The sequence below is a fragment of the Epinephelus lanceolatus genome, chromosome 6, assembly GCF_041903045.1.
Source record: "Epinephelus lanceolatus isolate andai-2023 chromosome 6, ASM4190304v1, whole genome shotgun sequence".
Lineage (NCBI taxonomy): Eukaryota > Metazoa > Chordata > Actinopteri > Perciformes > Serranidae > Epinephelus > Epinephelus lanceolatus.
Window position 1 is genome coordinate 10,887,013 of NC_135739.1, and position 144,179 is coordinate 11,031,191.

General features: G+C 40.3%; 1 protein-coding gene across 2 annotated transcripts; it reads left to right on the plus strand.

Annotated features, from left to right (window-relative positions):
• The first annotated feature begins 8,116 nt into the window (after window positions 1-8,116).
• Window positions 8,117-118,590, plus strand: LOC117253428 (uncharacterized). 2 transcript variants are annotated; one of them, XM_078168606.1, is made up of 6 exons: window positions 8,117-8,392; window positions 10,706-10,764; window positions 17,383-17,504; window positions 25,884-25,931; window positions 104,666-104,871; window positions 115,893-118,590. In XM_078168606.1, exons 1-6 carry the CDS (start codon window positions 8,373-8,375, stop codon window positions 116,110-116,112), a joined length of 675 nt encoding a protein of 224 aa, XP_078024732.1. In that variant the 5' UTR covers window positions 8,117-8,372; the 3' UTR covers window positions 116,113-118,590. The 2 variants fall into 2 exon arrangements, with proteins under 2 accessions (XP_078024732.1, XP_033476753.1); XM_033620862.2 differs by lacking the exon at window positions 10,706-10,764.
• The last annotated feature ends 25,589 nt before the right edge of the window (window positions 118,591-144,179 follow it).

Consider the following 144,179-nt stretch of genomic DNA (forward strand, 5'->3'; position numbering starts at 1 on the left):
TCAAGTCATAATTCATGAAAGATAACCAAATATAGAGCTACAGATGAAGAGATAGTCCATGAACTCCTGAACCTTCAGTCTACAGTAAAGAAACTCAAATGAAATCCGACACAAAGACAACCTGTAAGTCACATCATTCATCATTAAAGACTATGAAGCAGATCAAAGAGTAGATGAATTGAGCTTTTCAGCTTTCAACGGGCGCCGCAGGTACCGTACTGTCCACGCCACCTAGTCATCGCACAAAGAGAAGAGAGCCTGACAAGTGAGCATATGACAGAGAAGATTATGTTGAGTTCAGAGGTCACATTTCTTTAAAGCGCAAAACCCTCCAAAATACCTTTTATTGCTGTCTGGGAGAAAGCGAAAGCCTTATTTTAATGCGATTGAATGGAGGTCCTCATTGGTTTTAAAATATGCAAAGAAGTACATGCTAACATTAACCACTGCCTACATTATTTATCCTCCTGAAAAGTGTTTTATCAGCACTCGACCTGCTTTACTTTACTTTTAAATATTCAAATCAGAGCGGAACTAAAACATCTACCATGCAAGAAAAGGGCTCTTTTACATTTGATTATAAAATTAGACTCACAATTCTCACATGTTTGGTTAAAAATGGTTCGGTTTGTTGTAAATTCTGTAGAGCTGCATTTTTGAAAGGAAGTGCCGAAGGCCTGACTCCACACAGCAATCAATATTTCTTTCTTTTGACTGAAGGAAAATTCTGTGGAAGCCCATTCCTGCCAGTGTGATGGAGGAAGTTCCTGTTAGTCATTTTATTTAGAAACTCACCCAAAATAACGACTTAGAATCTTAAAATATCCTTTTTTATTATTCCTTTTTTTTTTTTTTAGGAATAATAAACGTATCTCAAACAATGATAAACTTTAGAAATTTTCTCATTATTCAGAGAAAGTCTCATAATATTTTGAGACATTTTGTGAGATACTAAGTCAAAATTTTTGCACAGTTTCCCATTTGAGATACTTATTTGTTATTTTGTGAAAGTTTATCATTATTTTGAGATACTAATTTTTTGAAAATACTCAATATTTTGAAAAAACTATTTTCCATTTATTGTGATACTAAAGCCTTATTTTGAGATTTTTACGTTTAGAGTTACTGACGTGGTATTTTTAGATACTACGGTAATACTTTGAGAAAGTTTCTAATTTTGAAATACTAAGTTGAAATATTATCATTATCTTGTGATACTAGTGCATTATTTTGACATACTTATTCGTTGTTACTCGTTGTGGGAAAATTTCTCAGTTCTTGAGACACTGAGTCAATATTTTGAAATAAGTAGTCATTTTTTGGTAAAGTTTCTCATTAATTTCTGATACTAACTATTTTTTTAAATACTAAGTCAGTATTTTTAAAAGAAAATCTTATCTTGAGATAGTGGTGCATTATTTTGAGAAAGTTTTTCATTCTTTGAGATTCAAAATCATTTTCTGAAAGCTTCCCATTATTTTGTGATACTTATTCATTATTTTGAAAAAAGTAAATCATTATTTTGGGAAAGTTAATTTGAGATAGTAGCTCATTATTCTGAGACACAAAGACCTTATTTTGAGAGTTTCACATTATTTAGAGTTACTTACTAGTTTTTGAAATACTAAGTGAATATTTAAGGAAAATGTCTTATTTTGAGATACTCAGAATTTTAAAATACTAATTCAGTATTTAGAAAAATAATTCCATTATATTGACATATTAACCCATTATTTAAATAAAGTTATTATTATTATTATTTTTAGTTTTTCAATTTTTCAATACTAACTCATTATTTTGAAATAAGTAATTAATTATTTCATAAGTTTCTCATTATTTTGAGATACTGAATTTTTTTTGAGAGTTTCACATTATTTAAAGTTACTAACTCATAATTTTGAAATACTGAGGTAATATTTTGAGAAATGTTCTTATTTTGAGATTCTGACTCAAAATTTTAAATGACTACTTTTATATTTAGAAAATAATCATTTGAGATATTAACTCATTATTTTAAGAAAGTTTCTCATTTTTTTTTTAGATACAAAGTTAGTATTTTCTGGAAGCTTATTGTTATTTTGGGATGTGGGTGTTTTGGGATAACTATTCATTATTTTGAAAAAGTTTCTCATTAATTTGAGATAGTTACTCATTTCAAACTTTCTTATTGTTTTGAAATACAAAGTCATTATTTTGAAAAAAAGTGTCTCATTATCTTGACAAACTAACTTTCTCATTTTCTTGAAAGTTTTTATCTTGTGATTTTGAGAACATTATTTTGAGAGAGTTTCTCATTTTAGCTCATCTTGAGATTCTGTGTCATCATTTTGAGAAAGTTTGTCATTATCATGAGATACTAACTTAATATTTTGGGATACTAAATTATTTCAAGAACATTTCTCCTGACTTACAGACTCTTTTTTCATCACATTGGCAGAAATGGGCTTCCATAGAGCTAAAACTGATGTTCATTTTTAGCATGATAAGAATATCAAAACACCTGGTCAGCCACATGGTTACACTGAAATATGTTTCCAGGATTACTGTGTGATGCGTGGACTGTGTGTCATCCATTAAGTTCCACTTGGAGCAATGACTTGAGATCCACTTCAGAATGTTTGTAGGACTTGAGAGTGAACTTGTAAATGTACTAAAAGCGCGGTGCGATAGTGTGTGAGAGGCTCTTAAACAAAATATGTTTTTCACAGCCACACCATAAGGTCATAAACTAACAGATTAATCTCTCACCAGTTACTTTGTGTCCATTTCTTAGTCTTTAGTGGCTGATTCTTTGCCTGATGTGGACTTTATTTAGATGGCAGGAGGTTTTAGAGGGAGAGGGAAAAGCTTTTACTGTGGTTTACATTGGCCATGTATCACTGAGCTTACTAAAAACTGAAGAGCTGTTCCTTGCTTTTTAGCACTCAATCTTTTCCCCTGCTCTTTATTCCCTAACACCCATCACAAATTTGGTCTGGTATGTGACTGCTAATTTATCCTTTCAATGTATGATATCCTGTCATCTCCTCATTTGTCCCTGAGTGTTTCTAATCTGAGATAATCCCAGTCAAATCCTTTGATTGTGTGTTTGGACGTGATCCATCTCTAAAGAAGCAATTTAATGGGCTTCATGGCACTTGGTGTTAAGTCATTTATCTAGTGGATTGGATGTGAATGCTTGTTTTAATAAGTGCTCTTCATGAATAGTAGGAGACGTGCCATTTAATTAGGCAGAGTGTAGACCTATCCTGTACCAACAACTTCTCCAAGGTTTTTTTTTTAGTCGGAGCTGAGTGCTTTTTTAGAGAAGGCATGGACCTCTTCACATTTTGCATCTGTGTTAAGTTAAACTGTGATCATTTCAATACAAAAATCCTGTTTAAAAAAAGGGTCATAAATATGCACAGGATGACTACGTGCATGATAAAGTGCTAAAAGACGAAAGCTAAAGCTGCACGTCCAGACAGGAAGCCTGTGTTCTAACCAGCTGATGATTCATGTAGATGACATATAAAGTCAGCAACAATACTCAGGTAGGCTGTGGTGTTTAAACCATGCTCAGTTGGTACTAAGTAAGGATAGACCGATACATCGGCCGGCCGATATATCGGGCCGATATTTGAGTTTTTTACTTGTATCGGCATCGGCCGATACATGCGTGGGTTCGCGGATTTCAAAGTATGTGGTTAAGTTGAACAAAGCTGTTGAATCCTACTGTGTACAGTAGTTGTTGTTTTATTTATGCTTCAGCTTAAATATTTGTTTATTTTATAAAGACATTACCGGAAGATTTAAGAGCACTGAACTCTTTTTTTATTTGAATGTATAATAATAATAATAATAATATTCTACCTGTTCTACCTCAACTTTCCATCTTGTTTTAGTATTTTTTACTGTTCAATAAATGTTTCTTATTTTAAACTTGAGACCTGTAATATTTGTTATCATTGTGTCATTTTTTTTTATGTAAATTGAGGGAGCAAAAGCAGTATCGGGCCCCAAATATCGGCTCAAGAAAATCGGCAGTCCATAATCGGTCATCGGCTAAGGGTGATGGAAAAAAATCGGTATTGGCATCGGCCCTAAAAAATCCATATCGGTCTATCCCTAGTACTAAGGGGCCCAAAGTGTGCCAAGAAAATCCCCCCCACACCATTACACCACCACTACCAGCCTGAACCGTTGATACAAGGCAGGATGGATCCAAGCTTTCATGTTGTTTACACCAAATTCTGACCCTACCATCTGAATGTGGCAGCAGAAATCCAGACTCATCAGACCAGGCAACATTTTTCCAGTCTTCTATTATCCAGTTTTGGTGAGCCTGTGTGAATTGTAGCCTCAGTTTCCTGTTGTTAGCTGACAGGAGTGGCACCTGGTGTGGTCTTCTGCTGCTGTAGCCCATCTGCTTCAAGGTTGGATGTGTTGTTGGTTCAGAGATGGTCTTCTGCACACCTTGGTTGTAACCAGTGGTTATTTGAGTTACTGCCTTTCTATCATCTTGAACCAGTCTGGCCATTCTCCTCTGACCTCTGGCATCAACAAGGCATTTTCACCCAGAGAACTGCTGCTCGCTGGATATTTTCTCTTTTTCGGACCATCGTCTGTAAACCCTAGAGATGGCTGTGTGTGAAAATCCTAGTTAATACTCAGACCAGCCTGTCTGCCACGTTCAAAGTCACTTAAATCACCTTTCTTCCCCATTCTGATGCTCAGTTTGAACTTCAGCAGGTCGTCTTCACCATGTCTACATGCCTAAATGCATTGAGTTGCTGCCACGTGATTGGCTGATCAGCTATTTTGCATTTACTTTACACACTAACTGATGGAGGCAGCGGAAGATCAGCAACTCCCTTGTTCTGCTTAGTAAAGTTACTGTTTTTGTCAACTGAGATAAACAGCTTCAGTTCCCTGCTTGAAAGGGCTGTATGGCGACAAGGTGAAGTGGTAAAAAAAATTCTAAATATAGCGTACATTGATACTAATTTTTTTTAGATGGGCCTTCTCTATGCCTCCGTGCCGGCGATGGCCTTGGCTGGAGGCATTATGTTTTTCAGGTCGTAGGCAACTGGGCATTGCTTGTGTTTCTTGAAGACGTTTCACCTCTCATTCAAGAGACTTCTTCATTTCTAACGGCCTGGTGCGGAGTCAGAGGCGTCAAACTCTGTGTGGGTGTGAACTCTTACAGAGTCATTAAGGTCCGTTCGTCCATCCATCTGTCCGTCCCCAAAGGAATTTCTTCAAATTTGGAACAAACGTTGGACTCAGCAATGAATTGGTTAGATTTTGGTGGTCATAGGTCAAGGGTCAGTGTCACTGTGGCATTTCGCACAAATGTCCACTTGAATGTAATGATGAACTGATTAGATTTTCCTGGTCAAAGGTCACTGTGACCTTGCCTCTGTCTCATTCTCATGAATGCAGTACCTCAAGAAGGCCTTGAGGAAGTTTATTAAAATTTGGCACAAACGTCCACTTGGGCTCAATGATGAACCAATTATGATTTGTTGGTCAAAGATCAAGGTAGAGATCTTCTGTGCTGCTGGGGGAATGATGTTTGAAGCATCCATGTTCTCACAGACATGGAAGTAAAGTGCAAGAGCAACTTGCCTGGTGTGCGGAGGCATACAATTGCACGGTGGTGATCGTACTTTTTTAGGTGACTAAAAACTAACCAGTGGAGACAGTGCTTGCTCAGCACCGTTTCATTTTATGCACATTACGCAGGGTTTTCTACCCGGAAGTTAGTGTAAACAAACATTTGGTCTGTAGAAAATGAGTTCAGTTTTGTTTCTGCTGTCCTCGTAATTCCATGTGGGATGGGTCAAATGTTCAGCATGACACAAAAAAATAAAACAAAAATAAAAAGGATGAATTTAGGGTAGAGCCAGTTAGCTCAAGTATTAACGTATGGTATTATAAATAAAACTATAATTATAATCTCATATGTTTGAACATAACTGTATTTCTTTGGATGCTAAGTATGGGAAAATAAATATACTTAGACAAGCAATGGACAAGTTCAATTTATTCTATATTTTGGTCTATTTTAGCAGCATGTTTCACTTTTAAGAGAATTAAACTGTCGTATTTGGTAAACCTCACACTATTTTAGGTACTATTTTTACTAGAGCCATAACGGTACGTGTATTTGTGTTGAACCGTTCGGTACGCGACTTTCGGTTTGGCACGACCCTGTACCGAATTATTGGGCGCAGGATATTTTATTTTATTTTGTTTTATTTTAATTCCGATTTTGCAAGCCGAACCATTTAAAGTATCTAGTTCCCCAACGGACATAATTGAGTGACGGACCGAGTCCGACCGTAAATCTCCGCTTTCACTTTGTGCAGCGCATTCTTGCATTTTGACAACATGGCAAGTGAGCTTGACGAACCTGAAGACCCACCCGCAAACCTTAAGTCCTCCGTTCGGGAACACTTTGGTTTCAGGGTAAAATACGAAGATGGAAATAAACAAGTGGACAAGACAAAAGCAGTGTGCCAACACTGCAGAACAGCGGTCGGGTATGTACTTGGAAACACGTCTAACATGCTAACGCATCTAAAGCGACACCACCCGAGTTTGAACGTTCACCGGCACAACTAGAAAGAGCAATCTGGTGCAAACTACGATATCGTCGTCGTTTAAAAAGAAAGAGCGTTTCCCTGACCATTCTGATCGCGCTAAAGAAATAACCAACGCCATTGGAGTTGAGTAAAATTGTTTAAGCTGCACTTTAGATATTGAAGCATGTTTTGTTTACTGCACTTTAACAAAGTGGGAAAGCTAAGTAAGTTACTAGTAAAACTGAATCTGAGCAGGTTTTAAAGCTGACCAGCTGCACTATACTTTTTATTTTATTTGAGTAAAATTGTTTAAGCAGAAATTTATATTTATATTTTTCATTCAAAAAATGTGTTAAAAAAACAGCAGGATTTTATTTTTCACTTTTATATTTCTATTTTCATTCAAACAATGTGAAAAAGCAGGATTTTATATATATTTGTTTCATTCAAAAATTGTGTAAAAAGAGTTAACTGCTGTGGTGGTACGTTTTAATTAGGTTACCAATAAGTAAAAGATATTTAATAGTTGTCTATTTTTTTCATTACTGTACCGAAAAAAAACGAACCGTGACTTGTGTACTGAGGTGTGTACCGAACTGTGATTTTTGTGTACCATTACACCCCTAATTTTTACAAGGGCAAGACAGAGCTGCTAACATTTAGGGCACCCAAATGGCCGGCAACAGTCCTGTTTGGAAAGTTTGAAAAAATACAACTCTTTAACTTTTTATTTACCTTTGGATTATGGATATTTGTTGGGATTATTTTATCATTTTATGTTATGACATTTTTACATTTCTGGATTTTGAATAATGTCAATCTTTTTAATCAAGCACTTTGTCAGTTTGTTTTTGAACTAAAAGTATAATTATAAATGTGTATTATATAAATTTAAGTATTATTGTTATTATTAAGCTGCTAGACACTGATAGACACGTTACAATCTTATTTTTTTACCTTTTTTGAAGCTCATGCAATTTTTGGTGCATTCAAGTACTGAACCCACAACAAGATTATTTTAAGCTGAAGGTCACCTTTAAGCTTTAAAAGACCATTGACGTAATTAAAATCAGGTTTTAAGACAGGAACAGTGACAGGATGTAGGCTGCTAAAGGTACAAATAAATGTCACCGCTGCTTCTTTGGAACTTTCCGTTAGTGTTTGTATGTTGTCAATGTGCAGAAAGATGTGTGGGGAAATTCCAAGATCTGTTAGTCATTTCCCAGCAGTGAGCATGCACGATGGTTTGTTGCAACACAGTGCTGTTTTTAAGAAAGCAGTCTCTTCTTCATTATGAAATCTTGCCAAGCTTAGATTATTTTCTCTTAAACCAAACTGTGCATGAGGCTGAATCTACCTTTGTGGTGTTTTACAACTATCACTTTCTCGCTCACATTTGTTTTTATAAAGTCCTGACAGACACACAGTTCACTAGAGAGCTTCTTTTTCTCTGTCTTTTTTTTTCCATCTGGCTTCCTGTCCTGACGTGCTCCAGAGTGCAGCTGTGATTGGCTGCCCATTTTCATAACTTCCTCAAAAACAAAAACACAGAGCGATCAGCTGACAGTGAGTGCAGCAGTAGAAAGTCCAGATAAACAGCAGTAAATTTCAGTTTTGACACGCTGAGTCGTCCCTCAGTGTCCGTGTAAGCTCAGCGAGAGCAAACAGAGGAATGTTAACAGGAAGTGGAAGAAACTGCTGGTATCTGGAAGTACTCAGGAGTGAGTGGAAGTAGTCGTCTCTCAACCACAGCAAAGAGTGAAATATGGGCAGTGAGTACCAACCACTGTCTGCAGCAGAGTCATGCAGAAGTTTATTCATAGGTATGTATGCCGTCCTGAGGTGCTACTTTCCATTTCATCAGGAGCACTGTTCTGCATTAGTGGTAGAAATCTGATTATTGATGTTTGTTTTTAAACTTACCTCAGAGAAAAACATGAGGCTCATTTAAGATTCTTCCTGCACTTACTTTCAGCAAGGGGTAGCTCTCCTATTAGAGTGTGATGTCACTGTCTCAGATAGATAGACTCCCGAACACAATGCAGTAAAAGACAGTTGGTACTGTAAAGTTAGACCACTGGGCTCGTATATGCAAACTATCTACAAGCAGTTCGAAAACACACTGCAATTATTATTAACTAAGACTAGGTGTGAAAAAAAGATTTTAGTTTACTCAATTTAAAATCAAAACTCCAGGAAAAAAGGTGACTGAAACATCATTGTGTAGTTAAAAAAAACACTGAAATAAAATAAAACTATGCAGAGAATGTCGTTACTTTTAGTCTTTGTCAATTTTTACACCTCTGTCAACTCAGCCATGAGGAAACACTGGTGTGTGTGTTATTGAGGCCGGGATGTCTACATGACTGTGAGTCAACTGCCTTCACAAAGTGCTTGTGTTGTAATACCTATTGTGAACTTCTAAAATCTTGCCCCGACAATACCGACCCTTTTAACAGCACATCATATTTAACAATCAAAAACAAGGCAACCTATACACTTTAGGTTCCGCTATCCTGTTCTTCTACATCAGAATTACGGTCTGATCATCCATTTTCATTTTTGAGCAATACGTTATTTTTAAACTTAATGTTCTACATGTTTTCAGTTCCTCACTACAACTGTTCCTTAAACTCACTCCTTTATCTGAGATACAGTGTAGTGTTGGCGTCGGTCCTCACCGACAGTTCTTTGAACATAAAACCACCTCTCACAGCATGTTGACTTTCTCTCTTTTGAAACAACTGTTGGATACTTTCAGGTAATAATTGGTTTAATTAATCTGTTGATTAATTTCACAATTAATGAATTAGTTGTTTGGTCTATAAAATGTCAGAAAATGATAAAAAATGTCAATCAGTGTTTCCCGAAGCCCAAGATGACGCCTTCAAACGTCTTGATTTGTCCACAACCAGCAAGCTGAATTGTCCACAGAGTCCTCTTCCTCTACAAAACAAACACATCAGATGATTCAAACCAGTAGAAATGCTGAATAAAGTAGTTTCACTTTACAGATTAGCGTTTTATTGGTGCTGCTTGTCCCAGATGGGCTTCTAACTACAGTGGCCAACATAAAAAAACTATGAATGTCTCTATCTAGAGCCAGTGTTTGGTGTGTCTGTTCTGGGCTACTGTAGAAACATGGTGCAACATGGTGATCTACATAGACGAGGGCCTGCTCCATATGTAGATACAAACAGCTCATTCTAAACTAACAAAAACACAACCAATCTTATGTTCAGGTGATCATACGCTACATACTTATATTCCATTTCTGCCAGCATATCCCTCTAAATCCTACTCACTGGACCTTTAAAGCAAAATGTGTCTATTTCCAATTTAAATAAATAGATGACTAACCAACAATTTGAATTAATAAAGTTTGAATGCTGAAATTTTGGTCATTGCAGACCGAAGTCTTCATTTTAAGGCTATGACAACATCATTTTTTGCAGAGATCATGTGCTCTCTTTGCATCCTGGAACAGTATAAAAATCTTTGATCAATCTCTGAGTGTTTCTGACCAATAAGGACTGATTTCTCACTCTGAGATGTTTGATAAATTCAAGCCCAGTATGAAATGTATCGTCATAAATAGATTATAAATGTACTGAAGATGTGTCATTTAAGGTAACCTGCCATTTTCCCTTACTTTTTCTTCTTTTATTTCTTCCATATCAGTTAAAATATCCAGAGACATTCAGTGGATACGTTTAATCTCATTTTGTGACTTTTAACAAATCATAATCCAAATGAAAGTTGAATTTATATCGGTCATTAAAATACTAATCCCCTCTTCCATCTAGAGGTGCTCTCGGCCTGTGCTGGGAAGTCGTGACGGCCATGGTGTTAACTTACCAGTCCCCCAACCCCCACTCAACCCCACCCCCCATTGTAGCCAGATGGCTGTCACACAGGCGGTTCCTTGCCCAGACCATGCTGATTTCCCATCATTCTTCTGTTAATGAGGTCGTTAGCAATGCAACGGACAATTAAATGATCTCAATCTGGCATTTTCCCCATTTGTTTACTGTAAAGTGTACAGTACAGTCATCAGATAACGCTGCTTCTGTTTAGATTATGGCTTCTGTCCTAACATTTTCTGTCTTATGATTTATGTGTGTGATGCTGTGCAGGAGGGGATTAAAACGTCACCAGCAGAAGCCCACCACTGAAGCCTTTTTCAGACAGTCAGGTAGTATAAACAGAGCCCTTGACAGAGTTCGTGTTGGTACATGGTCCTCTGTGATAGTGGGAGATCAACGTCTCACACTGACAAACTTTGTTTTAGTGCATCATCACCCCATATGGAAACAACACAGCCTGGAGCTGCTGCTGCTGCTGCTGCACAGAGGAAGTTTTGTTAGCTGTTAAAACGTGCATCGAGGGTGACTTCAGCCAGTTAGTCGAGCACTCACCTTCATGTGAAACGCTGCCGAGCACTGACACCGCTGACAGTTAATTATGGGTGTCACAGATCACGCAGACGTGTCAGCTCGGCTACGATTGACGCGCCGCATGTTTACATCTCTGTTGTAATGTTGTTTTCTAGTTATTTTCTCAGCAGCAGCAGCAGTGCATCCGTTATTTAGCTCCAGAAGCGCCTCGGGGCTCGCCATAATGATCGTAAAAGCAGTACAGATTCGGGGGAATGAAATTTTAAAAAGGACTTGTGGGTATAATTGGTGAACCTGCCATCACAGTAACTTTGGAAATATTTTCGGTCAGGCTGTTGAAACACGCAGACTGCCTGTTAGGTAGACTGTCATGCTCTATATGTGTGTCTCTGCATGGCTCCATTATTTTCTGCAAACTTCACATACAGAGTTATTTTGACAATGAGTGAAAACCAACTCAACCTGATATATTGTTTCGACAGGCAGACAAAAAGGAGGCAAACATATTAGCTGTGACACACACTAGTATTTGGAGAGTGCCTCGCTGGAATGACTTCCATTAGTAGGCCAGGTGGCTGGTGTCAGTAACAGGGAGGTGAAGCCAGTGGCAGACAGACACCACACGTTTATCTCAAAATGCCGGATTTCTGACTTTTAACCATGAGAGAAAAAAAGTTTGTGTTTTTTTTTGCTCCGCAGCTTGTCTCGGAGATATTAATGTGAGGTGAGATATATGCCTGGTCAGTAATAAAATCTGCTTACACAGAATCTGATGGGCTACATTAAAAACCTACCCTTTGATTAAAAGATTTTTCATCTGAAGAGAGATTTTCACCTGAAGCGATCCGGTTCAACTAGGGGCCCAAACGAGACAGGAGCTCCTGAGGCAGCAGTTTATCCTCCATCCACATGACAGCTAGCCCTCACTGCTGTCTCCCTGTGTTTTTACACCATGAAACCAACAAATCTGGCTTCTAGCTACTGTCCAGTATTTAGCTTCAAAGCTCCTGTTTGGGAATCATCACTACTGAAGATACTGGCACGTTTTCTGTTAAATCAGAGATGCTGGTTGCCGTGGCTAACACCAGCCTTGGGCTAGGTCCACATGTCTGGCAGCTAGCGCGTGATGTATTCCACCGCTCACCTTTTATGTCCACTCCTAATTGAGGCTGGATCAACCGGATCATTTTACTGCAAGATATTAGGCATCGTTTCAGCTGCGAGTTCAAAGCAGCTGTTGTAAGTTGTGAAGGCAACGTGTTGTCGTTAACAATTAACAACTCCTGATCCTTCTTTTCACCCTGTTGCCAAGCACAGTCTTACATCAGGCCAGGCTTGTGTAGATCACATGAGCTCATGTAGAGAAATAGAGAAATATCCTCTACAACAAACAAGTGACAAATCTTGAATTACTGGTAGTTGTGTTCTTGTAACTGCACCTGTTTGTCTTTAGCCCTGTTTACACAGTGATCCCGCGATCGTGCCTCAATGAAGAACCTTCGCAGGCATAATGCTGCCCAGTGTGTGATTTTTTGCGCCCAGTTCAGACCAAAGATTCATGACGAGACGAGTTGAAACAGGCAACTACTTTGAATGTGCCGTTCTGCAGCGTTCTAAAAACCTGCTGGTTCACACCAAGTCAACGAGATGAGATGGTGTATCATCTCTAGTCAACAACTCTCTGTACTTCTGTTCTGATTTGCAGCTTTTCAGACTTATTTTGTGGCTGAATATAATTTGTAGCTTCTTAAAATATGAATGAGGAAAGTGATAGTGAGATACTGGCTACAGCTGCATCTGTAGTGATGAAACGGTGAAAAACAGAAACTAAACCAGCATCAGATGGACTGTGTTCATAATATATACGCCGCAATAATATAAATAGCCAGCGCCAATTAATCAGTCTGTGTGAATGTGTGTGTGTGGGCGGAGCATAGGCACACACAGCTTCTGTCGCTGGCACACCGTGCCACCTGTGGCAGGTGCTCCGTCCCCTGCCACAGGAAGCAAACACGCAGTCTGTCGTCATTTTAACTTCGCTACAAGCTGATTGGCTGTTGAAACAGGCAACGTGTTTTAAAACCAGCTGCCGGCGATTTGACCAGCTGAGTTGCAGGTGACACCATCAGCCAGCTTGAGTTGAGCTCAGACCGGCCAGTTTACACCTGGTAGAATGTGCACCCTACATAGGCTGAGTTCGGATTCTGAGCAGCAGCCCTTTGCCGCATGTCGTCCCCCCTCAAGGCCCGAACATACTCGGGCGGAACGGACTCCACAAACTCAAAGCGGATGTCTGCAAGCCCTGTGCGTGCAAAGCTCAGATTTTACGACCGTGCGGACTCCGCTCCGTGCACCAGTGACTGCTCGGCATGTATTTTTCACATCGCAGGGATTTTTCACGGACATTTTTACAGGAAACTACAACGCGGAAGTGCGCTCGACTATGAAAGCCCGAATGACTGCAGACATTCCTCGCGGAGTCCGCTCCCCTAATAGTACGCCTGAGTATGTTTGGGCCTTTACTCTCCCATCTTTCCTGTCAATCTACGACTGTCCTAAAATGCCCCCAAAAAAACAATCTTAAAAAAAAAAATAAATAAAAAAATCTTGTTGATGAATGCATGTTATATGCAATTAAAAATATATCGTCACAAAGTCATTGTCACCTGGTATTGATGTCATTACTGATCACTGGAAATGGCAGTCCAATAACTTTTTGTGCAGTTGTGTTATACTATAGAAACAGTCTGGTACCTTTCTTAATACTGTTGCCAAGGACGTCACATTTTCGGTTTGTTTTTCGGCTTGTTTGTTGGTTGTCAGCAGGATTATGGAAAAACTACTGTCTTGATTATCCAAAAACTTGGTGGAAGGGTGCAGCATGGGCCAAATAACAGTAAATTTTGGAGCAGATCTGAATTGTGGGTGGATACGTGAATTATTTTTCACTTTTGTTAATGTTGCCAACTAGGCCATGCAGCCTTGGCGGAGGTCTGAGCTTTCTGAATACTCTACTAGCTTTGGACTGTGTCCATGGGCGGACCATTTGTATGAGCATGTAGATTTCTGACAAGCTCTAACTGACTAACAAGTGTAAAATCAATAGAAATCTGTCGAGATGCAGATTTAAAAGAAGCGATCTGATACTTGCCCCTAAAACAGCCAAACGTTCTATACTGTAGGATTCATAAAAGATTGACCCATTTATGACTGCTGTATGTATGATGTGGCAGGACGGCATTCACTTTATTGTGTCATCTCTTTATTGAGTCAGATTAGATGTATTTTCTATATTGCCTCCAGCTTATCAATAACGATCCAAAATACAGTGTAAGCCATTAGGTTATTTGGAACAGGCCTGTCAGTTTGATCTTCCAGCAGTTCGTGCTCATGCTTGTTCGTGGTAAACCGGTGAGAACAAATCACATGTAGTCAGAAAATGTGCAGTTAGTAATTATTGAAAAGTCTGTCTGATGAATCTCTCGAACATCTGTGAGAGCCAGCTTGTGAAGTTACCTTGTGGGTCTTTAATTATTATTTTAAAAAGCAGTTTTTGCCAGACTTCAACAATATTGTCTTCTGCTGAATTTTATGTGTTTCTTTGCAGAATTAAAGTTTATTTTAAAATATCATTGGGTCAGAAGTAACTGCATTTTGCTCTTAAATTAAATAGTGGCACCGTTTGCAAAAGAGAAAACAAACCAAACAACAAATAAGATTATAGCAGCTGAAAATAACAATTAAGTGGAAAACTGTGTTTTGTTTCCCATTGTCACTCTCACCTCTGCACCGCTGTGTTCACTGTCTTGTCATGAATGTCAGCCTGCTACAATTACCTTTAAAGCCAGGATTCACTTTGCCACGCTCCCACTGGGAGCAAAATAAAGGCCTCATGCTTGAGGGAGCTTTACAGTGTGTGTTAAATGCTGTGATGGGAAATAAGTCGCAGTATAAGCGGGAATATTTGCAGAACTGATTCTGTAAATAATAAAAAAAATAATACAGTTTTTTACATCGATGATAAAGTTTGAGTTAATAAACAGTTTCCTGACCAGCAATGAATCTTAAAGGGTGACTTGGACCTAATTTTCCCATGTTTTTGGGTCAGTGTGAATCACGGGAACAACAATTTTTTACATTGATCCAGTTCTGAGGGAAACTGCTGCAGTCAGTAGCACCGCAACAGGCTGCAATGTAACCACTCTGGGTAGTTCGTACTAAAAATGTACGTCTACTAAAAGTGTTTTTGCTACTGGCAGGCTCAGATTGTTGTTATAAATGTCTGACAACATTGTGGAAAGGATCCCAACAGAGATAGACCTTTTTGTCAAAGAGTAAGATCCTACTTGTTTAACCAGAAACAGCCCCAGAATTGCTCCATTTTAAAAAAAACAGCCATTGGCAGCATATTGGGTTAAGCCTTTAATGTCCTGCACAGTTTGGTAGAGCACATTTTGTATCACTGAATGTAACTGAACCTGCCTGAGCTAGCTCTACCATCTGGTTTCATGTGATGCTAAAAGGAATCCACTTTATGTCGCTGTGTCTTTAAATAACAGTCCCTTTGAGTTCGTCCCCTACAGGAAGTTGGTAACAAAAAAAGTCACTCCAGACATGAGGGCTCTGAGTGGTGGGATTTTCAAAGGTAGGCATGTTAATAACATGTTATAGTTCCAGAGGTCTTATTGGGCGGATTCATGCAGCTCTGTAGAAAAATAAGTCTATTAGAGGTCCAAATTATTTAAAAATGTGCTTGACCAAACAGTTGATGGTGATGCTAAGCTAATGTCATTAAAATTCACAGTTTGGAACAAAATTAAAACATTTCTGATCACTCATTGTTGTTTAACCCTTGAAATCTGGCAGCAGTTCGGCTTGATTTCTTTCAAAAAACATGGGAAGAAGGCAGTTAGCAACAAGAGAGGGAATCAGCCCAGAAATACGCAAGAAATTAGTAAAAGGAAAAAAATAAAAACAAGAAAATTGGGTGGGAAAAAAGAGAGAGAAAGTTTAAAAACCAACAAACAAGGAAATGACCTAGAAAATGTGCTTAAAAATTACAATAATTCTGTACCATAATTTTAAATATGTAATAATAAATATAATTATTCCCTAGCTATTTTCCCCCCTTTTTAAAAAAATAAAAAATCCAGCTCTATACATTTTTTGCAACTTTTGGAACATTTCTTGCTGAGGTGCTTATTTTGTTTTTCCCATGTTTTTGAAAGAAATCACACAAATTTGCTCAGAGTTCAAAGGGTTAAATACTTAAAAAAGCAGCACAAGAAAAGTGATGTCACTCCAGGTTTCAGAGGGTTAATGATACATTAACATAATCCAGTATTTATACTGGAAGAATTTTGTAAGTCTTATTTTTTTTTTTTTTTACTGCCTTAAAGCCACACTTAACTAAATGGTTACATTATCATTTTATCATAAAGGCAGTGATGCAAAGATAATAAATTTACAGTTTTTATGAAATAAAAAAGGGTGATTATTCACGGTTGTTAATACCACATTTTTAATGTTATTCCATTTTATTTATGATGAAAATATTTTTTAATTTTTTTTTTTTTTACCATTTCTAAGATGCACTGTAATGGTAAATATCTAAAATAAATATATGGAAATAATGCTAACAAATTGACATATGGTGGTATACAAACATCTAACAAGCATTATTACAGTACATGGTTTGTCATTTTTATTTTCTTTTTCTGTTTGACAAATGAAGTGACTCAACCGCTTGGTAGAGGCCTATATTTTAAAAGCTATTGTGTCTGTAAAAAAAAAAAAAAAAAAGATAATAATAATTTGTTATTTATTGCCCCAAGGAAATAAAAAGTGCAAATAATAAAATAAAATAAAATACATTTTTTTGATATCCATACCAATTTCTTGGTGTGGATATCAAAGGGTTAAATGTGTCGAACCACAGTTGTTGATTGCAGGCAAAGTAGAGAGACCAATCAAGACGACTTTTGTGAGCTTTATTTTGTGTTTTACGATGATAAAGTGTTGTGGAGTCTGGCCGGTTTGATTATGGCGATTTCTGGGCTTTAAGGTAGAGGACTATCTCTGTAGGGATCCTTTTCTAAATTTTGTTAGACACTTAGAATAATAACCTGAGCCTGTCAGTGGCAAAAACATCTCATAGTGGACGTAAATTGATGGTGCACAAATGCCCGTGTGGTTACATGGCAGCGTATTTTGCCGCTGCTGGCTGCAGCGCTCTCACTCTAAACTGGACCCATTTCAAAAACTGTTGTGTGTATTGGTCACACAGACATAAACACATGGACAAATAGGATCCAGGTTGGGAAACACTGCAGTTACCCTTTAACTTCAGCCTGTGATGTGATGTGAAAACAGTGCTAAACCATTGATAACCTCTATCTTCTTCTCTTCTTCTACAGAGACGTCAGAGTGCTTTATATGCAGGGATGTTGAACTTCAAGCTAGTGACCCACTGAGGAATTTCTGCGACTGCAAGAATTTACTTGCCCATCACGTGTGTCTGTCCACGTGGATCCAGAAGGTAAGAATACTTTCCATGTAGGGAACCTTGATATTTCAGTCTGGCTGCTTCTCCTCCTCCTCCTCAGCCATTTGTCAGACTGTGAAGGGGGAAAATGTCTTTGTTGGTCTTCTAACGGTGAATAAAAAGTGTTTGCCATGTTAGCATTCCTTATTGAGACAAAATGTTGCTGTTTGCCTCAAGGTAATGAGCTACCTTTCAAATAGCAATACCAATTAGTTTTAATGAGGGTTGCTAACAATGATAACACGTCATCGTTATACAGTTGAAGCACAGCTGAAATGCTGAGAAGTGCCTCATAATGGACTGGCAGGGATCCAGGAAGCTATCATGCACCCGACACCTGTCACCTACCCCAGAATGGCTCATTAACATCTGTAGCACTCCTTGAACCAGTAGTTGTATTGATACAGCGGTCACTGATGCTGTGTTTCTGCACTGCACCTCCCAAAAGATCACTTTGCACTCTTCTCAGCTAATGAAATGGAAGTTTCTGTAGGTGGCATACATTTCTCTTTCTGTTCAGTCACGGTGCTTATTGCTGCTCATGCTAATTACTCTTCCTCCATTAATTCCCAGCAAACTGCTGCTGCTGCTGCCAGAATTGTAAAAATGTATAATTACCTCTGTATAAGTATTCCCAGAAATAAAAAAGTTAAAGTTAAAAAGTAAGTGAAGAGGTGTGTTGATGTGAAAATGTAAATTTAACTGCAGATTTTTACACCTCAGCTGCAATTTTTCACATAAGTAATAAACCTTGTCTGTATGCAAATGAGTTTTTATGTCACATGACATGAAACTGCGCTTTAGGAACCTGTTAGTTTGCATGGACAGATGTTGTTTATTTATATGTGATATAATCACTGCTCTACTGCTTTAAAGGGCATCATAATAATCACATTATTATACCGCCAGCACTGGTTGAAAAAACTGGTCATCATAGCTTACAATAATCTGTAAATGAAAGCTGCACTAATTCATATTTTAATATAAACAGTAGATCAAATGCATCGTATAAAAAGGGTCATGAACCCACAGAAAGTTATCGTCCAGCTTTGAGTTTACCTCGGCTCTACAGAGATTTTTAAAAACGACCCATTCTGCTCATTTTCAGGTTCATACTTATATTTTAGGTTTCTTGTTTATGCTTTAACGATCAAAAAACACGTTCTCTTCCTCATACTGTCTGTGCTGGAACACGTGTATTCACCCTGTGCCTGTCTCTGTAAGTCCCCTTCCTGAAAAAGCCCAGTCTGCTCTGATTGGTCAGCATTTCCAGGTCTTCCACATCTTGGCGTCTCTGCACTGTCATAGAGTGCGTCTTTTATTAACCCAGTTTAGCAGAAAACTGCTATCAGCAAAAAACGCTCGGATAAACCCAACATAAACTATGAGCACTGAACGGCAGACTGACAAAGTTAGTGACTAGCTAGCAAATAAATATTTTTCTCAGGATTGGGTGAACATGGAAACAGAGCTAGCCACCATCACCATCACTGCCTTGGGTTTTTGGAGCCACAAGTGACCATATTTGGATGAGAGGGTAGAGCTAACCCTAATGCTAACTGCTAGCTTGGTTAGCATGACGCATTTACAGCTATAGTTAACTGTGATAATGCTAATACTAATTGTCACAAGCAAAATGTTTTGACTAGGGCTGTCAAGCCATTAAATAATTAATCTAATTCGTCAAATGCTCAGTGATTAATTCATCTGAATTAATCGCATATATCAATTTTTGCTAAAAAATTTAAATTCAAATGAATTTTGTCAGATGTGTCGTAGTAAAGCTGCTGAATTTTGGACACAATTGTCCCCCTGTCCTCTACCACTCAAAGTGGTCTGCAGTCCATTTTGTAAGGGAGTTAGTTAGTCGGTCGCAGGTAGACTGACTCAGACTCAGGGGCCCTAAATGCAACACTAACCCCATCAACGAGCCACGAGCGCACTCAGAGCCGCTCTGAGTCTGGTGTCAGAGACACTTCTGATGCTCTGAGTTGCACATGTGTTTGATTGTGCTGCAGTGTGCGCCAAGGGTTTTAATTTAAGGTGTTCACAGACTCGGGCGCAGTATAAGCGGAGCGGACTGCGCGAGGACTGTCCGCAGTCTTTCGGGCTTCCATAGTTGAGCGCACTTCTGCGTTGTAGTTTCCTGTAAAAATGTCTGTGAAACACTACATTACCCCCAATTCTTGCACGTTTCTGTCATAGCGATGTGAAAAACACATGCCAAGCGGTCTTTTGAGTGACACCGGTGCGCGGAGTGGAGTCCACGCAGTTGTAAAATCTGAGCTTTGTGCACACTGGGCTTGCAGACGTCCGCTTTAAGTCCGCGCGGACCTCCTAAATCATGGGACCAAGCAGCATCGTCTTGTCTGCCTCCATCATGTGACACTGTGGCCTTCAATGCCGCACTGGGTCAAAGGGCACCACAGAACTTTTTAACGTGTTATTTTTATTTCGTGTTATTAATTAATCAAAATAAAGATGTTATTTTAAAAGCCCTAGTTTGTACACAACAGACTGGTACAAACTGGAAGCATGGCGTTGTGTGGGCATTTAACAGGCGGTGAGGATCTGATGAAGAGATGCTGTTGCCTTATGGGAATTGTAGTATCAAAGTATTTATGGAGTCTAATCCATGCTAGCAACTTGAAGTCAGGATGTCTAGGAATCTGCTGCAGCACTACTGACCAATATGTTTTAAAGCCATATCTCACAAGTCACGCAGCTTTCTGAAAGTGCAGCAGTAAAACACTCAAATGCCATTTTGACTAGAGAGCCAAAGAGCAGATACACAGAAAATTAAATCAATCTGTCACTTATGCACTTGTGGACTGTACAGTATCTGTGCTTCCATATGAGGTACATAGAGAGCGCAGCTCTAAATAGCAACATCTGGATCTGACTACACAGAATATACACGTCATCTGTAAGTCGCTATACTGTACATAATGCATAATTCAGTTATTATCACATGTAATGACTGTATATTAATGAAATATGCGTCTGCTGTTTAACGGTTTGCTGTTGTGCCATCCACTCCTTTGAGCTCCGGGTCTCTTTGGATACTCCACAAGTGGTAGACAACATGCTACAGCAGACCTTTCATCTGCACCACCCAGCTGTCAGAGTGAAGAGCCACTTCCATTAAGTGTGTGTCTTCCCACTATACAATTATATACAGACACACACGCTCAGGCTCATGAAGCAGGCACGCACGCACACACAGAGCCACGCTCTCTGCCGAGAGTGTGTGCCGACGCTACGAGACTACTTTAGTTTTTTGTGTGTGAGAGAAGCAGAGACAGAGAGAGAGCGTGCGACCTTTTAGAGTGCTCAGGGTAGGGAGCCCCTTTCCCTTTTACAGAACAGAAATCAGCAATTGACCTGTCACTTTTGCTCTGATAGCCATCTCTGGAAAGCAGGTCATGCACATATGTCTAAAGTGCCTCTTAACCGCATTTTATGAAGCCAGAAAATGTAATCCAATAATGATTTGACTTGAGAGAGAGACAGCGAGCCAGCTGGGAGTGATAGCATGCACCGTTACCACTCCTAAAAGCAGCTTGAACAGAAAAAAAGGGCAAATTCCACGTCCTTATTTAATTTCAGCCACAACAGTATCACACAGATGTTGTCACTAAACAGCGGGCAGGCTGAATTCAAGCACAACAAAACAGCGCTGGCGTTCATTTCCACAACTGTTGATACATACTTCAGCATGTTTGCAGCAGAGGACTATCTGAATGATTATCATCTGCACTGAGGCAGACCATACGCTATCTTTTTTTAGACCCCCCCCCCTCTCCTTCCCCATTCAGGTTCCCAAAGACAAATAGCATGGCGCAAAACTAATTAGTAACCAGGAACTAGTTAGGAGATGCCCTTTGAAAAACATGTCCTGAGGCGGGATTTAAATATAGGGACAGAGTCAGTGACTGAGTGCGCCTAGGAGATCCCAGCCTCCAGGCGCGGCAGCACTTTGACCCCTGACCCTCATTATAGGGAGTGCATTCCTAGAGGGGTGAAACCCCTTGCAGCACAAAGTACAAGGGCATGGGAGGACTGTATGGCTCGCACCGCACCAGCCGAGCGCGGCCTGGTGTGTCTCACTGCCCGGCCCAGTGACGGCTTGAGAAGATACAGAGCAAGGACGCAGGCTTTTTGGAAAGTAATGGCATACACTTGCTGTCCTCATAGATAAATATGTTTCTCATTTTTATACATCTGGTTTCAATCTATTGAAGTTTATGGGAATGGTAGTCTGCAAAAAAAGAAATGCTCCTCAGGATTTGTAATCCCATCCATCTGAAATAAAATACGTGGTAGGTAGGAGGGAGAAAACAAGTGAGGAAAAAGGGGGTTTGGAAACAACTCGCCTACTAAATATAGCTGTAAGTGTGAACACGTGAAAAACATATTGAGAGGATGAGTTTACATGCTGACATGCATTAGATATGTTTTCTATATGTGACATGTGTGTGTGTGTGTGTGTGTGTGTGTGTGTTTATGTCAGCGAGCATGCCCTTGTCTGAAAGAGTGTGCATGCCTATGTTTCCCTTTAATTGCAAGTGGTGTGAATAGTGAGTTAAACCTCCCCTCCCCTCCCCCACCTCACTCTGTCTCTCATGGGTTGATAATTCTCATCACTGCAAACAGACTTGGTTTACATTCATTAGCCCAACACTCACAGCAATCAGGCCACAGTGCCAGGGGCAATGGTCCTCTTTATAAAATCACATTGCCTAATAGCAGTGTTCTATAATTATATGCCATTAACATCTATCAAAATGTGCTCCTACATGCCTGGCATATTAGCAGTGGATTTGGCAGTTTGTTTGTACAAGTGCTTTTCTTGTTATTAGCATCTTCAGACAGTTAGCACCAGCCTGAAGAGCGTTGCCAACATTATTTTTGTTTCCTGTGCAGTTCTGTCATGTGAAGTGGTACTTCAAGTGTGTGCATTAAAACAATATATTCATGTATGTCTGTCTAATAATTACTAAATCTACAGTGGTCCGGCGGTGCAAATCTTGGACAAAATGTTTTAATAGCATGAATTAAAAATACTTTTTGACTTTTCTTTGGTGTTGTTTCAATGGTTCACTGTCACTTCATTACTTTTACAACATAGTCATGTATATCTGTCTATTAACCCTTTGAGACCTGGAGCGATATCACGTTTCTTGTGTTGCTTTCAGACGCCTTTCGCAAGTATTTAAATCTTTGACCCCTGAGCAAATTGGTGCGGTTTGTTTAAGGAAAATGGGATAAAGGCAATGAGCAATTTGGTTAGAAATGTCCCACAAACTGAAAAAAAAAAAAAAAGATTTAAAAATTATTTTTAAAAAACAGGGAAAAAAGAAAAAGCTTGGGATAACTTTATTTATAATTATTATTAATTTTTTAAAATTATATTACAGAGTTATTTTATATTTTAAGCACTCTTTCCAGGTCATTTCCTCATTCCTTCAGGTCATTTTGTTTGTTTAAGAAAAAAAAACAAAAAGCTAATTTTCTTATTTTGAATGTTCTCCTAATTTCTTGCTAAATTTTTTAGGGTAATTTCTGTAGTTGCTCCCATGTTTTTAAAAGAAATCAAGCCGATTTGCTAGGGTTTCAAAGGGTTAATAACTATAACTATGGTGGCCTAGAGTTGCCAACATTAGACAAAAATCACAAAAAGAGAAAAACCACTTAAAAAAGTGCAACAATGTGATATTTCTTTTTTCTGAATGTAGTTGTATTTTTCTATTTTGTTGTGTTGTTTCCATCTTTAACTCCTTTGGATTAAAGAATTACATTTTTCCAAACATAATTAGTTTATTGATCAAAACACAACCAAATGATTTGCCTCTCATGCATGTGATTCTACATTAGGTCCATCTGTAGAGCTGACGTTCTGATGCTTCTATGTCACTAAGTTACTTTTATAACATAGCTTTATGTCTGTTGTTATATGTACGGTGGCCTGGAGGTGCAGAATGTAACAATACTGGCAAAAAACATTAACTCAGTACAAAAAAACAACGATTTTAGATGCGTTTTCTAAATGTAGGTAATTTCCTATTTTGTTTGCTGTTGCATCTCACACACCTTTGGGTTAAGGATGCAGTTGCATTTTCCCAAACATAATTAGTTTATTGATCAAAACACAAACACATTGTCACTCACTCATGCATGTGTTTGTACAGCAGACCTAGAGCTGATGTTCTGATGCTTCTCTGTCACTGAATTACTTTTACAACACAGTCATGTATGTTTGTGCATTAATTACTATACATATGGTGGCCTGGAGGTGCAAAACACAACAACATCAGACAAAACACATGAACAAAGTAGAAAACACCACAACACTTTAGGAAGCACCACAGTGTTAAATATTATTTATTGATTTCTGACATGTGGTGTTGTTTGAAATTTTGGTTGTTTTCTATTTTTTTTATATATTTATTTATTTCACACTCACACTCAGAGCCTTGCATCCTGTCGGGCACCCTTGTATACTTGCTGGTTGACCTGCAAAAAGAAAACAGTGATTTGCGGGTGGTAGTGGTAATTTTATTTCTGTGTTCAGTATATAGCTTCAAAGTGTCAAGTCCCTTTGCTTTGTAGTTTAAATTGTGTTTTAGCCAAAGTTTAAACAAGCATGTTTTCAGAAACTAGAGGGTTAAGTCTCAAATGAAGCCTCACACATGCCTCTTGACCTTATAGTTCTTCTCCTATAGTTGTTACGATTCGGCAAGACAAACAGGGTGGTTGCTGATGGGTAGGTGGGTTTTAAAAGGTTAAACAAAGAACGGGCATGGCCGATCACAGGTGTTGGATATTAAATATATATTTTCAATTTTTTTGAATTTTTTTTTCTGACTGCTGACTTTGTGTGTTATCTCTGAGATGCGAGCCGCGTCACTCAGGCGTGTTACAAACAGGCACACAAACTGTGGACATGTGCTGCTCAGTATTATGAGAATATAAAGATATATTGATTGAAATTGTATTTTCTTTTTTTTTTCTTCTGTTTTTTTTTTAAAGATATTTGGGGGGGGGGGGGCATTTTGCCTTTAATGGACGGGACAGGCAAGCATGAATGGGGGAGAGAGAGGGATGACATGCAACAAAGGGCCACAAGCTGGATTCGAACCCAGGCTGCTGCGGCAACAGCCTTGTACATGGGGCGCCTGCTCTACCTGCAACGCCCAGAAATTGTACTTTCTGAATTACCTTTGTTTTAAAATATATTCTCTTAGTTTCACATGTATAAAATGTCTCAAAAGTATCATTTTAAACACGCTGCTGGACAGAATTATCTGAGCAGCGGACAGATACTATAGGGTTTGTGGTTTCAGTTCGGGCTGCAGATCTTGTGTTGAAGATTCAGAGGGTTGAATTGGTCATACATGCAGGCAGGGTATGAAATTAACAAAATATTTTGGGGGCAATTTTGGCCCCCCGCGGTCTAAAATATGGGGGCATTTTCAAAATGTTTGGGGGCCATCAAAAAATTGTAATTATGTTCTAACAATAAGCACATGAAAAGCAAAACCAACTAAGATAGTGTCTTCACTCTTCAGTAAAAACCACTATAAATGAAACAAATAATGGGTTACATAAAGTTATGGTTGCAGAATATCACTCAGATTTCCTATAATTCAACCAGTTTAAATGTGATGATTTAACCATTAATCTACTGATAGCAGTACTAATGTTTCACCACATTACAGTTACTTTTACTGTTAAAAAGGCCAAATTACTATAAATTCCTTAGATGCAATCCTGGAAGTAAGTTAATTTAAAATTTAACATTCATTCTATCTTAATTTTTCATTAATTTGTCATTGGGTAGACACAGATCACCCAAGAAATGGTTAATTTATACTTATGGTACAGCAAAGCCCCCTCCCCTTCTCTGTCAGATTACTCTCACGTAATCAGTGCAATCTCTTTGATTATGTCTGGAAAATGAGTTGTAGATGTGACGGTAAATTAATTTAATGAAAATAAAATTATACTTTAATGTCAGATTGTAATACTGTTAAAAATATAAATACATATAGTTGTTTCGAAAACCTGGGGGCAATTTTGGCCCCTGGAACATGACTTCTGGGGGCATTCTTGGATAAACTGCAGGCCAAATGGCCCATGGCCCTTGCTAATTTCTGACACTGCATGCAGGTGCCAGGGCGGGATCGGGTTCTGAAAATCAGACTCGTGCAGGACTCTGATCACATTTTCCAAACATAATTAGTTTATTGATCAAAACACAAACAAATGATTTGTCACTCATGCATGTGATTCTGCAGCAGGCCCATCTTTAGAGCTGATGTTCTGATGCTTCTCTGTCTCTAAATGTCTTTAAATACTGTTTCCTTACAGGGAAGTGGGAGTGAAGACAGGCTGCGCTGCATTATCTGCAAAGCCAAGGTAAGTGTATTGATGCGTGAGTGTGATTTTAGAGGGAGGGTATTATGAAAATCCAATGAGAGATCTGATGATGTCTCATTCTTTTAATCTTCCTGTGTGAAATGTAGGTAGCAAGCATTTGAACAAACACCGTTTAAGTCATTAAGCAGTAGCTGCATCTCACAAAGCAGATTTAAACAGAGCAGATTCATAATACTAATGAGCAATCAGGTCTTTGTTTTGCTCTGTGATTTAGCTGATTTTCCAGCAGTTGTGTTGCTTATGAGCTGTAAGCTGTCTTATATTCCTTATTATTGCAGCAGAACACTGGCTGCGGAAGAGGAGGGAGAAACATTACAATATTTGGCAAAGGATACAAGCCATCTAATGACCAAATCTGTATTCATTTCATGAGCAGAAATTAATCACGCTTTCCTGTGGTACATTCCTAATGCTAATTTTCCGTCAACACATTGTGTCTCGTGTTTGTGAGTTTATTCGTATGAAATGGTGGAGCTGATGTGTCATCACAGATGGGGTTGCATGCTGGATAAGGTGGCCACATTACTAACCATCTCAGATTAGGAAGTATGCTGTTGATGTGTTGTATGTATTCATGCTTGTGCCGCGGGTCAAAGCATCAGAAGCTGGCTACTGGGTGTTTTATTCATTGTTCGCTCCACGGCGGCTGGTTGAAAATGTGATCCTTGCTGTCTGCTCCTGTGTGTATGTATGGGCGGAATACACTCTGTGGAGGAGAATGTCACAGTTACTCTGACAACGACCTTTCGGGATTTTAAGATATTTTAAACATGAAATCAAACACACAAACACACATGCACAGATTGACACCGACTGATGCAAGTTAAATGAAACATTTAGTCTGAGGGGAGGACTCCTATGATTGTTGTTATTCATCTTGGAGTTTGTCTTTGTCTCCATTTGGGGTCAGAGACCAGTTGGTCCAACGTGTGATGCTTTCTTTTACAGACATCAGCACCTCTCTGTTATATGCAGCTGGAGTTTGTTACCAACAGGACGATGAGTTTGTCTCGAGGTTTCAGGTTTTAAAGGCAAACTCTCAGTTTGTGTATAAGTCAGTATAAACTCTAATGATACTGTGGGCATCGTGCACATTTTCCATTTTTATGAAAAGGATAAAACAGTTTTTGGACATATTTGTAAAAACAACATTTCAGCTCGCAGCCTGTGATGGTGGGTGTTTCCCCTGGCAGTGGTTGGCTGACATTTGAGAGCCAGGGTTGCTCAGAGACATGCTGTTAACTTTTGCTGTGTGCTGCTGGCTGGAGAATGTTGTAATTATTGGGGTTGGGCTGGTGTAAAAATTTGGAGACGTCACCACTTTAAAGATGTGTGAGTAGCCTGCTTGCTATCTTCCTACGTTTGTAACGCTACTTTTTAAAACAGAAAAGACATGTTTTATGTTGTGATATTTGCTGGAAATGACAAACAACAAAGCCAACAGCAAGTAGCCTAGCTTGCTATTAGCAAAGGTCTTTTACCCTTGAAATAAGAAGGTGTAGATAACGTCTCTTTTCAACTTAATGAATTAGACGTTCCTCGTCCATTGTGGCACTTCCAACATGACCAACGGGAATAAATACAAACACAGCGTCCAATAAAAGTTCATCTCAGAACTTTGCTTGCAGCCAGTTAGGACAACTCTTTCATCAGCTTCAAATTCAAAATGTTAATAATAATAATAATAATGGCACAGTTTTAGTTTTCTTGAAAGATGAAATCTGTCATGTCACCTTGTCACTCCAAAAACACACGATTCCCTTTGCTTAGGCTGAATTTGCCAAGTCATAGGCACATTAAAACAAACCTTTTAACATCATAAGCTGACGTAAAACCTTCGAACAGAAATGAAAAATCAACAATGCAGTTGAGATGACTTATTTAGCATTGTGTGGAACTTAAATTGAACAACAAAAAACAAACAAACAAAAAAATCCCTATGACCACCCCTCCAAAAGAAAAAATGGTTCTCTCCAAAAAGTAATTTCCCTGCCAGGCCTCTTTATCTTCTCCATGGACTTCCTCCTTTTTAGACTCTGATTTTTGTGTATTTTCCCCAAAATTAGTTAGTTAATTAGTTAGAAATTTACCAGCTCTTTGCAATCCTAGACATGCTTTTAACTATAACATGCCATAAGAAATTTCCCCCCCCAAGTGACGCTGTTAAAATGTTTAATTTCATCATTTTTAAATTGTGAAAAATATTTTTCGGAAATTTGCCCAAATCCTCAGCTTTATTTTCCTTCAAAAAATTTGAGAAATTTGTCAGATCTTTGTAACCCTTGTCCAGACGATATAAAATGACCACACATTCAACGGCAACAGCTGTTTAACTTGCTGTGTGGTCACTGGAACTAAAGTGATATAACAAACCATTTTTAATGCGGACCCACGCAGACGACAGCACTGATGACTTCATCAGTTGAAGCCAAAAACTTGCACTCGCTGGAGAACAGTAAAATGTTTTTTACTTACTTATATATATGTATATATATATATATATATATATATATATATATACACACACACACATACACTGATTCATTTATTTATTTTAAATATAAGTAAGTAACACTTAGACCAAATTGGCCCAAACCTAAAATAACCTGAAATAATTCTGTGCTGTAGTTTACTGATTTACCGTACCAAACAAAGGTTGCCATGATAAATTAAGAGAGGTTTTGGAAATACCACCGTGAGCTGTCATGTTAACCTGCAGACTCTCACCTGGCTGTAATAATGTAACTTGCTGTTGCTTAAATGGAAGTCATTTTCATTTTTGGCTGTTTCCCTGACAGCATTTGGCTGCAGGCAAACACATTTTTTAGGTGTTACAACCATCCCTGCTCCTCTTTTACCTAAGAGGGGACATTTCTCGCACTTTCTGCAGCATCTCCAACTGACCGCTGCACTTGTCTCCGTCCATTGTACTGATGGCATCGTTATCAATTATTAATGGCGAGCAGAGACATCCCGCCAAGTGTCCAAACAGCCATGAACAGGGGTTAGTGGCAGGACTGGTGAATGTGGCAGCAGTGCCATTTAGAAAATGATTGTTGGGAAGCATCTACTGTATATTGATATGAACTCTGCTACAGTAAGTTAATGCATCAGTATAATAACATTTTAATGTCTGCAGTAGCACGGCCATTTAATATTTGTCCACAGAGAGATGTATATGTACATCAGCAATGGCTGTAATGATGATAGTGATAATCATTTTGCGCTGCTATCACTCTGTAATGCATTACCACAATCACCCTTGGTTAACATTAAGAGGCTTTAGCCATTAAGACTTTGTGAAAGCAGTGCTCATCATACAGTCTGGAATTCGATGTGCCAGCCGCTTCATTTTCTAGTTGTTTTTTATTTTTTTATTTATTTATTTTTTTCTTGTTGATGCTGCTTTTTCTTGTATGTTGTTTTCCCCTTTTGCAACGTGGTCTCAAATGTGGGCCATTTGTTTGAGTTATGCTAATTTGTTGGGGCAATGAATGCATTAATTTCATTAGCACATGGCCTCAAAGCAATAATTACCAGAGTAGGTGTGTCACAAGCAATCATGTTAAAATTTGCCAGTTAATTATTAAGATTTTGTTCTGAGGGACCTGGATTTGACACGAGTCGCCGAGGGAAAAAAAAAAGGAGAGGGAGAGAGGAGAAAGTTAATGCATTCCAGTGGCCGAGGCTAGGTGCTTGTTGTTGAACACAGTGGGGGTGGCCGTGGCATTGTGGGCCTACTGGCACGATTTTTGCATGTTGACAGCTCACATTCTGGACTAATTACCGCAAATAGCAGAGGGCTAGCTGGTGCTCGGTCAATCCAGGAGGGTGTAATTATAAAGAAAAGGAGGTCCAGAGCCGCCTAATGACCTCTGCTCCCTTTGATTGGAGTCCGGCGGAGAAGACGTTGGTTTGGGAGTTGTGACGGAGGAAGCACATTCGCAGTTCTCCTCCTCGGCCCTGATTAGCTCTTGTCCAACACAGAGCTGGGGTCAGGAGGACAGACTGTGCGTCTAATGATGCGCTCTTAATAAAAAATAGTAATTCTTGGCACCATGAGGCGTTCCTCACCTGATAACTGCAGGAGCCATATCGGGATAATAGAGAACTGGGTTGGTTTTTATGTCCTGTCAGCAGGTTTAATGTCATCAGTGTGGTGCTGCTTCACTTTCCTTTTATCTGGTAGTGACTCTGGTAATGACAGGACTCTTGGCTTTATAATAGTAAATATTGTTGCAAGTTAGAAAATCGGTTTGATTAGTTAGCATGCACACAGTAATGAGAACAAAAGGCATTAACAAGGTTTACTAATGTGAAAATGAGAATGTGTGTTTTTCAAATGTCTGGTCATGTTGGCAAATTATAAGCTGCTTAAAGATGTGAGGACCCTGGAACACAACCAGTCATCTGCTGATACAAGTACATAAAGCGAATTTAGACTCAAATTTAAAAGTAAAGATGCAGGACATGTCAATCAGGTTAAGGCTAACCATTTATCTAACCCTGTGTTCGAAATCAGTCACTCACTCACAACTCCAACACGGTTCTTCCACTGACACCACCGCTGGTGTATCACGCCGACGTGAAAGTGTGTTGGTGTCTGATGCCGGAAGTCACTGACCAAGTGCCGGTTTGCGATGACCTCAGAGTGAGATCGGGTTGGGTGCTTTGCTAGCATCTTTGAGAAACCAAATCTACTGTCACACAGCAGCCACATCTCACTGCTGGTCGGACTAACTGCTGGTTTTGGGGAAACTTAAGCCGTCGATTTCTTTTGTCCTAACAGGTAAATCATGTCTTAAATCCAACGATAGTTAAAAGTGTTGTTATTGAGAGTTTCGAGTTGTCTTTGAGTATGTTTGTTCTTCGCAGATGGAAATCTAAAAAAAAACTTTTCTACTCTTTATTGTTACTCGGCAACACAAAACACAACAACGCGTAACCATTTTCTCTAAGTATCTCAGCTGTTCCTCGCCCATTTGCTCGACGATGTTTTATTTTATGTTTGTGATGCAGGTGCTTTTTACCTGCAGATTATTGTAAACAAACATTATGATTCAAGTCTATATTTTTTGTGGAAAAATCCAGTTGTTCTGTGGGAACACCCACCCAAAAATGTGTCTTTAAACATGCTGTGAAATCAGACTCTCCCAGTGTTTTGTGCTGACTTTATCATCGACCAGTTTTTACTTTGATTGTAAAGAGCTTCTGCAGCCGTGGTTTGTGTTTTACATCATCACACAAATGGATAAATTACTGATCTACCATGGCTTGGATTGTACTTAATTTGTTCCTGGCTTGGACAACAGCATCTGCCAAATAAATAAATGTAATCAGAAGTCAAGATGATTTACTAAAACATTTTTGAGACATCGTATTGGCTTCTTAACAAAATATACTACAATAGGTTTTTTAGTGTCAGTGTTTTACAGCTTGAGTGGCCATTCTGTGATTTATGCTTTGGTTAAAATATAACAGTGTTTTAAAGACATCGTATCTCAAATGAACTGGATTTAAAAGGCAGTGGGCAATTAAAGTCATAATATAGAAATCAGTCCACACAGAGCAACACTGAGAGCTTAGTTCATACACTGCGTTCATATAACTTTAAATCTGCTGCACCGTTTCTGAACCTTCCCCGCCCCGTGTCTCTCAAGTGTCTCCTTAAAGGTGCTAGCATTTACGCTCCCATCCCCCTCTTTGGTGAAAAAAAATGTTAATCATCACTTGATTTTATATGGAAAGCAGATTATCCTTTGATTTTGATGAATGCAGCAGCTGCCAGACTCTTCATTTGACTAAAAGCAGGACATTCTGCCGAGGCCTCTCGTATGTCACTAAGCCTCTGTCAGGACAGTACGGTGACAGGAGATGGCACATGAAAGGAATTCCTCCTCATGGCTTTCACAGGACAATGGAACATGGCCTTGAGGTAGTGTGTGTATGTGTGTGTGTGTGTGTGTGTGTGTGTGTGTGTGTGTGTGTTTGTGTGTGTGTTTTGCTTAGTAGTGAACCATGTTGGCACAACAATGGACAAATAACAGCAGAAAGGCGTTTGCTTTGTTTATCTGTTCAGACTTACAATATTCATATTTTCAAATGTACAGAACTGGAATTTGACTCACTCATTGTGGGAGTAAATATAACTACTAAAATGATTGAGGTTGGGACTGTATGTGGTGTTTTTTAAAGAAGAATGTGCTCACCTCACGTATACATCAGACCAGACGTACACACCATTTTAACAGAGATGGCTGCAGGTGATATGATGAGAACGAGCTTAAATATCAGGTGAAAGACATGATCTTATTGTAAAAAAATAAATAAATAAAAGTTTATTTCTTTTGAATTGTACTTTAAAAAGCAAAACGGGTAATAAAATACAGATCTGCTGCATACAAGTTACCCAAACACCTTTCTAAACAGGTGCATCTTTAGCTGTTTTTAAAGCAACCACAGAGTCAGCAGACTGTAAGGGAGCAGGCAGAGCGCTCCAAAACTTGGGTGCTACAACAGCAAAAGCTCCGGTCTTAAGGTGAGTGCGAAGGACAGACAACAAATTAAAATGAAAGTGCATAGATGAGTTACACAAGATTACAATAAAACAAGTTCAAACAATTTAAACTCAGTGAATCTGATTAAAGAAATAGAGAAACAGGTCAGTTATAAGCCAAAAAATAGGGTCTCAAAAGCATCAACAGACCGTCTAATGAAAAAGAATGCACATGCTTATTTCTGTCTATGTGTTAGTCCTAAATCTGCACAGTTTTATGCATCTTGTTACACTTGTACTAGAAGACAGTGGACTCACGTGCATGACTCAACACTCAAACAGGTATCATCAAAAAGGTCTTTACTTTAAAAACAGGGTTCGGTACACAGGAAATCAGTCCAAGAAACAGGCTCAGGTATCCAAAACACGAAGCTGAGGCAGAGTCAGAAACACAGAAGCAGGGTCTAATTACCACAAGATACTATGTACCAAGAACTAGACACAGAGGGGGGCGTACAGTACAAAACTGAATACACCAGGGAGTGAAGGTAATGCTGCAACTCACAATTATGTTAGTTAACAAATTATCTGTAGATTATTTTCTCCATTAATTGATTGGCCCTTCAAAATATAAGAAAACAGAGCCTGTTACAGTATCAGAGTCTAAAGTGACTTCATCACGTCTTGATTCATTCAACCAACACTTCAAAACCCAAAAAATAATAATTTTACCATAATGTCAGACCAAGTAAAGCACAGAATCTTCACATTTGACAATGGCAGGAAAAGCAGTTGTTGTATACAGAGGCACCTCTGTTTTGCCAGTTGGGATTGTGCCACAAATTTCTGTTGTGTTTTTTTACTGAGACATCGCTGCATTTCCAGCGTATTTTTAGCTGCCAAATGTGGGCATTTTTTTGGGACTTGTCACTGTTTTTTTCCATTGGGAATACTGCTACAAATAGCAGTTTTTTTTTTTTACTAAGACTCTACTGTGTTTCCAGCCATGATAGTGCCACAAAGTGTTTGTTTTTTACCAGGGTATTGCTGCTTGTCTGACGGGACAATGCCAGGAAAAGCGGTTGGTGTTTACAGAGGCACCTCTGTCTTTCCTGCAACCTGTCTCTGTTCTTTCAGTGGGGATGATGCCACAAATTCCTGTTGTTTTTTACTGAGGCATTGGTGCATTTCCAGCGTCTTTTTAGCCATGAGATGTGGGTGTTTTTTAGAGACCTCTGTTTTTCCAGGTTACTGCTGAGGTTACTGCTACAAATAGCAGTTGTTTTTTACCAAGACTCTGCTGTGTTTTCAGCCGGGATAGTGCCATGAAAAGTGGCTTTTTTTTTTTCTTTTTTTTTTTTGCCGAGATATTGCTGTGCATCTTTTTAGCCACCAGATGTGGCTGTTTTTAGCAACTGGTCTTTGTTTTTCCAGTGAGGTTACCGCCACAAATTTCTGTTGTTATTTATGAGACATTGCTGCATTTTCAGCAGGGATAGTGCCATGAAAAGCAGCAGTTTTTTTTACTGAGACATCACTGCATTTCCAGCGTCTTTGTAGCCATGAGATGTAGGTGTTTTTTAGAGACCCGTCTCTGTTTTTCCATGGGGGATAGTGCTACCAATAGGCCTTTGTTTTCCAGTGAGGTTATTGCCACAAATTCCTGTTGTTATTTACGAGACATTGCTGAATTTTCAGCTGGGATAGTGCCATGAAAAGTGTCTGTTTTTTGCTGAGACTCTGCTGCACTTCCAGATGGGATTGTGCCAACAAAACTGGGTATTCCAAAGCAAAATCTTTTCCTAACCATAACCAAGATATTTATGTGCCTAAACATAACACATAACCACAGTGTTGTTGAAACATGAAGAAAAATCAAGTTTCAACATATTTGCTGCATAATATTGTACAAATGTAATGTGTCAGTGGTTTGCAGAAACCTACAATGCCAGCATTATTCTGGCATTTGGGTTGGGATCTGACACATCTGGCCCATGGTCTCCACAAATGTAGTGCAGCATCTGTATTTGGTGCAAATTCTGCTTTAATTTTTGGCTGAAACTTGTGTCACATTTAAACTGAAGACAGTTTGAGATGTCACCAGACAAAAAACAAAAACACGACAGCATCTGTTGTGGTTAGATGGGGTTGCAAACAAAATTTAATTTTCATCATAGCTGGGTCAGTCTGTTGCCATTACTCCAAGCAAAGACTTGGACTCTTGGTAATTTCACCCTTTTTATTTAACCTCCATGCCCTCCCCTTCTCTCCTGCCATCCGTCCCCAAGCACAATTCATTTGAGTTCCTGTTCGGGAGGGTCCTGAGGCTGATTCAATTAAGTTTCCTTTAATTGGCTTTCAGGCATCCAAACTGAAACTGATGGAGAATTAATAACAGCTCCAGTTGGTCTCTGCATTGTTTGCAGCCTTGGAAACATCCTAAAAAATGGAGGCTAATTCAGGCCCATTTTCCCTGCGTCTGTTTTGGTAGTTCGATAATGCAGCTGTGAGGAAAATGCGGTCACAGTAACTGTGTGGTCCCTGCTCTTGGTATGCAATTCATCTCTTTGTCAACACCCTGGAAGTTCGGTGCAAACTTTGTACCCACAAAAACACAACAAAGGGCCAAAGAAAACTGCACGAGTACAGTTTATCTATTTCTACTTTTGCTGAAAGATCCATATGGTTTCAAAATGTGTACTGTTCTCCAAATCCATCAATTAGTGATGAAAGAGGAAAACACTCTTTGCTTTCCTGTTAAGCCTTTACAGTATGTTCTCTCTGCACTGAAGCACATGTCGTACAGAGCAAACACAAGCCTTTAAAAAGAGCTGTTTCTCTGTCTGACAAGTCGTTCTCTGTGGGTATGGCTCTGTGTGTCCAGAGGAAGAGAAATCACTGGCAGATGCATTACTATTTAGGTAGCTAACAAAAGATGATGGCTGCTGAAATGAAGGTTTGAAGTTCACGTATCATTAACAGCCGTGAAATCAACTTTCCCTCTGACTCTTCTTTCCCCCCAGAGTCTGCCTTTGTCTTCAAACAGCGCCAAAGCAATCATTATGCTCAGACATAATGCACCATAATGACAGTAATTTCAGTATCAAATTTTCAAATGTTAGGCCTTAATTCATTGTGGTTAAGTAGCTTAGTTGTAATTCACATTTTCTACCCTTCTTAGCAGAGTGCTCAAGAAAAGAGACGTCTAAAGCAGGACAGGAGAGCACCGCACACAGGAACACTCATTTTAATACTGTTAAAGAGTTTACTTTTCTCCAGTGTTACTGCATTTATTTTTTACCTTTATACACAACTTCTTAATAAATAGGTCAACACATGGTGAGAAGCAGCAAATCCACATGTACAGGATGATTTCATCCCATAATATCAGCGTCTAAATAGATGTCAGGTTACAGTTTAAACCACACTTCCCTCAAATGAAAATAAGCTTTCCCTTTCAGTTGAGAAAATTAATAATAGATAATAATGCATTTTATTTTCAAGCGCCTTTCAAAGCACTCAAGGACACATAAGGGGCCATACACATGCCGCGTTTTTTGTGCCCTCAAATTAATTGCTTTTAGTGTAGACACGCGGCAGGCGCACTTAAACGTCAGAGCGACGTCGTTGCTTCCTAAGCGCCTGTTTTTCAGGGGCCGCACCCTGAGTTCAACTGAGTTCAACTTTTGGAACACAGCAGCGCACACTGCATGTCATGGTCTAGTCAAAGAATGATAGTTCTTGATGGTGATTCTTAAATTCAACTACTTTCAGTTTGTTTTTGTCATCTCCACCAGGTGTAAAGGCCTGAATTGAATATCTTTGGGTTTTGAATTGTTGTGGAAACTTGCAGGAGGCATCTTGTATTACAGCGCCCATATGTGTGTTTCATGGTTGTGTTTTGAATCATTTTTGGACGACAGTGGAGCTCTACGGTACAGAGGAATGGAATCAGTTTCTGTTTTTTTCTTTTTTTCTGTGTGATTTATCAACAGTAAGGGCATAAAAATAATAATTTGATTTTCCATCAACATAAAGTTCACTGGGTTTGTACGATGTTTGGTGCGCAGCATTAGTTTGTGTTTGTGACACCCTTAGGTACAGCCCAGTCACAAGAAGAAAATGTACTTTTCTGCAAACTATGAATATCTTACATTTGCATGTTTCACATGTATCTTATCAGTGTTTCTAAAGTGACGTAGTATATAAGCTGACACTGTCATCAGGAGTTGGAGGGGACGGTGAATGGTGTGACGCCTGGACGAGACCCTGTCAAGCTGCAGACTGCCATTCAAGACCAAGTAACAACAAAACTGGTTGCCATTAAGTGTCGTATGGCTGTTTTCCCAGCAGGGAAAATGCTACGAAGAGCAGCCATTTTTTACAGAGATATTGCTGCATTTCTGGGTGAGAATGTGCCCCCAAATCCAAAGCCAAAACATGATCTTTTCCTGACCATAACCAAGCGGTTTTTGTGCCCATTTAACACAGTCTGTCCGCTATTTGGCTATTGGTTTTGGATATTGGATCCTTGATCATTGAATTGATATACTGATCCAGATCAATGCAAAAAAGGAAAGGAAAATATGATTTTTTTAATTAATAGTAGTGTAATAATGATAGATAAGATGATTATTATGGCATATATTTTTCTTCAAACACCCTGTTTCCTGCTGATGTTATGACACAATATGTTGGTGGCCTCATTATAATGATTTGTTGGCATTGAAAAACTGCACATTAAACCTCTTGATAACTACCTGAGGTTGATTCTTAGGTGGGAGGCCCAAAGCTTGTATGATGTCGGACATTACTACAAAGAAAGATAGAAGACATAATGACTACTGTCTCAACCATGTTTCTGCAGCTTTTTCTAACCGTTCACACATGTATTTGTTGATTAATCAGCATCCTCCTCACAGCAGACCTCACTAACGTGGATCAGAATTTTCCTTCTCAGGCCCCTCACAGCCATGATGCACAGAATCTTTCAGCTCCAAACTGAGCTGTAAATTTTGAGAGAATCTGACACCCCTGCCCAAGGGTTACAGCAGAATGCTAACGAGGCCACAGCAACATTTCCATCACCATACAGTCAGTCGCACCATACATCAGCTCTGCGCCGAACATCTCCCAGCGACGCACCAAGTCAGTGACAATTTCAGACGTAACACTTTATTAGTATCCCCCCCATATCCGCCGTGTAATGAATGAGGCCATTTAAACAGGATTTACGATATCTTTAAAACTTGATTGCTTAGAATTTGAGAATTATTCATAAGACTAAAGCATCATTTGTCATAGAGAGAGTGCTGTTTTGGTGGAACAAATGGTTTTGTTGTAGTTTTTCAAATGAACTCCTTTTCATCCACTCTTCAAATCAGCCATTTGTATGCATATATGTCCACACAACGGATGTAATTAAAGCGAATGAGGCTCAGGTGACAACTCACAATCAAGTTTTCTTCATAATGCATCGTGCCACTGCTGAGCTAAAGTAACAGATATGGATGCAAATGATTAAGAATACATACACGTATTGTATTACACTGCAACTTCTGCTGAAACAAAAAGGACAGTGTTCATACGCGGGCACGGCTGTGATTCTGAGGCGTTAAAGGGAACACAATACATGTTTGCTTAAAGCTACCCTCTGTTGAACTTATTCTCTTATTGAACAATACACTTAAGGAATTATATGATCTCCCCTTGAGTTACATTTCCTTATTTCCACCATGAGAGAGGAAGAGGCTTCCTTGCCTCGTTACAAAGATTATTGTGCTCACTTCCTGAGGCAGTGTGACCATGCTTTGTGTGCGATGCCCAGATCATCTCATAATTACACTAGGATCCTGAGGCACAGGGTGGGGACCCAAGTGAAGGACCAGTTATGTCCACACACACACTCACACACACACTCGCTGCTATAGCTCGGAGGCATGGCTTACTATTGCCACAGCCAAGAATGAGGCCTCTCAGGATAGATTTACACACAAATAAAACCAGTCTTATCTTGGCCCACATGTGAACGAGAACTGATTACACGGTCTACATTTCAATGCTCAGATTAAATGGAGTCAATTTCCTATGGCCTATTTAAACCAATTCCAACCTGCAGACACAGTGCGGCCAAATCTGATATTTCTGCACTTAGAGCTCAAATAAGTTCAACTGTCCACTTAGAAACTGTTTTAGAGGCACTCAAAGACTTGAAGTGTTAACAGGCTGCAAATATAGTAAAGTTTACATTACCAGTGTCCCAAAAAACAAATTCACCCATCCTAAAGTGAAAGTAAACTGACTCAAAATCACACAGTTGTGTCTATAGCTGTTAGCTATACATTTGATAAATGCAAATGTATAGTTATTTTCCTGACCCTGTAGAAAAAGTTACACTAAAATATACAGTATTAAGAGTTTTGATTTAAAAGTAATCCCAATTATATTTTAGTTAACTAATGTTTCTTATTTATTTATTTTTATATATACATCACCTTGTCATCAGTAAAAGCTACATACACTTTTTTGTCATGTACAAGAACCTCAGCAGTACAGAAAGAAGTAAATGTATCTGGTTAGTTTGATCAAATGACTATATATTCAATAAATTGTCAAGTGTCAAAGTATTTAAAGTACTTAACCTTCAAACTGCACTCAGCTGTTAGGTGTGTGAGCTTCATTAGCTCTTTTAGCTCTCCATCAGTCATATTAGTTCCATTAGCCAAATTAGCTCCATTAGCCATCTTACCTGCGTTAGCTGTATTATCTCTGTCAGCCATATTAGCCCTATTAGTCATAATAGCTCTGTTAGCTATATATGCTCTGTTAGCTGCATTAGCTCCATTAACTGTATTAGCTCTTTTGGCTGTATTAGCTCTGTTAGCTTCATTAGCTCCATTAACTGTGTTAGCTCCATTAGTTGTGTTAGCTCTGTCAGCCATATTAGCTCCATAAGCCATAATAGCTCTGTTAGCTATATAGGCTATGTTAGCTGTATTAGCTGCATTAGCTGCATTAACTGTATTAGCTCTTTTGGCTGTATTAGCTCTGTTAGCTTCATTAGCTCCATTAACTGTATTAGCTCTATTAGCTGCATTAGTCTCATAAACGGTATTAGTTCCGTTAGCTGTGTCTGCTCAGTTAGCTGTATTAGCTCCGTTAGCTGCACTAGGTCTGTTAGCAACATTAGCTGCATAAGCTGTTAGCTGCATTAGCTCCATAAGCTGTATTCGCTCTGTTAGCTGTGTTAAACTCAAAAAGTTGTAAACTCAAAAAGTTGTATTTACTCTGTTAGCTGCAGTGATTCCATTAGCTGTATTAGCTCTGTTAGCTCTGATAACTCAATTAGTTGTATTAACTCTGTTAGCAGTATATATTCTCTGTTAGCTGTATCAGCTCTGTCGGCTGCATTAGCTTCATTAGCTCTACTAGGTCTGTTAGCTGCATTAGCTCCGTGAGCTATATTAGCTCTGTTAGCTCCTTTAGCTCCATAAGTTGTATTAGCTCTGCTAGCTGTGTTAACTCAGTAAGTTGTATTAACTGTGTTAGCGGTATTAGCTCCATTAGCTGTATAGGCTGTGTTAGGTTTTAGACAAACACACCAAGACTGTGCTGCCCACTGACTGCTAACAGCTAATAACTAACTAGCTCTCCTTCAAATGATAGTAGCTAACAGCATGAGAAGACGTGCTCTGTTGTAGTCAGCGCTCAGCTCAGTTTTTCATTGGCTAAGCGCTAGTTATACATCCACACATACAAAAATAAGACTGTTATTTGCCTGCAAAAATTAGCATTATCATAGTTAACCCTAGCTGTAAATGCACCATGCTAACCAAGCTAGCAGCTAGCATTAGGGTTAGTGCCACTCTCTGGTCTAACTATGGTCACTTCTGGTTCCAAAAATTCAAGATGGCAATGGTCAAAATGCTAAATTTGAGGCTTCAAAATGGGAGTCCACAAACCAGTGGGTGATTTTACAGTGGCTACGTCTCTAGTTGCACACTTCATAGTTTAAGAAGATTCAGAATGACGTGATATGACGTGACTGGATGCAGACTGGGTGTTTTAGTGTTTTTTATAGGACATCTCTTGTAAACACGTGGATAAAGCTCATACTGACCTGAACAAAATTAGGTTGGTCTGTGACTCATAGAGCCATTGTCGATAATTGCACAGCTCTAGTGTGCAACGTTATTATACCACTGGCATAGGATTGCAGCTACAAATACCCTGTGGTGTCTTTTGTTTAAATTAGTTTGCATTGTGTTTATCAACAGTGGAGTTTTCAGTGTATTTTGAAGGCCAAGGTAAATTAATGAAACAACCTTCAGAGATGGAGAGTATATACACTGGTTATTAGTGAGTTTACCATAATAATTGGGTTTAATTAACTTAGTTTAAATTCACAAAGGCTGACTTCACTCAATTTTATTTTATTTTACGTGATAAATATTTTATGTTTAAATTTAATGAACTGAATTGTGAAGAGTTATTCCAAAACAAAAACTCTGAATTATCCATTAAGTCTTTGTGCATGTGTGTGTGCGTGTGTGTAAGTTGAACACACACCCATGGATGAACGCTCGCACACGCGTGGGTGTGTTTCTAAAATCCCACACAGTCATATTGCAATGCCTCAGCAAAGCTCTTGATTAGCTGTGGTTTTATGTTTGGATGGTCCATTTAATTAGGTTATGTACGAGATAGAGGCCAGCCAAAAGTAATCACAAGGATTATTTACTCTTGTTAATTGAGGTTCCATCTTAACACCACAACTAAAGGTTAATGTTCTCTTGGTATATTATTTACTGTCCACACTCCAGAGGCTGGCTCGCACCGCACACAGCGGAGGAGGGAAAGGAGACTCCACAGGTTCAGAGGGAAATGGAAAGTGATTTGTAGCGTAATATTGACAGTAGTTGAACTTTGGATATTTAACGGCCCCGCTCTAAGCCTTCTGAAATACTGTACAACCTATATTTTAATAATCTTACTTTGGCTCAGGTGTGATGCTCAAGTTTCCTGGAGCTTTAGGTGGGTGCAGCCCATCACCACTCCTAATCTCTCCTTTAACCAACCACAGATAATTCTCCATGCACATGTAAATCACAGAGCCAGCTTTAAAGTGAATTGAAAGGTAGATTTGAAGTGACATTGTGTGATTAATTCTGCCGCTCTCTAAATGACCCTTCGTTCTGTCTTCATAGGAAAGCTGTTCTAATAGTCTTTCCAATAGTGATTAAAATTACAAAAATGTGAACCTGTAGGTTAATAAAAATGGTAATTTAACTAGTATCTGATTTAATTGACTCTGAAGAAGTACTTAAACGTGTTTGCACTCTGGAAAATCTACATGGCTCAGCGGCAAAGAAATTGGAATATCCAGCTGTCAAGATAATAAATTTGACTATTTCATCACTGTAATCTTCGAACAATCTCCCTTTGTGCTGGTCTCTACGGCTCACCGCTAATGTAATAAATCACCTCCATGTTTGGAATTGTTTCATGTGTTTTAGAGTAATTGTAATATACTCAAAAGACCCCAAGTGTGGTGATCAGCCGCTGTTCTTAACCTTTGTAGATTCAAGATTTGGAAAGTTTAACTCAAACTTCCACCTCCGTCAAACTTCTGCCGTGTTAACATAAGAATGGCACTGTGCTTTATAAATGGAGAGTGGGTTTGAATGTACTGTACATTTAACACAGTGGCCTCTCAGGAAAAACATCCACATACCTCCATCACTACATTCAATATGATGCCCTTCTTTATGAGTAAGAATTGTCTTATAAAATATTGATATTCTGTTGAGTGTTTCTGTGAGTTAATGTAAATAAATCATAGTTTCACTTTACTTTTGGCCCCATTAGGTAATGTAAGGTAATAAAAAACATAAATAAATAAACTTTCTTTCAGTGATTATCTCTGTTTACATCTAATTACCTATAGCAGTTTTCATTGTTAGTGGCAGGGTCCGCCACTCCTGTGCTGCTATTTTTATACTGTAGATATTATATTCAGTGAAATGAGCACTGCTTTTATTTCTAAAACTGGCATTGCTCATTTCTGCTTTTTAAATTATTGTACATTTTTCTAAACCAGGAAGTTAACAAAAATTCAAAATAAAACAAGAACGTCTATTTTACACACTGGCCTCTCAGGTAAAACAACCACTCACCACCATCATCGCATCAATGTGATGCCCTTCTTTAAGATTGAGAACTGCCTTATAATATATTGACGTTCAGTGGAGTGTTTTAAATGTAAATAATAGTTTCACTTTACTTTTGGCCCCATTTTCAAGGTAATAAATGGTTAAAAAAATAAACTTTTTCACTCAGTGATTGTCTCTGTTTACAGTACATCTAATTACCTATAGGAGTTTTCGTCATTAGTGGCAGGGTCCGCCAGACCTGTGCTGTCGTCTTTATACTGTAGATAGTGTGTGTTATTGACACTAGCACTGTTTGTATTTATGTTTGGAATTATGTTCAAATTTTAGAAGCTTTGATGCAGTACCTTGAAAAATATCAACATCCAAAAGCATTTTTGATACCAGTTTATCAATACTGCAGACAATGAATATTAAAACATTTTCAAATATTCAGAAATCAGGAAAAATGTATCAATAAATTAATATTTTTGACAATACTACTTTGTTTAATATAGGTTATCTAATGCTCATATTGATAAGAAATGTACAGTATTTACATTGACTAAGCTTTATTAAGGTTAATAAATCATAGATCGCATTACTGTTCACAACTAAGAATGATTTACCGTTTGTTGATTGTTCATACACTGCTTATTAATGTTAAATAAGGGGGTTAAAACGGAGTCTTAGCGTCAAGGTTTGGAATCTAATAGTGTGTAACGTGCCTGTGATTGTGGATCCTACAAGGCCTGCGCACCAGATAATTCTTTCAGGGATATAATTTCTCTTTTTTTTTTTTTTTTCATTTCTTATTTATATGATGCCAAAAATATGCTCCCAGGGCTATCATTTTTCTGTGGCTGTTTGCAAAACCGGAGAGCTAAGAGGATTTATCTTCTTGACCCATCACACAAAGACAATGAGCTGCAGAATAGTGGTGTCCAACAGGGAGGACTGAGGGTGGGCACACCCACCCATCCTCAGGCCTCCTTCTAAAGACAGAATCATGTTACAGGTGAGAGACCCATTACTCTTGTCTGTATCAACTCTCACTGCCTTTCTCAAAAGCCAGTGCATGTGTGTGTTGGTTGCAGGGATTACTGTATGTCAGTGTTATATCTCCGGCTTGTTTTGACCAGCTCAGGCTTCAGGTTTCTGACAGTACACAGCATTAGGTATCTGCAGTGACAGTAACAGGACAAAGCAGCTTGTCCCTGTCTCCAGTATACACCAGCACTGCATCAGCCTTTGCATGGAGACTTAGTAATAAAATGGTGTTGCAGAACTCCTCACTTTTTAGGAGCCGTTTGCCCCGGGGCTAGGGCTAATGGTTTACTCACTCCCCGACAGGCCCTCGGGCTCCAGGTAGTCTCACATTGTCAAGCTGCTCTCATTAACTCCTATAACTCCTGGAGAGATAAGCGGTACACAGTCACATACTGGAGGCCTTACACGTGGAAGTGCAACAGACTGACAAACACGTTTACAGGCAAATGTACACAGTTAAATTATAGTTTGTGGGTATTTTTTTAAAGTTAGAGACAACTTTTTACACATAGATTGTTTTATGGTGATTCTTTGCCTTGTATAATGCACAGTTGTTGAGCTTTGAATAGTTTTGTGCTTTGTGCTTTAAATCTGTGTTCCATATTAGTAGTGAAGGAAGTACTCAGATCCTTTGGACCGTTTTTTCCATGTTTTGTGTCTAAGTCTGAGGAACGTGAAGTTAGCAACACCAGCGGCCATAGTCAAATGTATCCCTGGGGCCAGAGCGGGCGACATTGAATCAAATTTAAAACTGCTGGCTAAAGCTAAACGTAGATTCAGTAAGATTGTTATTCACGTCGGCGGCAATGACACCCGGTTACGCCAATCGGAGGTCACTAAAATTAATATTGCCTCGGTGTGTGAATATGCAAAAACGATGTCGGACTCCGTAGTTTTCTCTGGACCCCTCCCAAATCTGACCAGTGATGACATGTTTAGCCGCATGTCATCATTTAACCGCTGGCTGTCCAGGTGGTGTCCAGCAAACGATGTGGGTTTTGTTAATAATTGGCAAACTTTCTGGGGAAAACCTGGTCTTATTAGGAGAGACGGCATTCACCCCACTTTGGATGGAGCTGCTCTCATTTCTAGGAACCTGGCAAATTTTATTAGTAATTTAAATCCCTGACAACCCAGAGTTGAGACCAGGACAGAGAGTTGCAGTCCTAAACGCCTCTCTGAGCTTCTAGTTCAGTTACCCAGCCATAGTTTTCATAGTTTTATACAAACGGTGTCTGTCCCCCGACCACCTAAATTATTTAAATCTAAAATTAAACAAAGAGGAGTTGTGCATAACAACCTCATAAAAATTAAAACCTCTTCTGTGACAGAAAGACAAAACAGGAGAATTAAATGCGGACTGTTAAATATCAGGTCTCTATCGTCTAAAGCAGTGTTAGTAAACGAATTAATATCAGATAATCATATTGATTTACTCAGTCTCACTGAAACCTGGCTGTGTCAAGATGAATATGTTAGTCTAAATGAGTCCACTCCTCCCAGTCATAATAATACCCACATTCCTCGAGGCAGTGGCCGAGGAGGGGAAGTTGCAGCCATTTTTAACTCTAGTCTGTTAATCAGCCCTAAACCTAAACTAGATTATAATTCATTTGAAAGCCTCGTTCTTAGTGTTTTACATCCGACCTGGAAAACCTCGCAGCCACTTTTATTTGTTATAGTGTACCGTGCTCCTGGCCCGTATTCTGAATTTGTATCTGAATTCTCAGAGTTTTTATCCAGTTTAGTTCTTAAATCAGATAAAGTTATTATTGTAGGCGATTTTAACATTCATGTCGACGTTGATAATGACTCCCTGGCTACCGCGTTTATCTCATTAATAGACTCCATTGGCTTCAGTCAGGGTGTACATGAACCCACTCACTGTTTTAACCATACCCTCGATCTAGTTCTGACGTATGGAATTGAAATTGATAACCTAAAAGTCTTTCCACAGAATCCCTCGCTATCAGATCATTATCTGATTACTTTTGATTTCTTTTTTCTCGATTACACGCCACTCAGCAACAGTTACTATACTAGATGTTTATCAGATTGTGCTGTCACAAAATTTAAGGAAAAGATTACTTCGTCGTTAAATTCAATACCAATACCTTCAGTAACAGAGGTTTCCCGTGCCGACTTTAACCTCTCCCAAATTGATCATTTTGTTGATAGCGCCGTAGGCTCGCTGCGAACAATGCTCGACTCTGTAGCTCCTCTTAAAAAGAAGTTAACAAAGCAAAGAAAGTTTGCTCCTTGGTATAACTCTCAAACCCGTAGGTTAAAACAAATATCGCGAAAATTTGAAAGGAATTGGCGATTGACCAAACTGGAAGAATCTCGTTTAATCTGGACAGACAGTCTCAAAACTTATAAGAGGGGCCTCCGCAATGCCAGAGCAAACTATTACTCAGCATTAATAGAAGAAAACAAGAACAACCCCAGGTTTCTTTTCAGCACTGTAGCCAGGCTGACTGAGAGTCAAAGCTCTATTGAGCCTTGTATTCCTTTAGCCCTTAGCAGTAATGATTTTATGAGCTTTTTTAATGACAAAATTCTAACTATTAGAGGCAAAATTCATGACCTCCTGCCCTCAGATGGTAGGCCTACCTATCTAACCTCAAACACAGCTGTAGAATCTAATATATATTTAGATTGCTTCTCCCCAATTTCTCTTCAAGAATTGACCGCAGTGATTTCTTCATCTAAATCATCAACGTGTCTCTTAGACCCCATCCCAACTAGGCTACTTATGGAGGTCTTTCCTTTAGTTAACACTCATATATTAGATATGATCAATATATCCCTATTAACAGGCTATGTACCGCAGTCTTTTAAGGTAGCTGTAATTAAACCTCTCCTAAAAAAGCCCACCCTGGATCCAGAGGTGTTAGCCAACTATAGACCAATATCTAATCTTCGCTTTATGTCAAAGATCCTTGAGAAAGTAGTCGCAGACCAGCTGTGTGATTTTCTCCAGGATAATAATTTATTTGAGGAATTTCAGTCAGGATTTAGAGTGCATCATAGCACTGAGACAGCTCTAGTTAAAATTACAAATGACCTTCTGATTGCTTCAGACAAAGGACTCGTCTCTGTTCTTGTTTTATTAGATCTTAGTGCGGCGTTTGACACAATTGACCATCAAATTCTACTGCAGAGACTGGATCACTTAATTGGCCTAAAAGGTTCAGCACTAAGCTGGTTTAAATCTTATTTATCTGATCGTTTTCAATTTGTTGACGTTCGTAATGAATCATCCTTACGTACCAAAGTTTGTTTTGGAGTTCCGCAAGGTTCTGTGCTCGGACCAATCCTATTTACTCTATATATGCTTCCTTTAGGTAACATCATTAGAAATCACTCTATAAATTTCCATTGTTATGCGGATGATACACAGTTGTATTTATCGATGAAGCCTGAAGAAAGTAATCAATTAACTAAACTCCATAACTGCCTTAAAGACATAAAAAATTGGATGAGCACCAATTTCCTGATGTTAAATTCAGACAAAACTGAAGTTATTGTTCTTGGCCCCAAACAACTCAGAGACTCTTTATCTGATGACATAGTTTCTCCAGATGGCATTGCTCTGGCCTCTAGCACTACCGTAAGAAACCTCGGAGTAATATTTGATCAAGATTTGTCTTTTAATTCTCATTTAAAGCAAACCTCACGGACTGCATTTTTTCATCTGCGTAATATTGCGAAAATTAGGCCTATCCTGACCCGAAAAGATGCAGAAAAATTTTTGTTACCTCAAGGCTGGATTACTGTAACTCTCTATTATCAGGTAGCTCTAGTAAGTCCTTAAAAACTCTCCAGCTAATTCAGAATGCAGCAGCTCGTGTACTAACAGGAACTAAGAAACGAGATCATATTTCTCCTGTTTTAGCTTCTCTGCACTGGCTCCCTGTAAAATCCAGAATTGAATTTAAAATCCTACTGTTAACTTATAAAGCTCTAAATGGTCAAGCTCCGTCATATCTTAGAGAGCTCATAGTGCCATATTATCCCACCAGAACACTGCACTCTGAGAACGCAGGGTTACTCGTGGTGCCTAAAGTCTCCAAAAGCAGATCAGGAGCCAGAGCCTTCAGCTATCAGGCTCCTCTCCTGTGGAATCATCTTCCTGTTACGGTCCGGGAGGCAGACACCGTCTCCACATTTAAGACTAGACTTAAGACTTTCCTCTTTGATAAAGCTTATAGTTAGGGCTGGCTCAGGCTTGCCCTGTACCAGCCCCTAGTTAGGCTGACTTAGGCCTAGTCTGCCGGAGGACCCCCTATAATACACTGGGCTCCCTCTCTCTCTCTCTCTCTCTCTCTCTCTCTCTCTCTCTCTCTCTCTCTCTCTCTCTCACTCTCATCCTATTACTGCATCTTGCTAACTCGGCCATTCTGGATGTCACTAACTCGGCTTCTTCTCCGGAGCCTTTGTGCTCCACTGTCTCTCAGAATAACTCATACCGCAGCGGTGCCTGGACAGTGTGACGTGTGTGGTTGTGCTGCTGCCGTGGTCCTGCCAGATGCCTCCTGCTGCTGCTGCCATCATTAGTCATTAGTCATACTTCTACTGTTATTATACACATATGACTATTGTCACACAAGTATACTGTCAGATATTAATACATACTTTCAACATATTGTACCACAGTAGCCAGAACTATAACTATAATATTATTACTTTCATTAATGTTGTTGTAAGCTACTGTCATTACCTGCATCTCTCTCTCTCTCTCTCTCTCTCTCTCTCTCTCTCTCTCTCTCTGTCTCATTGTGTCATATGGATTACTGTTAATTTATTATGCTGATCTGTTCTGTACGACATCTATTGCACGTCTGTCCGTCCTGGAAGAGGGATCCCTCCTCAGTTGCTCTTCCTGAGGTTTCTACCGTTTTTTTTTCCCGTTAAAGGGGTTTTTTTTGGGGAGTTTTTCCTTATCCGCTGTGAGGGTCTTAAGGACAGAGAGATGTCGTATGCTGTAAAGCCCTGTGAGGCAAATTGTGATTTGTGATATTGGGCTTTATAAATAAAATTGAATTGAATTGAATTGAATTGAATTAAGTGACTACAAGGAACAACAAGTTTAGTTCTGCAATGTAACCACTTGGGGCGTGTTGGCATCATCAATTTGCGTCCATTAAAGGTGTTTGTTTTTGCTACTGGCTGGCTTCAGATTGTTATTATGAGTGTCTGACAACTATGGAAAGGATCCTTACAGAGACAGACCTTTTTGTTAAGGAGTAATATCCCCTTTGTTTAACCAGAAACAGCCCTGAAATCACCATCGCCAAACCCACCAGACTCCATTTAAATAAACAGTAAATTTAGTGTGTATAGAGGCAGCATGTTTTCACATCTAACTGGGTGAATTAAGGGTTAATTTCAACCAAACCAGAGTTGGTAATTATTGGAACAGTGGAAAGATGAACCAAGATGGTGTTTGTGAGCTTTGTTTTGTTTCTGTCGACTTTAAACTAAGTGTTTTTTACAATGATAAAATCACTGTTTATTTAAATGGAACCTGGTGGTTGTGTCAACGGTGATTACAGGGCTGTTTTTGGTTAAACTAAAAGGTCTGTCACTGCAGGGATCCTCTCCATAGTGTTGTCAGACACTTAGAATAATAATCTGAGTCTGTCAGTGGCAAAAACACTTATAATGTACGTAAATTGTCGGCTTAAAAACGCCCCGAGTGGTTATTGCAACCTGTTTCAATGCCACGTCACCAACGCTTTCACTCAAAAAAATTGTTGTTCCCATAAGTCAAAGGAAAAAAGGGTCCAGGTTGAAAAATAGTGAATTTACCCCTTAAGTTAAGTTAATTTACTTGAAGATAAAAGTACTAATTAAGAACGACCTATTAATGCATTATTTTTGATAAACTGATCACATGATTTATATGTAAATTCTTTATAATATATTTGAATTAACTAGCAACTATGGAGTTAGATAAATGCAATGTTAAAAGTACAATATTACAATTAAGTAGCTCAAAATTATACTTTTCAAAATGTCTTGAAGTAAAACAGCAGTAGCAGGCACTGCGACGTCAAGTTGTATTCCAAATAATCTGTTTTTATTGGCTTTGTTGCATTTGTTTTTGTAAATATGTCATTTTATATACCATAATTAAGTCTTTTTGTTTGCAGTATTTCAGCCTTATTGTCAAATTGGGACAGATCGTAGGTCAAATGTCACCCCAATTATCGCCTTCTTCTATAGTTACTTTTAAAGCTCAACATGATTTAGCTGCCAGTTATATAGCTGAACTTCTGACTACCTATGCTCCAAGTCGTGACCTGAAATCTTAACCCTACCCTCACTAGTCGTCCCTAGATCAAGGTTGGTGACCGGGCTTTTGCCATCAGGGCCCGGAGGTTCTGGAATTCTCTGCCTGAGGAGATCAGGCTTGCTAACACATTACCCATTTTTAAATCATTGTTTAAAACATATTTTTAATGCACAGAAAATGTGTCTAAAAGCAGGGGGATAGAATCACTCATGTTCTTCATATCACAGGGCAGATTGTGCCAGAATAAAAACACATATTTGGGGTATTTCAGGTGTGACAGCCTGCATGAAGTTTGGTGTATTTTCCTGACAAATTGTGTTTCCACTCAAATTTTCAGCTACATCCAGCTCCCACTGATGTGCATATAGACACTTATTTAAAAGACTAAATATCTAACTGTCTGTTACAGATCTCCTGTTTCAACATTCGCACTCTGAAACAGTCGCTCTGCCGTGGTATGATGAGTTCTGAATTATACATCGGCCCTGTAGACGTCCTGGGTCCTCTCACAGTCACCTGTTCCACCTTTTCTCTTTTAATCTTGATTAAATACGGCGATCTCTGTGTTTGACAATGTTTGAGCTGCCGGACCGTCACTCACTAAAATATGCACCGAGGCCTATAGAACCGCAGAGTAAATTATAGACTGCTAAGCCAACATGTTTTCATAAGACACGGTCTCAGATAGAGGCACTTTGTTAATCTACTCGTCCATTTGTTCAGCTGACTCACATCATATACATGAATTCATTTTAGAGTGCAAAGAATTAATCCCAGTTTCTTCTGTATGAAACATGTTGATCTGACCGCCACATTAAAATCTTCTGTTCTGACAAGTGCAGGAGAACTCTCTTATATATTTATTTATGTTATATATATGTATATATATATATATATATATATATATATATATATATATTGTTTGGTGAGTGATGTATGGACTGCTAGATGACTTTTCCTTTTTAGGGTTCCTATGCAGTATGGAAAACTAGGGAATTTGATTTGAATAATTTCCAGGTCTGTATAAGTGTGGAAAAAATAGGAAAAATGTGTTCCAGACTATTGCTCCTTTCCTGTTTCTAAAATATAAGAATTACATATAGAATTCCTAAAGATAAACTGACAAATTCGTAGTGTTGTCCAAAGAATCAATATCAGATAGAGTAGCCGCGGTGTACCAGTTTTAAAGTATACCGAGATATCAGAGTTGACGGTTAACATGCTGTGTACATTTACTTATCTACGATACTAAAAAAGTTGTGACTGGATGGAAAATTTCACCTTTATTTTTAGTTATTTCCAAACTGGAGACTTTTTACACATACCTCCATTAAAAAAATGGTTTCAAGTTTCAATACAATAATAAATGGTTTATTCAACCAAAACTAAACCTTCATTTTCATTCCTTTAAGGGTCATTCTGACTGATAATAATACCGCCATATTTTCTGAGATGGTTATAGTACCATGAAAATCTCATACTGTTGCAGCTCTAATATCATATTTTATTTCATTGTGGTGAAACTAGTGACTCACACCCCTGAAGTAAAGAAAGCCCCATTTAATTTACTTCTTCTTCGGGCTGAGATAAACTTGTCTGGGTTTGGTGTTACTAAATCCAATCCTGTATGACCAGACACAGGAAGTGGCCACACTCAGCAGTCAGACAGGAGTCAGGCTCAGTGTGTGACGTGCACTTGTAGATAAAATATAGGCCTATATTAATGAAGGTTCATTAGTACGGTTTTGTATTTCTCTGTAATGTGGCACAGTGCTAACAATGTTACTGATACTATTCTTTCTCACACCTTCAACTCAAACCACCAAAATATACCATTTAATAATTAAATTGATATCGTAAACATGCGGGCGACTAGTCGACTAATGGCCCTAAATGATGACTATTGGTCGACTAGGAAAATTCTTAGTCATGGGCATTTATTTGGCAACTTAAAGTTTCATTCTCACTGCCATGATGCGGAAATGCAGGACGGATTTGCGGAATATTCGCACAGCGCTTTTCCGCGTTTAAACCATACACACAGGCGCGAGTGTGTTCCAATTCCGCACAGTGTGAACGGGTGTGGGTGAACATGGACGAGAGTAGCAGCAGCAGCAGCGACCTAGCAAGCTAGCAAGCTAACGTTTAACAAGCGTCAACATCAACTTTCTTTAGCACTTACCACTCTCACCGCAGCCACCAAGCTGGACAATGGACTGCCAGACGTTGTCCTTTAAGTCATTGATCATAAAATCATCCCGTCTTTTATCAAAAAGGACGGGGTGCTGTAAAACAAGGTTTATCAACCCAACTGTCCTGCCTGGCTGGATTTCGGACTCTCCCGGGTCTACGCGACTATAAACAAACAATTTCATTGGCCCAGCTCTGTAGTTCCGCCGGCGAATTTCCGTGGGGGGTCAAAGTCTGGGCGGAAACTTTTTTCACAGCACGAAAGTTCCGCCCCGGTGTGCAAACTTCCATAAGAACCCATGAAATCAACTTTTATATTTTTCCGCGAGAATAATCCGCGCGGATATTCGCCCTCAGTGAGAATGGACTTTAATATGGAATTTTAAAATGGAGAATGTGTAGAAACCCTGTGTTTTCCTTCATGTGTTAACTGGATTTTTTGTTTTTCAATTTGCTTTTTGCTCTCGGTGATAAGCTTCTATAGGAACACATCATGTTCTGCCAAACACCAGCTTTAGTTATTTTAAATGAGAGATTTTTTAAATGTGAATGCCAGTGTTAGTTTGTATAATTTTCGTGCTGAATAAGAATGTAACAAATGATTTAGTTGCAATAATGAAACAGCTTGAATAAAGCACACATCTATCCCTCCATTAGGAGTCTGGCTGAAAGGCACTATGTTTAGCTGCACTGGAGTTTCATAACAGTAAACCCTCCCACTATCACTGACAGCCAGTCTCCAAGAGTTCTCTGGGAAAAAAACTGTGTGTTATAAAAGCATTTAAGAAAGGAAAAAAAATCTAAATTTTGTTACCTATACAACCCATTTTCCTCTCCTCTCTTCTTCCCTTTGCCCTGCACTTGTGCTTGTTGAGGTTGAAAAAGATTAGGGGAAAATAGTGCATCATAAACTGGCTGCAGGCCTCGGGGCAACAGTGTCTGCTCTAAAGCTGGATAATCTCATATCAGTGTGGCGTGTTCATTTAGCTTAAAAGATAGGACCGTTTTAGAAGCACCTCCTTAGGTTATTATGAAGCTTTTCATACTCAAGATGATAACTCATTCTGGCACCTGTGTAATTTACTAATGACACATGATTTTAGCCTGCACTGACTGCGAGCCGGGGAGGAATTACAGTGCACTGCAGAGCCTCTGCAGATATGCCAGCCACTGACATTGAGGCAGAACCTGGTTGGGTTGTGTTTTAACTTCTTTAATTAGGTGTGTTTACTCTGTATTTTATTTGCAGAGATCATGGAGGAGCCTGGGGAAAGGTAGATTTAATTAAGGGACACTGATGAAAGCACACAGCTCACACAATCTCCAAAGTGTTTCCTCTCATATTGCTGCAAAATATCCTGATGACAGGTGGTGCTGGGGAGGAGTTGACACGGCTGCGAAATAGAACAATTTGGATTCATTCTCACCATGTGTAGGTGGGAAAGTGTTATAGGTCTTCTGTTATATATCACTGAACCCAATTTAACTGCTAAATAAAATCCATTTAGATACACAGTCTGACTGGTGCAGGAGAGTGGGATTTTTCGAAGTGGAAACATGAAAGAAAAAAAGAAAGATTTGATTGCACATGAAGGAATCGTGATGGTCGGCGAGATAGTGGGAATGTACGAGCAGCTTTGCAATTAGCAAATGCAGGCCTGCCACATTGTCAAATGCCCTCACGCTCTGTCTCTGCGATAATTGTCACAGCCCCTCTCTTTTATTACAATCTGTCACAGAGTCAACCATATTCATTATGAATTCTTATCTGCCTGTGCTTTAACATTTGCCAGATGGCACGTCGGTATCAAAAGCTAATAATGATGTAGTAAGGAAATTAAGACTTTATCAAAAGCTACTTAATGCCGGAAAAAAGGAAAATCAAAATACATTGATGCATCAGTTGATCCTTGATGATCCCATCTGTGAAATTGTAAAAGGTGAATCATCCTATCTTACAGCTACAGAATATGCAAATTGGGGAGCAGAGCTGAAATTCGATTGGGTTTAGCTTAACTAATCTCCTTTGGTCACAATTTAAGTTTGATGTGGAAAGAAATCCCATTTTATACACACAGATTTAATCTGGATGTCTAACCTACAGTACAGAAGACCATAAAATATGTAAAGTAAGATGTTGGGACATGGACAGAGACACTACATACAAGCAGCTCTCAGACATTTTATACACCTGCCAATTCTCAACAAAGGGATTTACCTTTGCCACAAGCTGCAGATGCACCAGTCTAATTAATACATGCACAGAATATCTGAGTCCCCTCATAGCAGAGCAGAGAAGGCTTTATATTGGTCACCACATGGAGCAAAGTGAGTCGAAAGGCAGCAGAAGAAAATAAGTTTGATTGTTCACATTTTTGTCAAGATTTGTTCATTTAGAGCTGATGTAAAGAAAAAAATCAGCAAAATGTAAGTTTATTATGCTCCAGTGTCTAACACTGTACTTAAGATATTAAAATTTTAAAAATGAAAAATATATATCGTCACTGTGCTGCAGCTGTAAGTGTGAAATTTAACTTCCATATATAGATCAGTGAAATAAAACAAGAAGAGAATATGAATAAACATAAGAAATATTTACAGTTATGTACATTGTGTGTTGAATTAATATTTACATTCAAGAAGTGAAAAAAATTGCACAGTTGAATATTTTCACAGAATAGATAATTATGAATTATAAATGCAATAGGTTAAAAACTGGATCAGAGCTACTGACACACTGAGGGAGGAGTTGTGCAGGTTGATGGTAATCAGCAGGGAAAAACAACTAATTTTATCAGCGTTAATCTCAAACTTGTGACAATCTGACAAACTGTACTATTCTGGACTGTCAGTGATGTCCTCTAACGCTACCCAACTAAACTCCTGTTTCCATGATAATTAAAATGCTCGCTTTTGTTTCTGCTCATAAACTTTGTCTTTACCCGCTGCCATTTTCTCATGAGCACCAGATCGATACAAGGGGTGTAAACCACCAGTTTCATCATGATGCGATATTATATCAATTCTTTGGACAACAATACGATATTTGCAGGTATTACAAAGTCTGCCATGGTACGAATTTGATACGATGCGATTCAGGGGTCTACGATGAGACAATGTTACCTGCCCATTCAACACAATCTGTTACAGAAGAAGCTGTCAACCCCTTTCTTTTTTGCTTGTGGCCATTAAAGATAAAAACAACACATAAATAATAAGTACAGTAAAGTTGACTTGTCCACGCCGCTGATTTATTCCTGATTAAATAACGTTGTCCTCATCGTCTTTCTCTTGGCTGTTTGCTGTCTGCCTGCTGCTGTTTGATGGTGACACAGACTTTCAAAATAAAATTCTTGATGATATTGGATTGTTGATCATTGAATCGATGTATCGATCCAGGTCGATGGATTGTTTCACCCCTAATTGGTACTGCACATGTGCACCTCTTAACAAAGATTACAAGCAAGCGAGATGGCTCACTCCTTAGCTACGTCTATAATCAGCTCCAGAAAAGACCATGTGTTTAATTCTTTTTTACCTTTTGTCCGAACGGGCACGTGAGTTGCTAGATTTACTCACCTGACGAGGCATTTGGGCAATCCAGATTGTTGAGTTGTGAATGTCTGTACAGAGTTCAATAGCAGTTTTTATGTCTGGACTAAAGTGTTTGACCCACCATCCCCGGAGCCACAACACTACTGCTAAAGAGAAGAGAAACAAGACAAGTATGTCATGACTGTTGTTGTGCTGATGAAATTAGTGCTGTGGAAATGTACATTATAATGAATTTATCAAGACCACAGGTAAACACAGAGGAAGTTAACATTAACAGCAGACAACAGCAGCAAATTAAAATGGGAGCAGGTTTCTTACGATATAATAAACCAGGGAAAATTAGAAATAATAGCCTCTCTTATATAAGCCTGTTTCAAGGCTTTCATACCTCTGTGACTCTCCCATTAATCTTATCTAAAATGCAAGTAAAGCCTGTTATTAATATGTCTTTCCTCTTGAGAAGTAGGCCCAGAACAGAGGGGAGAATTTCAGCAATGCACAATAAATAGCTGAGAAAATGAGGCTCATGGGAACAAGAGGTACGGTCCTAGATTTTCCTCCCGCGGTGACATCTTGAATAGTTCAGGAGTTATGTGCAAAAGTTGTGGAAGATAATGTCTGGTGACATAGACTTGTTGTCACATTTTTCACCCACTACTATCCAGTCCCATTGCATTCTGATCACACCTCTTCAGGCAGATAACTATTTCCTCAGGATTAATGTCCCAGTTTCTGCATCCTCCAACACATCACAGTTAATGACCTTGATTTAAATCACAAGAAGGTTTGTAGGAACTCATATTACTTCCAAACAAGAAAATAGATCAGCCTTTAGGTGTTGTTTTTGTCTGGCCCTGTGCTACGCAACTTCTGGCCTGCAGCTATCAGTGAGATAGGCAATTGCCTCCACTCTTGGTTTGATTGATTCAATGCAGGTTTACCAAGCTGGGACACTTCACTCATGCATATGCTGTTTCTCATTTCGTCTTCTTTTTTTTTTAGTTATAAAGTCAGATACTTTCTGCTGTTTGATTGCAAAAGCTTAAAGAGTTTGACACGCTGAATAATCGTGTAGGTTATGTGGCTTTAGAGAAGTGAAAGGTAAGATAAGCTCAGAGGATGAATTAGTGCTGCTTTAAAGCTTGCCGCATGTTTTTAAATATTTCCAATAAGTCCCAACATCTCGGCTAAGCTGATGACAACATCACAAAAATGACAAAAGTCGAGTAGAAGCAAAGCAAACTGCTTATGGGCCTGTAAATGATTTTAGTCTGCAGGGGGTGAATCGTGAAATGTGTGACATTCACGTTGCGCACACACACACACACACACACCTCCCACTCATAATGCACCAACACTCACGCTGTCTGTCTTTCTCCTTGTGTTGATTTTACACACCAGAAATGCACAACCATAATGCTCCTCTGAATGACTATTTGCAGTTATTTAAATGTGACACCGTATATATACTGCTTAAAAGAAGGATCATTTACTAAATACTAAAAAAGTCCACGACAAACACAAGCAATGGGAGCGACAATGTAATAATCATGCCATCATTTATACTGTAGGTGGTAAATTACAGTAAGGTGATAAACTTATTGTCTCTGCAACAGTCTTGTAACGATCTGAGTCGCTCAGTGAGGCTGAAAAAGCTTTGTTTGAAGGAACACTTCACCCTCCAAATGACCATTTGTATATCAGTTACTCAGCCCGTGTTACCCTGAATTTGTTGAGAAAAATTTGTTTTGCTCTCTGGCTCCACGGTGAACGAAGAATCCAAAAACTGAGAAAATTCTTAGTGAATTGAAGTCAACACAGACCACGTTCAACAAGTTAAAAAAAACTTGGTTTATAAACTGTCACACAACTCGTGCAGTACAATTCTGGTGTTCAAAAGACTTTGTTCAGATTCACCAAAGTCACATGATCACACAAATTGACTACAACAATGCCATGTACAAAGAGGCTACTAGAGAAGGTAAATAAGAACCTCAAGTGGGCCAGCATGAAGATCAAGCCTAGTAAGTCTAGAAGCATCTCGATACATAGAGGGAAGTTAAGTGGTAGGAAGTTTGTCATAGATGATGTGGAAATCCCAACAATTAGGGAAAAGTCAGTAAAGAGCTTAGGTAGGTTGTACAATGTAGAGTTGAATGATAAGGAACAGGTGGTGAAATTTAGAAAAGATGTGACTGAAGGATTGGATAGAATAGATAAATCAGAACTTCCAGGAAAGTTGAAGTTGTGGTGTTTGCAATTTGGGCTATATCCTAGGTTAATGTGGCCACTGTCAATTTATGAAATTCCAATATCTGTTAGGGGGAAAGCTTGTTGTTCCCCAGGAAATAGTTTGTACCAGGCAGAGGCCTGACTTAGTGTTGTGGTCAGTGAGTCAACGGATAGTTTATTTCATTGAGCTGACAGTTCCTTGGGAAGACTCAGTGGAAGAAGCCTATGAAAGAAAAAAGCTTAGATATGCAGACTTAGGAGCAGAAGCTGAGCAGCGAGGATGGAAGACTAGGATTTGTCCAGTGGAAGTGGGGTGTAGGGGATTCATAGCAAGATCAACTGTCTCACTTCTGGGGGAACTCGGAGTGCGGGGACAGAGTTTGAGGAAGACAGTGAGGGAAATGTCAGATGAAGCAATTAAATGCAGCCAGTTTATCTATTACAGAAGAAATAATGTCAGCTGGGGGCCAGCAGGGGGAACTACTAAGCAGGGCACATAACTCCTTGAGATCAGGTGGAGAGATCCACTTCCTGTCAGGAGAAATCCAGGAAGAGGAAGTATTTAAGTGTGGGAGTGGCCTATTGGAATCCATTTTGTTTGAGGCCATGCGGCAAGGTGAGTGTGTTTGCTGATCCTGTAAGTCCAGTTAGCTCCTTTAACTTTAGCTTATATTGTAGTTATGCTATGTAGTGTGTGAAATAGAGTATGGTGAATGTGACAGGAAAGCTAGTATCAGCATTGCTTCTGCCTGGAGCTCGCATGTATGGAGCCTGGGTGTGGTTGAAGATGGCAGTGCTGTTTGGGCTGAGAAAGCCATGTGTAAGTAAGAAGGAAATCCAGGAAGAGGAAGGTTATTTAAGTGTGGGAGTGGCCTATTTGAATCCATTTTGTTTGAGACCATGCTGCAAAGTGAGTGTGTTTGCTGATCCTGTGAGTTCATTTATCTCCTTTAACTTTAGCTTACATTGTAGTTATGCTATGTAGCGTGTGAAATAGAGTATGGTGAATGTGCTAGTAAAGGTAGTATCAGCATTGCTTCTGCCTGGAGCTCGCGTAAACGGAGCCTGGGTTTGCTTGAAGGTGGCAGTGCTGTTTGGGCTGAGATCACTGTCCAGCCTCCTGGAGGTGTCATTGTTGTGAGGGCTCGTCTTGGGGAGGTAGACTGTACAGCCTAACCCGGCGGGGGAGTGTGATAGCCTAACAAGGCTTCCTTTCCTGGGTCTACCTCCTCTGTGGTAGTATAGGTAAGGTAAAGGAGGTTGTTTGGTTAGTGTGGGGAGCAGTGAGACCTGGCATTAGGGGAGTGTCTCTGGGACGCCAGAGATCACTGTCCAGCCTCCTGGAGGTGTCGTGGGACCAACTAGACGAAACACCGGTGAAAGGAGGTTCCCACCTGATGACCCCAAAGACATGTTAGTTATCACTGCTCACTGGTCTGTATAGTTAAGCCTTGCCATAATAGCTTATCGTAGGGCTTAGGAGGTTATTCACTGAGTGCTGATCCTTTTTTTTTTTTAGAGCACAAACTTCTTGTGTTTATTTGAATTGAATACATGGTTGAGGCAGCAGTAGACCAGCAGCTCCCGTGTTCAGTGAGGTAAAATGACTGTTTTTGTCAATGGAGTCTGGCTTTGAATGGAGCATTGAGACTTGGATTATACTGCTCAAGTTGTGCGCAAAAAAACGCGAATGTGGTGATTTAGTTTTGCTGTTATTAAACACAGACCTTTATGACTTCAATTCATTAAAGACTTATTCAGTTTTTGGATTCTTTGTTCAACATGAAGACGTGCAAGAAAAACAAGGTTTGCCTCATGACTTCAATGTAACATGGGATAAGTAATTGTTCAAATGATCTCACCCCATGTTATGCTGTATTTTGTGAAGAAAACTGTGTTTTTCTTTTATGCCTCCACCATGAACGAAGAATCCAAAAACTGAGAAATTCTTAATGAATTAAGGTATACAGGGACCACATTCAGCAACAGCAAAACTATACAAAAACAAAGGTTTACAAACTCTCACACAACTCGTGCACTATCACTTTGGTGTTTTAATGGGTTAGTTGTAGGGCTTAATCGCAAATCAATCAATTTCCAGTTTTTTAAACTGTTATCAACATGGAAGTTGTCAAATATGCTTGCTTTATGCAGATGTATGTTTATTATTATTGCAACAATCCAAAACAATGACAAATACTCTCCAGAATATTCTCCAGAATAACCTCAAAGGTTCTGACTGCTCAAATGATAGGCTGAAAGCTTGAGCCCAACAAGCAACAACAGAAGGACGTATTGACTTCAAAGTAATATTACTATGTAGGGGTGGGTGATATGGTCCTAGAATAGTATCACGATATTTCAGGGTATTTTTGCACAATTTCATGACGATATGTCAGATTATTAAAAAAATATATATACTATTTTTGGAACCAGAAGTGATCAAGTGGGCAAGAGGCTGGAGCTGTGGAGGAGTGAGGGTTGGATCTGACTGAGAAGCCGAGGACACTATCGGCAGACAGCCTGTCACTCAGCAGCCACACCCTTAATTATGCGTAACTTTACACCTTAATAAAATATAAACAGGCAAGTTATAGAAATTGGCAGAGAAATTAGCTATAGAAACCAAAACCATTTTTTGTACCAGGCTGTAAACCTGTTTATTTCTGTTGTAAAGTTGGACATTTTAACATGGAGGTCTACTGAGATTGACTAGACTCACAAGTTAGTCTTTAGACGCTTTGCTTAAATAAAGACTGATGTCTTTCTCCCTGATTCTGTGTTTAGATGGGCGGATACAATTTCAGAGTTTAAAAAAACTCCCTACGTTGCAGAACCAATAGTAAATCTGCAGGGCGGTCCTTCGGTGGCTCGCTGAACTCTTGTGCTTGTAAACATAGTCCCACTAGAAACACGTGTAGTGGTACAAAATGGCTCAGCCGTGCTCGCAGAAAACTCCGTCAAAGTTAGTGGGTGTTTGTCGCATTTGCGGCGACATATTCTCGCCAACTAAAAGAAACAAACATAATCTTTTACAAGGCCTTGACTCATCCGTCTGGCTGGACTATAGAGGGAATCGCCTTGTTGTTTACAAATACTTCCGGGTAGAAAACCAGCAGAGCTTTTAGCTATATATATAGCCTATATATCACATTTTTCACATCACTGTATCACCGCTTGGACTAATCCGATGTTTGTAAAGTCTATAAACACAATGATTGAACAAACATTACTATTTCTGTGTGCACGTTTAGCTGGGTTAACCGTTAGCTGTTAGCCCTGTTAGCCGTTAGCAGTGTCTGTAATAGGTAATAACTCATTAAACGGTCCATGAAAAAAATATCTTTTCCAGCGGATATCTTAGTTACAACATGATTGAGCTAGCAAAGCAGTTTTGTGTTGCTATGTGTGGTGTTTATTCAGTTTTGGGAAATCACGATGTCTAGAAAGCATCAGTGGCTGCAGCTGACAGGGACAGCTAACACTAGCAGCAAAGCTAACATCAGGACATCATCTGTTAAAAGCCTCCCGTTGTCGGATACGACATGAAACTACTCCAGTTAGCTCAATAATGTTGTAACTAAGACATCCGCTAGAAAAAATATTTTCTTCACAGATGAGCACACGTTTGATAAAACGGAGTTAAATCTCTCGGCATCCATTTTCAAGCTCTCTGTGTGTTTGTTTCCTTGCGGACGAGAAAAGGAGGAGCGCACATTTCCGAGAAGGCGTGTCCTTTTCAAAAATGCAAGAGGCGTTGCTTTGTTGCCGGCCGTTTTCGCCGGTGTGTTAAACACACTTTAGAAAGGAGTGTCCCCAGACTATCAGAAGGCGGAGATCTCTGATTGTCTGGTGGCGAGACTAGAGATTGACTCACTTCTGAAACCAGCCTCAAGTGGCCATTAGAGGAACTGCAGCTGTTGGCACTTCTATGTTGGCTTCATTTTTCAGCCCCATAGGTTGCTGTTTGGTATTTTCCTCCAAGCTCGCAAGCTCAGAACACTATATTGACTGTCAGAATTAGCATATTCCAGCTAGCTAGCATATTAGTGTCACAAACAGTCGTTCACCAACTGGCCCTGTAAATACTTGCTATGTTGCCAAGCTGCTAGCAATACCGAATCCTCATGGACATGAAGATTATTGTGCTACTTTCTGTTCTGTTTTGCGACCAGGCTTTTAAACAACTGTTATTTACATTTTTTCCATTTTAATTCTCAGCTGTACTGTATGTTACTGAGTCCCTCCAGTGAAAAATGTCACCCAAGTCTCCGTTTATCAGGTTTTCAGCGATGTGACAAACTGAATGTTGAAGTTAACACCTTTTATGTTGTGTCACATATGTTGGAGACCCTTATCTGCACTCATAAGCTGTCTGCAAACTCATTTTACTGTAGTTATAAAGGCATGCCAATTATCATATACAGTACAGGCCAAAAGTTTGGACACACCTTCTCATTCAATGCGTTTTCTTTATTTTCATGACTATTTACATTGTAGATTCTCACTGAAGGCATCAAAACTATGAATGAACACATGTGGAGTTATGTACTTAACAAAAAAAGGTGAAATAACTGAAAACATGTTTTATATTCTAGTTTCTTCAAAATAGCCACCCTTTGCTCTGATTACTGCTTTGCACACTCTTGGCATTCTCTCCATGAGCTTCAAGAGGTATTCAATTCAATTCAATTTTATTTATAAAGCCCAATATCACAAATCACAATTTGCCTCACAGGGCTTTACAGCATACGACATCCCTCTGTCCTTAAGACCCTCACAGCGGATAAGGAAAAACTCCCCAAAAAAAACCCCTTTAACGGGGAAAAAAAAAAACGGTAGAAACCTCAGGAAGAGCAACTGAGGAGGGATCCCTCTTCCAGGACGGACAGACGTGCAATAGATGTCGTACAGAACAGATCAGCATAATAAATTAACAGTAATCCATATGACACAATGAGACAGAGAGAGAGAGAGAGAGAGAGAGAGAGAGAGATGCAGGTAATGACAGTAGCTTACAACAACATTAATGAAAGTAATAATATTATAGTTATAGTTCTGGCTACTGTGGTACAATATGTTGAAAGTATGTATTAGTATCAGACAGTATACTTGTGTGACAATAGTCATATGTGTATAATAACAGTAGAAGTATGACTAATGACTAATGATGGCAGCAGCAGCAGGAGGCATCTGGCAGGACCACGGCAGCAGCACAACCACACACGTCACACTGTCCAGGCACCGCTGCGGTATGAGTTATTCTGAGAGACAGTGGAGCACAAAGGCTCCGGAGAAGAAGCCGAGTTAGTGACATCCAGAATGGCCGAGTTAGCAAGATGCAGTAATAGGATGAGAGTGAGAGAGAGAGAGAGAGAGAGAGAGAGAGAGAGAGAGAGAGAGAGAGAGAGAGGGAGAGAGAGGGAGCCCGGTGTATTATAGGGGGTCCTCCGGCAGACTAGGCCTAAGTCAGCCTAACTAGGGGCTGGTACAGGGCAAGCCTGAGCCAGCCCTAACTATAAGCTTTATCAAAGAGGAAAGTCTTAAGTCTAGTCTTAAATGTGGAGACGGTGTCTGCCTCCCGGACCGTAACAGGAAGATGATTCCACAGGAGAGGAGCCTGATAGCTGAAGGCTCTGGCTCCTGATCTGCTTTTGGAGACTTTAGGGACCACGAGTAACCCTGCGTTCTCAGAGCGCAGTGTTCTGGTGGGATAATATGGCACTATGAGCTCTCTAAGATATGACGGAGCTTGACCATTTAGAGCTTTATAAGTTAACAGTAGGATTTTAAATTCAATTCTGGATTTTACAGGGAGCCAGTGCAGAGAAGCTAAAACAGGAGAAATATGATCTTGTTTCTTAGTTCCTGTTAGTACACGTGCTGCTGCATTCTGAATTAGCTGGAGAGTTTTTAAGGACTTACTAGAGCTACCTGATAATAGAGAGTTACAGTAATCCAGCCTTGAGGTAACAAAAGCGTGGACCAATTTTTCTGCATCTTTTCGGGTCAGGATAGGCCTAATTTTCGCAATATTACGCAGATGAAAAAATGCAGTCCGTGAGGTTTGCTTTAAATGAGAATTAAAAGACAAATCTTGATCAAATATTACTCCGAGGTTTCTTACGGTAGTGCTAGAGGCCAGAGCAATGCCATCTAGAGAAACTATGTCATCAGATAAAGAGTCTCTGAGTTGTTTGGGGCCAAGAACAATAACTTCAGTTTTGTCTGAATTTAACATCAGGAAATTGGTGCTCATCCAATTTTTTATGTCTTTAAGGCAGTTATGGAGTTTAGTTAATTGATTACTTTCTTCTGGCTTCATCGATAAATACAACTGTGTATCATCCGCATAACAATGGAAGTTTATAGAGTGATTTCTAATGATGTTACCTAAAGGAAGCATATATAGAGTAAATAGGATTGGTCCGAGCACAGAACCTTGCGGAACTCCAAAACAAACTTTGGTACGTAAGGATGATTCATTACGAACGTCAACAAATTGAAAACGATCAGATAAATAAGATTTAAACCAGCTTAGTGCTGAACCTTTTAGGCCAATTAAGTGATCCAGTCTCTGCAGTAGAATTTGATGGTCAATTGTGTCAAACGCCGCACTAAGATCTAATAAAACAAGAACAGAGACGAGTCCTTTGTCTGAAGCAATCAGAAGGTCATTTGTAATTTTAACTAGAGCTGTCTCAGTGCTATGATGCACTCTAAATCCTGACTGAAATTCCTCAAATAAATTATTATCCTGGAGAAAATCACACAGCTGGTCTGCGACTACTTTCTCAAGGATCTTTGACATAAAGGGAAGATTAGATATTGGTCTATAGTTGGTAGGTAGTCACCTGAAATGGTTTCCACTTCACAGGTGTGCCTTATCAGGGTTAATTAGTGGAATTTCTTGCTTTATCAATGGGGTTGGGACCATCAGTTGTGTTGTGCAGAAGTCAGGTTAATACACAGCCGACAGCCCTATTGGACAACTGTTAAAATTCATATTATGGCAAGAACCAATCAGCTAACTAAAGAAAAACGAGTGGCCATCATTACTTTAAGAAATGAAGGTCAGTCAGTCCGGAAAATTGCAAAAACTTTAAATGTGTCCCCAAGTGGAGTCGCAAAAACCATCAAGCGCTGCAACGAAACTGGCACACATGAGGACCAACCCAGGAAAGGAAGACCAAGAGTCACCTCTGCTTCTGAGGATAAGTTCATCCGAGTCACCAGCCTCAGAAATGGCAAGTTAACAGCAGCTCAGATCAGAGACCAGATGAATGCCAAACAGAGTTCTAGCAGCAGACCCATCTCTAGAACAACTGTTAAGAGGAGACTGCGCCAATCAGGCCTTCATGGTCAAATAGCTGCTAGGAAACCACTGCTAAGGAGAGGCAACAAGCAGAAGAGATTTGTTTGGGCCAAGAAATGGACATTAGACCAGTGGAAATCTGTGCTTTGGTCTGATAAGTCCAAATTTGAGATCTTTGGTTCCAATCGCCGTGTCTTTGTGAGACGCAGAAAAGGTGAACGGATGGATTCCACATGCCTGGTTCCCACTGTGAAGCATGGAGGAGGAGGTGTGATGGTGTGGGGGTGTTTTGCTGGTGACACTGTTGGGGATTTATTCAAAATTGAAGGCACACTGAACCAGCATGGAAACCACAGCATCCTGCAGCAACATGCCATCCCATCCGGTTTGCGTTTAGTTGGACGATCATTTATTTTTCAACAGGACAATGACCCCAAACACACCTCCAGGCTGTGTAAGGGCTATTTGACCAAGAAGGAGAGTGATGGAGTGCTGCGGCAGATGACCTGACCTCCACAGTCACCGGACCTGAACCCAATCGAGATGGTTTGGGGTGAGCTGGACCGCAGAGTGAAGGCAAAGGGGCCAACAAGTGCTAAACACCTCTGGGAACTCCTTCAAGACTGTTGGAAAACCATTTCAGGTGACTACCTCTTGAAGCTCATCGAGAGAATGCCAAGAGTGTGCAAAGCAGTAATCAGAGCAAAGGGTGGCTATTTTGAAGAAACTAGAATATAAAACATGTTTTCAGTTATTTCACCTTTTTTTTGTTAAGTACATAACTCCACATGTGTTCATTCATAGTTTTGATGCCTTCAGTGAGAAACTACAATGTAAATAGTCATGAAAATAAAGAAAACGCATTGAATGAGAAGGTGTGTCCAAACTTTTGGCCCGTACTGTATGTGACATTAATTTCCATGGAGTTTCGATGGTGCTCTGGCGATGGTGCCTTCAGTCAGTGAGCAGTGGAGGAGGAGACGAGACACTTACTGTCATGCTGGTGCTGTTAGAGGTTTCTGTTGGGAACATAATATCTTATAAAACACAGACGGTGAAAATGAAAAAAGACAGTACTTAAATTACTTAAGATCACAGCTTGTTAAATAATACACACAAAAACAAACAACTGGTTTTAAAATATGAAGGAAACTCTGCAGTGTGTATCACCCAAAGTGTTCAAGGATGCAGCAGGTCGCAGTGACGTACATGTGACAGAGCTGAACACAGCCCTGCACAGAGCCGATAGACAGCAGCTTTAAGTGGAACCAGAGCATTTATGACATTTATGTCCATGAGACAAATGACTAACAATCATGAGTCACATGTGGTGCAGACAGGCTTTAGCCTCCAAATGTGATGTTACTGTGATACAGTGTAAATACCATAGCCCATAGGAGGTCAGATATTAAATATATATATCTGTTTCCACTATACAAGTGCATTTCAGTTAGTTATTACCTTTTTTTTTTTAACTGTAAATTATGTCACCAAAATAATTTGTTTTGTCCAATAAGATGAATTTTTCAGTCTGTTCACCTCATTTCAGTCATTTTATTGCAGCAAAATATATCTAGTGAATGGAAAAGATATTGATCTGGATCAATATATTGACTCAGTGATCAACAATTCAGTGTCATCGATACAAAGTGAAAACATTGATCCATATTGTCATCGGTAGGATACACTTTTATTTTGAAAGCCCTTGCCACTGTCAAACAGCAGCAGGCAGATAGCAAGCAGCCGAGAGAAAGACGATGAGGATAACGTTATTTACTCTGGCACTTATCGTATCATGAGGAGACTGATGATTTACACCCCTATTAATAACATATATAATAAATAAACATCTTTGGAGTCCATGTAATGATTCAGTATTGTCATGCAAAAGTGTTGCGCTACTACGCTGTATCAGTTTTTTTCCTAAACTCCTAAAAGATAGATTGTTTTTTCTGTCAATTAAAGGAACACTTTAATTGACAGGTTATGCCAATCATAACCCCCAAATGATCATTTGTACATCATTTACTTACCCTGTGTTACGTTGAATTCATGAAGCAATTTTTTTTTTTCTTGATACCTCCATGGTGAAAGAAAAATCCAAAAATGGATAGAATTTGTGATGAATTGAAGTCATAGGGTCCACTTTTAACAACAGCAAAACTTTATGAAAGCATCCGTTTACAAACTAACACAACTTGTGCAGTATAATCCAAGTCTTACTGATCAAGTCATATTTATATATAGTTTTTACAACTCAACTGAAAGTGAAACTTATCTACGCTCTCCTCAAAGCCAGACTTCATTGACAAAAACAGTAATTTTACCTCTCTAAACACGCGAGCAGCAGGTCTACTACTGCCTCAGCTACTTATTTTTTCGTGACGTGTGACTTTGGTGTTTTAAAGGGTCAGTTCAGATTCACCAAAGTCACACAATAACACGAACAAACTGCCAAGTGGTTGACCAGCAGCTGCCATGCTCAGCGAGGGAAAAATTTCTATTTTTGTCAGTGGAGTCTGGCTTTAAATAGAACTTAGATAAGTTTCAGTTTATGATCAGTTCTCTGTTGGAAAGGGCTGTTTCGGAAGGAGTCAACATACGAGTGGATAAATGAGACTTGGTTTATTCTGCATGAGTTGTGTGAGAGTTTGTAAACAGATGTTTCTACGTGATTTCGCTGTTGGTGAACACGGACCTCTATGACTTCAGTTCATCAGGACTTTGCCATTTTTGGATTTTCCATTCACCCTGGAAGCATGCAAGAAAAACAGTTTTCTTTTTATGAATTCAACGCAACACTAGGTGAGTAATTGACATACAAATGGCCACTTGGGGGGTGAAGTTTCCCTTTAAGCTCTCAAAGCTGTGAACAAACAGCAACATCTGGATTTGATCTCATAAGGCCTGGGGAGTCTGACTAATCACCAGAGTAACCCAAGTAAACTATTGCAGATGTGAAATAATTGCCTGGACTGGCTCTCCAAATAACTTCATTTAAATTTGCAGAAGTTGCTCTGTTAATATGAGGGTTGAGAGGCGATTGGCCTATCTCGTTTCCCCACTTCTCCTCGCTGCAACATGACCCGCCAGTCTGTAAAGAGATATGTTATTAGAAACTTATCAAATGGCATGAATGTATGTTCAGAGTTTCATGTTCTAATTTAATTAAACACACTTAAGAACTGGGTCTGTGTTGTTAGGTAGAGAATATGTGCTGACACACGTGCAGGGTATCTTGAAAGACAAAATCGCACCCACAACAATAGAGCTTGGACTTTGAAATGCAAGCTGCAAAGCATCCTCATTAATTGTGTAAAATAGGTTTCCCTCCAAAGAAGTGACAGAAATGTTGTAATGCTGGGCTTCATGGGTAGATATGCTAGCTAATTGGCTCTTTAAAAGAAGGTTAAGGCATTTTAAAGGCCTCAAATTGGTCTTTTCTCCTTCAGAGCGAGTTTTGAGTGCCAAAAATAATTAGGGCGGTGCTGATTGTTATGGACCCCATATCACACTAAGGCAAAACAGACAGCAGGGAGGATGCCAAGGGAAGCTTTATGAGTCTCATTTGAGGTAAGCTGAACTGACGCTCATTATAAACTGTATGAGTTGTGTGAGAGATAGTCAGCAATACAGATTACATAACTATCTGGAGCCTTTAAAACAACCATTTGCAGTTTGTATAGTCATTATTAGTGGAATTGAATTTCTGTATGGAAACAGTTTTATTTTATGCATTAGCCATGAGGAGGTCTGACTCTATAATCAAGAGACTGTCTTCACCCAAAAATTTACACCCTTGTTCATTTGTTCAAATGCTTAGAGAAGCAATAGTTGATTTTCTTTGTGAAGTTCCTTTGTTCTTTAGGCAACTTTGGGGCAGTAAAACAAGCTGAAACCACAGCACTGACATATCACCTAACTGTGTTGTTGTGTAAGCAGATAGTTGCCTATTTACACGTCTAGCAGACATGGTGCATCATTCACCTTGAGCTTTGTTACAGGCCACCTGCCATATGTGATACTTAGTTTACTCTCCTTTTAAGACCCAGACACACCAAACAAGCTTCAGAGAACTACAGGCGACAAAAGCCATCACCTGCATCACCTTACGTCGCCTGTGTCTCGGCCAAAAAATTGTACATGAACACACAGCAAAGACTCCAACCACTGCAAAAACTAGCAAATATATTCTGTGCCTGTGTGAAAAGAAATATCCCTCTATACCTCTAGTATGTAATCACCATTCAAAAAGGGAAACTGGAAGACCGTCTTGAGGCTAGTTCGCTAGTGAACTGTGTGAACCAATGATGTGGGACACAATGCACAGACTAGGGCGATGGACGCTCACCAGTGGCCAAACATTGACTGACAGCTGACCATTAGCTTGGTGTGTCAGGGCCTTTAGTTCTGGTTTGGTCCTCACCACCTCCTGAGGAAAATATCTGCATTTCACCAACTACCAGCCACCAACTGGGGCCGTCCAGTCCCCCGGCACTGGCTAAGATCAAGTTGCTGCTGCTGACCGGGGGTCAGTCTCCTGAGCTGCTGCCCACTCTACTCCTGGAGAGGTGGTCTGTAGTGGTAGGCACTGAGGATGAAGCTAGCTAAGGTACTGTACATAAACATGAACTTGAAGCCGCAGCCATGAGTCTTTGGCTGCTGTTAGCGGAAGGCTAAACTATTAGCAACATTTTCTTTCCATCTCTGAAACTGTAGGCAGTTGTTGCCAATGCTGGAACAGCAACTTTCTCTGCAGGATTCTCCACCATTTAATCAGGGTTTTACCAAAGGGACATGCATCTGCATTTGCAGAACAGCCAATAAAACCACTCTCTCTCTCTGAAAGGACTTAAAACTGGCCAAAGTTTACTATCAATCAATTTGTTCTGGAGAGGAAGAGACCTCTGCGGATAATTTGGCTTTCGATTAAAACTTTCTAAACTTCTGGATCTGAATTTGTCAGACAAAGAAAAGATAAACATACATTAGCAGGTGTTAGGCTAACGTACCGGCTCCAACACGTCAAACAGTGTAGGAGAAACACAGATTTGTAACAAGAACCTGCTTTATTCAGTGTTTTTAGCAGTTTTAATCAGCTGGTCTGTTTGTTTTGGAGGGAGGAGACCTGTGACAATGATTTGGCTCCCAGTAAAAACCTTCTGAAGGTCTCGACCTGAACTGAGTTGAGCACACATAGCAGGCAGGGTTAGAAGATTTTTGGTCCACCTGCCACTGTGTCTGTCTCTCTTTCTGATTTTGCTGATAATAAAATTTAAGTTTGGTTTTCTTCTACATAAAATTGGTTGAAGAACACCTAAACATGTTTTTGTACGCAGCAGACTTGTAGACCTTTGAAACTTTTACAGTTGCAAGCGTCATCTCTATTCTTTGGCAATGACAAAGATCAAACATTAATCGTCAAATACCCCTCTGAGCGCTCATTCCAGTGTTGCAGCTGTTCGGGGACCTCCGCATTGTGAGGCTCCTCGACGCTGACATGGAAACATGGTGAGCAGTCGGATGTCCTAGTAGCCTCATTCTCCCTGCTAGCAGAGCATGTCCCAACTGTTGTCAATTTATCAATGTATCGTGCACTAGTGGGCACAGTTTGAGCCACCATTAGGACAGGTGCCTCCATCCATCATGGCCAAGTCACTTATTCCACCTTGTCAGGGGAAACTAAATGGAGCTTTTGAAGAAATGTAAACAACCCTCAGTGGACAATCAGAGGAGCCGTCTCAACACTCCAAACTAGAGGAGCGAGTACAGGGAGAGTTCAGTCTCCCATTAACATCCAGGGCCTCCTGTGCTCACACTGATGTCTCCCCATATGTCCTGTAATTGTGCAGACACAGTGATACGCAGCATATGAGCTGTCTAATGTTGCATTTTAACTGCTGCATGTTTTCATCTAGATGTAATTATCCTATTGTCTTGATTACCCAGAAAATCACTCCACTGTGCTCCACAAGAACGCTGCATCTTTGAAATGTTATATTTAAAAAGAAAAAAAAAGACTTTCTCGAATTTCTCGTTCCCAAAGATACTTACACTGGAATTTATTATTCAGTGGTGTGGATAAATAATATAAGAATAACAAAATATTGGTGCATGTATTCACTGTACAAGAGAATCTAATGAAGCTTGTTTAGAAGAGTTTCATCTTGACAATTATAATCTTACGAGGAGTGCTCCTACCTCCCAGGCTGCATTCATTTTCCTTATACCGCTGCACAATACAGCCAGAGGTGAAGTGAGCTGGGTTTAATTAAAAAACACAAAGAAATTAGGAATTGGGGGATGCACAAAGCTGTTAATCAATCCCCACCAATCAGCCAGGATGATGATGGCACAACAACTGTCAACAGAATGAAGTGAATAGAGAGCAGACAGATTGATATGTTGTTTTTTCTTCATCGCAGATCTAAATCAACATTTGCAGTCATGATGAAAGCTTTTATGTCAGCTAAATTCTCTCTATTTTCTCCTACACCAACTTAGGAAACTAATTTGTTCCCCTGGTTCCCTTTTTCTTTATTTTCTTTTTGCATTAAACGCTGGGAAAAAAGCAGAAATACGCAAAGTAACGTCTGTTAACATCTGTCTGTGATTTCATTACTCATATCTATATTTACTGCTCACTCGTCACGTTGCATTAGATAACTTTGAGCTCACAGTTGCTTACACAGGCACATTTCGACATGTTGTAGTAGGAAAAGCTCAGAATAATAAAATGAATGGTGGCTGAATTCCATTGAGCTGCTTCAGTTTCAGGGTCCTGGTATTGTGCACGCTGGCTCACTGCCACACTGTCATAGCTTATTTGGACACTTGACACTGAACGGAGCCATTGTTCATGCTATTAGTAACACCTGCGCTTGTCCTACTATGACGAGTCAGAACGTCTGCTGTGAAAAAAAGGTCTGTTATAAAAGATTAACTGTTTCACTGGTTGGCTGCGAGGTTAAAGGACAAGGCCGGTGATATTCTGTGTTTTTCTTTGGTGGACAAATTTCATGAAGAGTCCAACACCAACAGTGAACTGATTCTGCTAAAAGGTGTAGCCAAAGTGTAATATACTGTAGCCTATTCCTCTGTGCCATAGAGCGCCATTATTGTACAGTTATGAATAGAAACACACCAGGGAGACTCACCATTAGAGGGTGGCATGTTCCCTCATCATCGTGATTATAGACACTAGAGCTGTCACTTTATATTTGACATTTAAACCTCTGTTCGAACATAGGAAACATTTTTGATTTGTAATCGTCTATCGGTTAGCTACTGTTTTCTTTATGCTCACACAAAGTTGATACAGTGTTGTTGTTTGCTGATGGAAGAAAGCTAATTCTGCGTAGTTCAGGATATGCCTGACTCCGTGGGTCGCCTTCTAATTAATGCAAAGAATTAAGATTTTGTATGAATTTGTGCAAACGTGATTTTTTGAAAACGTGACTTTAAGACAAAATAAGATAAGACAAGAAATACTTTATGGATTTCCAGGGGGACAGTGTGACATGTTTTGTAAATGTATATAAGCACAGAAAAATTATGAGAAAATTGAACTAGGAAACAAATATGTTGAAAAATAAAAAATGAAAACATGAAATTTAAGAAATATCTACAAATATGTGAATCGTACTACAAAGCAAGTAAAGTATAAATGCAAGAAGAACAACAATGTGATCAACACACGTGGGTTGCATCAAAGTATAAATGCAAGAAAAAATAAGAATTAAAGGAAAATTATTATTATTAGTATTTATTATTATTTATTATTAGTATTTTACAAATGAATTATTGCACGGCATATTGCACAATTGAATTATTGCACAGATTATATACAGTTAAATTGGTATTGCAAAGTTGAAAATATAAACAATAAATATATCATGGGGTTAAAGCTGCTGTAAGATGATATAAGTCCAAGGGAAAGTCTGTGTCCGTTGGACAAAAATCATCCTGGTGCTGTAAAGACTCTACAGCACCAAATATGTATTAATCCTCGGCTGAAAAATACTCATGAGCAAATGCAAAATTTACTCCTGTTTGAGCAACGTTGGTAGGTACACTAGAATCTATTTTGAAAATGAATCTAGGTTCAAAAAGGCAAATTGCCACACACAGAGTAGGGCAGTCACAGTTTGGTTTGGTGCAGAGTTCATGCAGTCGTGGAAAGCCTGGGAAAAGTCATAGAATTATTAAAATCCTTTTAAAGTTTTGCTAAAGTCATGGGACTTTGTTGTTTGTAATGAAATTGTTCGATAAACTTACTTGAATTTTCTTTCATGTAATGTCACCAGGGTTTCTACAGCTTTCGGCAGTTAGATTTAAAACTTTAAAGACTTCTTAACGCCACTCGCAATAAAATTTTAGACCAGTTTTACAATAACCAAAATCAAAGAAAAAAAATGAACTGAACTGACATTAATTGTTCAGGGCTATGATCAATTTTGCCTAAATGTTTGTAGTAACATACCCGTAAAACTTCAATTAGTAGCCCGGGCTGTCATTTGCTTAAATCACTTAAATCAACAGGCTTGTATTTGGGACAGGCCTTTAATTTCTGTTACGCAAAAATGTTGCTCAGCTAAGATGGGAAATACAATCAAATTTTTCATTTGAACCAGTATGAATATTACTTGTATAAAAATTAAGCTTCAAATAACATCAATTATGAATCATTCCTTTGATCTAACTCTGATAGACAGCGTATCAAAAATAGAGTTAAAATAGTTGTTTTATGGCACTCGAGGATTACAGGCCTTTATATGTCAATGCGTAGCCACACTGGGGTGGTAAAGTGACTGGGTGTTTAATTGGGATGAGGCTTTTAAATGAAGTTTTGCGGTACATGGCCTTGTATTGGTTTCAGCCCCAAAAACTTAAGTTAAATAGCCAGTTTTCACTGAATTTGCACTTCTCAATGTCGTCCACAGTGGATTCTCGGCTCCCAGTAGGAAGCAAAATAGTGTTGTTGTTTCCATCATCCTGATCTGTGTGACGTTAATGTGAGAGGCATTCAGTAATAACATTTTAAAAATTTGATGCTATCAGTCATTTTGAGGTTTCCAATACCACTAAGGCTGCAGCTATTGATTATTTTTAGGGATGCATAATACTGGATTTTTAGCCGATATCACATTTGCCGATAAATAACATCTCATTTGGCCGATACCGATATACAGTACAGGCCAAAAGTTTGGACACACCTTCTCATTCAATGCGTTTTCTTTATTTTCATGACTATTTACATTGTAGATTCTCACTGAAGGCATCAAAACTATGAATGAACACATGTGGAGTTATGTACTTAACAAAAAAAGGTGAAATAACTGAAAACATGTTTTATATTCTAGTTTCTTCAAAATAGCCACCCTTTGCTCTGATTACTGCTTTGCACACTCTTGGCATTCTCTCCATGAGCTTCAAGAGGTAGTCACCTGAAATGGTTTCCACTTCACAGGTGTGCCTTATCAGGGTTAATTAGTGGAATTTCTTGCTTTATCAATGGGGTTGGGACCATCAGTTGTGTTGTGCAGAAGTCAGGTTAATACACAGCCGACAGCCCTATTGGACAACTGTTAAAATTCATATTATGGCAAGAACCAATCAGCTAACTAAAGAAAAACGAGTGGCCATCATTACTTTAAGAAATGAAGGTCAGTCAGTCCGGAAAATTGCAAAAACTTTAAATGTGTCCCCAAGTGGAGTCGCAAAAACCATCAAGCGCTACAACGAAACTGGCACACATGAGGACCGACCCAGGAAAAGAAGACCAAGAGTCACCTCTGCTTCTGAGGATAAGTTCATCCGAGTCACCAGCCTCAGAAATGGCAAGTTAACAGCAGCTCAGATCAGAGACCAGATGAATGCCACACAGAGTTCTAGCAGCAGACCCATCTCTAGAACAACTGTTAAGAGGAGACTGCGCGAATCAGGCCTTCATGGTCAAATAGCTGCTAGGAAACCACTGCTAAGGAGAGGCAACAAGCAGAAGAGATTTGTTTGGGCCAAGAAACACAAGGAATGGACATTAGACTAGTGGAAATCTGTGCTTTGGTCTGATGAGTCCAAATTTGAGATCTTTGGTTCCAACCGCCGTGTCTTTGTGAGACGCAGAAAAGGTGAACGGATGGATTCCACATGCCTGGTTCCCACTGTGAAGCATGGAGGAGGAGTTGTGATGGTGTGGGGGTGTTTTGCTGGTGACACTGTTGGGGATTTATTCAAAATTGAAGGCACACTGAACCAGCATGGAAACCACAGCATCCTGCAGCGACATGCCATCCCATCCGGTTTGCGTTTAGTTGGACGATCATTTATTTTTCAACAGGACAATGACCCCAAACACACCTCCAGGCTGTGTAAGGGCTATTTGACCAAGAAGGAGAGTGATGGAGTGCTGCGGCAGATGACCTGGCCTCCACAGTCACCGGACCTGAACCCAATCGAGATGGTTTGGGGTGAGCTGGACCGCAGAGTGAAGGCAAAGGGGCCAACAAGTGCTAAACACCTCTGGGAACTCCTTCAAGACTGTTGGAAAACCATTTCAGGTGACTACCTCTTGAAGCTCATGGAGAGAATGCCAAGAGTGTGCAAAGCAGTAATCAGAGCAAAGGGTGGCTATTTTGAAGAAACTAGAATATAAAACATGTTTTCAGTTATTTCACCTTTTTTTGTTAAGTACATAACTCCACATGTGTTCATTCATAGTTTTGATGCCTTCAGTGAGAATCTACAATGTAAATAGTCATGAAAATAAAGAAAACGCATTGAATGAGAAGGTGTGTCCAAACTTTTGGCCTGTACTGTATGTTCACTTTTTCCCCACCTAATTTTAGTGATCATCAAGTCTCTTCTGTAGTGAACTTAACATCATATTATACTCTTACCTTGATGGCCCACCAGCAGATGGAGACATGAAATACGATACTTTTCGAAGACAAAAACTGTTTTTCGCGCTTCTCCTGGCGTCGACAGTGACAGACAGATGGTTGATCCAATCGACTGCCAAGTAATTTTTAAAAGTGCTTGCTCTTTTCCAAACAGGCTCCAATGACGGCTCCTCAGATGGTTCTGTGTAATCTTGTCAGGTTAGGGTGGTGGTGCTCTATCCAGCTGTCTTAATACATCCATGGCCACAGAGCTACGTTAGTATCAAGCTCAAAATACACATGAACATTATGTGAATGTGACAAACGTACAGTTCAACCTGCTGGTAGCACAAGATTGAAAATCCATCCAATCCATTCATGTGAAGATATTTAACTCTGGACCGAAATATTGGATGGAGGGATGGACAGACCAACATAAGTCTCTGGAGCTCATTGGTTTGGTAGCGTGGGCTAAAAAGGGCTACGACTGACCTTTCCGTTCCATCCATCTGATGGTAATTAGGTGCTGCAATCCCAGTGTTTATGAAGGTATTAACACAACAACTGTTTGGGCTTTTCTTCCCATCCTGTCTCTGTCCTCTGTTACGTCTTTCACAGAGAGCACTCTAGTTTTCTGCAATAACTAAAACAACATTTAAGGGCAGGAAATTGTTTCACACACTTCTGTCAGGAAATTTATCTCATGCTATAATGGTTAAAAAAAAAAAAAAGAAATTATAAACCACGAGGGACCATTTTTTTAATACACCTGACATGGAACACATGATTAAAGAGTGCAAATTTGAGGGTCACCCCGGGCCAATTGGACCTGTGTTTTATGCACTGATTCACATCAAAGACTCTCAGGCAAGACTCCTCAAGGCATACAGTATGTGATCAAAGCACTCTCCTCTTTGTAAATTCTATTTTATCCTTGTTGTTCACATTATGTTTCAGAGTAACCATACAAATCTCAAGCATAATTGGGAGGGTAAAAGACATTTTAATTCTTCCAGAACCATGTTTCATGCACAAAACAAGAAATTGTAATGTAAGATAATGATTAATGTACTTCTTTGTTGATTGACCATTGAAAAGACTACTCTTTTATTCTTCTGTTCCACAGACTTTGTAAGCAGTAGGGCAGCAATTATTGTTCATTTTCAGGCTGGGAATAATCAAGACCTTCAAAAGAAAATTAGATAATAAGCATATAAAATATGAAAGGAAAGAAACAGCCAACTAGAGTCTTCACTCGGAATAAAAGAAGATGTGATTAGCATGGCCAAAGGTTTACAACATTTTGTTTGAATATAATAGATGTAATTACTTTCGTGTCGAATTGAATTCACTTCATAACAATATATCAGAATGAGGTGAAATATGTCTGGATTAAAAGTGTGATATTTTCTTCTTCCATGTCTTTGCTCACAGTGAGCGTGGATCATGTTGCAGTCTGTTTTTGTTATTTTTACAACCATAAAAGCGTCATACTTGGATAAAATATTTTTTTGCTCTTGCATCAACATATATATACAGATTGTGAGAGGAAAAAGTGACTTGGGTTCTACATTATTCAACATGTATGATGTGTATAACGGCTTCCACTGACCTCACAAGAGCTTCTGAGCTAATCAACAGGAGTGCTCTTCATGAGGCAGATCTGCTGCAAATTCTCAGACTTCTCATTACACTGAATTCCTCTCATGCTAACGCGCACGGCACCATTTCTATTTAATTTAAACACTTCATACATTCTGTGTTTGGGAATGAGCAAAATCATCTGTGCTCAGCCATTTTCAAGTGTTTCCCCTCCTCAAGCTCTGTTTGTAACAATCAAGAAGTAGAGTAGATGTTAAGTTACTTGAGAACAATAAATTTAATAAAGCAGTAGTATTATTAATTCAATTAATCAGTAGAATACTTGATTAATAAAATAATTAGGGGTGCAGGATAATGTTGGCCCGTCATCGGTATCGGCCAGTGTTGTCTTCAAAATGAATTCGCAGAATTGGCCAACATGCTTTTTCTTATTTTGCACAAATTTACAGACATGGGCAAGATTACAGCACTTAGAGGCTCTGCATGTCGGTTTAAATTAAATTTTGATTAACTGACCCTTCGTTAAGTCCCCCAGACGCCAATCTGGAAAAAAAAATTTTTTTCTTCCTTTATCTCTGGAGGCACAGCCTAGAGTTTTTCGACTAACGGAAGTGTAGGAGCCTCGGCAATCGCTCACGCCCTTAACTTCCGGCGGTGCCCCCAGGGAATCGCTGTGTTGTTTACAAATACTTAGGGTAGAAAACCAGCAGAGTTTAGCTATATATCACATTTTTCACATCACTATATCACCGTGTAGACTAATCTGAGGTTTGTTAAGTCTATAAACACGATTGAACAAACGTTACTATTTCTGTGTGTTTTGTAATTAACATGGTTATCGTAGATTAGCTGGGCTAACCGATAGCTGTTAACGTTAGCCGTTAGCGGTGTCTGTAATAACCATAGACTGTATAAAAATAAGGTAATAACTCAATAAACCGTCCGTGAATAAAAAAAATTTTCTAGCGGATGTCTTAGTTACAACATGAGTGAGCTAGCAAAGCAGTTTTATGTTGCTATGTGTGGTATTTATTCAGTTATGGGAAATCACAATGTCTAGAAAGCAGCAGTGGCTGCAGCTGACAGGGACAGTTAGCAAAGCTAACATCAGGACGTCATCTGTTAAAAGCCTCCCGTTGTCGGATACGACATGAAACTACTCCAGTTTGCTCAATCATGTTGTAACTCAGACATCTGCTGGAAAAAATATTTTTTTTCACGTTGATGAGACGGCGTTTTGGGTGGAGCGGTCGGTATGGACGCGGAGCTTGCTGTTTCTGTAGGTACACATTTCCTGGGGACACCTGCATGTCTCAGCCACGCCCCCTCCATTGTGATTGGCTAAAGCGCACCATCGTTCAAACTCAAAGCCCCGCCCTCCCCCCTCTGTAGTCGTCTTTCACACAGGGCTGCTGACAGATTCTACAATGTAAATTGCAGAATCTGTCTTGAAAGATTACCCAGACGCAGATTGACCAATCGTAACGTAGGATTGGGCCAGCTCAGACCAGGGTCTGACAACAACAACACAGCTGTGCTCCATTGACTCTAATGCAGTTGTTTCAGATTTTCTTCTTTTTCAGGCTGGTTTTGTGGATTTGGAGCTAAATGTTGTGCCTGGGGCACGTCGTGTATTAATGATACTCGTTACCTGGAGAGGTTGGAAAAAGATATACGTTTCTTCCCTGTTCCAAAACCAAAATCAGACCCTGAAAAGTGTAGGGTTAGCTAGCTAGCTACTGAAGATATAGCCTACTGAATGTATACACATGCTGCTTTTGCTTTTTAATGATTATAACAGTGGAAAAAAAACGACCCTGCTGTACAGGAACCAGTGAAGGGAAGCAGGGAAACTTTGCTGATGTTCAACCAGCTGTGTGTCATCACAGTGTGTGCAGATGAACGTTGTTTGACTTCCCCCAGAGATCCCTGCCCATCCGGTGGCGGAGGTCCAGGTCCTGGCAGCAGCACGGGGGCGAAGCCAAACACCTTTCATCTGCACACACTGCGATGCCACACAGCTGGTTTAATATCAGCAAAGTTTCCCTTTATATTCATTGTCTTCTGTGGCGATCAGCAGTGATGTGGTGGTTCTCTTTAACACTGTGATCTGTAGCCAATAGTTCGGCTTTAGCTTCTAACTATCTTTGTCTTTTTAACCTGTTGTTGCTGCTGAGTCAGTTTGACATCCTGGATATATCCTTCAAACACAGTCTGTAGACCCCTCTGTCTGCTTCTCTCTGGAATCACTGTTTCATTGTTCCAAAAATATGATAATATTTCTTCAGGGAGTGCAGCTAGTTACAGTGTGGGCTCCATGCTTATACTCTTGACAGCTTGTCGGACCATCACAAAGGGGCGGGGCGTAGTGAAAGGTCAATTGCCCAGACTTACTGCTGACAGTCACCCAGTCCAACCAGGCACAGTTGTCGAACACTTTTAAAGTTATAATTCAGTTCCATTTATTTTCTTATAATTGTAGTTGTTCAAACTAAACGTCATGGTAACTCTGTACCTGCCACCTCCATTCTTGAGATTCAGAACAACAGCCGCTGCTGCTACTATATATAAACGTTAAATTGATACCAGCTCTCTGCCCCACACTGTTGTGTATTTCAGAAACCCCCTACAGCAGACGCAGCTTCCAACCACCACATAGCAACAAACATACCGTTAGCTGAGGCATGACAGTAGATCTGTGAGGGAGAGAAACAGACAACACATCCCGTTCCTTTGGCTTGTATAAGTTTCCCCCGTCTATATTTGACCTTGCTTTGTAAGTGGCAGTTTGTGAGGCATGTCGCTTTTTTTTTTTTTCTGACCATTCTTCTGACATGTTTTACAATACATAACCATTGTTACCTTGAGCTGGTAGAGCCTGAACTTTTAGAAGAAGTAGGAGACGTTCCAGCTATAGGGGGAGGAATTTTTATAGCCCAGAAGAAAAAAAAAAGTGAGTACACGGGACAGCAACAGTCCAAACTGAGAATAAATGTGTCCAAAGTTTATTCTTCCCCGTATCTTTAGACGATTTCCGAATACTTTTGGCTAGTTTATAATGAAAAACTTGCATATGGTACCTTAATCTTGACGTGGCAGATGCAAATTGTTATCTGTCCATAAACTAAATTCCATTGCTCCGGCTGTATAGACATCCCCGTGTGATTTAATAGGGTCTTCTTATTTCTATATGGAGATAGAATTGGAAGACAAATAGGATTTAAGGAAACATATTACCTCTTGTCCCTCTCTGAATACAAAGGGCAGACCTCAGTGCTATCACAAAGAAAACAGCTTAGCAGCAGTGCATTTGTTTTCCATTCAGAGAGAGAAGCACTTTGTCTTTCCAATCGTTACCTGTCTGTGAATCAGTTGCTCCATTAAGGACAGCCTAAAGAGGGAGGTGCTGTCTAGGGCTAAATTGCAATTAGTCGGCCTGCAAGTGAGGCTGGCACCAGTTAACTTGGGATATTGGAGTGCAAGGGCCCCGTAATCAGGCTTTGGTCATGTAGAACAATGCATAAAATTAAATTGACATTAATGAATAATTGTGTAATGAAAATGGAGGAGTAGAGTTAATTGCATGTTACAGTGAGTGTAATGCCCAGATAACCTTGTGTCTAATGCTATTCTTAGTCTGACTGCCAAGGCTCTCACCGTGGCTCCTCTCGGCGGGAAGTCATTAAAGCTAGGGAGTAGATAATGCCAGTGTGCCGAAACCCAGAGTAGCTACAATCTCGCAAAGACTTTCTTTCACAGGGTTTTTTTCCTAAATGGGCTATGCTGAAGTCATTTGTACACAGTCTGAATGAAATTAAAGGTCACTAGTGCTACGCATCTGTGTCTGGATGGGCTTTTAGAGTGGGGCCCACTCACCCACGGGGGCTGTCACATGGTAGAGTGAACACCTTAAGATGACTGAGGGCCGGGATATTTGCTACAGATGAAGAGGACTTGAGTGACAGCTGCTCTGACTAATTCATAAATGTAACCCATGTTGAACTACACCTTCCATTTAAAAATTATTCCAACAATTAGATGCTTTCTTCAGAATTTCAGTTTGAGTTGCGCTCACATTATCGAACTTAGAGACTATTTCAAAATGTCAGTGACTGCTCAGTCACAGACATATAATTAGATATATAATATTCACTTCCCAGCTTGGGGGTCAGGATCCTCTCAGGGGGGTTGTGAGATAAATCTGAAGGGTGGCGAGGTGATTAATGGGATGGAAGAGGAGAACAAAAACATGCTATGCTACAAAAAATTATTTTACTTTTTAGATAATCATCTAGTTTTCACGTTTATTCTTTTGAAAATCAAGTTTTCAAGTCTGTAAAGTTTTAAAATGTGTTGAATTATTGATCTAAAAATTAAGCTTTAATTGGTGTTAAATGTCTTAAATCAATTTTATAAAGTTTAAAAAAAAAACACTAAGACGTGGGAAGTAGGATTTTAGGAATCTTGTTTTTCTGATGTATTGTTTATAAAAGCACGCTCTCCTCGCCCCCGCGCGGGGTGAATCTGCGCAACCTGTGGCCTCTGTGTGTGGCTCCCCGGATAGCTAACGCCGTGGACCCACCGGCTCCTGCCAGGATTGGGCTGGTAAATACTAGATCGCTAGCGAACAAAACATTTATCCTGAAGGATTTCCTGTCTTCCCGAGGATTGGATTTTCTCTGTGTGACTGAGACATGGCTCACTGTTGGTGAGTCCAGTGCTTTCACAGAACTTTTACCCGATGATTGCTGCTATTTTAACTCCCCGCGGACGTCGGGTCAAGGAGGAGGAATAGTGACTATTTATAAGAGTCACTATAAATGTAAGCAGCTAGGAAAGATGACGTGTGCCGTCTGAGTGCCGTAAATCGTTTCGTCCTGGAAGCGACCTGGGGCGGACCTGGAGACAGTTTCCTAAAGGTATGGATATACACTATATAGAAATAGCTTATCTTCACACCGATGGTCTCATTTGCTGTTGTACGTCACGCACAGACATCAGCAGAAACGAGAGAATTTTGCATATTCAGTTAAAAGTTACTTGTAGCGGCTTTAATGTATATAGAGAAAAATGTTTCCAGTTATAAATGAATGATGAATAAATATTTACTTGTGTTTAAGTGGAGCTGTTCTTTCAAAGAAATTTCTCTGGAAACCAACATGTCCGTTAAAGTCAGCACAGCTAAACTAAAATAACAGTCTTATGTTGTGTTCACACGGGGCAAGAGTGAATTACATGGAAAGTCAAAGCGTAAAGCGATAACACACGAATTCTTACCAGGCAGCGTGATGGATGCGATGCAAATGACGTGAAATATGCGAATTAAGTGTCTCAAATGAAGCAGGAAGTGCAATTTAGTGTGATACGCTTGAAAAATCTGAACTTCAGCTTCCAATTTGCACCACGATAGCCAATCAATATTGAGATCCTATCACGCGAGTTATTAGCGCATATGAAGTGAGACTACGCAAAATATTACTGCATTCAAACTTGTGCGAGTAACGTGATGCAAAAATTTGCATCGCATTCGGTCTGAACACAACATTATGGCGTGTTCACACCAAACGCAAAGCAGATTTTTGTCTTGCATAATTCGCACAAGTTTGACTTTGGAATTACGTGTGGTTATTCGCATTACTCAGATAAGATGTGCTAGAGAGGAGGAGAGGGTTCTCAGCAGGTGTTATACCTGGGGCTGATGCTAGTGTTAACTTGGTTCATAGTTCAGTACAATTTATAGGGTCGTCCAGATCATCCAACTTCCTGTTTTACCTCTCTCTAAGCTTTTTTCTTCTCTTTGTCTGGTCTCTGTATAAATATGAGCTACTGTTGCAACTCTGGGTGCCCACAGACAGTTACAATAATGTTTTCCTCCATTTTTGATTCAACAACTTCAGACATTGCTGACATCAGAAGAATTTCAATGCTGACTGTTTTTTGTGACAGTGTGTTGAAAATTTTAAAGTCACAAATTTTGCGTATTAGTGTCATTGCAGGCCACATAGTTGTGTCTATTCATGTCTCTATGTTGACTTTGTATGTAATTGTTTTTAGTGTGAATGCACCATTTCCCCTAAAATTTGTTCTAAGTTACTTCATTTTTTGCGTGAAATTATCAGGAATAAATTGAACTGTATAAAGATTTGTTACCACAATCACTAGTTGTTTGACCAGGTCACTTATAGAACCAGTGTGGATGGGTGACAAATTAATATTGTCTTATTTTAAGATTGTACATGGAAAAATCCATGCCGCTGCTTAAATCATACATACATTAAATATTATATTACAATTAACATAAGTCCACATTAGACGTAAGGACATGACACACAGGCCTGAGGGGCAGAAGGAAACGTGAACTCTCAGTGTGGTCCCGTCTGCAGCAGCCTCCCATAGGGAAAACCAATGAAAAGAACAGCAATGTATCAATTTACTAGCTGCTAATTTACCATTGTCTCAGCTCATTAAGCTGAAATGCATCACTAACATCACATTATCACAGTAACATGCAATAAATAAAGCTAAGGAAGCAATATTATAGTAATTTACCTGATCATTTGTGGTAATCACTGATTTGTTTACTTATTGCTGTTTGCTGTTGATGTACTAAATGACTGAATGCACGTTATCCAATCATCTAATAAGAGGAATGGAAATATAAAGCTATCACGTAGTGTACGTTTTTGAAAGGCACTTTATTTTTGTTGTATTAACAGCATTAAAGCTTTCTGATTGTTGGAATATCAGTACAGTAATTTAATAGAATGATGAAATACAAATATCTCTGATAAAATAGTATTGCGAGTAGACCATGTTAGCCTCGCTAGCAAGTGGAGGCTGCCCAGCTGTCGACCACTATCAAAGGCAAGTTCTAACGATAGTGTGTAAAACGTTCTATCACTGATAAAACCTCTTGTTTTATTTGTAGTTTATAAATATGTTAAAAAGGAATTTCATTATTCTTCTTATCTTGTCATATTTCACAGGAGTCTTGAGGCAAAACTCTCAATAGTCAGGTTTCATGTTAATGTAGTGACAAAAACAGGTAAATGATACAGCAACATATCTTAATGATATACAAGTATGTATGACGAATATAAATGACAAACATTAAAACAGACGGATAAACAGATGATAAAATAAATATGTGTAACTCTCTCACAGTCGACTCGTGCTGCGTTAACTACAGCCAAAGCGACAAAGCCAAGAAGATAACTGACATGTTTGTAAATGACAGTGAAAGGGCGATTAACCAAAGGTAACACGTTAAGTCCTTATAATTTGGTTACTATCTTTTTGGTGCAAAAGAACTTACAGTATAGAACGAAATGCGGATGCCCCTGTGAAGGTAATATTCACAATCACCATGAAGTAACTAAACACAAAAATGAGTTTGTCATTTCAGTGTATTAACAAACTATTTGGAATAAAACTTACTGAACAACAAATGTGTTTGACATAAGTCTATGTAGTGTGAACGTTGGAGTGAATACGTGCGTTCAGAGTTCAGTAACTTACACTGCACCATCCTGACAATGGTAAATCCAGAGGCTGCAGCCTGCAGAGGTCCTTCACAGAAAAAACAAACAAAAACAAATACGGATGCCAAAAAAGTCCAAGGATGGGTCCCACAATGCTGTATTGTCCTCTTCTGATGTAGCATTATCCTCTCTTGATCCTCCAACCGATGTAGACTCATCTGCTAAGCCAGCTAATAGCTACCGAGCTGAAGTCCACATTAGTTGAAAGCTGCTAAAGTAGCTAGCTCTACACTACACAATGCATCATAAATACATGGTCTTAAACCAGGATATTACATTAAGTAAATAAATGAAAAAACATCAAAGAATACAAAAGCATAAGAGGTATATTCAGTCAGAGGATTCAGGGAATAGAGTTGTACAATTTTGGAGGTATTGATGTGAGTATATTGGGATATTGGAGTATGGGTTATTAGCTGAATAAGTTGTTATATATCGTGCATCCCTAAAAGTATTTACCTTTGCAGACAGGGATTAATTTAACATGTGGGTGAAACAAGACTTTAGTTTTTAACCCTCTTCATTCTCCGGTCAGAACATCGTTTCAGACGGAGCTAAAGAGCCCCTGCTTCAGTGATATCAATATGATGATGTCATTGTATTCAGTTTCACATATCTGAGCTCTTGAGGACTTCTGTCTACTGTAGACTGTGGCCTAGATAAACTTACCCCAGATATGTCAATCTCACCCTTTTTAATAGTTTTCATTTCTCTTGAATAGCGCATCCATCATGTTGCTAGAGATCAGAAACTGCTGTTGAATTACAGAGATTAACATTCATGTTGATAGCGCACACAGATGTACTGTGGCATGATGTCATGCTTTCTATCTTATCGCAGGCACTTAGAGGTCCAGCCTCAGGCCCCTTGTGTCCCTCACAGTATGTGTTTGGTTTCATTACAGATGGGGATGACGTGGCAGTGTTTCCTTAAACAAGTCCTGTCTTGCAAAGTTTTACAGTTGCCTCGTTTCACTGGTGACAGAAGCAGGATGTCAAACGAGAGGAAGTAGACCAATTAATTTACAGTGACCCCTCCTCACATTCTTCACTATGATCCACTAACCAGGAGTTTCCCAATGCAGAGCCCCTGGAGAGAGTTCCCAGTCAGTTTCCAAACCACTTCCTCTGAGGAGGATTGTGATGTGGTGATTCAGGGCATGCGGTTGTTCAATCAGCAACCGTAGGAACTTGAATTCAGCCTGACTCAGCCAGATCCTGAACCAGCCTGACTCCCCGCCAGATTCGCTTTCACTTACACTTTCTGTTGCTGCCATTACACAGTCTGCTGTGACCTCCAGCACTTAATTTTGCACTTGTTGATTACGCTGTCGGCAAAACAGTAATGATTGTGCTAAGTGGCTAATGGGCATGTAGCTACTTACATGTCTCAGATGATGGGTTATGTTTGTAGTCGACCAATGAAGATGACTTCACATATCATCTTGGGTTTGTCCTTCACCTTCTCAAAATGATCCCACACTTTGGATTTCTTCCCTGACATGTTATTAACTAGCCTGTGGAATAACCGCAGGTACCAGCCCTGGAAATTAACCTGACTCCTGTCTGACTGCTGAGCGTGGCCACTTCCTGTGTCTGTCCTTTCAAATTAAATTCCCACATGGTCCAGTCATATAGGTTTTGATTTATTTTGACAAGGTCCAGCTCCTTTTTGGCTTTCCCAGCAGGAAACACAGCGACATCTTGGTAAAAAACAAACAGTTTTTGTGGGACTATCCCAGCTGGTAAAACAGCGAGGGATCACCAAAAAACACCCATGTCTGGTGACTAAAAGCAGCTCAAAACACAGTGTTGACTAAATAAAGGCTGGTTTTGCTGTGTGCTGGTCTCAAACAGTGGTCCGCAACTTTGCAGCTGTCTCACCTAGATGTCACACCATCCTCTCCATCTCTGGATGACAAAGTCAGCTCGTATACTATGTCACTTTAGAAGCAATATTTGTCACATATGGAACATACAAACGTAATGTATCCGCGGTCTGACGACTGTTATGAGTTTTTAGACGATTTCATTAGTGTGTGTGAACAGTGTGAAATGTTAGGGCTGAGAAAATAAAGCAGTCACTTTACCTTTGTGTAATGTTGCTCCAGGCTTCACTCTCAGTATGAGCAGCACATTGCTTGAGCTCTGCACATGAACTTTGATCCAGTCCACTGCATACTTTTCATTGCCTGGAGCCCATTTTCTAGATGTCTCAACTTATTGCTGATCTACATAAATAGATAAATCCAAGCTGATCAGGTGGTTAAATTGTTGATGTCAACTTAAAATTTTGATGTAGATCAAATGAATTAAAAAGTCAGGGCTTAAAGTCCTCATAAGCCTTTAAAAAAAAACTTTTGCGGCACATTGACGCTCACGGCTATGCTGACTTACCTGTCTGAAAGGGAGCAATGAATAATTTGATCACATTTTTCATTTCACTCGAGTGCTGAACAAACAGGAATCTGTGATTAACAGTTTTAATTAGGATTCTAACTTGACAAATTCTTACAGCCTCGCAACGTGCCTAAGATGAATAAATCACTGGCCTGGGATCATCAAGCTGCCTCCTAAGTGAATGTGCCTCGAGATTACTTTGTGATTCCACAAACTGTGAGTCAGCCAAGGCTGAGTGTGTTTAACTAATCCTCTTCCCACCACATGTCAGGTGGAGGAAGTTTATGTCCACTCAATGAGCTGAATACCCCGCTCAGGTATTGGACCCCCAGTGCTCTGCAGTGTTTCTTCTTTGACTCTTGAAAGCTGCATGTCAAAACTGAGTGGAGCCAGTGTTAGTTAGCCTCACAGCGTGTAAGACGTCTGCACACCTGGGTTATGAGGGCACTGTAAAAATAATGGCAAAACATTTGGGGAGTTTTATTTAGAAGTGAAGCTTTGCTGCATGTAGGGTTCAGTTGTAGGTGATGCAGCCAGCCAGTCAGTGAAAACACCGATTTGTGCCATAGAGGTTGACAGAAAGACATAATTGATCTCCTCCTCTTAGTGGGTGACTACAGACAAAACTATGCATTTACTCTTAGTAACAGTGTTACACTGAAAATAAGTGTCGTATCATTAATTAAGATATAATAGAGGAAAGCAGTGGCCCCAATCAGAATCCCTGGGGGACACCGTAATTGTTTTTTTGTTTTTGTTTTTTAATTTCTCACCTCCTCACAATCCAGTTGGCAGTTGAAATGTGGTTTTCGCATATTCCTCTTATTCCACACGACACCCAGATGCAGTTACAGCAGAGGGGTAGTGTAGGTTCAGCCATAATACAGCGCCCCTGGTTTGATGCCTTGCTCAAGGGCACCTCCACAGTGTAATTAAAAAAGACTTCCAATGAACTAAATATATATAACGCACAGAGTATCTTGTGATTTATTAAATCAAATGCAGCATTAAAATAAAGCAAGACCGCTGTTCTATCATCTCCATGAGGCGTAAGCATTTAGTCGTGTGTGTGTGTGTATGCGTTTGTGTATCTGTCTGTCAGCTGCTGTTCTCACATACTACTAGACCAGTCATATTTTGTGTGTTTATTTATGAATGTATCCAAAATGATCTCTTGTGGTTGGGGTGATTCAAAATGATTGAAAATCAGTTTTATTGACAGTTTTGTACCATCATTGGCTGCTGACTCCATTTAGTAGGGGCCGCTGGTTTGCTGGAAATAGGCTTGGTTAAAAAAAGATGCCCCAAAGTCTGTTGCAGGCCACATTTTGGCCTTCATCATGGCTCAAACACTTACATCCATGAGAGAGTTTGGACTCATTTTGAACCCGAGCATCTGCAGATTAATTCCATACCTGATATGGTATTATCCACTAAAGTTAGGCATGACAGGAAACGAATTAGTCCCCATTTATGTTATCTACACCATCTTGACTGTAAGGGAGCCAGGAGGGACAATTCCACCAGGCACAGTTGGGCTGCTTGCAAAGTTGTCTAAAGTGGCCGCGATCAGCTCTGACTGCTGCGTCAGCACCAGAATGCAGCCTCCTTGGGGAGATCTTCAATCTACTAAGTGTACTACTCTAGTTAGTATCTGTACCACTTGGGCAGTGATTACGTATCTCCATTAAAACTGTGCGAGTGGTGTTAACCTCCTTATATGCTTCCTGAAAATCTGAATTAAGTTTGTAGCGACCAGTGTCAGAATCACATCACCGCCCACCTGCCCAAGTGTTCATTCATGTTTCTCACAGTTAACACCCACAGTCAACCAATAATCAAATCCCAACTGTTCAAAAAACACTTGACGTCTGAACCCCACCTCTGGAAAACCTACTAGTCACGATGCGTGAATGGTCAGTGGAGGAGAGAAACAGCAGCTTTACCTCAGCATCAGATCACGTTGCAAAGTCTGCATTGGTGGTGGCAGCTTCTTCTGAAACAGATTGGGTTAAATGGATGGATGATATCGTCTCATATCGATTGCAGGCCCCTGAATCGAATCGAATCGAATCGAATCAAACCAAAATCGTGTCATGGCAGACTTTGTGATATCGTATTGTGATGAAACTGCTGATTTGCACCCTTAGTAAAACCACTCTTCAGATTGACTTGACAAGTAGAAAGACAAAAGGACAACGTTCTGACTCTACATTCTGGTATCCAAACATTATGTGCTTATACTTAGAGAATGTGTTGATTGAAACACTCCATAAAACACCGTATTTCTACTTTTTCTTTTTATCACTCGTCCAGCTTTTTCTAACCGTGCAGCAAATGTAAATTTATAGCTACAGAAAGTACTGCACTGTAAGTTTCGTAATAGCAGTTTGGTTGGAGTTGTAGATGGAGACACGCACCATCCCTCAACCCCCGTGACCCGCCCTAATGCCAAATTTAAACATCAGTAATGTGCACTGGTGTCTGAAATTCCATTGTGAAATGTTAGATTTAAATCTTGATGATATGCATCGTAACTATTGTAATCAGACATCCCAAGCTTCGCCTCCATTATTAATTGTCCAAAGCGTAATGATTTATTGTAGTCCTGCAGGATGATTATTAATTTTCTGGTTGATTATACCTGTGGGCGGCAACAACACTGTTCTGCATATAAGCATCTGCTAAATGAAAAAGTATTCTTCACATGAAAAGACGTCCTTGGAGGAACAACAGCTCATTTTTGCTTTAATCAAACATATGTAAAAGTGCTGTTGATTAAGGATACTGTGGCATGCATTCAGAGGGGAAATATGTAATGAACATTATCAGATTATTTTCTTTGTTCAGACTTGCAAAGGAAGGAAAAACTTTAATGTGCATGCATTTAAATCCAAGTGTTCTTTTGCATGCACGCTGTAACTTGGCACTTCAGTGCTGCACCCCAAACTGCACCTGCACCGCAACAAAAACATGCAGCCCCAGCATATCACACTGGTGTGACACTGTTGGTTTACATTCCAAACGAACAGCGGAGAGTGACAGGAGTGTGTGTACAATACAAGCCGCTCTCAGCCAGGCAAGTCTGGGTACGCCTGAGCCGCAAACAGCAGGCCAAGTTCAAACTTCACTCGGAGAATCACTGGGATCTCAACACTTAGAGGAATGCACAGGTGCAGACACTCAGCAGCAGACAAGCCCAGCTAACACTTGATCAATCTGACACTTTGCAGGGCCGATGCCAGTGACAAGTTCCTGTGGGATTTTGATCGGTCCTCATGCAACAGAAGAAAGAAGTCCGTTGAGCTGCTTTATTTCCTGCCTCCGGTCTTGCAGTAACCTGGCCCAGTAAATCCCTTTCCACTCCTCTGCTCGTTTACAGCATCGCAGCTGATGGTTGTGTAATAACACTTTTACTCTGATGAGCTTGGCATCAGTATCCAGATGCATATTAATCTATCCATGTCCAATTAATCAATGCTGGATCGCATGCTGGTGCTCCTACATCTACTGATAGCAGCTGACATGTTTAAGCAGGGATCATCTTCCTATAGAATATGCATATATTTTAGCAAATAGTCATTTTTGCAAGTGCATTTATTAAAATTCTGCACTAATCAGTCAGGAGAGGATCCCTGAAGAGCTTTATTTGCAGCTTCATTGATCACAAGAGATATCACTGTCCCTCAAAGAAAATTTCCCAGGACTTTCATTAACTAAATTAGATTAAATATCCAATTAAATAGCTTCACTCATAAAATTAGAAAGGAAGGACATGAAGTAGTGTTTTAATGATACTGATTAGGGATGTTGCTTAACATCACGGCGGTCGTATCCTAAATTAGACGTGTATTTGTCGGGAATGGTACCTCTGACACGCCGCTGCTGAGGAGGGAAGACTCTGTTCACCCTGTCCTCTCCGGCCACTAAGAAGGAGAGGCAGATTAATTAACAGACCTTTGCAGCCAATGAAGACAGGTGGCAATAATCCTGACAAGAGACAGATCTGAAGCCTCTCATACAAAACCAATTTCAACTGCACTCCATTTTTCAAAAGCTCATCAGGGTGAAGAACGAGAGAGTTGAACCCGTGTGGCTGCAGAATTTGTTTCTCTCTGATTGCCTTGTCAGGATATCTTATCCGATGGCAGATGACCAAAACCCCACCCTTCACAGACAAGCTCACCCTCTTTCTTTCTCTCTCTCTGACACACAAACTGTTTCACACAATGCATTCTGTGTCTTTCCCACTCACGCACATCCTCTCACACTGTCTTACACTTCCCCACAAAGACGCACGCAGCCACAGTCGAGGTTTCAGCCAAGTTTCAGTCGGTGCGCTTGTCAAGCTTTCCTTTCTCACACAAATGCAGTTTACAAAGATAACAGGCGCAGATTTGCCACTCTGAATTCTGTCTAATATTTGAGATAGGCAGAGGTAGACAGAAGCAGGCTGCTCATTTCTGCTCACAGGCCTTCAATCTGTGAGGCTGACAATTGTCACTGGTAGATTTTAACTAGCTAGCTAATTAAGCTAATGTGAGCTCCATGAGTCGTTTTGAGAACACTCTCCCCATAAAAAAATATTACATATAAGGGTCAGCCTCATGCTCCCCAGCTCTATGTTCCCTTAATATAACACACAAAACACACTTTCCATCCGTCTTCCTTTGGATTTAAGTGATTTACAAATAATTATAAATTTCTCTTGATATAAACAAACACTGTCAGAGATTGGTAAGGGATGTCATTGTAGTTCCAAATTGCAAAGGCATGAAGGCAGATGGTCGTTTCAAATGCAGTCACAATGGTAAAAATCTGTTTAGCAGCTTTAGATATATCAACGTCTAAAGCAAGCAACAACCTCGGGCTGAAAAATGAGGCTAAAACAGAAGTGCCACAAAACTGCAGTTCCCTTAATGGCCACTTGAGGCTGGCTCCAAGAGTGAGACAGTCCCCAAAGACCCCCATGTTAAATGTCCAACTTTACAACAGAAATAAACATGTTTACAGCCTGGTACAAAAACAAGTTTGGCCTCTGATTTCAACATTCATGAAAACTGTACCAGGAGGTCCACCCCTCATTCCTCCACAGCTCCATCCTCTTGCCCAAATATGGTCATTTTCTCTCTCCAAAAAAACACTTTGGCAATGGCAAAGAGCCAAATTTGAAGATTCAAAACAGGAGTCCACAAACAATGGGTGACATCACGGTAGCTATGTCCATTATTTTACAGTCTGTGGTCTAAAGTCAATTTATAGACAAGGTTTTATAACATCAGCAGGCTGTAAGCTGTTAGTAACTGATTTAAACACCCAAAGAAAAAAACTCTGAATATTTCATATAGAAAATAAACAACATTGCTGAGAACAAAAAGCCCTTTCAGACGTCTTAATGTGTCATGTTAAAAGGAAATGGAGCCTGGAAACATAGATATGCTCCCTTTGGGCCTTGACTTTCCAAGCCAACGGTTGAGCATCACTAAATATTGGGCCTTTGGTGAGTATCTACCCCAGTTTTTGTGGTGTGTCCTGTGCCATTGGCATTGGTCGGCCCTTGTCGGCTGTTTTTGGCCAAATCAGCGTCTGAGATGTTGGAGCTCGTCTATAAGAGAAATCACTCTGATTGGCAGTTCAGCTCGAGACGAAGTGAGGAAAGCAAACAAAAGGCTTTAGTCAAGAGGGCGTGAGATCGGAACAAACATGTTTTATTGGGTAGGATCATTTTTTAGCCGTTAAGCCTTTTAGCAGAAGCGGTTTGTAATTGTTTGTGTTACTGTTTCCTAGCGCACAATAAAACTAACATTGGATTGTGTTGTTAGTGTCCTAACTTGCTAACTAGCATCTTGAATCCATCCTGGTGGTCGTTTGGTTTCCCTTTTTGAATGACAAATAAAGACTACAGCTGCTATGGAGAGCTATTTCCTTTCACATCGGCGCAGAACATACTTGCTGGTTGGCCATTGGCTGTAGTCAATAGCTAAGACACAGGCAACATGATGCAACAGCTGGCCTTTGTCACCACTAGTTCTTCAATGTTGGTTTGGTCTTCCGGGCCTTAAAGGGATAGTGCACCCAAAAATGAAAATTCAGCCATTATCTACTCACCCATATGCCGATGGAGGCCCTGGTGAAGTTTCAGAGTCCTCACATCCCTTGCGGAGATTGGCGGGGGGAGCGGCTAGCACACCTAATGGCACACGGCACCCTAGACTAACGTCCAAGAACACAAAATTGAATCCACAAAGTATCTCCTTACTGCTCATCCATAGTGATCCAAGTGTCCTGAAGCCCCGACATAAAAAGTTGTTTCAAAAAACGTCATATGAACTGTTTTTAGCCCGACTGTAGCCTGTAGCTCTGACTGCTTCTCTGTGCTCCGCGCTGACGTGCGCGTGCTTGCGTGAGACCAGCGAAAGCATGAGCTTTGCTTACCCATGTTTACATCACGTGACACGTGCACCGCAGGGGGAGACAGCAGTAACCACAGTAGCTAAAAGATTATTTGCACTAAGGTCTTTTAGCAAAGGACAGCCCAACATGTCTGAAGACTTTGAAATTGAGGAGGAACAGCATTTCTTTGTTGAGCTGTATTTGTTTGAGCCCGAGTATATGGACGGAACTCAGGCTACTGGACGAGGTAGCCGCCACAGCTCATGAGCCTAACCCTCAGCCAGCCAGTCGCTGAATACCGAGCCGAGTCGAGCACTGGAAACCTGGTGGTGTAGTTATTTCAAATGCAAAGCAATGCCAACGGATGAGGAAAGTCTTTGTTGCTCAGACTGGAAATTGGCGATGCCTGCACTTGAGAATCTGGACATCAGTACTGACGAGACTGCTGCTCTTCAGAGACCGTGCATCACCGTTCACCCTGAGCGCGCACACGTGAGCGCGGAGAAGCAGTCAGAGCTACAGGCTACAGTGAGGCTAAAAACAGAGTTCATATGACATTTTTCGAAACAGCTTTTTATGTCGGGGCTTCAGGACACTTGGATCACTACGGATGAGCAGTATGGAGATACTTTGTGGATTCAATTTTGTGTTCTTGGACGTTAGTCTGAGGCGCCGTGTGCCATTAGGTGTGCTAGCTGCTCCCCCCGCCGATCTCTGCAAGGGATGTGAGGACTCTAAAACTTCACCAGGGCCTCCATCGGCATATGGGTGAGTAGATAATGGCTGAATTTTCATTTTTGGGTGCACTATCCCTTTAAGATATGCTAATGCTGTGCTAACTCTTGGCCTTGTAAGTAACATTTGGTCTGGTTCCTACTGTGGGTAGTAAACTTCTTAGCCAGACATGCTAACGTCTGCAGCTACTATAAAGCAGATAAAGATAGTTTAATCGTTTCCCTTCACTTTTGCTCTTGTTTTTAGGTTTTGAAAAGGCCCAAAAGACTTCACTCTCCAAACTCTTTACATAGATTAAATGTTAGATTCTTCCTTATTTAAACTGCTTAGTTTTGTTGGTCTAATTCAACAAAAGTTGTGTGAGAAATGTGTAAAATAAAAGTGAACACAGGAAAAGTTGTTTCCACAGGGGGCATTGATTCTGTTTATTTTGGTTATTGTCTCAGGTACAATGAGGGCATTTATCCAAACAGAATAGACCCCACTTGGTTTGCAGTGATATAATCAGCAGCACATTATAGTAATGCTACTATCCATTGGCAATTAGTGCATAATAATGTGCTGCACTTGCATTAATGTGATTGAGCATGTCTGCATTAGAGATCTGCATATGTAACATTCTTTCCTTAACACCACTCCAGCTAACCCTCCTCAAGAGAGCCTCAGTGGTCGATGATAGGATCCACCCTGACTGTCCAAACACCGCTCCCTCAGGGACATTAATTTCCAAGCAGTCCCATGAGTGAGTCAAAAGGGAGAAAGCTCAGTGAGCATGAAGAGTAGGGAGTGGAAACCACACTACTCTGTTTTAAAAAAAAAAGTCTCTTTTTTTCAAGGAGAAAGTATAATGGCAAATTAATTTCCCAGAGATTAATGTACAAGGTAAATATTTTAGTGTGAGTACTTATCTTCTAAAAAGTCAGAGGATGAACATCTCCTCACTCCCTTCCCCCTGCCCTGCTCTCCCAGTGTGTGTTGAAACAGCTTAGATGCATAAGGAGTCTAATGAGAGAAGAGATTCCAAGCCGCCTGATGGCTCTCATCAATCACCTTTCTCCTTTGGAGGTGTGATGCCGGCCGGGGGAAGGGGGCCACAGAGGGTCGGGTGGGAGGGAAGGCATCAGGCTTTTAATCTCAATAAGTTAATGGACTTTCTAGTCTGGTCCTGCTAAGTAGAAGTTCATCCCTGTTGTTAGCAAACAAGCAGCATGTACACGGGAGACTGTCTCTGGAGCAGCTTGGCATTTCCACGTTACACAGTTAATTTGTGTTGCAGCTGAAATTAGGAGATCTAACTAAAGTTTGTCTATACACTGATAACAGCCAGTTAAAGGTAACTAAGTACTGAGTTTAGGAAAACATATCCAGATCTCTGGTGCAGCAGTTATATATGGTAGCTGAAGGCATCTACAGTAATCATCCCAAACTCCTAAACCACACAGGACACAACACTATCATTGATCCTCAATCATGAAACATGCACAGATTTCACGTTGTGTTGGTATCTGAAGGTGGAACTGGAACTATTGGCCAACCTCAGAACCCAGTGGCTATACAGGGTGTAAATCACCAGTTTCATCACAATACCACATCATATCGATGCTTTGGACAACAATACGATATTTTCCGATGTTACAAAGTCTGCCAGGATATGATTTTGATTTGATGCGATTCGGGGGCCTGCAGTTGATATCAGACGATATCATCTGATTAACACAGTCTGTCACAGAAGAAGCTGCCACCCCCTTTCTCTTTTACTTTTGGCCATACAAGATAAAACAACACATAAATAATAAGTGCAGTAAAGTTCACTTTAAACTGACTCTACTAACACACATAAAACAGCACATGGGATAAGTCAGCCTTCAGGGTTTTCTGTCAGAGAGACCTTTCTGGAAGAAATATTTTAATTTGAACCCAAACCATGAACTTTTTCATAAAACTTCAGAGTTTTCTGGCTTAAAGCCCTGAAGGCAAACTTCTCCCAACAGCAAAAATCCAGGTCCAAGACTTCATCTGTCATCTGCCAGTCATTGTTTACAGTCTGATTAGCAAGTTGAGATGCTATATGAGTCATGACACTCTGTAACAGATATCTGTACATGAATGCAAACAAGTTTAGAAAAGCTATTAAAAAGCTAAATTATCATCAGACCATAGTCGATGAGGGGTAACGGTGCAGGACACACTGAACAGACTAGTGTGACAGATTCTCACTGAAGGACCACTGTTGACAAACAGCTAACCGTTGGCTTGGTGTCTCAGGGCCTTAAAAATACAAACTGGGGCCAAATGATGCCACTGTTTTTTGGTTCTGTATAAAAAAGCAAAGGTGGTATAAAGAAGGGACTAAATAGTGGCACTATTGCACAATCTCTGCCCCCTAATAGTCAACCAAACGTTAGGCAAGATTTCATTGGTCGCTTAGTTGCAGGTTAATTTCCAGGGCTGATACCTGTGGTTATTCCACAGGCTAGTTAATAACATGTCGGGCAGGAAATCCAAAGTGTGGGATCATTCTGAGAAGGTGAAGGACGAACCCAAGGTGATATGTAAACTCATCTTCATTGGTCGACTACAAACATGACGTATCATCTGAAACATGGAAGTAGCTACATGCCCATTAGCCCACAGTGTCATTAACAGGCGGCTCGCTCAGTGTGTGACGTGCACTTGTAGATAAAATATAGGCCTATATTAATGAAGGTTCATTAGTATGGTTTTGTATTTCTCTGTAATGTAGCACAGTGTTAACAATGTTACTGATACTATTCTTTCTCACACGGGCGACTAGTCGACTAAATGACGACTATTGGTCAACTAGGAAAATTCTTAGTCGGGGGCAGCCCTAGTGTTTTCAGTGTAAACTGTATACATGTTGTCTTTAAATTCAAAGCTTGACAGGCAGAGCGACAGTACCAAAAGAGGGTGAAATTAAAAATAATACAGGCATTTCTCTGACTGTGCTGTATCATGTTTTTCCCCTCTGTACTGGTTTGTTTCACTCTGAGCTTTACATCTGAGAAGACCTTTATGTTATTAGTGTTTGATATTATATCTGAGAGATATTTAAATTGCAGGTCAAACATGTGTGACCGTGACTTTATAAGGATAATAATGTATTTGTGCCTTTCGTCCCCTTTGCTGTAGCAGTGTGACAGCTCTGCTTAATTAATTATCTCCATGCTGGACAGTGTGTTGTGGCTATACCTTCTGGAGGGAGGGGGGGTGTAATGTGGAAAATATGCAGAAAATGTATTTGGGTTGACTGTCCGGCTATTAATAATGATTGTGTTTGGATAAATAGTGCCCTACTTTCAGAATCTGTGGATCTAAATATTCCCAATAGGCTGCTTCCGTCCTGTATTGATTGATCGGTATAGTGTTTAAAGGTCACAGTCATAAAACATCAGGATGTAATTAACACACTGTGATTTTTAACCAGTGGTTAAGACATAGCTTCTCACTCTGATGTTTGGATTACTGTGTGTTATTTGAATTTAAGATTAGGTGTAGAGGGAATGTAATTCGGTGTTTCTCACCAAAAAGGGACCTGCCAGTGGTGTGATACATATCATGTTTATTCTTCAAGGAATAGATGGACTGTTGTGTCTCCTTTTCCTCTGACCCACCAGCCTCCAAAATACTAAAACCTTGCTTACATTCCACGCAGAGACAAGACAGATGTGATGGTCCGTCTCCTTATTGTTACTTTACTCAGCGTCTTCACAGATATTTCATTTTGCCGAGGGAATACAATGACCATATTGAGCTGCTTTTAACCCGATTCAAACTGGCTTGGCCTTGATATGACTAAAGGCTGATGTTCCACTGATGGATGTGACGCTAACAGCTTCATTTAAATTCGCCTTTTCACCATTTTCACCAAAGTATGTGTTATTGCTTAAACACTGACCACCACATTTAGTTCAGTTTTTAATAGCGCGTGTTGTCCCTGCCTAAAACACAAAAGAAAGCCTTCACTGTGTGGCAACACATTCGCTCCGTTGTTACCTTGGGAGTCGAGTCTATTCTTATTCCCTCCAAGATTGAAAACACGTGTTTTGGTTTTGTGAAGACATTTATCTGAATGTCTGGGTTTTCTCTGGCAGAAAGGATGGAATAAGCTTACATCTTTTTTCTCTCTAATGGCCTGCACACAGAAGAAACTGTTGTGCATTATGAAACCAAATGCAACAAGATTCATAAATTCAACATCAGCTTTTGATTTATATATGTTTAATTTAATAAATAATTAGATAGAATTTCAAATTTAATCAATCCTGAATTATTAGTCGCCACCTTCCAAATGAATTGAAATAGATATAAATGTAATGACCTGACTGTGAACCTGGGATACAGCTTTAGCCTGTCAAGTGCAATGTTAAAAGTCCAGATACAGAATGTTTAAAATGGTTTCATTTGAAAAAGAACAAACAGTTTACTGGGTTGTGGGCGACACCGGCTCAAACCCAGTGGATCCAGTAGGACAGGGTGGAATGAGCAGAGCTTAACATTGTCCAGCACTCTGCCAGAATAACAGTGTGGTGCCTTTTTAGATTCAAAAGTAAATAATTACATGTATATGATTATATTAGGGATGCACCGAATATTTGGTAACTGAATATATTCGGCCGAATATTGCAAAAAAACACACATTCGGTATTCGGTGGAATAAGTTAAAAGCAAGGCCGAATAATAGCGGCGTGTTTTGATAACGCAATCAAACAGCGTGCCGTGATGGGCCGAGTAAAATGTCGGCAGTGTGGCGATCCGCCCGTCACGGCACTCGCATTTGCGACTAAAAATAGTTTTGAGCGAGCAAAATAGGCTTAAATCATTCAGCACGCTGTGCGAGCAGCCTACAGATTTCAACCACCAGCAGAAACGAAAGGCCATTCTCACCGATTGTGGGTTGAACGGGGGTCACAGACACAGACAGTAATGCATTCCTGTCAATTACGGCGGCCATCGGCTTACCGGGCGACGGAGAAGTCGGCTCCAATAATATCCTCTTCTTGGCGTCATGACTGCCCAGAAGTACCTGAACAGCCGAGCCAGCCGAACACAGGTATGTGATGTTTCAGAGGAGAAACGAGCCGTTCACGGCCCACAAACCTCACCACACTTCAGGGACTGTTCGTTACTTATGAAGGGACTGTCAGGGGAGGAGGGTGGCTGGTTGATTTTTATTTTATTTATTTATTTTATTTTGATCCCCCCTATGTTCATCACTGATTGATGCTGTTTTTGAAGTATGAATAAGTTAATAAGTAATTTATTCCATTGAAATATCATTGATGTATTATAGAAAAGTGATTTATCTTTTTATAAATGACAAAAGGTACATCTGCCTCATTTTCGCTGTGGTATCCTGATACTACTCAGAACCATGATATTTTCATTGGTATCGTACAGTGGGTCCCAATTTTGGTACCGTGACAACACTAATCTGGAGGGGGTTCATCTGCAAAAACTAATGAAAAACTAAACAACAATATTCGGTATTCGGTATTCGGCCAAGCGTTTAATATTATTCGGCTTCGGCTTCGGCCACAAATTTTCATTTCGGTGCATCCCTAGATTATATGTCTACGGACAATATTCTTGCACTTTTTAAAGATAGATACGCCAACACTGACTCACACAGGACTCAAATCTGTCTCCTGTGTGAAAGTCCTTTGCTTGACCCATTCACCCACTACGTCTTACTCCCTATATGGACTGTGTCACTCCTACAACTTTCTGGTGGTCCATTTTTCTTGTAAATGTATAATATCTCAGTAAATATCTGAGGTCCGTTAGAACTGGCCCTAACTGTGACTCTTTGTCCTAATCCTAACTGCTTCTGGCCTTGACACATAAATGTGACGTTTTATTACTATAACTGAAACTTGAAACCTTTTTTTTTTTTTAATGGAAGTTTGTATAAAAAGTCTCCCCTTTAAAAATGGTGTGGGAGCCCTTCTGTTTTGAGTTTGCATGTTCTCCCCGTGTCAGCGTGGGTTTTCTCCAGGTACTCCAGCTTCCTCCCACAGTCCAAAGACACGCAGGTTAACTGGTAACTCTAAGTTGGCCGTAAGTGTGAATGTGAGTGTGAATGATTGTCTGTCTCTATGTGTCAGTTCTGTGATAGTCTGGCGACCTGTCCAGGGTGTACCCTGCCTCTCGCCCAATGTCAGCTGGGATAGGCTTTTTACAGACTGTGAGGGCCTAATTGTGCTTTACACACATTCACAACATGTTTACCATCGGGTAGGCATTAAAATATGTAATAATTAAGATCAGTGTTTATGATTGTCATCAGAATGTATGAGAGGTCACATAAACTGGGCTTTTATGCCAAAGTTTTTCTCACTGTCTTGCTCCTCCACGTCCTTGTGGAAAGCCCTGCATCTTATCTCACCACAAGCTGTCTCCAATATCTTTAATTTGTGTTGTTTGTCAGTGTTAATTGCTTCTTTTCGTGAACGCCCCTTCCCCCCATTCTTTCTCCTCGTTCCCAAACACATTTCAGATGCAGAGTTTTTCCCTTGAATGAGACGCTAACACAGGATTTACAAATTCCTTGGCTGTAATGTTTATCTCACGGTCCTTACTGTGCATTTATTAAGAGAGGCTATAATCTGAAAACACAAGGAGGTGTTTGGTTTTCATTTGGCTGCACCACTGTTCCACCGCGAGAAGGAAAAATCACCACAGAAGAACCCGATATGAGAGGAAACCACAACCCAGTAATTTAATCAGAGCTACTAAAATCAAAGGAGGTAAAAGTTCAGGATCTGAATGCAGTAAAATGTATCAGTTCCTTAGAACCTACTGACATAGCTCACTTGTGGAGGAGCAAGCCTCGACAGAAAGGGCTGAGTAATGAAGATGGATGCATTCTGTTATCAGGCAGCCACTTACTGGGGCCTGATGTAACCTTAAACATTGAGGATAGCTCAGTTGCACAAAGAATCTAATTAATGAATAGCAGCCATGAAAGAGGACAAGGCAAGTGTGCATTTGCAGATGAATTCCAGACACTAATCAAACGCTGTTCAAGCAGTTTGGTTTGTCTCCAGAGCAAGGCGATATTTGGCGAGGATTTAAGGCGATGTTTGCATGCTGGCTTGATGACTGCATGCATGCTTCAGTGTTTTTATGTATGTGCCTGTGTGAGTGTTTTCTTTGTTTTATTTCTGTTTTTGAAGTGCAAAGCCAGATGTTAGAAAGGACTGGATGTACAGAACAGGTGTGAGGTTGGATTGTTGAGTTATTTCAACAATAGGTGTTTGTTTACTCTCCATTATGGGGACCTACTACACTTACCAGGATTTCTATATGGGCAAAATCGTGTCCTGTTGTATTTGTTGCAGCTTTATCTCAGTATATATTGATTGTATTAAGCTGGAAACACGCTACACAATTTAAAACCCAGTGGCCACTACACTAGTTTGTGTCAAACAGAGCAGGCCGCCACAGACAACTTGTACTGGGAATGTTCAAGGGGCAGAACTCTGGCCTTAGACAAAATCATTTAATGACTAAAATATGAATTTGGTCCACATGAAGCATTCTTTATTTGTTCAGAACACCAATCTAAGCCCACTGTGTTCTGCCTGTAAGTTCGACATTAATTAGGCCAAATCTTTTCACACTTTGTAAAGATGTTAACAAGACTAAGAGTCGGCGTAGTCTGGTTCCAGACCTCTGAACAGCTGCAGATATCTCCGATTTGTTTAGCAACTGAAATAGGTCAGGTTGCGTCCCATCTATGTCTATTTCAGCTGGTTGGAGAGAGAGTCAAGCAATCAGAGCTTTTTAAGTGTGATCAACAATGATTAAGTCATTTTTCTGCATACCAAGCTAGCTACCAAGCCACAACCTCCGCTGCAACAGTGATGCGTACAGGGTTCCCATCTTAGTTTAGCATGTTAGCATCTTAATATTTGGCAATTAGCACTTAAGATAGAGTCAAGTTTGGGCTTATGGGATTATCATTAGTTTTGAAGGTGTTCGGTCAGAAACCAAAGTGAATTAATGGGGGAACCAGTCAGGTTTTTAAAGTTGAAGTAGTTTTTGCTTTAAGTTATTATGAAGTAAATGTTGATTTTACAATGTAACGGCCATACAGCATTGACACCATCAGCGTTTATTGGTTCCCATTCACCTTATTTCTGATTTTATCCAGTTGGAGATATAAGAGGTGGTATGTTCTACATGTTTTATCTCCCAGTCTCTCTAAATCCTTCTAGGCAAGAGGATTAGCGTACCATTAGCTAACATTTATTACTGGAAACACCAGTTCCAGATCAGTGCCGGAAATCATGCCCATAATTTACAGAGGGTATCATACGGGCTAAGAACTAGGTGAATAAGCCTCGCTTTGCTATGCAGTTCTGTCGGTCACAGGGTATGATCTCCCAGGAAAACGATTATTGCACTACGGAAGTATATCAACTAATGTGCAGCTGAAACAGAAAGTGGATAGCACTTTTGTTCTTCCTGGTGGCTATCTGTAGCTTTTCCCAGTGACCAAAGAGTATCAGTGTAGGTTGTTTGCAGTCATGGAAATGGCAGATGGTATCATGACTGCGCTCGGCTCTGAGGAAAATGGCAATTTGGGGGGAGGGGGGGGTCCACTTTAAAGTTCATCCATAAAGGGCTATAGTTGTCGGTACACGATTTCATATCAATCCATCCAGTAGTAGTTGAGATATTTTGGTCCGGACCAAAGTGGCAGACTGACTGACAATGCCAACCATAGAGCCATGTCCTTAACCTCTACAGTTTTTGGGGCATTTTTATATCTAAATGTTCGTGGCTAGATAGAAACCCTGGATTTGCAAAACTCTTGCAAGCCACATCAAAATATTCTTGTCTTGCTGTTTTATGGTGTGATAATGCTGTGGTTAAGGTTTGGTTAGGTTTAGGCACAAAAAGCACCTCGTTATGGTAAGGGAAAGATGATGGTTTGGGTTAAACCTTTAAAAACAGACCTCAGGAGATCTTTATTTGCATGATTCTGTTTAAATAGATCTAAATTAAGAACCATAATAGATGAAGCATTCATTCTTATTACAGCAGAAAGCTGAGGCTTCTGTCTTCCCAGTCATCATCTCACGGTCATATGTTACTTTACCAAATGTGGTATTTTAATGTAATTACACCAATATTTTCCTGTAATGACTGCGGGAGGTCACTGTTTCTATAATCCTGGATCTATATTGATGTAATAGAAAAACCATAATGGCTAAAATGTTCATTGTTTTTGCAGCAGAAAGCTAAGGTGTCTGTCCTCCCTCTCATCATGTAATTATCTTTGGTTACTTTACCTTACATGCAGTGCAAATGTAGTATTTCGTCATAATTACAGCAGATTTCCCCCCAATTACCCTTTAATAGCCGAAGGGGAAATTATTCTCAAAAATAAAATAATATACATAGTTCAAATATTGGTATGGTGTGTTAAGAAACATTTAATTTATGTTTTTGCATTTAAATATCTTTCAGATCATTAATTTTTGTGGTTTTATTCCGTACAATCTGATGAAAGAATAAGTCCGATTTTTGTTTTTATGACACAATTTCAATACTGTTCTGAATTATCATTAATTGTTTATTGACTTACATAACCTTTTAGCTGAGGTTGTACAGATTTTAGGGATATGAAGCATTTAAACATACTCTAAGACAGAGTTCAAAGGGTTAAAGTGATCACCTGAAACATAGAACATGAAATCTTTTGGGTGTTTTTGTAACTCTGGAGTGTCCATAAGGCATGACCTTCTAAAACTGAAACTATACTGATGACAGTTAAGATTTTTCAGTGATCAGACGATACAGTGTGACTGTGATGTCATGAGACCTGCTGTCTTCTCTCTTGTCCAGTACCAGCTCCAGAGGAGTTCTCCGTGGCGGTCGGTGAGCTTTCAGTGGCAAACGTGGCTTGTGTCGATCACTGCGTTGGTTCTGCTGGCTCTGGTACCTTATGCTGTTTACTGCATGATGACCGCCTTCACCGACCCTCCTCCTCCCAGCACCTTTAAAGTGGCGGCCGCCTCTTTTGGCCTGCTGACGGAAATCCTGCTCATCAAGTAAGTTTTTAATATTCATTGAGCCTCATATCTGTACTTTTTAAACTTGGTGTGAACTTCATATAAGGTGACAAACACAGTCAGAACATTAATGATTAAAATGATGATGACGCTCTTTCCTCTCTGGTTGTGTTCTCCGTGTTTTCATCTGCCAAATACAAACAATATTTTTAAGTAACATTTCACTTTTATGCGAGTTTCAAAATAAGACGCAGTGAGCATCGGTGTCATCCAAATAATCATCTCTGAAAACAAGCTGTTGTCCGACCCCCAGCACGCCCCCACCTCTCTTGTTTTCACTTATGCTTCTTTCCCATTTTGATATTGCTAATTGGAATGATGCCTGCGGTACTGTAAACCATTAGTAAATGAGCAGTCTGTTTTTATCAACATTGAGCTTGTAAATAATGCATTAGATTCCTGGCATAAACAATATCTACTCTGTGATTAGAAAGCAACATATGGCCGATACTGTAATCAGATTACAAATACAGGTTATGTAATCTGTAATTGCCTAAAGCGGTGTCTCAGTCAGGCTGAAGAATATCTACTGGATTACTTGGAATTACGTCCGACTAGTGTGTTTAAAAATAATGTGACATATTGACTCGCCTTAATCGACTGAATGCTGGGATTTCCACGAGCTCCCCTGCTTAATAAAATTCCTTGTAAATTGTGAAGGGAGTAGTAGAAGTGATGTAACTCTCCGATCACTCTCAACTGCTGTTCGTGCCAGTAGCAAAATTAAAACTTTGTGTTCTACATCTGTCCTTCCTCCAGTATTTGTCTTAACTTAAATAAGAGGCTGTTTGTAATTAACTCAACAAGGCTCGTAACTTTTTCCCCCCATTAAGTGCCTTTGCGAGGAATGTGGCTGGTGAACTGGTAATTAATAAATATGGTTGCACTGGTAATGTGCTTCTGCATCATTATGTTGTTGAAGCCCTTATCCACGCTAGTAATGAGCTGTAATTTTATGACAGGAAATTGGTTTGTTTACAACACATTCAGCAGCTTTCAGACGAGCTGCGTTCTTGGCAGATCTCGGCTGCAGGTATTTGCTCGTTGTTTGAAGTTGAAAGGGGTTCAAATATGTTGTCATGCTAACAATTATACTGTTAAAATACTAACACTTTGCTAATGTGCATGAATCACTCAGAATAACTCCATTACAGTTTTTATGTTGTTTTTGAAGCTTCAAAGCCTGAAATTAATCCAATTCAAGCGTTCCTCAGATTGAAGGTACTGTACGTTATGTCATTAAGAGTAAGTTTAGTATTTTCAGATCTTTACCCTATTTCCCCATGTTTTTGTTTCTAAGTGACAAATGAGAACGGCAGTTTTTAAAATTGGTCCAGTTTGGAACGAGAAGGTTGCAGCAATTGAACAGGCTGCAGTGTAACCACTCAGGACACATTTTTACCATCAGTGTACATACACTAGAAGTTTGTTTTTTTCCACTGACAGGCTCAGATTGTTATTCTAAGGGCACATTCAGTCTGGGGGACTCAGTTTGATTGGGCGGGGAATGCCGAAAAATTTCACACCTTCATTTGGTTCGGTTCACTTTCACACTGCACTTTTTAAAACGGACCAAACCGCTTGGACAACGTCACGCAGTTACAACAGCTGCTCGTTTGGGGGTAGTATTGCCCGAAACGACCACTGACCAGGAAGAAAAAAAGCATGAGGAAGAAGAAAACCTGGCTCATCAATTGGCCAGGACCAAAAATGGAAATCCATCCCCTTCAGTCGGCAGCCAGCAACTGTGATATATATTCGTCTGACCATATATCAATAAGCGTCTGCACCTCCTCACTACTCCACGACTGACCACGAGACATTTTCACAAGTTTTTCTTTTTTTTTTTTTTTTTTTACCTCTGCTTCTCACAGGTTTTTTTCTAGCAAAAATGCACTGTGCTCTACGTCACTTCTGCTCTTTGGTTTGCTGGATGGTCAGTTTACATTTCCCACTGTAAGCGAACCACACCAGGGTTCACTTGCAAGTGAACCGAGACCCCCAGTTATTAAGCGGACCAGGGTTCGCCCGTTTGGTCCGCACCAGAGTTCGAATGAGCGTTCACACCACTCCTAATGAACTGAACTATCTGTGGAAGCGGACTGGGGTTTGTTTAAAGCGTACCAAATAGCCCCAGTGTGAATGCATCCTAAGTGTGTGACAACATTATGGAAAGGATCCCTACAGAGATAGACCTTTTTGTTAAAGTGTAAGATCTTTTTTGTTTAACCAGAAACAGCCCCAAAACTGCAATCCCCAAACCCACCAGACTCCATTTAAATAAACAATAATTTAAGCATATATACAGGCAGTCTATTTTCACATCTAACTGAATTAAGGGTTAATTTCAATCAACCAGACTTAGTGATTGAACAGTGGAGAGACAAACCAAGATGGTGTTAATGAGTTTTATTTTGTTTCTGTCAACTTTAAATAAAGTGTGTTTGTGATGATAACAATTCTGTTTATTTAAATGTAGTCAGGTGGGTTTGGCACAAGCTTACTATAGCTAACTGAAAATAGATTAAAAACTAAAACTAGGTGTGAAAAAACATTTTTGTTAACTGAAACACAAATAAAAACTAGACTTAAGAAAAAAACTGAAGTGCAAGTAATTAGAATAAAGGCATGCAGAATATCTTTGTGGTAAGATTTGTCAACACAATAAGGAGTTTTAGGTATGGGTAAAGGTTAGGGAGGGGAGAAAATTAACATTTTTAAAGATGATTTTTTTTTTTTTTTTGCTTTATTGGATAAGATATTCCAAGTTTAAAGTGGGGATAGAGAGAGAGGGGATGACATGCAGTAAAGGGGCCACACGCTGGAATCAAAATTAACTGAATTACAAACAAAAATTAAAAACTAAATAAAAATGCAAATCTATAATAACTGGTTTAGGGATGGAGATCACTTGGCTGTTTCTGGTTTCAAATAAAAAAAATCAAAAAAGGTCTTTCTCTGTAGTTATCCTTTCATTTATGTTGTCAGAAACTCATGATAACAGTCTGAGCCTGTCAGTGGCACAAACAAGCACTTTTAATGGACGTACACTGACGGTGACAGTGTGCCCAGTGTACATTGCAGCCTGTATTGGGGATGCCAGCTGCTGCGATCTCACTCACCACTGGACCAATTTCTAGACCAATTTTGTTAAGTCATTTAAACAGAAAAACATAGGTTGGAAAATACCAAAGTTACCCTTTAAAGGAGCAGTGTGCAGGATTTAGTGGCATCCAGCAGTGAGGACTGCAGATTGCAACCAGCTGAAACTTCTGTCATATGCCAAGCATGAACTCCTGGTTGGAATTTATTCAGTTTAGGAGGGGTTTTTTACCAGGAGCTGAATTATCCACAGAGATCTCCTCCTCTCCAAAACAAACAGGCCAGCTGATTTAAACCTGTAGATTCGCTGAATTAACAATTTCATGTTAAAAATCTGTGTTTTTCCAATGCTGTTTGGCTCAGTCTGGAGGGGCTGCTAATTCCGGTGGATGTTGAGAAAACATAAATATCCCTATCTAGAGCCAGCGTTGGGTTTGTCCATTCTGGGCTACTGTAGAAACATGGCTGTGCAACATGGTGCTCTCTTTAGATGAGGACCAGCTCCCTATGTCATATTTTTAGGTCATTACATACATAATATATTATATTAAATTTCTGCCTGTATATCCCCTTAACCCTGCACACTGGAGCTGTAAAATGGAACCAATGACACTGGAGGTATCCCACTGCATTGAACAGGTTTTCTGTTTACTGATGCTTACAGTGTCACTGGTACAACTGGAAGGTTGGTGGGTGCCCTTATTAGGATTGGTAGGCCTCACATATCTGTGCCCCATGGTGCTTGTGCTGCCTGGAATGTGCCAGCCTCCTGCTGCCCCCTGTCAGGGTGCATCTCAGTCACTCTTCACCCCGAGGGTGGAAGTCCTCATGAGGAGCAACTCTCTCTCTCCCCCCCCCCCCCCCCCCCCCCCCAATCTCTCACCCACCACACGGCCTGGTAGGCTCTGAAACAGAAACAAGACAGAGATGAACAAGTGAACAGTTCAGAGTGACCTTTTGTTGTGTTGATGAAATGGTAACATGCAGTAATGCCAGTTTATTGGCAAAGCATTTCGTTATCCTCACAGTGAATGAGCCTCTCTGTTATCTGTTGTTGGTTGCCATGGCAACAACACTTTAGACACTAGTTTAGTTTGCTACAAAACAAATTATCTAAATGTGTCATTAAGGATCAGTTCTGGATAGATTTGATGAAAGATGTTGTTTGGGAATCTTTGGTGGTCTCTATCACCACATTCTGTATGATGCCCTTAAATTAATCAATGGATATAAGTGTTTCTAATTTCAGATATTTTATAACTAACCACAAAAGAATAGAAGTATTTAATAATGAAGAGAGCTATGTAGCCTGTGTAATTCTACTACTGTGAATATTATATGTTAGAATGCAGTTAGTACTTACTGGAAAATAAAAAAAAAGCTGTCCAGGTTGACCTCCGTCTCTGGTAAGCTCGCTGAACAGCTTGTTTATCTCCATGGTAACGGATATATGTGTAAGAGGGTTAAAGTTCAGGGCTTAACGTTATGAGGACGTAGTGTGTCCCGATTGAAGAAAAAGCATGCGATTCAGAATGCACCCCATATTTGGATTTGAGAGTGGAGCTAACCCTAACGCTAGCTGCTAGCTTGGTAAGCACAGTGCATTTACAGCTATGGTTAACTGTGACAATGCTAATGCTAATGTTCACTCGCAAAACCAAGCTTAAAGCCATAAAAAATAAATGTACTTACCAGAAAAACTGAACATCCAAATCCTTAGAGGGTCTTTTAGTTCAGCCAAACACTGAACAAGACAACCCCAAAACATGCACAGACGACATGTGCGGCCACTATGTTGAAAACTGTGGATTTTTGTACTATATGTTGTATTATTAGACTTGAAGAAATGCAGCTCCTAAAGTTTCACTAATTCAGTAATAAACATATTTTAATATCTATAGAGTCGTAAAAATAAAAGTCCCCTTTAAGTCCCAATAAAATAAAGCAGATATCTAAAGTAAAAACAGGACGCAGGAGAGAAACTAAACTCCAAATCACAGAAATTCAGTTAGAAGCTACAGACGTACTGAGAGCTGAACACACAGAGACTTTGAAAAACTCTTTTCTCTCTGGTCTCAGACAGAGGTGAGTAGAGTCTCACATCACACACGGCTTGTCTGACGTTATGTGATGCAACTTGACCCTATATCGATAAAAACGGTATTGTCTAAATCTATATCTTGCTTGAAAATATATCAATATATTGTTAAAAACTCGATATATCACCCAGCCCTAACTGTGGGTCAGAAAAGCCATAACAGCACTGCAAAATAGGACCGGATGTAAGAATGTCATGGTATTTTTGGCACACTGCATCTGACATACTAAATCTTTTTCTGGTATACTATATAGCATGGTAGTGTGGGTATTGGAACGTACAGCTGGTCAATTCTGGCTCCTCATTTCCAAGATGGCGACAGTCAAAATGCCAAATTTATGGTTAAAGATTTCTGGTTAAAAAGAAAGTTGTCCTGCGATTATAAAGACATTTTATCTTTCGACAGTAAAAGCAGGAAAAGAAAAGCTAGCACAACAGCTTTGGGTTAAAGAGCTAAAAGCTACAAATGAATGTAAAATGAGCCCCACTGACTTGTGCATCATTTGTTTTTCCTCACAAACTTCTCTCTGACGAATCCGTCTCATTTCCATCGATTGCACTCCGGCCTCTTTTCAACATTTCGAACCTCAAACATAATCTTTTTGTTGCCCTTCTCCTCGCGCTGCAGGTCTGTTATTGGACACATTCACAAAGTCACATGACATTTGTCAGGCTTGAACTGCCTTTCAGAATGCTGTCACACAATATGCGCCCTCTCCTTCCTCTACTGTCACGGCGAGAGTCGGGGCGCTGAGACAGTGCCCTGACCATGCAGCTCTGCACTGTGAATTTTTATATGCCATTGCCTGGAGGTTAGAAACTCTCATTATGCCGTGTTAGATTTATTAAAATAGATTATGGAAATGTTAATTAAGTCATTAATTACATTATTTAAGCAGCATTGACAGATAAGGGAGTGTGTGTGTGTGTATGTGTGTGCGTGTGTGTGTGTGTGAGGGGGGTGTCGAGCTCCCTGGGTGGTTTAAAAGGATGTGATTGGTGACAAGGGACACTGTGGAGATGGCGTCTAACCGCTAGCGCTGACATGATACAAAGTGGCCTACACTGCTCTCTCACCTCACGCTACTGTCTACAGCAGTTTGCAGAGCTGCCTAAGGACGAGTAGCTCATCGCCCTTTTGCAGATACAAGTGTACACAAGGGTACAAATGTACTTTTTTTTGTGCAGCGACTCCACATAAGTTAAGAGAATTTGGGCACAGTGCTTAAACACTCTGCTTTACATTTTCCTTTGTGTGAACATTTGGACGAAGCATTTGCTGTGACGCTTGAGCAAAGGCCTCAAACCATATTTCCAAGCTGTTCCCGAGGAAAACACAACGGCACAATTGTAAGATGAATTGCCCAGGAGTTGATACTATGGACTCTCTTATCTGTTGACAGTTTAGTTACCACGAAGCACAAGAAATGTGTTTTCCAATTCTCTGAGAATTGAGCTTTTCTTTGTCCCATCAAACCTATATTAAGGGAGGGAAAATTGCTCTGATCACACTTGATAAGAACAAATGATAGATGTTGTAAACAAGCAGAATGCTTCAATTCTGATCTGAGGCATTGATTCGCCTCAGCAGCCAATTACTGTGTGGACTGAGGTTATGCATCCAGTCAATCTGCAGGGAAAGGGATTTTTTTGTTTTCTGTCCAGTCTGTTACTTTGCACCCAGCAGTTAGTAAAGATGTTAAACTGTTGAATTAAAATGTATTATCAACTGTTGGAGTTAAATAATGAGCACCAGTCTTGATTCCTCAGCTGCTATGTCAGGTTGTAGTGGAAGATGTACGTCTTGATATTAAGTGGCTACTGATTGTAGGAAATGATACAGTATGAGGCTGTTCGACCACCTCAGAGTCAAGCTATTGTGATTAGCTCCTAGTCAGTCACATGAACCTCAGGATAACTAATTCATAGCTGTGATGGTTGGTATGCTCCGACGTGAAGAATCACATAATAGCACTTAACCCCCCACAAGACTAAAACATGCAGATTTTTCCTGTGTGATAGCAGCTGAGTACACTGTGGGAGAACTACACCGTGCCTTTTGTGTTTTCAGCTGTTTTATCTTTTGCCGTATAAAAACCTTGAAAATGTCTGCTCACCTGCTTATTATTTCTTAAACACTGCCCACAGTATGTCTCAGTGGATGTACTTTCAACCACTTGACTAATCACCAGGCAGTGATACTCAACCTTATCGCCTGTTGGAATGTATGTTTCTGAAAGAGATACGTTACTTTTGTGCATTGTTATGTAGCAAATACATTACATTACATTTCATAAACGCTGTGGTTAACGTGGTTAGATTAAAGCAGCTCTTACCTTTCTTGCAGTTCACACAGCACACAAAAAATTTGAACATCCACAACTCCCGCCTCCCTCCAAAGTCCCATCCTCCTCCTCCTCCTCCTACAACTCCACCTCCTTCCAAAGGCCTACTGCCCCCCCCTCCATTACGTCCTCATTATGTCTATGATAGACGTAGGCGGTCGCATGGTAACGTTAGATACACAGAAGAGGAGGGCGAATGTAACGTTACAAATGCATCCCCGGAGTTTTAAAACTCAACCGGAGTCAGTGATGACTGATGAGTTTTAGAATAAGGTTACAGTGCTAACGTTAGATAGTAATGTTAACATTACTAGTAAGGTGGAAACACACAAGGGAGATAACATTAATGTTTCAGAGGCTACGCTACAGTAGGCTAACGTTAGCCATTAGCAACCGGATGCTGTGTTGTCATTTAACATTATGAACTGAACTTCTTTATTTGTCATTTTTATGCGCAGCACAAAAAACGAACTGACATTTTTGCATACCCCAAGCAAAAAGAAACAAAACATTTAAAAACAATTTGTGTAACATACAAGAAAGAACATATAGTGCAATAGTAAGATGAAAAGGGTCGATATTTCAGTCAAAAACTCCACATCCTGAGAGCAGAACTGGGAGCTCCTCTTCACATCACAGCACCATGAATTGTTTGTGTATACACCACAAAGCTTACCAGATGATGCAGCCTCCCTGTCTGCTCTGTGTAGTGTTAGCCTCCTTAGCTCAACACCGGCGTCTTATATGTTACCATTCATCCATGTCTCAGTGAACACAAGGACGCAGCAGTCCCTCACTCCTCAGTGAGTGGATCTCCATTGTCGGATGTAATCCATTTTGTGTCCAGCGAGCGGACGTTCACCAGAAGGCCCCTGGGAACAGCTGGTTTGATGGGGTTAGCTGTTAGCATAGAGCTAACCCCTCTGCGCGTCCCTCGCTTCCGCGCATCTCCCACCTCCGCGTCCTGTCATAATGCTTCGGGACAGCTCCAGGTGAAACCATGGTCCTCTCAGGTTACTAGTTTATATCCACAAGCGTCCCTGTTACTAGCATATTTGTTGTCTCACAGACTCAGGGGTGGAGGGTGTGGGGGGGATGTTATGCGAGTGGTTACGTCTGTCTGAGGCCTCCACATGAGGAAGACAGACAGGACAGGAGAAAACTCCGACCAGTCATTGCATTCAGTCCGAATGTTTTCCTAGAACCATATGAGAATGGTATAATTATGAGTTTTTATCTCTGGTGGAATTCACTTACATTTCAGTGTGCCATCAGCTTATTAATAGCATTTTAACCTAAACAAAGAAAAGTGTAAAATTTCCAGAAAGGTTAAGTGTTGCTTTAAGGCACAAAATTCATGTGGTCATGGTTCAGAAAAGATCACGTTTGGGCTTAAAATACCTGGTTCTGGTGGCGTAATCCTGGCAGGAAACGCAGCAACGTCTCACCTGGTTTTGTTGTTTGTTGGTCTTGAACATTGTTGCAGGTTTTAATACATATAAATACATTTAAAAGTGAAGGTAAACTCACACTGAAGCTCTTTAACATTTCACAAAACAGCTCCACTGCCTGAATATTTAGAGAAAAGGTCCAACTGGACGGTACGGTAACATCCTATAAAGAGGCCAAGCTGCACCCTGGACTCAGCAGTAGTTTCCTACACGCTCTAAAGACTCAGTTAATAGGAGGAGAGGCACTTAATAATGAGATTAGGATTATGTTACTATACTAACAAAGTTATTTGGCTTGAGTCAAAGTGTGAATGTAGCTAATTGGACTCACGTGACAGAAAAATGTGAGATGAAGCAATCAGACCTTGAGTTTCTGGCTGCGGTTGAAAAGTGTTTGTTGCTCAGGAAGGTTCCTAACTGAGTAAAATGACTCGAAAGTGTCTCAGCGGCAGGCGTGAAAAGAGCTGGTCAAATTTACGTAATGGCAAAGGAAAGGAGCTTCAGCCCTTTTTTGGTACGTCCTTTAGAAATCCTTTAGAAAAGGAAGGGAGAAAACGTCCCACAATTCCTTGCAGAAACAATACTTTAAGCAATGCCCCATTCAGCCGTTCTTGAAAACAGGCGTCAGGCAAATGATCAGCAGGAGCAACGAGGGACGCAGATCATCCTGACCATTGCATCTTAAAGCTGGAGTAGGCAGATTTATTTTGACTTTACTGGGCAAAAATCCAGCAATAACCTTTGAGCATATTGTACTTCATGTGGTCTGAAAGAAAACATCCTCTTCTGTTTTCAGGTTTAAGAAAATAAATCTAGCCAGTGACGGGAGAATTTAGCCAATCACAGTTCATCTCAGAGAGAGGGCGTTCCTATCGGCTGTGCTACAAATACAGATGTCTGTGCACATCCCGTCAGTGGAAGCCTGATTCAGTGGCAGAGAGTCTGGCAATAAACAAAATAAAACGCGTTTCATTATCGACCACATGTTTCAGAGATAGAGAGAAAATGTTGCTAATACTTTAGCTTTCTACTAACCGGAGTTACAGGCTCATAGTTGAAATTTATGTTAGCTAGAGCCTTGAATCACGCTGTGTCCTCCACCTTACTCCCCACCGCTACAGACCACCTTGCTGGGTGGAGAGCAGGCAGCAACTCCGGGGATGGACCTCCAATTAGGTTCTGCAGCAAGCCAAATCCAGCCAGCACAAACCGTCAGCCCCGACTAATCGCTGGATTAGTTGCCGTTACAGAAGTTAGAACTGGGGCTGCCGCTGGCCACCAGCCTACTGTGACACCCAGGGCTTAGAGGTCGGTGCTGGCCAAATTTAAGTTACTATAACCACTAACCGAAGGTCCTCCCAGGGAAACTGTTCAAAGCTGTAGGGAGCGAGGCGGAGGGACCGTGGGGTGGCTAGTAGCTAAGTCTTGTCTCATCTGTGGTCAGATAAACAAAGAAAGACGGCAGGCGAAGGAGGGGCTGAGAGAATGTGCTGTGGGCAACTCTACAATGAAGTAAGATCAAATAAATCAATGATTAGGAAATACTGTGTTACTGTATGAAGAGCTTATATGCTTGTGGTCATCTGGTGGGAGGGGCTTAGGATAGAGAGTGGAAAGCTGCTGGAGGAGGATGTTTTTGTTTATTTTTTTCCTTGTACAGGTTCTGCCTATCCCAGCTTTAAGCACCTCGGTAATTAAATAATATTTTTCACCATGTTGTCAACGTTCATATCACCGCATGGGGCAAAGTATCTCAGATGCACTTTTAGTCGTCCATGTGCAGAACATTGTAGTTTCACCACAGCATAATTACTGGGTCTGGTGTAGACAGATTCTTTTAGCACCGTTGCCTTTTCCGAAGTCCTTAAGACTTCTCTGTCACACTTTTCCTTCACCTCATGAAGTTTTCCTTCGAGGTCAAGGATAAATGGTTAGGAAAAGACAAAGGACAAAATTTTTGGGAGCTGTTCTCTGCTAATGTTTGTACTCGTGGTGTTTTCTCAGGTGTCTGTGCAGCTACCTCAGCAGTCGTTACCGGCAGGCTGAGCAGAGCTCCTTCACAGTCCGGGCCAGAGGCTTCGACGAGGACAGAGCAAGCGTGGCCCGCTGGGATCAGTCTGAGGCCTCAGCAGCGGCAGGTCAAGCTTCATCGGCGGCCTCACCCAGTCAAGTGGACGAAAGGAAAGTGGATATGCTGAAGAGTGGATGTCTCAGCTTTTTCTGAACCACTAACAGAAGGAGTTTACAGAATGCAGAGTGAGAGTAAATCCTATGGGTATTCAAGATATCAGTTTATCAGCGTGGCGTTTATGAGATTTTACAATTTGAAACCTTTTTTTCTGAGGTGTCAAATATTCTTGTTTTCCTCTATGTCAAACGCTTACCCTCTTTATTCAGCGGGTACATTCTCACTTTTTGCAAATTGATCATAAGGAAGCTAATGCACGCAGCGTGCATGAGTGTGTTCAGGCTCAGGGAGAAAAAAAGAGCCTGAAATCACTCTCGTTCCTTAATGATGTCCACACAGAGACAATGGGGCGCCGCTCTGATTAGTGTCACCTGTCCTTGTGCATCTCATCAGCTCCATTATGGCTCCAGCTCCCATGCTTCTTCTGCTAATTGAATAGCCTGTGAAGTGGTGACGAGGACGGGGGCGAGAGCAGCGTCTGTCCCGCTGCTGCTTCAGAAATGAGAGTGAAGCTTCCCAGTGAGACACCACTGTAGTTCTTAAAACATGAACCATTATCATACAGATGGAAAAAGTGCTAACAAGCAGCCCTCATGTTATATTACTGTCATATCGTCTATGGATTATCTTCATATCTAACAGCTTACAATTAGCATCGACTGTAGGTTTTTGAAGAGAAGCATTTCTGCACTACGCATTTCGTCAGTTTATCAGACAGAGGTTCATAGTGGACGTAGCCATAAAACACTCATCATCTTTCAGTAGCTGCACATGGCAACTTAAGTATGGTTTGACATTTTTGTACATTTATTTGCATTCTTACCAAAAACTAAAGGAAGAAATTGCTCAGCTTAGCTGACTAAGACTGGACATGGGAAAAAATTAGCCCAGCAACTCCGTGGGCCCAGACACACCAAACCGACTTCAGAGAACTAGCAGTGAAGCCCCCTTGCTGCGTTGCCTCACGTTGCCTTTGTCCTGGCCAAAAAAGTTGCACATGAACACACCAAAGACTCAACCGAGGGTCAACCAGCATGTACATTCTGTGCTTACATGAGAGGAAATAACTCTCCATACAAGCAGTCATCTGTATTCATGATTCAAAAAGGGAAACTGTAAAACCGTCTTTATGCTAGTTAGCCAGTTAACACATGTACAACACAATGTAGTGTTGAAAGAACAAAGCACATTAACCGTGTGCCTGTGAACAGTAAGACAAACCATCAGGAAATGTTTCTGCTACATAACCAAATCGATAAAGAAAAATAAACTGACCCTATATAACAAGTTTGTTTTTGTCCCAGTCCCTCTGGATTTAGCTCTTTGTTTACTTTCCTCACTTAAGTTTCTCATCTTGTGCGCTGACCTGAACTGATAATCAGACAGATTTCCTTTAAAATAGGAAACTAGAAAATGCAGTGTAAGGATAAGGCTGGTGTTATTCTGTAGTATAAGTATTGTCAACAAATCCCATAAAAAGACGATGTAAGATTTATTCAGTGACCGGGCTCTGCCGCTGATTCTGTGCTCACCTGCCACTTGTATGTCTGAGTCTGTATCTTTTGAGTTCCTTGTTAAATGTACGTTAACGTTTATTCACTGGGAGAATTCACAGAACCACAATCCATATGAAGCTCTGATATCAGACCACAGTGTTATTTACCATGAGACCTTTATCATACACATTTGCTGGCTTGACTTTGTTTGACTAAGCGTGTCAGTCCAGCACAGCAGGGATTTGCATCTTCAGGGCTACCTGCCTGAAGGTGTGTCTTAAACTGATGACACACTTGTCTTGAGTCTCTGTTGTTTTAAAGCAGCTCCCTGGCTGTGCAGCGGTTGTTGGTAGCCAGCTACTTATCATCATGGATTTTCTGGCTGTTGTTACAATGAAGTGTCCGCCATGTCCGACAATAACAGCGGAGGCTATTTGAACATGTCGCTGAATTGTTGCTGAATGTTTATGAAGCCCATCTGACATCACTGCAACCTGTTTTGAGTGGGTCTGACAGGACTCTGGAGGTGGTCTATCACAGCACATCTCGCCCCATTTAAACTGGCAATGAAAACTCAAATGAACGTGGCCAAAAGTGCCAATGAAAATAACCTACTCTTGTTCAAGTATAAGCAGGGTTGGAAATCAGCACCAGCCAAAAAAAACACAATGGTAATCTATTGAGTGGCTTGTAGATTTTGGAATCCACCAGCCATTTTGTATAACCACTTCCTGTTAGGGGTCGCAGGTGTCTATCCCATCTATCCCAGCTGACATAGGGTGAGAGGCAGGGTACACCCTGGACAGGTCACCAAACTATCACAGGGCTGACACATAGAGACAGACAACCATTCACACTCACATTCACACCTACGGCCAGTTTAGAGTCACCAATTAACCTGCATGTCTTTGGACTGTGGGAGGAAGCCAGAGCTCTCTTGCTGTAAGGCAACAAAGCTGACCACTGCACCACTGTGCCGCCCACACTAGTGACATGAATAAAACCCATCACCAAAGTATTTTGTAGTAAATATGGTCTAAGGAATGTATAGAGGAACTGAGACTCTGTCTAGAGAGAATAGTTGGGAATATTTTCTTTGACTCCTGCATCAAAATCACACTATTTTTATTCTAATATGAAGTTGTGTGAGGGTGATGTGTGTAAAACAAAAACTGTGATAATCCTCCCAACTACAACCCTGTGGTATAAAAACAACTGAAAGGAAGTCTTAATGAAAAGAAAATGGCCTTTTATTGTGGTGTCACTGGATTCTCTGAGAAAAAAGAGACAACTAAGAGAAAAATAAGATTGAAATCTTCAGCAGTTAACATAAAACAAGCACGGGAAGGCTTAAATGCGCTACTGGGGGTGGCCAGAGAGAAGGAAGAATGCTCTGTCAGTAACTTTGCTAATGAGCTAAATGTTTATTACAGTAGATTTGACTGTGTGGTGCCTGTGTGTGACTGTGTGAAGCCAAAAAAGGCCACTGGCCCAGATGGACCACAGGCACATGTCCTTAAAGACCCAATTAAAGGGAGTCTTTACAAGGTTATTCCAGTACTTGTTAAACACACGCACAGCGCCTAAATCAGGGAAACTCTCAGTCATTAAGTCTGTGCCCAAAAAAGCCAAAAGCAAGTCTGACTTTTGACCAATAGCCATCACTGCAGTCTTTTTGTGAAACCACAGAGTTCCAGCTAACTTCCTCTGTGGTACAGACGATGCACTGCTTTGTTTAATATCATTAATAAGCATCTTTTATTTGCGGATTTTGTGAAGCTGATAGGGCTGCCACTAACGATTATTTTCATTGTTGACTAATCTGTCGATTATTTCTTCGATTAGTCGACTAATCATTTCATCGAAAAATGTGTTAAAATGTTGAAAAATGTCGGCCTGTCACACCCAAACCCCAAAATTATGTCATCTAATGTCTTGTTTCATACTCACGCCAAAGTGAGGTTTTAGTTCACTGTCACGGGAGAGTGTGTAAAGCTGCCAATATCTGAACTTAAGAAGCTGCAGTAAAAGTATTTTGGGGTACTTTTATAGTACTTTTCTATGAAAAATGACTCAAACTGATTAGTCAACTACTAAAATAGTCACCGATTATTTTAATAGTCGATTAGTCGACTAATCGTGGCAGCCCTAGAAACTGATTACTCCGAGTCTGATGGGCTCGCTGTCGGTACAGGTGCTGTTGAAGGATGTGTTCTGTCCCCTGCACTGCTCATCCTATACACAAATTAATTTGAGATCAAAGAGCAGAGTTGAGCTCCTGTGATTATGCAGATAACCTCAGTTGGCCTTTGTGAAGTGAAGCTGACTGTTTGGCCCAAACAAACTTTCTTCATACAGGCGTGGCGTAGAAGTAGCAATTTGAAGATGAGTGTTGATAAGATTAAGGATATGTTCGTTTGTGCCAAGCAGGATTTCACAACAGAGCCTGATGGGTTTGACAGCCAACTTGTTGAAACTGTTAAAAGTTTCAGATGTCTTGGCTCAGTCCTGGACAACCAGCTGAACCTCTCTGAAAAATATTAACTGTTTTCAACAGAAGCACACAAACGGCTTCTTCTTCTCGGGAGATTTTTGGGTTTTGAGTTAATCAGTGTTAGAAATAGTTTCCAAAACTGTTTGGTCTTCGGTCACCTTAACTGCAGGCTCAGGAATAATCTGGCTAGAGTAGTCGTCTTTGCCAACAAAACAACTGGGAAGCCCTTAACGAATAAGTGAGCTTTACACCGTCAGAACAAGAGATAAAGCCTTCAAGGGAAACTTTGGTAGTTTACAACCTGGACCAGATTTTCTCATGTTTGTATGTTGTAAGTCCAGTTCAATCCAAAGACTGTCAACGAGAAGAAACAGTTTTAGAAAGTTGCAGTGGTGTGAACTCATCGCGGTGAATTGCTGTGAACCGGCAGGTTTTTAGAACGTTGCAGAACAGAGCGTTGCAAGTAGTTGCCTGTTTCAGCTCAACTCGTCGTGAATCTTTAGTCTGAACTGCCACAAGTGACCAATGAGAATAACAATCTTTGACATTGGTCCAGTATTGAGCGAGAGCGCTGCAGTGGCGAAACAGACTGTAACGTAATTCCCTGCAGGCATCTGAGCACCGTCAATTTACGTCCACTAAAAGTTCCTGTTTTTGCCACTGACAGGCTCAGATTGTTGTTCTAAGTGTCTGACAATATTATGGAAAGGATCCCTACAGAGATATACCTTTTGTTAAAGTGTAAGATCCATTTTATTTAACTAGAAACGACCGGTTAAATAAAAAAGGTCTTATTCTTTAACGAAAAGGTCTGTCTCTGTGGGGATCCTTTCCACAGTGTTGTCAGACACTTAGAACAACAATCTGAGCCTGTCTGTGACAAAAACAAGAACCTTCTATGGACGTAAATTGATGGTGTTTAGATGCCTGCAGGGATTATATTGCAGACTGTTTCGCTCAATTCTAGACCAATTTCAAAAATTGTTGTCCTCATTAGTAACTCAGATACAGAAACATGGTAAAATAGGGTCCAGGTCAAAAGATACCAAAGTTACCCTTTAAGCACACTGACTGACAGTTCTCATCCTTTATTTCCTCAGTTTGAGTCTCTGAACTCTTGGGCAACCAAAAAATTGTTTTATGAAGTATATAATTCCAAGTGCAATCGGCATTTAAAACCTGAACTAGACAAGCCACAGTATTGTTTTGTTTTAGGTATTGTATCTGTAACTTTAACTTGTGTGTGTAGAAAAACTTCTTTTCCTCTCCATGGTGTCTCGTTGCCACATTTCTTCCACTGTGTTCTCTACAAAACTACCAAAACCAGAAAACTACCTACAGCTCCCCTCTCTGTGGCTCTCAGGCCCACTGATACTGAAGACACCGACCTTTTAAGAGTTCACAAGTTTACAGTTTTTAGAGGGGAAAAAAGTAAAGACTGATTTCCTCAAACAGCTGGTCCCTGTAGTTTTTGGCAAACATGACTCTAAGTCGATTCTTTTCTTTGGGAGTATTTTCAGTTGTGGATTAATCTACATTTGGTGCTCTGGTGAGTATTTGGGGCAGCAGGACGGTGTATGTGGGACTGAGTCAAAATAAACGGCAGTGTGTGTGTTCATGGTAATGAAGGAACAAGTCAACAATGCGGCTCATTGTGTTTTTAATAGTTTTTTGGCAACTATGGAGCTCTATGGCACAAGATATATCAGGCTGTGGATACACAGACGATACTTTTAGTAGCATCGCTTCACAGGCTTCGTCTTTGGGATTTGTTGATGATAAGAAAAATAGAGAATATCACCAGCCTGAAACATAGTTCAAGGATTTTTTTTTTTTTTTTCCAATCATTTTTGTCATTTATGAAATTTTCATTGTGAGATTAACAACTGAGACAACTGCACCATAGAGTCCAAACACAGATGATGAGATCACATCATCTATATCATTCAGTAAATGTTCATGTCCCCCAGTTTGTACCACAGGTTCTCCGTTATTATTATGTAGTCAACGAGCCTACAGAAAAATTTTCATAGTTGCGGTAAGATGGGGCCGCTGAAAATCACAGGGTGACACACCAAAACCAAAAGCCAGGAATTCTATTATGCTGTTGAAATATATAAGCAAAACTATGTCAATATGAGAGTTTAGGAATCGCACACTGAGATGCTTTGGTTTCTTATTTTACAGTCAAAGTTCCTGATGATCTGATTTGCATAAACTAAAGTCCCGATGCGTTTTTTTAATCCGTCATCTGAAAAAAATCATTAAACACAGAAACCCTGCACGCTGATTCCAATTCGCTTTATTGCTCTATTCATGAAAATTCACAATACATGACAAAATGAAAAGACACATTTCCTCCTGTGCTTCTCTCCACTGGAGTTACCCCCCGTCTTTCATTTGGCACCGCAGCTGCATGAAGGGGCGGAGTGGTCCTCCACATTCTGTGTGCGGTCCACATCCTCCTCATCTTCGCCATCCTCATCCACCAGAATATTACTGTCTGACCCGCTTAAAGTTGAAAATGATGCTGTGCGACCCGTCCCTCTGTCTTGTCGCTGCTGTGTCTCATTTTCGTCACTGATTCTTGGTCAAACGTCTCTAAAGGCTGACGGAGGCGAAAAACAGAAAATCGAACCTGTTCTGAAAATTTAAATAACAGACGAAAGTTTTGGACTCAGAATGCAAGTGTGATTGAACATTTCAGATGAAAGAAACGGATTCAGTGCGCAAAGGCCTTAGTATCTGTTAGGGATGGGCATTTTAAGTAATTTCCATATTCGACTACTTGCAAGAAAAACAAAATCTAACGTTAGAATAGGGTCTGAAACGAACACCAAAGCAAAAATGCCAGTCACAAAGTCAACGTTACATAGCTTGTAACATCACTCTTACCATTATTCTGCCTGTAAGGTTAAATCAAGTGATGTCTGACTGACATCACTGAACTTTTATCATTTTTATCATTATGGATCTGGAGATATTCATAGCGGGCAGTTACATCACTGTGACCCATCCAAGAAATGTAAACTTTTAATAAAAGAAAGGGTCCACTTACATTTAATTACAAAGCAATGGGGAAAAATGTGATTGCTCTATACGTCGAATGAATACAGCTGTCGAAGAGGGTCAGTCAACATTTTGAGTTCCACAACATTTCTATTTTTTATGTTATTTTAGGCGATGGTATCAGGGTGGCTGTGGCCCCCCTGGCCAAACCTTGGTGACACCACTGGCCCAAGCTGAGATAACGCTGATGACATCATCCCGGTTATTTTCTCAAACTTAGATATCATACAACAGTTCTCACAGGAGTTCACTCTGATGCATCATGTTCACTGTAAATGTAATGTAAATAAATGTTTTTCTTTAAATGTAGGAAACTGTTTTATATGAAATTGTTGAATTAGATAACTGAGATTTGTGTCATTGTAACAATGATTGAACCACTGTATTGTTAAAAAAAACTTTTGTATATGTAACAAATAAAATCGGAGGCAGGCCTCTATGTGATGTTTACGCTGAATAATTTTCAGGTCTATCTGCATTTAAAGTCAAAGGAAAATACATACGATATTTTCCAGATCTGCAAAGAAAACCTTGAAATAAAACAAGTCTTTTATTTTGATTGGATAAACATTGCCAGCTGTGATGCAGGGCTGTAATGTGGGTGCCTCTCCTGCCAGGCAGGAGCTTTGCTGTTATCTGCATGTGCCTGAGGCACAGCTAATGTAAAAAGATCCTCCTCACTCTGCTCTGCTCTGCTAGCAGTGAGCTCTGCAGGCTTATCCTGCTCAGTCCCTCTCCGTTTCACCTCTCGGTCACAGCCAAGTGACTCTCAGCTGTGCACCACCTCGGTTCGGGCCTTTTCTTTAGACAGAACAGAGGAAGTACAGCAGTATATCGCGCTGCTGTATCTGGTAAATGCCACAACAACAGGACTGCAGAGGCTTCCCAGTGTCCCCATGCCTGTATGGTTCCGGGGCTTAATGTGTGCGCGTGGGGCCAGATGGACACTTTCATGAGTGTATGAGTGTGGATTATTCTGCCGGCTACATCTGGGGCTCCACATGGTACAGCAGACTGCGGTAAGAGAGGCAGGTGGGCACGTGGGGAGGGCACCCCTCCACTGGGCTCTCTTACATCTATACCCACCGACAGGGCATCGCCGCAAATGGCAGACCGAAAGGTTACTAGACGATCCTGCAGAACAAATGCTTCTCTGAATCCTGCAAACATCATGTCCACTCCTGTCCCGTCTGTTAGCGACAGCTTCCAGGTGTCACATGTGACTACAGTGTTCTTTACATACCCTCTAATCGGCACATGCTTTTACCCAAAACATTCGTCCCGTGTACACACTTCTGGAACAATATGGGGTGCAGAGTCTTCCTGAAGGACACTTTGTAATGTGGACAAGAGGATCCAGGGATTGTGCCGCCACTCCTGTGATTAATGGCCTACCTACTCCACCACCTGAGCTACAGCTGCCCATAATAGGAACAAGCCACCACCACCAACACATTAGCACATCTGACTCATTGTTTTCAGTGTTCATTAGTGGTTCAAACAAGAAAATCATATGACAGTAGCCCCGTTTACACTGCGTCTTCAAGGCTGTAATTTCATGCTGTCATTCCGCCTCGCTGTGCTATGTAAAAGGTACAATCGTGGACTGGACGGACAGAGTTGTCTCACCTTTAAGGTGGCATCTGAGGTAGTACCAGTGCTGAAACGACGTCTGTATAAATGGAACAGCTGGCAGGACGGGACTATGGCTGTGCAGAGGTGTGACGTTTTTATGACGTGACCCACCAGGGGAGATTTAAAAGCAGCTGGTGGCAGTTTGCAGCTAACTCAAAGAAGAGCAGCAGCTGTAAATTGGGAAAACAATGAGGTTCAGGAGCTCCTTATCCTCCCAGCAGAGGACGACATCAGCCGCCATATAATAGGGATGGTAAATGATTGACATGTTTTGCTATTGTTATTGTTTATAAAGCGATGCTCGCATGTATGTTATATGTCATACTAGAGGTCGATGCTGTTGTGTTAGATGTCATGCTCGCCACGCCTCTTTTGATTCTGTGATTTAGTATGCTGTCTAAAATCACACACTGGAGCACAGGGATGGGTATCGCTAAGATTTTATCGATACTACTACTCTTATCGATACTTTTTCATTTCTAAATGATTGCTTTTTAGAAAATATTTTAATCTAATCAAGAATAAATTCAGAACAGGATTATTGAATATTTTAAATTGTATTGATAAGTATCGGCTTTTAACTTACAAAGGTTTAATGGCATGTACAGTAACGAGTATAGTTGCCATCAATTCGAGTTATCTTCACTTTGTTTCCAGAGAAAGAACTTGCAGTGTCTCTGTAGCGCCATCTCTGTGTAAAAAGGGCTACTGTAGCCAGCATGCAAAATTGAGGGCATACAAGTTGTCTGCACACAGTTCTCAACATGGAGGTGGATGAACCGGGGGCTAGCGGCTAACAGTGCTAACTCCATAAACAGCACAAAACAACAGCAACAGAGCGAGGGTGGATGCTGCATTTCTGCGATAACACTAACCCTGTGTCAGTGATAACTGTTCCAAGAGTGCAAAGCAGGGACGATGAGCTAGCAGGTTGTAAACATGACAGTAATGTATAATCACTTTATGTAATTGATATGACACAGCTTTTAGCAGTTGCCTGTTAACTTATCATGCAGATAAAGAGTAATGTTAACTTTCATTTGGAGTCGTGTTTGTGTCCATCTCATGAATTAAGGCTCAGTTTTCAATTTCTTTTTGCTCTGTTTTGGTCTCCACCGACTCCTGAGAAAAGTATTTTGTTCTATAGCTGCTTAATGTTTTACTATGTTCTCCAGCTAGTTTCTAATATTGTTCAAGTGCTGTTTGAGCCCCCAGGAACAGCCAATCTGACACAGTGGCCAAACTGTGGAATTACAACTTCTGGGTCCGTCACACGACGCTACTGGGCCCAAAAAGACTTTTTTCCATAGACTTACATTATGAAAGAGACATTTGTAGATTAGTGGAGATTTTTTTTTGACCATCAGAACTCCTATGAAAAGACTCATGTCATTACTGGGATTCGATCCATTCAGTCTGATGACATTTAGAAAGCCCAGAAGAGCCACACGAGTAAATCATTTTTGACAGTGATGCCCTCACGTGTCACTTATCACATAAATGTATGTAGAACAGCTGGAGCCGTTTTTGTCATTTTGCTTCTCTGTGTCAAAATAAGTTTTTTATAGTGTCCAGCAGACAGACTTGTTTGACTTTTTGAACACAGCCTTCTTCAATCATTCCTTCAACCACCTTTTTGCAAGACCGGCATTTACGCATATCCAAACCCTGTTGATATCCAAGTTTTTCATAATGTTAATTAATGTAAATGTTGTTTTTTCTTTTGGACATGCATCTGTACATGAGTTCTCTACTTGAGACGCATATTCCAAATGCACTCTACTGTATACATGTACAAAGAATGCTCCTAAAACACAAATAAGATCGGTGTATACCACTTCTTAATCGGACCATTCAGAATAAGACCTAACTTGGAATATCCAATTGAAATATGCTGTGTACCTGACCTGCATCAAATCTGGAATATTGTTATATTCTGAATAATAGTAGGTAGTAGTAGTAGTAGTAGTAGTAGTAGTTATTAGTAATAATACTAATGCATTTTATTTATAGACGCCTTTCAAATCACTCCAGGACACCTTACAAGAGTTAAAAGACATAAGCAGCAATGTGTCCAAAGATCATAAAATCAAACAATTCAGTAATATACAATAAAAGTTAATAAAATGACCAGACAAAAATTATGAATGAGATAAATACAAATAAAAATATATGAATAAGATAAAAAATATTTATATTAAATATATATAAAATTATAATTATAAATATTAGGTATAAAATCATCATAATGCGCATGTAAACGTGGTCACTGTAAATTGAATCTCTTTGTGTTTTGGGCTCTTGGTAAAATAAAACGACCCGTAGGAGGAGGTCTTTCTCCACTCTGGGGAACTGGGATGATTTTCCATATTTTCTGACATAGTTTAAGAAACAAACCAGTAGTTACCAATACCAATAGAGTTCTAAAGCTCAGAGACAAAAATACAGACTTTTCTGTGACTGCATGCAACACAAGCTACCCCTCGTCAGTGTTATTATACTTAACTTACACTACACTAGGTGAACTCAAATAAAAATAAAAAGTAGACTTTAGAAAAAAAATTAACTGAAACAGTGTGTAGTACTTAATAAAACCATACAGGAAATGTCTTTAGTTTTTGTACAAAGAGTTGTGTTTGTACAGAAATACATCTTCTGAACTTCTTAATATGAATTTCATCAGAATTCCTTTTGGATCAATAAAGTACATCTATCAATATGTGTGTCTACTCTAAATCTTGCCTGACATATACTTCTCATAATATAATAAAAATAAAAAACTAAATCTATATACTGAAACTAATAAAAACTAAAGCTTTTTTAACAATAAATACTTAACTTATATGAACAAATCTGCTGTCAATTAACTGATACTAAACTGAATTAAAAACAAAAATTAAAAAGAGAATAAATTAGGGATGAGTGAGTACACTATTATCTGTATCTGTGTCTGTGTCTGTACGACCAACTTCACCATCTGTATCTGTATCTGTGTATGTCACCAGAATGGGCGGAGTTTAAATCAGAAGTAGGTGGTGATTTAACCAGAAGTTGTTACACTAAGCTTGAAATTGATCTGTGTTGATCAAAAGGTGCTTTATTTATTATTGATCTGAAAAAAATTACAGAAAAATCCCAGAGGTGAGCTTCAGATCATTTTTGATCACGAGTAAGAGACTGAACACAGCGACCCAAATGAGGATTTCCCTTCAGTACGAGTATAGATATTAACACATGTTAGTTGTGTGATACTTGTAGTCCAAAATAGTACATTATCTGTACGGAGTACTCTGCTCAACCCTAGATTGAAGCATTTCCTGTAGGCACATAACAACAAGCAATACAGCATGGCAATGGCAGACTCCGCCACTAACAATGAAAACAAGTATAGTGATGTAACTGCTAAATATAAATAGATTAAATGGACAGTGCTGAAAAAAATAGTATCAAAAACAAGGTTTAATTTTTATAAAGTAATAATATATTGCCTATTCCCTTTAACTGACAAACACTGCATTTACAGGTGAGAAAAACAGGATGAGTTTTGCTTTTCATGCGGAAATAAACGACGATCTTTGACGTTATTTGATTCATCAATGAGCAGAAATCACTGTACCCACATTATGACACTGATACAGTATGTATGAGTCAAAACGGTGTGTCTACATTTAGATATCATCAAATTAAAAATCTCAGATCATTCCTAAATTAAATTTTGCATCAAGCTCGCTCCCCAAAATCAACTTATTAATGCGCCACACTCAGATTGAACTCAAGCCAAGGCTTTTGTGAAATCGGAGCTCATTAGACGAGTCCACCTCATAATGAGGGTCCAGATCCATCGGGAGAGATAAATCTCCCGCTCTGCGCTGACTGAGATCCAGTTGAACACGCCCGCAGCGCTCCAGACCACATGTGAACAAGATATTTGCTTTGAAGCACCAACGCGCAGATTTGAATCAACGTGTCAGAGTGCCAAACGTCCCAGGATGTGAGTGACAGGGGAGCCGCTTTGGAGTTGGCTACCTGTTGAGGAGGATTAAACAAAATGCAGATGGTGTTTACATATTAAACAAACAAAGACAATCTCTGCTCGGCACCTCCATCAACAGAGGTCGTGGTTAAAACTGAAGAATATCAGATCCTTTGTGTTTTTACCTTTCCATAAATCATCAGTTTTGATCAAGACGTCTCCCCTCCAAGTGTTCCTCATGGAATCAGCAGCCGCAGATAGGAAGTCATGACTGATGTTTTTCTGGCCTGTGATAAAATCACACATGACCCTGAGATCACCTCTGAAGGACGAAGGCTGCTGAGTGTCCGGCCGTGTATTCTGGCCGTCAGCGCGACGCCAGCGCAGTCTGATCCACCGCGGGTCGAGTTGAATAAATTAAATGAATTACCAGCTGCCTTGTGCGAGCTCGCAGGATGCAGGGTGGCATGAGCACGCCATTACAACAATGATAAGGATATCTGCGTGGCCTTGTGTTAAAGGAATTACACATAGCACCCAGAGCCTTTAAGAGACTCTGACAGTTTTGCGCACACTGGCAAGTTAGGATGACATGAAAATGTGTGTGGCTGCAGAACGGCTCGGCTGTTGCTTGGCCCGAGTTGGGGGCACTGAGCGGTTGGCTTGCTGAGAAGTCAAAAACAGAGGAGCGTGGAGTCTTATTGTGATGCAAATGGACACAGCATTGTGCTTAAATAATGCATTAATACGTCCCTTTTTGTGCAGATACCATCACAAGATGCACAATAACACAAAATGATGTCCTCTGAGGTTATTTAAAGCGATATGACATCAAATCCTGACATTGCAAGAAGTGCTTACTACCTGTCCGACTGGTTTTGTCTCCAGCTTTGATAAAAACAGATGAAGGATAGAAGGCTGCTTTCTTGAATCCTCGCCACTGCAAGGGAACGTCCATTTACATAATATTATGTATATTGTATTCTGCTCCATTCTGGTGTTTGAATGTAAACTGAATTTAAGTCTTTAAGGAAGAAGTGTTGTAGCTTAAACGCAAGACACGTGGCAAGGTGTCCGATAACTTTGTCTTCCACCTGTAATCTGATGCAGCGCGGGGAGGAGGGATCGGCCTCACTTCCTCGGGGTGATTTATGATTGAGGACATGTTAATAAAAATATCAAAACAATCTGAGCTCTGGTGGGGGAGATACTGGTCCACTACGTACATCATGCTCGACAGGCCTGTGCAGGGAATCGCCTGCTCGGTGATATTATGCTCGTGTGGATGCCCCGCTGCCCTGCTCTTGAATAGAATATGCAGCTGTTGTTTGTTTTTGGGAGGGTCGGTGGGGGTAGCACTCCTCACACAAGGTGACATTTGTGTGAACATGTGCCTGATCGGCGAGCCGTCATCGTCCAGAAGGAGCCAGGGACGCTTTTTCTTCCTTGAAATCTTAGGGCAAAGCTCATATGAGTTCAGAGTCTTTTTAATTTGGAGCTACACGGGTCACCTGCCCTTTTTAAAGAGCATGTACTATCATATTATACCCACAGGATTTAGGAACATGCTGCTTCGAAATCTGCTCTCACTAAAGGATGCAGATCCCAACTCACTGGAGAGACACACTCCAAATAGTTCATTAAATGCCTTGAATGACTGGATGAAAAGATATAGCGCTGTGTTCACTTCTCACACTGTTTTTCCCCCCTTCTCTCTCCCTCTCGCCTTTGATGGATTTATATCGAGTATGGGCGTGGACGCAGAGTAATTTAGTATGTGTTAAAAGCCGCTGCAGCGATGTAGCCTGTAATACTCACTCAATTCCACTTCCAATATCACTGTTCCTGAAATCTCAGTGATTTTCTGTCTCCATGTCTTGCCGAACACAAAATCATCACAGAGTACTCTGTCAAAAAGAAAATGTTCTGAAACATGCAATCCACTTCAAACATACCTCGACGCTGTTGTCAGGGAGCACACGGTGTACTGATGTTGTCAGACTGTTACACTGATGCAGTATTAAGTCTGGAGTCGTACTGTGGAGAACTCATGTCTCCTGTAAGGGAATCACATAACATGCTGTAATAAGGGACGTCGCTTTCTGTTAATTTAGCTTTCAGTATCCGGATACAGATTAACTGAGAACTAACCGGTTAATTTTTAAGAAAAAACTGTGAAATACAAGAGCCGTTTCTGTTTAGTCTGATGCTACACTGACTCAGTGAGCTTCAGGACCGCACATAGTCCTGCACCGGGTCGGATACCTGATGGGAAACCTGCAAAAAGCTGTGTAACAGCCAGTGTTGGAGGTAACGCCTTACAAACGTAACGTGTTACAGTCATATATTACATTTTAGCAGTGACAAAGTAATATAACATGTTACCAACAGGATTTCAGGAAACATTACATTTCAATGTCAAGTAACGCATTACCACCCAAAATAAAAACAGTTTATTGTTTTCATTTAATAAAATTTCCATTCATCTACACTGCTTCACTTCCACTAGTGGAGCCTGATCTCATTTCAAAGTCGTCAAAATCCGGGGCTTGGGTAGTGACTTGTGCCTCAGAAACCAATTAAAAAAGGGGCGTCCTTTAATGTCGGCATGGTACGCAGCTGGTTGCCGTTATAATTTAACTGCACCTGGCAGCATCAGGGGGAAATGCAGCTGGACAAGGACGAAAGTTAAGGCACCAAAAGTCCGACTGGATGGGTCCAACAAACATCGATGTTCACCCGAGAGAGTGATGTTCGCATCCTGTAAGGTTCTAAAGCCAAACCATGTTCTTTTTTCCTAAATCTAACCACGTGTTTGTTTTCTAGGAAAAGAAAACATCAATTTGAGGTGTTGTACCAACTTAATGCTTTTATTTGGACCATACCTAAATTCGGAGCACTGTTTGAATTGTACCGTTCAGTTATCCAGAGCACCGCACTCTCGGAGTGGCAGAGCGCACACTGTCTGTGAAAACGGAGCAGCGGCCAAGCGTAGTGAATGTGTGGTTAACTTATCTGTTGGTTAATTCATATAAAAATATAACGCTCCGTTTCTTCGACCAACAGGGCTCTCATTTTAGTCCAGAGCTTCAGACTGAATTTATGAATGCACCATGTCAGGTCACTCACTCTCCAGGACCGTGAGTGTTACTTGAACACTGACCAACAGACTGGCCGACCCGTGTGCTCTCACTCAGTGGATGGATGATGTCACAGGAAGCCAATCTCACAAAGGAGGACGACACTTGAACGGTTTCCTCCAGTTTGTTTTGCAATCGAAGCTAACGTTAGCTAATGTGCTAAAAAGTTAGCGTTACAGAGAAATCCAACATTCCTCTTAATCCCTCCCCAGTTTCTGATGAGGTGGACATGATAACCCTTAATACACATAACATTATTCATCCCTACAACAGGAAATACTTTCTCTCTAACCTGATATGAAGTGTGCGCTGCACATGTGAGCATTTTTGATGATTGCCTCCGTCCAGTCCTTTGGTCTTATCACATTTAACCATAGTTGTCTTTGTTTTTGTTGACGGGCAGTGGCGGCTGGTTTTGAGCCATGACTCCTTCTATTCTGGCTCCCAATAACACAACAAGACCACATTTTAAGACTCCTATGTAGCCTACAGCCCTGTGGTGGAGGGTCGTGGTTTGCCTGCAGCTAACAAACATCATTGTGACGTCGGCCCTTAAAGAGTCAACACGCCCAACACTGCACACAGAACCTTTGAACAGGCAGGTGCTTTGGAAAGTTGCCGAGAGTTTGTAATTCCTGAGACTGTAGCTGATGATATGAGCTTTTTCACAACAGTTGGCAGCTGATAATTGTCAACAACCAACACACATGCAGTCTGAAAATGATATCAACACTCCTGCAACATGTTTCACCTTCAGCCACCATGAAAACACCACTTCTCAGTTAGTTTTAGCAGCGCCTGCCTTTATTGATTTCAAACAAAGCCGTGGTTTCGAATCACTGTCTCCCAACAGTGCAGGAAAACATTCCTTCAAGATAAATTTCACCCAACATGAGCTGTTGCACCCTGACACTGGCAAACTTAGACTTGTATAAATGTCAAGAGAGATGTGTCCTCCTTTTGTTCGCTGCAGAATTTGCCAGCAGCTCATTTCCTCCAGGAACGCATTAACAAAGCAGTTAATTCTATCATTAATTAAAAGGAATCACAATTCAGTGAACACTTCAAATTAATCTTTTGAGATTTGCTCTCACACAATGCTCACATTCTATTTCCTTTGTCTCATCAAAGAAATTGCAGCTCGAGAGGCATGTTTTTTTCTTTTCGTGTCATTTGCGTCAGTCTGGTCCTGTGTAGCTCCGTTAGCAAAGCATGTCACCAGCACTGCCAGGTTTGATTCAAAGGGAAGCATCCATGCATTAGCAGGGCGCTAACACAGGAGCAAGCTGGCTAAAAAACATCTTATTATGAAGGTGTGAATACTCATAAGCTGATTTTAATCCTAATTATTTAAATGCTGGCGTCGTCTCTCTCCACACTAAACGCCCTTTGGAGCGGAGGGTTCACACGAGACTGATCTGTGAGGTGATGTTTCTTTATGAATCTCATCATAGAATAATGCAGCGAAATAGTTTCACAACACCAACAAAATGTTTGATGTGGCCATTGGCCTCACTGAGCTGTTTATCTCCTCAGTCACCGCAGTTGGGTTATAAATACTCTGTGCTTGGCGTCTCCTCAGTATGGAGCTACTTGGAGGGTGATAAGGTGCTAATTAGCAACTGTTAGCAGGAGTAAAAAACTACATGCGCAGAATGAGGCACATCTCGCTGTTGCCACTGAATGTTCCGCCGATGATCCTTTCTCCTCCGCTCGCAGACACCCAGACTTGAGAGATGTCCCTTATTAACACTGTGTACAAGAAACTCTCTTTTTTTTTCTCCTTCCTTCCAGGCAAGCCAGGTCTGACAAATTAAGGCTGCGGAGTCATTAGATTAAGATAAGAACTTATCTTTTACTCTGAGACAGACTTTTATCTATTGTATTTTTCTCTTTCGTTCCCCCTCTCCCTCCACATTCACTGTGAGATTGTTAAAGTAATTGGGATGTTATGTGACCAGAGAGGCCAGATAAGTTTTTAACCCTGTCACGGATTAACCTTTCATGTCTGAGGTAGGTCACGAAAGGTGCCGTCGGAGACATGTTAGGACTCATTTAAGGGAATCTTGATGTATTATTGTTCGGAGACAGCGTGTTTTTTGTGCAGGTACATGTGCCAGGAGGTCTGGGAATGACTTCTGTATGCTGTCAGGGGTTATTAAAGCATAAAGTGTATTTTTGGGGTCGCTGAGCAAGACTGGTGTGGTGTCTATATCTCCGAGTACATCATTTAGAAACGTTCGACCGGGTTTCATCACACGGCTCCTGAAAGCTATTTTAAATGACCTTTTAAAGTTAATCACAGTCGTGCTCCGTTCACTTTAAAGAGATCAAGAAAAGCTCTTTCATAATATGATCCACAGCAGGATAATTAGGAAAGTAGCTCTCTGAACATCAAATCAGCAATCACCATCAGATGCTTTGTCTTTGTCTTAAAGCTGTGCATGCATTTGACCCAATCTGTGATGCGTCTGTATACTCGCTGTGTTATTAATATCTAAGAGAAATATCACAGCCCCGAGCAGCATGATTAGAGCATTGAGATTTATTATTCTTCAAAGCAGAACGTATGAAAAACACCTGAAATAAATGAGTAAGACCCTCATGGCAGCAGCCAGTGCACATCTATGATCCCAGTGTTTATAATCCTTTGTTTTAAAGGTCATTGCACCACCTCGTTGATATCTAGACGTTTCTTTGAAGCACTAATTGTGTCTACATTCTTGACCACTTTGTCAGACAACTCCACACTAGAGCTGAGAATTCAGAGGAGTATATGCTGCTTGTTTACTGCGATCAAGATAACAAGGACAAGTCTGTGAAATAACGAAGGCCGGGGCTGATGCAGAAAACACTATATTTTCCATTTTAATGGTGTTTAAGCGTGGAAGCTGGAGGAGAGATAGCTTGAAAAATGTAACTAAAGGATCAGATTCAGTGGGATCCAAATGGCAAGGGTAGCTGTTGGGCATGATGACGTTCCTTTGATGTGAGCTATAACTAGCTTTAAGCTCAGCTCGGGCGCATCATGGCTGCATCCTGACTGATGTGGGTATTCCACTTAGATGAGGGCCACTTTGTCATGTGAGCCAACTGTACCTTTAATTTCAAATTCTCTAATGTCTCAGATGGGATGACATTAAAGGCCCAGGTCATTAGTGTATTGTAATGTTTGCCCGCAACTGTGTGAGCCGGACTGTCATCTCTTGGAAATTTGTCATATTCATCAATGCTCTGCATAATGGGATGAGATACTATTTACATATCGGATCAAAATTGCCAGAGGAGAGCATTAATTATTGAAAAACTGACAGAATCAAAAGAGCAGCTTTTTCCTCTCCATAGTTTGTTGTCTGCGCAGACTGAAAGCCACTCTCTGCCCAGTAAACACAATTATCTCAATTTTAAAGACATTGCAGGCTTTTTTAAAAGAGAACATGCTCGACACAAAGGCCGCGCCGTCTTCTGTCACCACAGTAAAATGAAGGTTCGCCCTTCATGCCACACTTCCCCAACAGGCTGTAACAAGCATCTGAGGGAGGATGTGGTGCAGTCTCAGGAGAGCCACCTACTGTACGCTCTGCTTCTTTGTTTGTGCGTTGGGCTGCCAGTGTGGTCAGCAGGCTCTGAATAATAGAGAGCGCGTCATATTGATCAGGGACACTGAACATGAGACTTGTACTGACTTAATCATTGAAAGTAAAGCAGGGTGCTAACAAGGAGGTGGACACAGAGCGGCAGATTGTCTTGCACATCCACTCCAGAGACGTTACTGCATATTATCCTATTAACATTAACGCATTCAAGACTTTATTTTGCCTGTGATAAACATAACACATCCACCTGAGTGTGCACTGTAAGACATATTAATGAAATATTTGTGTGAATTTAAATTACAACTTTTTCCGACAACGCTGTGGTTACTGTGGTTAGGTTTACACATAAAAGTTACTTGGTTATTGTTAGGAAAAGATCGTGTTTTGGCCTAAAATACCCACATTTGGTGTCACAAAAGGCGCTAAAAAAGCAGGGATAGCTCTTTGTTAAACACCCAAGTTCACTGGGTCAACCACCGCTTGGAAATGCCGTGATTTGTTGATGAAAACAACCGGGTCAAGTGGATCAAATGCCACAATGTGTCCCTGGAAAATACCTGGGTTAGTTGGCTTAAAAGCTGCTTGGAAGTGCCGTGATTTGTTGGTAAGAAACACCAAGGTTCAGTGGCTCAAATAATGCTCGGAAACTCAACAATAGGTTTATAAAAAACACCATTTGTTTCTGTTTGGTTCGTTGGCCATAACGCTGCCTGGAAACAGTGTGATTTGTTAGTGAAAAACTCTTAGGTTTGTTGGCTCAAATGTAGACGTGTAGATAAAAAAACACAAGGTTCAGTGGGTCAAATGCCGCAGGGAAACGCCGCCAGACACCCAGATTTGTTGGCTGAAACGCTGCTTGGAAACTATGTGATTTGTTGACAAAAACCACCAGGGTTTGTTGGCTCAAATGCTGCGATGTGGCTGTGAAAAACACCCATGGCCGTTTGCTAAAAAACGCTGCTTAACAACAATGCTAGGAAACGCTGTGACTTTTTGGTGAAAACACCTGGATTCATTGGCTTAAACGTAGCTTAGAAAGGCCCTAATTTGGTGGTGAAAAATACCAAGGTTTGGTGGCTCAAACATCGCCGGGAAACGCAACAATATGTTGGTAAAAAGCACCGTTTATTGGCTCAAACACCACAAAGAACACCGTGATGTGTCGATAAGAAACATCCAGGTTCAGTGCTGCTGGGAAACACTGCAACATACTGATGAAAAACACTCAAACTCAAACATCAGTGGAAACGCTGCTAAGAGTTGTCGAAAACAACCGGTGTTGTTGTTTGTTGGTCTGCTGCGGTCTGTAGCTTGGCAGCCATCTTGTTTAGGTGACACGTCATCCACCATCCCCTCCACCTCCCGATGACAAAGTCAGTATACTTAAGAATCATGTATGAAACGTACAAATGTAACATATTCAAGGTTTGTAGAAACAAACATAACAAACAGTTTCGGCCGACATTGTTAATTTACTGCGGTAACTGTGATATATTATGAACTTGTGATGAAGTATCACACCTGACTCGCTGTCGTGGCTCTGCACACTAGAACTTTTTGGATTTAGCTGTAATTATTTAATTTTTATGCACTCTCCCTTTGGGGATCATTAAAATTTCATCTTGATCTTATCATCTTAATCATAATCTTAAAATCTGTTTGAATATGTTGTAACCTGCTTTTCCACTGACGCAGTAAACTGTGTCTGTTTCATGCTCGATGCTCCGTCCTCCTGTCTCCTACAGTATATAAGAATATAAGGTAAAACCGTGTGCTCACACACCAGACGGCTGTTTAAACACAGCCATAATGGTCCATAATGAAGTTTGTTTTACAACACTGCCCCAGTATATACAGTAATTTATATGCAAAGGCAATGGAGACGGTGAGGACTTGAAACTGCAGACGGATACATTTTACTGCATCTTCCCCGTCCACAGTGTCATCCCCTTAAGCTGCCAAGAGAGTGTAGGGGGGTGAATTCATGAGGGTCTTCTGTAATAGGCTGGCACACACACAGGCACAGCCTGTGGAACCTTACAGGCTGCTGAAGCTGGTCTTGGCATTGCTTTTGGCAGCTATGTGGTTATGTGCTCTCTCGCACTACACATTCTTTCTGGAAAAAAAGAAAGTTTTAACTAGCTGGTCTTACCGCTCCTTTATAAATGAGGAAGCCTTTGGCATAAATAGATCTACATGTTCATTTGGTATATTAAGAGAGACACACAGTTAAAGAGTGTTCATTACAATTGTAAATTTCTGCCCTCGGGCCCTTAGCCCGCCGCTAGATTACATGAGGTCTATGCTCACGGACAGCGCCTGGCATCTGATTGAGGGTCCAGTGCAGCTAATTAATTTCATTAGAAAGTGAAGTCATCTTCTAGCAGGAATTAATATTTGGAGCGTCATGTTGCTAATTTATTTCCAGATTTAATTAGCTCAGAGAAGAAATGTTGCTTGGGCAAGAGGACTTTTTAATTATCAGCTTGGATAAATTTGAAAATGTTGATGCCTAAGGGTTGAGTTAATTAAAACCTGCATTATTTTAACTTTAATTAGCTCCCATCTTTGTTTTTCTTCACCATATGGCCATGTCCTGTAGTCAAATTTAGTTAATTAAGCTAATTAAGCTAATCATTTTAATTACTCAAGACAATGTGATTGGATAGAGGATGACTACAAGTTTATAGCCAAGTACTTGTTTTTCATTAAGTTGAAGGGACAGAGTTATTTCTGATTGCAGTTGGCAAGCATAGCAGAGTAGTATGAGAATGAGACAGCCTCTGAGATATTAAGGCTGAAGTCTAATTGCATTCCTTGATAAAAAAAAATAATAATAATAATCTTGTCACCAGCACAAGTCTTTTAGAGGAGAAACGGTTTACTACGTCTTTAAGCTTTCTGCTCGTGTGCTGATGTTGGCCCCCTGTACTTCATCAGATTAAATAATGTCTGAGCTTACTCACGTTTAAAGAGGCTCAACGTCAGAATAGATTCTCTGTTCACTACCAGGAGCGTGCAGTAGACACAATAACAGACACCACGATGTGCAGACAAAGCCAGTGATGGACTAACATCTCTACTGATGTACAGGGTCAGCAGTCGCCAGAAGAAAATACTGGCATTATACGTTTCTGCAAACCACTAATATGTTACAGTTTTACGTTTCATACGTATCATATCAACACTTCTAAAATGACGATATGAGCTGACGTTCATCAGGAGGAGGAGGTGGGGGGATGGTGGATGGCGTGACACATAGATGAGATGCCTGCCAAGCTGCAGATCACTGTTCGAGACCAACACCAAACTAAACTGGGTGATTGATATCAAGCCATCGCTGTGTTTTCTGCAGCTTTTTAGCCCCCACATGTTGGTATATTTTAGTGATGGGTTACTGTTTTCCACTGGCCTGTAAGACCCCAAATATGGGTGATTTTTAGCGACCCATGCCTGTTTTTCCAGCGGCTTTGTGCCCCCCAAACATCAGTATTTTTTTTTTCCAGCAATTTTTTTGCCTCTAAACAGATCTTTTTTAGGGCTTTTTAGCCCTTTAATGTCTGTGTTTTTCAGTGAGCCGTGACTGTTTTTCCAGCGGTTTTTTAGCCTCCAAACCTCAGTTCTTTAGCGATCTGTGCCTCTTTTCCAGCACCTTTTTAGTCTCCAAACATTGTTTTTTTTAGCAACCTTTGCATGTGTTTCCAGTGGCTTTCTGGCCCCCAAACGTCAGTGTTTTTTTAGCAACCTGTTCCTTCTTTATTTTTTTTTTTATTTTTATTTTTTTTTAGCCTTCAAATGGGTCTTTTTTAGGGACCCATGCTTTTGTTTTCTGCGGCTTCTTAGCCCCCAGATGTTGGTGTATTTTAGTGATGGGTTACTGTTTTCCACTGGCCTTTAAGACTCCAAATATGGGTTTTTCAGTGAACCATGCCTGTTTTTCCAGCGGCTTTTTGACTCCATACATCAGTTCTTTAGCAATCAGTGCCTTTATTCCAGCACCTTTTTAGTCTCCAAACATTGCTTTTTTTAGCAACCAACCTTTGCATGTTTTTCCCCATGTTTAAGACCCCAAATACGGGTGTTTTTTAGTGGCCCGTGCCTGTTTTTCCAGCGGATTTTTGGCCTCCAAACATGGATGTTTTTTGGTAACTAGTTGCTGTGTTTCCTGTGTTTTTTAGCCCCAAATATTTGTGTTTTTTAGCAACTGGTTACTATTTTTCCAGTGATTCTTTAGGCCCCCAAAATGTGGGTGTTTTTAGTGACCCATCACTGTGTTTCCTGTGGCTTTTAGCCCCCAAATGTCTGTTTCTTAGCTACCGGTGCCTTTATTTTCCGTGACTTCTTAGCCCCCAAACATGGGTGTTTTTGTGGCCCATTGCTGTTTTTCCACCAGGGATAGTGCCACAAAAAGACACTGTTTTTGACTGAGACATTGCTGTATATCGAATGAGGATTGTGCCCCTAAATCTGGGTATTTTAAGCCAAAACGTGGTCTTTTACTAACAATAACCAAGTGGGTTTTGTTCCTAAACGTAACCACACAATTACCACAGTCTTGCTGAAACACAACATTCAGTGTGTCCACTACATAATAACATGCAAGTGTAACATATCTGTGGTTTACAGAAATGTACAGTACAATGCCACATTTTTGCTGGGTAGGAAACATGTGAAAGCTTCATGTCTGTTTCTTTTCAACACAGCAGGCTATGAAATTGAATTGTAATTGGGTAATAGACCTGCGCCTGTGGTGGCTGGTGGGGTAGGATGCTGCCCTTCCCCTTCATGACCCTGGAGTGCAGGATGGCTGGGGCGTGGGTCTATGTGAGCTGCTAGCAGCTGTGCGTCAGTCTGGACACAAGCTGGGCCCATCCAGAAGCCAGGCCTAGCTGACAGATGCAGAGGCTAAACCCAATAATGAAATAATACTGGGAGACATCATGTCCGTGGTTTCCATCATTGTTAAAAGATTTTGGTAGCGTGTACCCCCACTTAGGTAATTTGTTTCCATGTATAATCCTATTGCTCACTATTAAATTAAACCAACTGGTCATTTCAGTTTGGAGCCTATAAATAAACTGGTTGCTATGAGCATGGGCAGTATGTGGGACGTCTCATCTGATTAGAGGGGAAGCACTTAATAATTTGAACTGGAAAAGGTGACCTTCAGTGTCAGGTGACCTCAGTGGTCTGCCACACATATGGCCCGCAATATTACTAATGTCTGTTCCCGATGTATTTTTACAAGCCTGATCCAGGACCACTCTCCACAAATTGTTTTGGACAAATGTTGATGTGTGGTGAGAAGGCAAAGTGTACAACGCTCGAGCTGTTTACATGGTCAAGAGCCGTAATGTCACAGGCAGCGCTGGTCAAGAGAGACGATAGGCCCCTCTCTGCTTTCATCAGAGCGAGCGTGGTTAGTCATCAGTGTGTGTGTTCAGGTTTTGGCCAATGCTGGAGCAGAGGAGCCCCCAGCCTTCTCATAGTTGCACTGTAACTTAGAATGCAATATGAGAGGGGAATTAGTCACCACGTCCCCAACAGGCATTCGCCCACTTTAGTAATGTTTCTGTCACCACCTGCGTATTGTAAATGGTCCTGTCTCTCAATGCAGCTGCCCACCTGATCTGCTGCTAGTAAGATACTCATCTCACTTCTGGACCTTTAGTCTGAGACAATCAATCAATCAATCCCTCAGTCAGTCATTTATATATAAGAATCTCCCTGACATTATATACACTTTTTATAAAGCAGCATGTGACTCATTTGGTTTGATACGGAGGTAATAGGGGTGTGATTCAGTAGTTTCATTGTGATACAATATATTGTTTCTTTTGATGACACAATTTTTGCTGATGTCACAAATTGAGCAACTATTCGATTTACCTCAGGAGCCTGAGATCGATATGAGAGGAATCAAACGCTCATTTGACATAACTGGTCACAGAAGATGCTGCCACCCCTCTCTGTTTTTGCTTTTGTTCATAAAGAAAAAAAACTTTTCCATTCACCCTACGATGACAGGATTATCATACAGTTTATAGACATTCATCAAATAGGAAATACACAGGCAGAACTAATGTGTTTTGATAAACGGACAGCAAACAGTTACATAACAGCAAACATTTCCTGCAAGGTAGTAGGGGTGTAACGCTCCATCGCTTTTATTTTGAAAGTCTGTGTCATCATCAGATGATTAGGATAATGTTATTAACTCGGGAAAAAATCAGCAGTGCGGAAATATTTTAGATTTCGGAGAAAGCACAGGTCAATAGACAGAGCACAAGCCGTATGTAATCAATGCTGTTAGGATATAAAATACGACGTAACGTTACCTACCTGGACGAGCATCTCACTCCGTTAACTTCTCACTACAGAAACATTAGCTGCTGTTTCAACAATGTTTGGCTGAAAAAATGTGCATGCGGGCTGAAATTCAACTGAGGTGTTCTGCCGGGAGATAGAGCGACTTAAACAACAGTGAGGAAGAAAAATAAATTGTAATGCCGCATGTAATTTGTTAACTTATGAGAAGAGGAAAAAAGTCGGCTAGCCGCTAAGCTAGTTTGTGCAATGAAGAGATGCTAAAGCTTATAATGGGTCACAAGCTAAAAACATTGCAATGAAACTGGTGATTTACAGCCCTGCTAGGTAGCACACATGGCCACAGCAAAGAAGCGTAAAGTCAACAGCGAGTGAAATGTTGAATACTTTTTCGCTGGAAGATGAAACAGTTGCATTTGTCTTGTTTGTAATGGTTCTTTTTAAAACAATCCAAACAAAGCAAGAGTGGTGTTTCACATGATCTAATCTGGCCTCCCTCCTGCTTTAAACTGACTCCACTAACTCATAAAACAGCTGAACAACAACAACATTTAACAAAAGTATCATATTCAGTTAAATAGTAAGCGTCAAAGTTCGGACAGAACAATTGTTTTTTGGTAGTCACCCATTATTAGCTCATAGATTAGCCTCAGGAAGCCATTGGAGAGGGGCTACAGAACTTACCAAAGGACATGAACTATTTATACTTTTTCTTACTCACCATTGTTTTAAGTCGCTGTGTCTCTCAGATGGATCTGTTGATAGGAGCAACATTCTCAGCAATTTCTGCAGTAAGGAATTTTTGTACCAAAGGAGAACTTCAAGCCTGAAATATCACCTCAACACGAAGCATTTAGCAGCTAACCTGGAGGTCCAAGCTAGCACAGCCTCTGATGCAAGCGCTAGCAGCTAGCATTGTCAAGCCACACTTCAGGGCCGTCCACACCAAGAACTATAACTATAAATATACAGTTTTAAAAATCGTTCTAAACTCAAGTGGAAGGCAGCGTCCACACTACAACTATAACGACAACGATAGCGGTGGACGATATCGTTCGGATCACTTTCAGAGCGATTTGATGAATGACAGAAACACTGACAGCCAATCAAAATCCATCCGAAATGACAGGTCGAGACATTCATCACGTCACTACGTCACTCACAGACTCATTCGACATGGCGGACGATGTAGGAGAGAGGCTAATCACCGAGGTACAAAAAAATCCACCCCTCTATAATAAGAGTGAGCGACTTTATAAAGATGCAACCAAGAAGAGGGACATCTGGGACGCAATCGGGCGCACCCTTGGCATAAGTTAAGTGGTGAGTGTTTTTGTTCACGGAGGTAAGACATTTATGAATAGCCAACGCTAGCTATTATGCTAACTAGCATTACCTCACGTTGCTAAACATGAATGACAACAACTGTCTCGCCTCCTTATGATTATTATCACCACCGTTCACGGACCAAAATTAGCACCATTTAATGTTACCAGCTGAATGCCAGTGAAATATTTAAGTGGCTGGTAGATTTGCTGCACTCATCCCTCCCCTGCCGACCGCACCGAGCAGTGTGTGTTTGGCGTAACCTAGCAACACAACGATATTGTTCATTGGTGTGGATGCTGCCATTGTTATCGTTATAGTTAACGTTACAGTTATCTTTCTTGGTGTGGACAGCCCTTTAGTCTGAGTGGGTGGAAGTTCGCTGCAAAGATCAGCCTCTCATTGGGCGGAACGAGCCACCCGCTGAAGTCCCGCCCTACCACCTCCAGTTGTGTAGCAGTTTTCAACACGTCCTTTACTAACTTTTGCAGTGTTTGATCTTGTTTGATCTTGTAGCCATTTTTCTGCCATGGTTCGCAAACTGTAGGCGATATTTTTTAGGGCGTGTTACACCAAAATCTGTTTTGCAATATTTTTGCAAGAGCACCGTTGCTGTGGCACCGCCAAGAACAAGAAGACTGTGATTGGTTGAAAGAAATAAAAAAAAAAGCTGGGGCGTTTTTTTCTCCAATCTTAAAGTGAGAGTCGCTGCAGCCAGACCTTTCTTTTCTTGAGAAAGGTCTGGTGAGCAAGACTAAGCCACACTCGACTAGGCGTTCAGACTGAGTCAGTCGACCTGTGACCGACTGACTAACACTCAGGGGGTTAGTAGAGGCTTTACAGATGGCATCCTCTGACACTACTTACAGCAAATATGTATGTATGCATTTAAATTAGATTAATTTATCACAGAGCATGTAATTAATTTGATTATTTTTTATAATCTCTTGACAGTCCTAGTTATTATTTGTAGCAGTTGGTTAATAAGTGAAATCAAATACAAAGGAAATTACTGAGTAATAAGCTGAATCGGTTCATATCATGTTT

Excerpts from the sequence above, each read along its gene's own strand:
- LOC117253428 (XM_078168606.1), top strand. The coding sequence starts at position 8,373 with ATGCAGAAGTTTATTCATAG. Across the intron at positions 17,505-25,883 it reads TGTCCACGTGGATCCAGAAG|GGAAGTGGGAGTGAAGACAG; the intron begins GTAAGAATACTT and ends GTTTCCTTACAG. Across the intron at positions 25,932-104,665 it reads GCATTATCTGCAAAGCCAAG|TACCAGCTCCAGAGGAGTTC; the intron begins GTAAGTGTATTG and ends TCTCTTGTCCAG.